We start from the raw sequence: 138023 nt of genomic DNA, 5'->3' as shown, positions 1-138023 counted from the left end.
GCCGGAGGTGTGAGTTGAAAGTCTGTCGGACAGGGGCCTCCTCCAGACGTTCCCAATTACCCGTTTGGGCTTACCAGGTCTGTCCAGAGTCTTCCCCCACCCCCTGACCCAACTCACCACCAGATGGTGATCGGTTGACAGCTCCGCCCCTCTCTTCACCCGAGTGTCCAAAACATACGGCCTCAGATCAGATGAAACGATTATAAAATTGATCATTGACCTTTGGCCTAGGGTGCTCTGGTACCAAGTACACTTATGAGCATCCCTATGTTCGAACATGGTGTTTGTTATAGACAATCCATGACTAGCACAGAAGTCCAACAACAAACAACCACTCTGGTTTAGATCAGGGAGGCCGTTCCTCCCAATCACGCCTCTCCATCATTACCCACGTGCGCGTTGAAGTCCCCCAGCAGAACTATGGAGTCCCCGACTGGAGCCCCGCAGGCGTAGGGAGGCGACCCTCTCGTCCACCAGGTTAAACTCCAACGTAGCGGCGCTCAGCCGGGGGCTTGTGAGTATCCCCACACCCGCCCAGCGCCTCACACCCTGGGCAACTCCGGAGAAGAAAAGAGTCCAACCCCTATCCAGGAGTATGGTTCCAGAACCAAGACTGTGCGTAGAGGTAAGCCCCACCAGATCTAACCGGTAGCGCTCCACCTCCCGCACAAGTTCCGGCTCCTTCCCCCACAGAGAGGTGACATTCCACGTCCCCAGAGCCAGCCTCTGCTGCCCGGGTCTGGTCCGTCGAGGCCCCTGACCTTCACTGCCACCCATGTGGCAGCGCACCCGACCCCAGCGGTTCCTCCCACAGGTGGTGGGCCCATGGGATGGAGAGATGTCCGCCACGTAGCTTTTTCGGGCTGTGCCCGGCCGGGCTCCGTGGCAAACCCGGCCACCAGACGCTCGCTGACGAGCCCTCCATCTGGGCCTGGCTCCAGACGGGGGCCCCGGGCTTCCTCCGGGCAGGGTCACTTCATCCCTTCCTCGATGTTTCATAGGATTTTTGAACCATTCTTTGTCTGGCCCCTCACCTGAGACCACTTTGCCTTGGGAGACCCTACCAGGAGCACAAAGCTCCAGACAACACAGCCCTCAGGTTCATAGGGACACACAAACCTCTCCACCACGATAAGGTGATGGTTCCCGGAGAAGTGAAATTCCTGAGTGAACCTGAAATGTGAAAAGCTGCGTGACAAATATCTTCGAAATGCATGATGTTGCAGAATTAAAGAGAACTAAATGTAGAGCGTACATGTCTGTCAGAGAATGGGATGACTCTAAAGATGCTTAAAGGAATAACAGTCACCCTCAAAATGATAATTTGTAAATCAATTAATCAATGTCTCACCCTGTGTTACATTGAATTCTTGAAGAAAAATGTGATTCTCGCATGCCTCCATGGTGAACGAAGAATCTAAAAATGGAGACAATTTGTTTTGAATTGAAGTAATAGGGGGCCACGTCCACGCCGTGCGGCCCCCTAATACTGTACTTCCTATAACTTCAGTCATTTTGAGGGTGAAGTATTCCTTTATCAGCTCGCTAAATTTTCCTCTTACATTCACCGTACTGACTTTATACTTTGTTTGTTTGTTTGTTTGTTTGTTTGTTTGTTTGTTTGTTTGTTTGTTTGTTTGTTTGTTTTCAAAGGTTGGAGGTCACACCATGTTACCAATCCGTTGGATGCCCCCTGAAAGCATCATGTACAGAAAGTTCACCACAGAAAGTGATGTTTGGAGTCTCGGAGTTGTTCTCTGGGAGATCTTCACCTATGGAAAACAGCCTTGGTACCAGCTCTCCAATAATGAGGTACAGTATAAAGTCACAGTCACTTATCCGTCACAATGGTGTAATGTGACATCTAAACAAAAAGAAGTCAAAGTACAAAGCAACATAGTTTTATGTAAATGTTACCATGGAGGCACCTCCACCTTAATAAGTGATGGCAAAGTCGCAGCCCCGAGATATGAGAAAACAGCCCTTCAGTTAAAAATAAGACTAAATATTTGATCAGTTTTGTGTGCAAGTTTCTAATCAGTATACGCTGTGCGAATCCTTTGGCCTGAGTCATCTCAGTATATAAAGCTAAAATGTCTTAAATTAATTGTGAGGTATGGCAGAGCTGAAGAGCTTGGAGCAAATTACTGCACTAAAAGCTTTTCTTGGGCTGTTTTGTTGGTGTTTTGGCCTGCCTCTGGATTAGTCGAAACAGACTCGTGCTATGCAGCCACACATCAACATCCCAAAGTTACATCAGGCTGAACCTTGGGGGAGATGTGTATAAATGATGCACAATGTAGAATATTCTCATTGAGTGTTGCAGCATAAAAAAAAATATCGGAAGATGTAAGATTTCACTCAGTGTTAAAATCTTATAGCCTCACTGAAAAGCTGGAACAAGCTGATAGAGAATATATGTCACAACCAAGTAAACTAATAATTAAAAATGTAAACTACTGGCTGTTTTATTTATATATATTCTGAATGATTAATAACTGACAAATCTACCTTTAATACACTCAGGGTCTTGACCCCGTTTCCTGAAAACAAAGCTGTACCAGAGCCCTTCAACCCTTCACCTTAACCTTATGATGTCTTTTGGTTACAGATTCTAACCATGTCAGCAGTCCCTTTTCTTTTGATTTACTCTGGTTACATCCAAAATCAACCTTTAACCCCTTCAATGGTCTTCTTTTCCCATTTACATCAATTAAAAGTTTCTCAATTCACAGTTCACTCATCCTGAACCAAATCTGACTCAGCTCAGATAATTCTTACACAGAATATGGAGTTTTGTTCCATTATATGTATATCTACTCTCAAAAACTGATAACAATCACAGAATGAGTAGGTAGCTGCTTGATTAGCATAATGATGATTACAAACTAAATTCTTAATAATGTAGAGATTTTGAATGAAAATCTTAATGTATTGCATTTTTTTAAATGGATACATTGCAGTTTGGAAGACACACCTGTTTTTTGGAGCTCAGTAGTAGCCATTAATTGGTTTGCAACACACAGGTAGAACCAGCCTGCCCCCCCCCCCCCCCCCCACACACACACACACACACACAATTTAATGGTTGAGGAAATTATAAAACACTTAATTATATTGCAGGCTAATAACTGTATAGATATTTTACAAACCACTGCCAGGGAATGATATATACTCTTTGTACCAGAGAGCTCTACTCTGCAGTGTGGGTTTCCAAAACTGCTGTTGAGAAATTGGATTTGATTTGTCTGGTTGACTGCTCCAGTGTCGTCCAACTTCATCACTCCAGTAAATAATTTATTCACAGTGACATTTTCACTGTATGCCACTGCAGTGAGGTGAAACAACTTCACCGAGCAGATGCTCCATTATCTTCAACGTGCAGAAAGTTGTGACTTTGTTGAGGACGTTCCAGTTTTCTGTTTTGTTTTGTAAATAAAGACTACCGCTGACATTAAACTCAATGTCTGTCTTTCTTCCTCTGTAGGTGATAGAGTGTATAACCCAGGGCAGGGTGCTGCAGCGCCCCAGGACCTGTCCTAAAGAAGTATACGACCTGATGTTGGGCTGCTGGCAGAGAGAGCCGCACATGAGACTCAACATCAAAGAAATCCACGGTCTGCTCCTCAATCTGGCCAAAGCCTCACCTGTATACCTGGATATACTGGGCTGAACACAGGACGAGGACCGAGGATGTGTGTGATGTTTGGGTGGAGATAAATACTGTACCTTAGTGTGTATGTGCATTTGAGGTTGCATGCGCGTGTGTGTGTGTGTGTGTGTGTGTGTGTGTGTGTGTGTGTGTGTGTGTGTGTGTGTGCGCGCGCGCGCGCGCTAGGGTGGACACGGTGACACCTGTGAAATAAATGAAGTGTCCGGTGCTCGTGCTGTACAGGATGTGAAGCTATTATCAAACTCTTAAAAGGCAATCAAAATATTCCTCAACTCATCCCCAACCGCGTCTTTCCTCCATGCCAATTTCCTCTCCTTTGTGCATCTCTACTCCTTCCCTCTTTCCTTCCCGGAAAGACATTTACTAAGAGTAATTTAACTTTTGGGGGGGAAAAAAGCTTCTCACTTCTTTTCAAATGCTTTAAACTGACTCGGGGCTAAATTGATGAAAACCGGATTAACAGGACATTAAAATTTATAAATTTAATGACTCATCCCTCGCTGCCTGTCGGACAACAGGACTTGTTTGGACATCCGGAAATTTCAAGGAGGTGCAGCGTTGGGAGGATTTCCGGAAGCTTCTATCCTTTTGCGTGTAAATATGAGACTGTACAACGGTAAGACATTTCAGAGGAAATGGCTCTGTGCTATGTCGAGCCATAAAGACACTGTGTTTTCCCGTCTCACCCTGTCTGTGTCTGTCTTTCTGGCTGTTCCTCAGAACTGTACATGAGTGTTAATGTCAGTATTCATTCAACACGGCCAGAGGAAATGACCGATGATTAACACACTGGTACACACAGAAAAATTACCTGGCAAAGTAAACACAAAATCTGGTTTTCTGCCTGTCAGATAAAATTAGGAGGAGAGATGACAAAGATTATTTCGGGTTGGCCAATTTCACTTAAAAATACGATCACTAACAATACAGTGCCTACTAAAGCTGAACTGAACTGCTGTGGGGGGAAACGGCAAAGTGATTCTAGTATACTGTAAGTGTGATTTCTAGAAATGTAAAAAAAAGATTGATCTGTCTGGCACTGATCTATAATCTCTCCTCATGCAACAGTCTGATATACATGATTATGAGGATATATGCACTCATATCCGCATACTGTTTTCTGTTACATATTTACTTTGCTCAGGCCTGGACTGCACTGTCATACAGCACAGGGTAACATGATGACTACATTTCCCCCCCCCCCGCCCCAAACAAAGTGACAGATGCTTCACTTGTGATGTCAAGCGCTCGGTCGGAGGTCAATTGATTCATTTGTCTGCAGCTGTCTGACAATCGTGAGGTCTTGATGTTGAGGGGGTGGGGGTGTAAAAGTTGCTAAGGGAGGCTGGGTTCTGAGTGGTCAGATGTGTGGGCGACGGCGCTGTAGAAGGTGTGGTTCAATTGGTCAACCCATATTAAATCATCAAGGCTCTCAGCACTTAGACATCCTTGAAAACCACATCTGTGTATACACACACACACACACACACACACACACACACACACACGACGGAAATTGAATTGTGCATGTTTTATTATTTGAGCGGTGCAGTGCTTTAGCCAGGCCCCGTCCACTGTAATGGTGTAATGTATATTTCATTACAGCCTAATGGGCTCCATTAGCACAGTCTCCTCACAGACATTCAAGACTTATTGTTTTATGGCTGAGAAGGAAAGATGGAGGGATGGAGAGGAGAGGTAAAGGAGAAGAAAACAGGGAGAGAGTGGGGTGGGGGGGGCTCGAATGAGGAGCAATGGAGAGGAGAAATAAGAGGAGAGGTAATCATGCATAGTGGGAAAGAAATGGAGAGGAAGGTAGAGAGTTCAGAACGGAAGCAATGGAGTAGAAAAGAGAAGAGGATGGGAGTGAAAAGGTATGAATGGGTCATATAGAGAAAGATGAAGGAGAAAGAGAAGATAGTGGAGTGAAAAAGGAAGGGAGAGGGGGGAAGAGAGGAGGTGTGAATGTCCTCGGGGAGAAAGTGAACGTGAACATCCATCATTACTGTGGCCTGCAGGTGTCCTGTAAAGCCACAACTTTGACTTGACGCTCCCATCACATTCCTCCGGCTGGCCTCAAAACACATGCACACGCAAACACACTTCACACACATATTACTGGCAATCCCCCCTACAGCTTACACTGAAAATGAACTCTAATGCACCACACATCCCCATTATTTAGAACCACTTCACTCACTTACAGTACAGCTCACATACTGTATCTGGTCAAAATGCTTACAGACACCTCTGTATATATAAACACAACAGCTCACATGCATGCAAGGAAACGCATTTAATGTTTGTTTTTGCATTTTACTGGGGCATATTTTACTCTTTAAAGACAAGAATCACAATCACTGAGGTTTCACTCACAGCCATTTGAATGAGCTGTAAAACATCAATCTGGAATTATAAGTATTTTTGTTTATTAATAACAGCACTTGATAGTAATGATGTTTGTGAACTTTTGAATCGTTTGAAAATGTTGATTTGATTGATTTATAAATTAAGGAGCCTTTTGTACATTTCTTTCTATATCTAAGGTTGCCTTTTGCAACAACAAAGTGAAAACTGATAACTGGTTTAACTATGTTTTAGCTATTGTGTAAGATAATCTTGAGTGTATATGTATTGTTATGTCAGGCTCCCCCTTAACAGCTACTTAGCCTGCCCTCACGTTCAGCGTACTCTACAACAGGGATGGATGTTTCACTTTTCTGCCACAGTGTTAGATTTATTTGGACACTTTGCAAAATTATTGTCACCTGTCAGAGCATGAGTGTGAGGGGTTAATGGCTGCAGCCTTGACAAGGCAGGCTTACAAGTTCCTCAAAATCCATCCCTGCTGTATAGTCAAGTAGAGTTTGCACTGAGTTAGCACACTCAAAACAATTTTAAAAAAACCTGCCACACAATAACTCTGTGCAATAACAGAGGGCAGGGTGTGTGAGGGCCTGTGTAAGAAACAAACAGGGTGCATATAAACGCCTACGATGTCAAAAGAGTGGAGTACGTCAACGCAACATCTCAGCTGGCTGCACTGTGTACCTGATGTGTTTCCTTTTTTTTTTTTAAGAATGAACTGTGTCAAGTTGAACAACAGTGATGTTTTTTGACAGTTATAGGAAGAGGCTGTGAGAGAGGGGTTTGTTACGATGAGGACTTGTCAGCACAACGCAGGTGCGCTCTGTGAACCTTTACATGTAACTCCAGCTAAAGATCAACTGTCTTTGCATCGATGCCTCAGATCAAAGATATTGGTCAAACAAAGAAAAACTAAACTGGAGGAAAAAACAACTGCTGTATGAATGGACACCTCAGAAAAGGAGGGACTGACAATCAGACTTCTCTCTTTCTTCCTCTTCTTCAAGTGACCTACTGTAAAATAGATTACTCAACCAACTTTCCTCTTCTATGCTGCCTATACTATATGTGATAGTCTTAAACCTTGGTCTCTAGAAGTGCTACTTTTTTTTGTAAAATGAAATAACAGCGAGAGGAATGAACAAAATACATGTACAAATGTGAATAAGCTGCTGAAAGAAATAAGCGTCGCTATCTGCTGTGTCCGAGACTGTGTCAGTATCTAGATTGTGATATTTTCTTCTTTTTGTCTTAGAAGTGGAGGACAGAGAAATTGGGTAGCTGCGTGGGACTCACAAATACACAAAATGACATACAGCTGCCCCTAGATTTGTTTGCTCATTCTCCCGGTCATGTGTGTGCGTGTGTGTGTGTGGAGAAGACTGATTAATGCTAGAGTGAGTCTGGAGTCCGTGGGCCAGGTTCAGATTCCAGCCGAATCCTAGTTCAAATGCAATGAGATTCAACGAAGGAATCAGGAATTGGCTTGTTGTCGCCGTTCACCAATTCATCATAAATGACTTTACCCAGTCTTGTAGGACTGAGGTTGACATTTTGGCAGCTAAGATTTATGGAATCACTCAATTGCTTTATTTGACAAAAATACACCTTCTCTAAAGACCTTACGTAAGCCTGTGTTTCACAGAAGTATATCAGCAATATTAATAGATATTTTCTTTTGCCTATCACCTCACTATATCATAAATATCAGGCTGAGTTTGAGCTAAACGTGACTCAACTAACAGATCTCTCTCTCGGAGCTGAAAAATCGTAAAGGTCATCTTTAAGACTACCTTTATGCTCTGATGCTTCTGGAGTCTCTAAGCCCTAAAGAATGTAATACCACAAAAACTGCTTAACTACTGCAAAAAAGAAAAGTGAACTGTGATTTGCTATATGCAGTATCTCTGTTTTTCAGTATTTTTTCTGTTCTGTGCTATTTGTCTTTGTGTTTACAGGGTTTTGCCACTGCCACCGTGGTAGCAAAAAAAAAAAGGATATTGGATGTTTTGTGGATGGACAGAGGACAAAACACTGTAATGTTAAAGTATGAAAGAGATGTTAAAATGTTTCTTTCAATGCCTAGAAATTCTCCTCAAAATGTAAGAAACATCTTTATTGCAAAGCACACAAGGTAATTAAATGCTGAAAATGTTCTGATTGAAGCAGCCAATGTCTGTCTTTGCAAGCAGGATGTTGTTTAGTATAAAACAAAGGTTTTAATGCCAACCAGTTGTGCTCTGCGGGTGAACACACACACCAGAAGGAACTGTACAGTCATACAGTTGCGTGATGAAAATGACCACAGTGAGTCATGATGGTGATGCTCATATGATTTCTCTCTGAACGTGGACCAGTCTGTCGTGATACAATGTAATTAATAAAGTGTTATGTCACATCAAAGGTCCCACTAGTGAATATACTGAAAAGTATATATATATATATATATATATATATATATATATATATATATATATATATATATATATATATATATATATATATATATATATATATATATATATATATATATATATATATATATATATATATATATAAAGTGAGGGGCTTTGTAAGAAACAGAAGAAGTGCTTGGGCATGCTCAGGGCAGTGTGAGAGAAACAGAAAAATACGCTACACTGACTTCAGTGATGGAGTGTTTGAGTGATGCCAAATCTCTCCCGTTCAAGTAATCCCAGTATAATTCCAGTGTCTTAAGAAAAGAAAAAAAAACACTTGCTTAGTTTGCAGATTAGGAGCGAGTGCGGGCTTTTGCAGGGAATTGTACAAGCAAATTGGACAGGAGAGTACGTCTAAATCCCTGATGTAATTAAGCAACAGCTGAATTAATATGTTCTTTTTACACAGAGCTCTGTCTACAATTTATCTTTTAATAAAAACGTCATTGGAAAGGAAATGAGAAATGCACAAGGCGGCACAAAATCCACCTTGGTGTGTGGATGAGGAAGGGAAAGTAGACTCAGCATTGTGTGTGTGTGTGTGTGTGTGTGTGTGTGTGTGTGTGTGAGTAAGAGTGGTAAGCAAGTGGTAGTAGTGCTCTCCTTGGTGTACAGTGGAGAATCCCTGTACTCAGCACTTCAACCTCATAAATAACACTTTTAATCAACGGACACACGCACACACACTCCAGTAAGGCTAGAAGAGGCTGTCTTACCAAGACATACAGTAGATCAGCTTTTACAAACGCAGAAGACAAGTGAGAGGCATCTTGTTGGTTCAGTTTTAAATCCAGCTAAACATCTTTGTCACAACACCTCCCCTGCTGTCTGCCTAAACACAGTAATACTACATCCTCAATTAATACATGCTTAACCTCATTAATTGTAGTCTAAAATGATTCTTCTTGAGGAAAAAGGTACACGGTAGGCGAGACTAGAGGACTCCACAGGAGTATATAAGTAATTTCCTTTTATTAATTTTAATTCAAATTAAAACTGATGCTTTTTGGCAGATTTATTTTGGTTGTAAAAGGTTGAGTTTTGGGATTCTGGGGCCTGAGCTTGACTAAGTTACAGCCTGACCCCCAGATCCATACATGTTTTCAGAATATAAAATTTTTTTTAATACTTTAAATGGTCTCTCAGTCTAGTTCTGTGGGCTACACAATCATGGGGAAGACTGCTGACTTGACAGCTGTCCAAAAGACGACCATTGACACCTTGCACAAGGAGGGCAAGACACAAAAGGTCCTTGCTAAAGAGGCCGGCTGTTCAGAGCTCTGTGTCCAAGCACATTAATAGAGAGGCAAAGGGAAGGAAAAGATGTGGCAGAAAAAACGTGTACAAGCAATAGGGATAACCGCATCCTGGAGAGGATTGTGAACCAAAACCCATTCAAAAAAATGTGGGGGAGATTCACAAAGAGTGGACTGCAGCTGGAGTCAGTGCTTCAAGAACCACCACGCACGACGTAAGCAAGACATGGGTTTCAGCTGTCACGTTCCTTGTGTCAAGCCACTCTTGAACAAGACACAGCATCAGAAGCGTCTCGCCTGGGCTAAAGACAAAAAGGACTGGACTGCTGCTGAGTGGTCCAAAGTTATGTTCTCTGATGAAAGTAAATTTTGCATTTCCTTTGGAAATCAAGGTCCCAGAGTCTGGAGGAAGAGAGGAGAGGCACAGAATCCACATTGCTTGAAGTCCAGTGTAAAGTTTCCACAGTCAGTGATGGTTTGGGGTGCCATGTCATCTGCTGGTGTTGGTCCACTGTGTTTTCTGAGGTCCAGGGTCAACGCAGCAGTCTACCAGGAAGTTTTAGAGCACTTCATGCTTCCTGCTGCTGACCAACTTAATGGAGATGCAGATTTCATTTTCCAACAGGACTTGGCACCTGCACACAGTGCCAAAGCTACCAGTACCTGGTTTAAGGACCATGGTATCCCTGTTCTTAATTGGCCAGCAAACTCGCCTGACCTTAACCCTATAGAAAATCTATGGGGTATTGTGAAGAGGATGATGTGATGTGCCAGACCCAACAATGCAGAAGAGCTGAAGGCCACTATCAGAGCAACCTGGGCTCTCCTAACACCTGAGCAGTGCCACAGACTGATTGACTCCAACATTTCTAAAAGTCCTTTTTTGTATTGGTCTTAAGTAATATTCTAATTTTCAGAGATACTGAATTTGGGATTTTCATTAGTTGTCAGTTATAAATCATCACAATTAAAAGAAATGAACATTTGAAATATATCACTCTGTGTGATGAATGAAAATATACAAATTTCACTTTTTGAATGGAATTACTGACATAAATCAACTTTTTCATGATATTCTAATTATATGACCAGCACCTGTATATCCATTTTGTGTGTGATCCATCTGGCATTGGTGAATATAGGAGTCTCGGCAGTGGCGAATTGTGTAACGCTGTTACTTTACAAGGAACAGACAGAATTTGGCCCGTTTCCATGTAGTTACATAGTCACTGATATGATCATAACCACTACAGTGCTCAATTACCTATATATGAGGGGGGAAATAAACTTCAAAATTTCGCCACGAAAGCATGAACTGTCCTCTGGAGGACATCCACCAGACCAGCGGGCACCTGTGGATTGTTGTTGGCCGCGGCAGGCGGGGAGGAAGTAGAAGGATGCCGGTCGGCCTGCTTGCCCCGCTAACACAACTAATACACAGGTCGCCACTGCCGAGACTCCTATATTCACCAATGCCAGATGGATGCACACAAAATGGATATATATGCTACAAATACACAGGGAACTGCTGCTTGATGATTATTACCAAAGCCTGGCTGAACACACTCACTCATCCCAGACAGCAGCTAGCAGCTAACAGGCTAGGTGAATTTAAACAATGTCTGAGTTGAAAACGCATCTTGTTGTTATGTAAGGGCCCTGTTCATGTTGCACAGATATTTTAATTGTATTTTGTGTCTGTTAAGAGGCACAAAGGCACTCTTTATGTTTTGCCCCCAAAACTGCCGTTTTAGCTAACTGGGAGCTCTTTGGCATTAGCTGCAGCAGCTCCGTGTTGCTACCACCGAGTCGGCTCGTTTTTTTTTGCTATCGACAGTACTCCCATACATATAGCGATCAAGATTAACGTAAAAAGTTCACACCTGAAATTTAAACCTCACTCTGCCACAGCAAGTCATCAACATACATTTACTATGCATATCATTTAAAACATATCATTGTCAAATCAGTCTCTGTCTTACTCTGGTACTATCACCACCTAAAAAAAGCGCATTATGCCAATTGCCTTCCTGCCATTTCTTCATTGCATCTGTTTGGAGGTCAAGAAAAATGAATTTGTAAAGCACTTAATCATTAAGGTGTTGAAAGGCTGCATTATATCAACATGTCATTTATAAGTGTGAATGACACGAGAGACCTTGCAAAGGGCTTCACTGAATGAGGGATCCCATCAGGATGGTCAAGCATGCCTACAGCAGGTAAACAAAGAAATAAAAGACTGATAACTAAATGGAACCTAAACAATATACACAGAATAAACACAATAACAATACTCTGAGCGCTATCAAAGTCAACATTGGCATTATTATCAACAAGGTCATGAGGGGAAGGACAGCTGGTGCAGAGACATTTATGAGTAGCCAGGAGGGAAGCTGACGCTGCCCAGTCTGATATGATGATGATTTGATGTTTGGAGAAAATCCTGGATGAGCTACTTTTAAACAAGCAGTAAGCATTATGTTGACCAAAAATAAGGTGAAGTCCGAGGATAACAGAAGGTCATTGTTAAGTTTCTGTACCGTTTTAAGCATAAACCAGACTGAAAAGGCTCATAGAGTTCATTGGATCGACTCTCTCCAATACTTTTGACAGGAAGGGCAGATTAGAAATGGGCCAGTAGTTATTGGGGGAGTCAGAGCCAAGCCCAAGTGTTTTAAGTTTGAGGTGACTGCGGCATGCTTTAAGGTGGAGGGGACGTAACCGAAGATGGGGAGGAGTTCATGGTATTTGTGATAAGTACCTACTGTTTAATGTTTTGGTGCCCCTTCAAGCCAAAAAAAGTGCACTAATAAACAAAATGTGACCAGTGGCAGCCAAGGTATTGTCCATGATACACACTCTAGACAATTAAATGATGAGACTTTTGGCCTTTTAAATTTTAAAAGAAATTTGGGAGAAATGCTTTTGTCAGACAAATGCAAGAGTTGTATCAATGGACCTTGTATTCTAACCGCAAAAAAGCTGCTGCTACCTGAAAACTGTACCTGATAACATTCAAGATGGAGTTTAAAGCCTGACAAAGCCTCTTGAATGAGTGGTGACATCCGCAAAGGTGATCTAACTTGAGTGACTGAAACCCTACAAAGACAATATCTAAGCACCTTTCAACCGTTTCCAGCCGAGGAACTAATGACCGCCAAGTGTCTCTAAGAAGCATGCTGTACATCAAAGGCTCAGTAATGCTGTCTCTGTCTTAATACCATACTATTAGCAGTAGCGTCATCCCAGAAGATCTAAAAAGCAGCAGAGGAGAGCAACTGTTGCTCGGAGGAAATGTGTCATTATCACAGAAACATAGGCTGAGAGAGAAAATGCACAACAAAACAATGGTTCAGCCAAGACAATGGCGAGGAGAGCCAAAGCGGCCTCATAATGATGTGGACCAATTAGAGATTTTAAGGGAATGACAGGCAGTCATTAGTGGTTACTCCCTCACTGCTGCACCTGTGTGATGACATCATCGATACCACAGGGAGGAGTTTGTATGTGGATGTGTTCCCCTACCAGTGTGTGAGTCGGTTTGTATGTGAGTGATTTATCGTTGTTCCCTGCTGCAAATAGCACAATAAAGCATTATGAATGTGTTTTACACGAGGCTTTATTCCATCTGAATATTATGATTTTGTTTGAACCAGGAGGAGGAAGAAGAGGTGCCCTTGCAAAATAGATGGCGGAGATAGTGGAAGGAGAAGTATATCCTTTATCTTTAGTTTTGCCTTACATTTGCACTATTTAGAATTGATTACTATATTGTACTTTTAATTGTGTGTATTACTTATCTTTCTTTATCTTATCTGTACATATTACTTATATTTTAATTTATTTTATATATTACTTATATTTTTTATCTTTATTTGATACATTTGTGTTGTTCATGTCCTCATTGCACCGTGGGTCAGAAAGAAACGTATTTTCAATGCTCTGTATGTCTGGTACATATTGTAGAATTGACAATAAAGTTGACTTGACTTAATCCTGCGCATGTCAGGCTTTATCCCAGCACTGTACATCCGGGAAGCCAGACTAATTCAACTCGTCTTTTCTAAGAGGGGAAACCTTGTTTCATCTTTCAAATGGTACATAGTCTTGCTTTAATACTAAAAAAGTTACAGTGGCTTGAAGCACAAGTCACAACATGTTTACTTTAATTACAGTTACATCTAATTAAAAACCTCTTTCCCTAGCCTTAACCAAAGTCCTTTTGTTGTCTAAACCTAACCCATGCAGGACCCCGGTCACGTCCCTTCGACTTGGTTGCAGTACAAAAACATAGCTTCCTTTCTTCCGAAAAAAAAAAAAAAAAAAAAGTTACTGCAACTGAACATAACCATGGCAAAACATGGTTTCCTGTAAAATAAATTGGTAGTATATAAATATAATATTGAGTAGACAGGTTTGATTTCTGTTCCCCTTACGGTCTGCTGGTGCCATAACAGAAATAAATTCTCCTTTTCACAGGTTTTCTGTTGGATTGTTTATCACAGGTAAAACGCATGATGTGGCTGGAAAACAATTAGAAACAATGGATCACTTAAAACCAAAACAGAAAGCATTAGATACAGACGCAAATATTAGGGTGGCTGAAAAAATACTGATATGATTACAAACAACAACAACTTTGCAGATCCCTCGAATGAATTCCAATGAAAACGGCACTCTCAAACACACAAGCATGCTCTCTCCCAGAGGACACCATCAAAATGAAAAACAGGAAAACAGGACAACCTTGTGAACGAGAGCCATTCCTCATCTTCTGTCTCCTCCTGCAAGAGTTTCCTGTTCCACCGAAACGGAACAGCCAGTGGCTTTATCAAGATTTATGAGCTAAGTCATCATTGGAAATATAAGACACTTGTTGGGGCACAGGGGGAGATGGGAAGAGGAGGGGGGAGGGGGGGGCAGGCGGAGAGAGAAAGAGATGGTGCCGGCTGGAGAAGACGAGAAAAAAGGGACCGAGTGAGAGAAAACTGAGAAAGAGATGAAAGGAGAACGACAAACAGAGGAAGATAGGAGGGTTTTGTAAGAACAGATGTCTAGACTTGATCCAACAAAGAATCTCCAGTGCTATCTGTTATGCTCCTGCTGTTTTCCTCTCTAAATGTGTTGACATCCCATTTGAAAGCCGTTATCAAGTGAAACACTAAAAACAAGCAGAAGTGCAGCAGCGATAAAGGGCTGAATAGACTGGAGACAAATGGAAAATGAGGTGAATCTCAAAGTCCATCAGCCACAGCTGATACATTACACGACCCCTACTGATAGTAATGCATTTATTCTACTCCGTTCAGATTTTTTTTTCACTCAGGAAAACAACAACAACAATAACACACCTATAAAAGATGAAGAGTTGAGAACAACAAAAAAACAACACACAAATCACACTATTACAGGGATCACAAGAGGAGCTATAGGTCAAAAGGTTCAGGAACAGAAGAAATGAGATAAAAGGCAAAATATACAAATACAGCACTTAAACATTTTTCCATTTTTCATTGAGCGAGATGAGAAGACCGGTATTAATCTCATCTCTTTTATTTAGTATGAAAGTGGGATAATGCAAAGTGAGGCAGTCATTATTGCGAGCTGGTCATTATTGCAAATTGAACTGCATCGTGGTCCTGCATCACCCTGTCAGGGATCGCAATAATGACCGGCTCGCTTTACATTATCTCTAACTTGGCATGGAGACTGCAAAAGACAGTTTTGATGGTTTTAGAGGGAGTCATAGGAGCCATTTCTTGACAATGTAGAGTTTACAATTAAGTTACATGATTTTACAAATCTCACCTTGTGTCAGGTTTCAGGAAATGCAGAATGCAGGAATCATAAAGCAGGCAAGTGTCGAAACTGGGAAGGAACTGGCAGTCAATCAGGCAAATAAATCCAAAGAAGTAGGCACAAAACCAAAGCCCAAGAAGGTCAGGCATTACAGATCACAGTGATCAGAGGCTCGAAAGCCAATGGCAAGAAACTGGCAGGAAATGAATGGAAAAGGGCTGCTTAAATATCTGCAGGGCTGAAGAGGAAAGTGGGAACAGGTGTGTAGATGAATGGGGCAGTCAGGTGCTGGGGAAAAGGAGGGAAAGTCCAAGGGCATCTAGTGGATGGATGGAAAATGGCAACGAAGGGGCCTGGGGGATACCTCAAGGCTTATTTAGTAGCTGATCGAGAGTTTTTAGTCACATGATCCTCATTAATAGATACAGTTTGCTTAGTTGTTGTGGGATTGCAGATGTTCAAATTTCTGTATTTATTTCCAAGCACTTCTCCTCCATGTTGGCTTAAACGTTTTATCAAGTTTCAAGTTTGAGTGATACTTTATGTTGTCTCAACACGTGGATCCAGGCCTCTGAAATTTATCAAACTTTGGAGTTTTAGAGGTTTTCCAGTAATAGACGTTGCACAGCTTTCAGGCCACTTAAACCCCTTACTCCCTAGACAAAAAAAACGATAGACACCCACTAACATCGGCTTTTGTCTTTAGTGGGAAAGGTTACTGCATTCATTCCCGGGACAATTGACTTTGCATTAGTCACAGGTACCGGCTCCAGCTTCGATTGGCAGTGATGGAACCATGACATGACATGGTAACAAAGCGACTCTTTGTCATCTCACATTTCGTCCATCTCCATGCAACCAGGTCTGGAACATCGTTCCAAATCAGTTGGAACCAAAGGCAAATTATATTATATATATATATTTTTACAAAACCCACATATACGCGCTAATGGAGGAAATAATTGGATAATTGGATGTAAAAAGGTTATAACAGGATGTGCGGGGGTCCGTTTCAGGAAGGAGGATTAACAAACTCTGAGTCTAACCCTGATGTCTGAGTTGATTTACCCTGAGATGGGAAACTCAGAGTTTTCGGTTTCAGAACAGCTGATATGAGTTGGTTCAGTCAACTCAGAGTATGTTCACTCGCGTGCACCACCACAATAAAAAGGCAGTATGAATGGAGCCATGATACTACGATTCACTATGGTAACAACCACAAACAAACGGGTCGGCGGAAATACTTGTGCGCACATACAGCGAGTTTGAACATGCATTTCGTTAAAAAAGCAAGACAGCGGCTGCTGCTGCAACAGAGAGAGAATTGGTGTGGGAGAAAATTGCTGCTCGAGTCAATGCGTAAGCATTAACAGTGTATTAATTTCATATTTAATCACAGTTAACTTATAATATTAGTGGTGAAAACTGGAATTGTATTACACCTATAATTTCATTTGGGTGCAATCCTGCGGGCGAAAAAGTAAGCTAGGCCTACTACTATATCCCATTCTGAGGCTGCAGCACCATGATCATTAACAGAACTATAATGTATAATAATTTATTTCTTTTTAATGGCTCTCACTGGTTTGCGTCTAGGGAACAACTACAAAAAAACGTTTCAGAGCGAGTCACACTTTTCTGACGGCTACAGTTGCTTTACTATTACAGTATGATCCGCATCACCAATAAAGAAAAATGCTGTTTGCGAAAAACATAATGCGACACAAAGAATCTGCTGGGATGTTAAAGCATGTCCACAATGGTGGATGTTAGTGATACGAGGACGGATAAGTTAGGCCTATCTACATATCTGATGGACTGTGAAAAAATGTGGAAATGAAAATACATTTAGACGGGACTCAATATCATCTCCCGACGTAAACTCTCTGTGAAGTAATACAGCTTTTTCATCAACGGGATCATCGATCATCAAAAAAAACGTTTTATAATCTGCCTAACAATAAGTATTTAATAATTAATTAATAATACGTTTTTATTCATGCAGATAACAAACTGCATTAAAATGCACCTGATACAGAATGAATGAATGAATGAATGAGGAAATGAGTGAGAAGAAACGTCGAGTTTCCCTCTGACACAGTGTCAGAGGGAGGAGACTGAGAGAAACTCAGGGTTTAATGAAGAAAACCTGCTCCCGACCAGGTTAGGTTCACAGGCTCAGTTACCATAGTAACTGACTCTGAGGTTAAGTTACCTCTCTTTCTGAAACGGAAAACCCAGAGTTTCCCTCATCTCAGGGTTAACAAACTCAGAGTTTTCACTAAACCTGCTTTCTGAAACGGACCTCAGGTAGAGAGGAGGTAGTCATCGTTATGCCTTCCTTCCAAAATATTAAGCTGTAGGCTGCATAAAGCTGATAACTTGTGCTTATACTGAGCTTAGGGACTGTTCGTTATTTAATTAAGGGTCTACCGGAAGAGTTTTGTGGTCTCTAACCTAAAAAGACTTGACCCTCCCCTCATCAGTAATAATTTTCCTATGTCCCTCCCCTTGTGTGCAAGTTTGCACTTATCAAAGAAGCTCAGATGCCATTTGATTTTTACAGCCCTGACATACAGGAGTTAACCTCTGCTTTCTCATCTTACACATCCCACTCCTCTGTTATGGTGTGGTGGCCATTTCAGTAGATTTACTCACTAACATTGTTGTGGAAACACAATAAGCATGGAAACTAAATGCACACTTCATGCATTACTGCATTACTTCAAATACTAAGTTCCTACTACAGTAAAGTAGTATTCACATGAAATAAAACAATAAAACATTGAGACCATTCAGCAAAGGACACTGGGAAATAACCAATTCAACACTGGTTGCTATGGACTTGTCACTAGGTTTCCTCAGTCATTGTATATTTTAGCACATAGGTAAAGGTGCCAAAGCTGAACATTATATTCCAAAACACATATGTTTATTTTTAAAGCAGATTTTAAGTTATATTGTAACAATTTAACAATTCGCCCTGAAGAAATCCAATCACGGCTGTCTTGGAACGCAATAGACAGATGCTTAAATTCAACTAAAATGTAACGGTGAACCATCAGTGTTGGACCTACAGTCTGTTGAGATTCCTCTACAAGAAACCAAGCGCAGTCACACCATAAAACGTTAAGACACGTTGAGAAAAAAGATCTGCATTTTGCCGTAATACAATGACACAGGAAAAAAAGTAATCCACAGCGATCAGTAGATCCACAAACAGAGTCACGGTGTATCCAGCAAGGCTGATACGAGCGTCACATTCACCAGCCAGCTCCAAACAGGTGAACGAGGCCTCTCCACTTCGCCGTTTAAACAAAGTGGAATAAACGTATAAAGTCCAAATCTACACAAAACCTGCAATCAATTAGTAAGCTGACATCACATTATATACATGGCATTTAGGAAACCTTTATTGCAAGGTTGGCACGGCAAGATGTCCAGACTAGTGCAACAGTAACTTTTGTTTTTTGCGTCCTGCTGCTCCCATCGTCAGCCAGGTAATATTTTTTTTACTAAAGCAGTATATGGAATCTGATGTATTACCTACCACCATTTAGTTGTATAAAATATCTGGTCATGCCAGACTTCATTATTCCACTTATTTTTTTAAAAATGCAATTACCCGTTTGAGCCACCAGGGGGGCAGTGCTCCTCCTGCCCCCCCAGCCATCTCCGCGTATGCGGTCAGACCCATCTGCTAGGGGGCTGAGACTGAGAGCTACATGGATAAATATGCACCAAACAAGCCACTTTGACATTTTGCTCTTTTCATGAATAAAAAAGTTGGGTGCCCCCCCCCCCCCCAGACTAAAAAATGTTGGGTGACCCTCCCCTCAACAAAGAATAAAAGACATGACCCTCCCCTATTTTCCTCCGGTGGTCCATTCCATAAATACCGAACGGTCCCTTACTATGATAGTTGTCTTGAAGCCATTTCAATCAGGAGAGATTTCATTTAGGGTGAACAATCTTTTTATTTATTTAAGTGCATGATAAAAACAATTTGAGAAGAGTCTTTGGCAATTAGACCCCATTGTGACATAGTATAGTATATTTACGGGGGTGGTGATGCCGTGATTAGTTCAGGATGAAGGGGTGGAGGGAGGGGGGTCACATCCGTTTGTAGTGAAATGACAACTGACAGCAGAGAGGAGAATGGATTTTAAAGTTTGACAGCAAGGATATGATTGGCTAAGAGAGACCTGCAAGACCTGGTTGGACTACTTAGAGTGAACATCCACAGAGTTGAAGCCGGAGAGAGAAAGAGAGGCAGAGAGAGATGAGAACAGATGAGTGAGTAAAGGGAGGCCTCCTGATTGAACTACCAAACTTTTAAACGTTTTCTTTTTTTTTTTACACTGCGGAAGTCTGTGATGTCGGGTGTGGTCAGAGGTGCAACAAACATAAGCTAATTCCCAAAGATGTTAAACTATTCCTTTAATGTCATATGCACAATAAAGATACAAATTATTCTAAGCCCAGTTAACTAAACAAACTCATTTTGTCTAATTTGTCAAGTCCATTCCTTTGTTAGGGCAGCATCGTCTGTTTTTTGATCGCCTCATTTCAACCTTAAATTCTAGCCCATCTGTTCTGTAGAGATCTGCTGAATATCTAATAGTACTGACATGAAAAAACAACTTTAATCAAAATTCAAACAGTGAGGTGCTTGATAAATGCCAGCCCTCATTATTTTGCAGCTTGTGCCACCTTTAATGAGCTTAGCATCTGTCCATCAAACAATACGACACTCTAAAATAACTGCTGAGCCACGTGTTTCTGCAAATTAAATCAAGTGTGTATGCAACTGCCTTATGTTCATATGATTGACTGATGAATTGATGTAAGTGACGCAAACTAAACTAAATCAGCTTAATTTGCCCTTTCTGAATTTAAAAAAACATATAACTTGTATTTCCTATTGTATACTGAGATGTCTGAAGGAAGGGTAAAGGTTAGATGTTGAAATACTGGGAGAAAATATGAAAAGAAACTGTTCGTTAATAGGTTACAATAAATACAAAGAAAGGAGGGAGCAATCAAGGCCACAAAAAAAGAGAAAACATTCAATCGAACAAAGGAAAAATAGCAAGAGAGCAGGGGAAGAAAATAAGACCAAATTCAAACCAGGTGCAGACAGTGCAATCAAGCATCAGCCAACAACAGAAAACACAGGGGAGCCTGATGCAGAGAGAGAGCCAGGGAACGAGGGATGGGCTTTTGATGGAGTCTCATCTGGAGTGTTTATGACGAGGCAGCGCCAGCAACGTAATGAGTTGACTGATCAATCTTTTCCTCCATGCCCCGCTGGATCAATAGCACTGTTTTGACATCCTACATTAAGCTCTAACTAATTGCCAGATTGCTAAATGCTTTTAAGAAGGAAGAAAAAAAAAACGTATCAGGGCAATCAATAATGCAATCGCACCAGGGACTCTCCTGTACTGCCCAGGGAGGAGGGATGTGTTGATGTTGGTGTGTGTTTATTTGTGGGATTGTAGGGAGTGTTAAGGGCCAAACTGTTACCTGGTTCATGGATTATAGGATTCGTGGATGCATCTTATTTGTGCATGATTGGTGTTGGGGCAGCTGGGAGTTGTGGTCAGGGGAGGAGAGTGAAGAGGAGCGATGGTGTGTTTGGGGTTTGAACCTCAGCAGCCTCAGTGGGACAGTTTGTTGACTTAGCTCACAGTTCTGTGGCTAAACCACCAAGACTGGACAGCACTCTCTGACAGGAGAAATGAGCCTTAACAGCTTCATTTAATAATGGCTTTGTGTGTGTATGAATATTGAACAATCCTAAAAACCCTGTAGCCTACACTACCTTCTCAGCACCAAACAGCAGACAGACATCGTTAGAGACTAGCTGGTAAACATAGTGGAGCATTTATTGAACTTACATTCATCAGGTGGCCAGAAACACAACTCTAGGCTGTGTCTGTTGCATAAATAAGACAGTGTTTGCTAACAAGTTCGTCATATTGTTATATATGTCAGTGATGTGTTCACAGCTTGTTTCTTCTTCCTCCAAGTACCTGAAAAGAAAACACGTATTGCAGATTTAAAAGTTGAGCTTGACAGATCATTCTTGACCTTGAAAACAGCAGCTGAGACAACAATAAGTCCTCCAAATTATACAACAAAATATGTTGTTTGCAACTGCCCTGATAACACATGGTTTTCTGATCTGATTTGGAGGAACGGGTTAGCTAACCCTGCATGCTAACCTTCTTTTGTGATGCTGCAATGTTCCAAAAGTCTAGCAACTACAGTAACTTGCTGAATACATTGATATCATTACCAAGTTTTAGTCCTGAACAAAAACATGTTGGCCCTTAAGTGTGTACACACACACACACACAGGCATGTAAAAACACAGAGACCTTGTAGGAACCATGTGCTTATTCACCCGTTGTTCTGTAATCTCATCTTTAGGTTATAAAGGAAGCAAGGGAGATACTACCCAGGTAACAATTTTTGGTTCCCAGAACGTTCTGGGAACTTTCGTTTTTGGTTGCGGGAACGTTCCCTGAAGGTTAGTTTTTGGTTCCCATGTAAAGTTTTCCTGGCGTTTAAGGAACGTTAGTTTTTGGTTACATCGACCGTTCTCAGAACGTTCCCAGAACGCCTAACCTTTAGAGAACGTTCCCCTACCATTGTAACCTTTAGAGAACGTTCCCCTAACGTTGCAACCTTTAGGGAACGTTCCCATACCGTACCATAAAAAATAAATATATATTTATATAAGAATCAGAATCAGTTTTATTGGCCATATAGACACATACTGTACAATAGAGACAACATACATATAGGCTACAGTAGGCAGACGTCCCCGATTTCCGGGAATAGTCCCCGGTTTCGGTGACCTGTCCCCGGCTGAGACTGTCCCCGGAAATGTCCCCGGTTTTCACTGTAACTGACAGACCTGAAATTGGAATGAATGAAAGAAAGAAAACATTGACCAAACGTATAGTCGCGCTGACTCGCGCACCCTACACGTGCAGGCTCAAGACAGCCAGAGCAAGCGCTGCTCAGAGATGTTCTAGAATGCCCATATTTTACAATGCTAAAATTACTGTTTATTTACATGGAGTCTGGTGGGTTTAGTGAACGCAATTTTGCGTACTTTTTATGTTTAAAAAAAGGATCTTACTCTTTAACAGAAAGGTCGACCTACTTAGAAATCATTTCCATAATGTTGTCAGACACTTAGAATATTAATCTGAGTCTGTCCTTTTAACTTACATTGTAGTTTGTTTTGCCGTTGCTGACTGCAGCGATCTCGTTTAATACTGGACCAATTTCAAAGGAAAATATTTCCTCAATAGTTTTAATTGTATCTGATACTCAATGAGCTGTTGCAGAAACAAGCCCAGCGTGAAGCAATAAAGCAAAGGCAAGGCAAGGCAGCTTTATTTGTATAGCACATTTCAGCAACAGGGCAATTCAAAGTGCTTTACATGAAAACAGATAAAAAAAATTAAAAACAGATTTACATGAAAACAGATTAAAAAAATAAAAAACAGATAAAATACGAGAAAAAAAGAAGTTACAGTGCAGTATAAGAAATTAAACATTGAAGAGCAGTTAAAACAGTTAAATATATAAAAGCAGATAAAATAACTTTCCTGGACTCAGTGATCCAGTTTTTGGAAAGCCAAAGCTTTTTGACCAATATGACAGATATCTCAAGCAGTCCGGTCCATACTTTCTAACCATCTCACCCACTATGGGTCTAGATGCATCGCACGGCTTTGAGGTTTCATTCCCCATAGTTACAGAAGTTTTTCCTTTAGTATACTCTTATCATTTTCGATGTGGTCGTCACCGCAAAGCTTAGTTCTTTTCTTCGGCAAACCTTGCAAAACCCGGTACAGCCCTGCAGACAAGAATCTCTTAATAGTCCAGAACGTGTTCTTAAACTATTTTATTTCTTCTGCAGTCTGTCTCTAAATAGTCAGCAAAAGCTGTCAGATAAATAGATAAACAACATTTCTACATGGTCTCCAACTTTGGGCCAAAATTATAATGTATTCTGATTTATTTATGTCAGGACAGACATTTTTGTAAAATGCTTAGCCAGTGTATACCACCATAATGGTTATTATATTGCCAGATTCCAGACAGTCCCACTTACATATATATATATATATATATATATATATATATATATATATATATATATATATATATATATATACACATACATATATATATATATATATACATATATATATATGTATACATATATATACATATATATATATATATATATATATATATATATATATATATATATATATATATATATATGTATGTATGCATGTGCCTTAACGGTGCCTGAACTGATACTTTTTAAGAAAGTAAAAAAAAAAAGAAGGGTACTAAACAGTTGGAGACATTAAAAAATGGCTTGTCTATTGCTAAGGCAATATCTTAAATGTTTAATAATAATGTATTCACTATAATAATAACTTATTTCACTAGTAAATAGCTGTTGAATGACAAAAAGCATCCACCAGATGGGAAAAGGGCATTTAACAACAACTTTGAATGCACCACGAGGCTGTAAATTACCAGTTTCATTGAACTTGTAATAGTCTGTGTTACAGCTGCAGATTGTTACATCCCGGTGTCGGAATCCTCTACAGTGAAATACAGGCAAATTTTACACCGTTTAGCGTTAGCTGTCAGCATTGTAACCATGTTTAATCCAGCTGCTAACGTTAGCACTAGGCTAACGTTAGCTGCTGTCGAGTATAGACCCTTTGCAAACACGTGACCACGACCACGTGACGACGCCATGACGGACGGCGGAAGCACAGGCTAATCAGTAGTAGACGAGTGGAAAGTTTCATAGTTTCAATCAGTTTGAAATACATAACACTAAATAAACTGTATTTATGGCTTTATGGCTTCTTCTACTATCGATCGAGGTAGGGCATCTGATAGGTGCTCACAAAGAGCAGTATTTGGAGAAGTTGGAGATAGCAGGATTGGATACAGACCCTTAATTCTTTCTCTCTCATTAAATCACCGAGTCTGCCCGACTTCAGTTCACACGATCTGTACCACTATGTGGTAAACGGGGTATCCCCATATACTGGTGCTGATTTCAAAGCTTTTAAAAGTCTGGATGCTTACCAGTTCTTTGTAGCTGGCTGGGTTACAGGTACGCGATGCTACGCTAACGGCGGGGGGAGGTACCTCATAATGGCAAATATAAGACATCAATCTAGGGTTTATTTTGTATTAACGTCTATTCTTTACTTAAGTAAAGATTTATATAACACTTAGCCCATGTTTTTAGAGGACATGGTCGGTTGTGGCTACCCACATACCGTTGTTCACTGGGTGTGCCAATGCAACTTCCTAGCTAATGGATGCCTGAACACATCCCAGCTCTGGGAAGTGCAGTCATTAATTATCTATCACACGTTAATCCATGCAGTAAATCACGGAGTGTATATGATCAGTAGTAACCACACATAATTGTAACATCTAGCCATCTTCTTATCTGTGATTATATTCGCTGTGTGGCCTATGTTTAGATTTGACCGGGGGATATTACTACGCGATGGGCAGCAGCTAGCGACCAGTCCAAAGCTAGCTGCAGCTAGCTCGTCAGCTAGCCAGGGTAGGAGCTCCGCAGACCCGCAATTAACTCGTTTTTTTGGCCTTTTTGAAGCTATTTTCCGTGCCATGTCATCTTTAATTTAACTGATATTTTTTGTATGTGTGTTAAGTTAAATGATCAAGGGAACAGCTTTCTTTTTTGGATATGTAGCTAGGTCAGTGAATAACCGATGTTAGCTAGTTATGTGGGTCATCATCAGGTTGGATACATCCATGGGTTGGACCTGTTAGCAGGACAGCTGGTTAGCACGGCAGCTAGCTGGTTGAGGATAATTTTATTTATCACTCATTTAAAACAGAAGGTACGGAGCCTCTAAGGGGACATGAGCGAAAAAAAAATCTAAAGTTTAGTTTCATGTGCGCACGCAAAACCTGTTCATGTGAGCACATGAAAGCCGTATATTGACGTAGCCTGGGCCATGACAGTGACAGCTAGAGAAATGACTACAGTAAAGGAGTTGCACTATATTTTAATCTAGGTCTTCATTATGACATTGCTGCTTTGCTTGCAAGTCGTCACCATTATATTGTTACACTACGACATTTAACGCTTAACGTGAAAAAGCTTAACATGGTTTAATGTACCTAAACAATACCAAATTTCTCTCTCATATTGCTCCTCATAACCCCTGAAAACTGACAAAAAAACAATCCAAACGTCCAATTATTATGAACCTTATCTAACATTAAGTGTTTCTGCTTCCTTTGAATTTCAAAACTCCGCACCAAAACGATTTATTATGTAAACCCGAAAATACAAATAAAAAATCATTAAAATCATGAACTCAAGTGTCATTATGAAACACAAAACAAACACAAAGTGTTGGTCTGTACAGTTGTGCTGTTAGTTATATGTAGTTTGCTGCTAGCATGCAGCCTGATGTCTGACTCCCCCCGTGTGAAATACCAAACTCCTTCCTACATACATTGCAAAACACTTTGTTTGCATCATGTAAAACTGCAGTAATCCAGGGGTATTTCCCTACACAGTCCTCCTGGTACCTGCAGAGACGTTTTTGCTTTTTGGCTACGTGTTCATTAGGTCCCGGGACACCAGCCTGAGCCTCCATTTCAACAATGAATGAATGAAAAATAGCAATGCATGTTATCAAAATTTGCGACTAATGTTTTATCAGACTATTATCAGACTACTATTCTAACTACTCGAGAGTCTGCTCTTGAGACTTTGCTCTAATTTTCGGGACAATTAGGGCAGGATTCGGGATCCGGGACAACTGCTTGGATTTCGGGACTGTCCCGAATTTTTCGGGACGTCTGGTCACCCTAGTAGACTCTTGTGACAAAGTGAAGCCTTTTGGCATCTATATAAACTAGGGCTGTCAAAATAACGCGTTCATTTCGATTAATTAATCTGAGAAAAAATAACGAGTTAAAAAAAATAACACAGATTAATCCATTCCATATTGATGTTCGACCCGGAGCCGTTCTAGCCACCATTCAACTGTAAAATGAAGGAGGGAGACGAGAATGTGCTGCCTGGATCATTAATTGGAACATTTACTTGTAAAAACCTTCTTCCTGCCAACCCTGGCTACCGAAATCTGGTGCCACTGATATGTCTGCGCTTCTCTCTGATGCTCTGAAGACGATACAGGCAACACAAACACCGCTGCACGTGACGCTAGTTAACACTATACTCGACAGCAGCTAACGTTAGCCTACCGCTAGCTAGTAGCTGGATTAAACACGGTTAAAATGCTGACAGCTAACGCTAAACGGTGTAAAGTTTGACTGTGTTTTACTGTAGAGGATTCAACACCGGTATGTAACAATCTGCAGCTGCCGTCGGAGAAACAACACAGACGGTGCGTTCAATGAAACTGGTAAACTACACGCTCGTGGTGCATTTGAAGTTATTGTAAATGTCCTTTACCATCTGGTGGTTGTTTTTGTCGTTCAACAGCAATTTACTAGTGAAATAAGTTATTGTTATTGTTATACATTATTATTAAACATTTAATTTTGACCATATGGCCTTAGCAATAAACAATAATCTTCGTTCTTTAATGTCGCCAACTGTTGTTTAGTACCCTTTTTTTTCTTTTCTTTTTTTACTTTCTTAAAAAGTATCGGTTCAGGCACCATTAATTATGTATGCGATTAATTAATCACAGAGTATGTAATTAATTAGATTAAATTTTTTAATCGATTGACAGCCCTAATATAAACTCATCTTTAGCTGCCATCCTTTCTAACTGGAGTTCTTTGCTGTAGTGCTGCTGACTGTGGAACTGGCACTGTTTATTACAGCGCCAAATGGGTTTCGAAGCGGCGCACACGAAAACAAATCTAAAGTTTAGTTGTGAGCACGTGAAACTTTAATGTGCGCACGTGAAACTTTCATGTGCTCACGTGAAACTTTCACGTGCGCACATGAAAAGGTTTTGCGTGCGCATATGAAAGTTTCACGTGCGCACATTAAAGTTTCACGTGCTCACATTAAAGTTTCGGGCTCCGTAGAAAGGCATTACATACACATGCTTGTGTTGGTGAGGATTACTTTGCAGATTGTGAATGTGAGAACCCAAACACGAACGAAAACGTACGAGTTTAGCTTGCCATCCATCTACAGCATAGCTCTTCTGCCGTCCGTCATGGCGTTCATAATTTGCGCGAGTGGAGCGTGACGTCACGTGCAAAGGGTCTATAGTGTTAACTAGCGTCACATGCAGCAATGTTTCTGTTGCCTGTAACGTCTGTTTCAGAGCATCAGAGAAAAGTGCAGACATATCAGTGGCACCGAAATCTGCGTTGCTATTCCTGCAGCAGCAGCAGGATGTGTTACGAGGAAGTACGGCAAAATAGTAGCCTGTTAGGCACGACGCAAAGCCGAGTGAAGTGAAAATAAATTAATAAATGGCGGCATGCGATTAATACGATTAAAAAAAATTAACGCTTTATGCTCGGCCCTTAATCGCATTGCGATTAGCGCGTTAATGCTATATATATATCCACTTACAAATGGATATACAGTATATTTCTACTGGTATGCTTCCTAGTGACATTAATGCAAAAATATGAAGAAAAAACTATTCCACCTGTGTGTGTGCATGGTTAACATTCTGAAGTGCAAAATAGTTCAGGCTACAGCACAAATATTTCCATCCATAGATACGAATAATCAAGTCTAACCTCTGAATTTCTTTTCAAAGTGCACCAGATTGATGCATTTAAACGTTAAAATAGACACAATTTTCTTACAGGGGAGCATGCCCATGGACCCCCCTAGGGGGGCGTGTGCCCCAGACCTCTAGGTCTAGTGACGCCCCTGGGGCAGTGTCCCCGTTTTATTAAGTTTTACAAAGATAAAAACATTACCTGTTTTGGAGGTATTTACGTTTCTGAGCTGAAAATGTCTCCGGATTTTGTCTGAGACATCTAGTCACCTTAACTTACAGGAGGGGGGTCAGGGATGCACTGGTTGGACAACAATATCGGACAACAATCTCCTTCTTCCTCTCCACCTCCACAAAACAAGTGGGGGATAAAAACCCTTTTTCATAAATTTTTCAGACAAGTGGTGCTTCTCGGGCTGGAGAGCCTCTCCTGTACAGGTGGTTCATGCATTTCTAACAAGGAGAAACACACAGGACATGCCTCGGATTTAAAGTGCAGGTGTATGGCTGGTTGACCTGGGTCGCTTACTATTTTCACAATTCACACAATCCTTTTGACACAGCCCAACTCAGAAGCCAGTGGTGAATCATGAAAATAATTTAAATGAATGAGCATGAAGGACATAACAAAGAGAGAGAAGATGCACATGCACAACATCTTATATACATAATTATAATAGCACAGCATATTGGTTTGGTAAAATTACACTGAAACAAACAGTGTCTGTACTGATTTCTGTGAGCTGCCAGTTTTGAACTTCAAGCCATGGTGATTTGAATTTCAGAGGGCTGATTATAGGAGAAGCTAATTGCGTGCAGATGATATCATAATGACAGTTTGATTAGGCTTGAATTGCTAAACAACTTAGTTTAATTTTTTAATTTTGAATATCACTAATGATGCAAATCCAAATGTCTATGCCAAAGAGTGTGCACTAACTCTGATATCTGTGGAGATATTTAGAGCTGAAATAATAATCGATTGAACGATTAGCACAAAGTCCTTTAAGTCATTTCTTCAAGCAAAAACTCCAACCATATACTGCTGTTAGCTTCTTTAATACATGTGATGATTTGCTGCTTATGTCTGTTTAATTGTGAACTCAATATTTTAGTTTGTTTAAGTTTTGGGCTTTTGGTCAGACCGACATTTGAAGATTTCAACTCGGACGTGATAGATTATTCATTATTTTCTAATATAAAACTTTCCCTTTTTACCACAAAACAGCACATTTGCACCTGATTTATTGTCCAAACTTTAGGTCACAATAACCTTTTCTGATATGTTTTCATTTTATAGGCCACACAATTTGTTCAAACCATTCCATCGATTAATCAAGAAAATAATTGGCAAGTTTGTTTTTGAGTCATTCTTTTTGAATGGCCTCTGCTATTATTTTGATTAAGAAGAAATCAGAAATTTCACTCTGGCTCAGAGACTGAAGTTATACATTCAAAAGTGACTTGCACAAGGGAACAACACCAGAAGACGCTGAATGACGTCTTCTCCATTTCTCCTCCTCCTCCTTTTCTGGCTTCGCCCCTGACCCTAACTCTTCATCTTCCCCTCTGCTTCTATATCTCTACAACTGAATTATTAAACCTATGGTGATAATCAATCAATAACACTCTTTCTTATAGGGATAGACCGCTTAATAATTGACTAATCAGGGGACCTTTGCCTCCAGTGAGTATATAAGTGTGTGTGTGTGTGTGTGTGTGTGTGTGTGTGTGTGTGTGTGTGTGCGTGTGTGTGCGCGTGTGTGCGCGTGCATGCATGCGTGCATGCGTGTGTATGCATACACCCCGTTGGAGGGGCCCAACCATTTGCATGTGCTTGTTGTTCCCTTTGATTGAGGCGAGTGTTATTGAGGAAGACTGGCTCTAATGAGGGTCATGGACAATTAATTCAACCCTCTCATTTCTAGACATGCAGGAAAAGAGAGCCATCAATGGATGGAATTAGAATTATTAAGCCACAGGTGCAAAAGGATAAAAAAACACACTGCATATGTCACACAACTTCTCTTCTATCCTCAACCTCTAAAGCGAGATTGTCCTGTTAGTGAGAAAACAGAAAAGTGACCTACTTTCAAAACAAAGTACATGTTTTCAGTCAGTAAAGCCAAACTTTACTGTTCTGTGAAGGATGGCGGTCCTTCAAATTCCTGATAAGGTTGTAAGATAAAAGTAAAATTAATACATTGGGGGTAATTACACATTTTCACTTTACAGTTCACTGTTACTGATTGAATCATTGGTTTGATGGGCCATTTCATTCAAATCATGACATGCATGCTTTTATTGCTTGGCTTTGTCATTTGCTAGTGAGCTCTACACTACAGAAACTTCTATGGTACTTCTACTACTTATATTAACAATGAAACAAATTATTTGTGTTACCCGAGTCTGCTGTTCCCCTCAGCTCTACAAAGTGTTTTAATGAATTTCAGGACCTAGTCTTGAACAGCCAGATCAGAGTATGGTCTGACTACTCCGCTTATCATTTTGGGATAGGGGGGGAAAAAACGCTCTGGGTTGTTTGCATTTCTTTTAACCAAACACAATTGTCTTGGGCAACACTAACCCCCAGATGCAGCGACGGTGCCCTGGCAAAATAAATAACGGTGATGGCGGAAGGGGAAGAGAATGCCTGAGACCTGGTGTGATCCCAGCACTGTACATCTAGTAAGCCAGACTATTCAGGACAGACTGTGACGGAGATGAGAAGAATGATATCAATCTAATGCATTTGCATCAAGTATGGAGCTAAAGCTAAGAGGTTCACATGCATTTTGTTTGTTAAATGTGTGCATACAAAAAAGAAATGTAGTTAGATTCTTTGACTAGTTCATGAGGAAAAGTCTGCCAAGCAGTTCTGTACAAAGTGTCTCAGGCTATAATGCTAGCTGCCTAAACCTCACTCATGTCAACTGTACCCGGCTGTTGTTTTTGTTGAACGGAACTTCCCAATAAAACCAAAACTTATCTTTTTTTACAGTACTTTTGTGATTCTGTACAATATATTATTTAAAGGTGATAATTATTAAGCTTTACATGTGCTGGTAGCATATTTTTGAACCGTTTCCCTATGTTTTCAGTCTTTATGCTAAACTAAGCTAATCACCTCCCGGCTCCAGCTTTATAATTAATGCACAGACATGAGAGTGGTCTCAATCTTCGGTAACACTTTACTTGAAGGTATCTACATAAGAGTGACATGACACAGTCATGACACATGAACCCTAAGCCTAACTCTAACCATAACTTGTCATGACAAAACCGAATGACACTTACTAAAAGAAGCGTTATGTCATACACGTTTATGACTTGTTTATAATGTTTATGACACATTCATGACAGTGTCATGTCACTCTTATGTAGATACCTTCAAGTAAAGTGTAACCCAATCTTCTCATCCCTCTCTTGAAAAGAAAGCAACTAAACATATATTCCTTTAAAATTAGCATAAGAACATTAGGTTTACCATTCCTCATTTGCCAAAAAACAATAAATCCAACAATGTTCTTTTTTTATATGCAATTAAAATTCAAGCGCTCTGGCTTGTGAATGAACTGTGATCCAGCTCTGCTTGTGTTAGTGTCAGGTTCATGTATTGTATGAAGTGTTCAGTGAAGCTTGTTGTATTGTACACACACTCTGATGTATTGTGGCTCCTGTGAGTCTTTGCTCTTAACATACCAAAGTGCTTTAAAGCTCTTTCAGTCAGGAATTCACCCCTCATCCCATCTCTGCCTTCTGCATCGATAACAACTCTCCTGTCAATTGCAGCAGTCAAGTAACGGCTGCCTGCCTCAATCCTTAAATTGCCTCCTAAATCTTGGAGGAGGGTCACACAACTGTTTGTTTTTTTTACCCATAGATGGGATTGGAAGCTACCTATTACCTTGACAGTTACTTAGTCAACCATCGGGGTCACGCAGGGGGTCACATATTTTAGCCTTTGGTGGATTAGAGCTGTTTTGATTGACAGCTAAGGGGAGAAGACATTTCATTAGCAGTCATGAATCCCCATTGTTTTAAAAACACTGGCGGAAACCATAATTTACCACCCTACAGTTATGGTAAATCTAGTCTCGCATTGCCAGACCTTCCTCCACAGCGCTGCGGAGGAGGGTCTGGCTAGTCCACACAGCATTCCCGGATGGGAGAAAAACGTGCTCTGGTGCCACCTGAACAATCGATATAGACTATGTTAAATCTGAAATAGGTACTGTATGTGTTTAGACTTTGAAAAGGTGTTTTTGATTGATTGGTTAGGTCAGGAATGCTCAGGTCTCTTAAACAACTGTCACACACCTGAATTCCCAAGTTGCTGTCTCCTTTGATTGCTGCTGAATGATTGTCAGTTTAAGATTCCTTCATCTTCTATCAATCCTTACACATTAATTAAAGAGGAAGATACAAGCACATACAGATTAATGTAAAAACTGACTTTAAATAATTTGTTTGCACTTTTACATTAACAGTTTAGATGCATGCATACAGTAAAGGATGGTGGCCCTGAAAGCACTGCAATTGTTTTAATAAAACACGTGCAAATAGACAAAACACCAATATATTAACAACAAATCTTTACCCTGAATACCCTGATTCAGATATTATTGCAGATATCTGCAGTAATTTAAAGTAAGTGAATGTAGTGTACAAGCTAGCATAGCCCCGACTGGAAGGTCCCATAGAAAATGGATTGTATTGTTTTTGTTCAACGTGTTGTTGAACTTGCGAGGAATCCATACTTGCGCTGTTGTTGAGAAAAAGGCTCGCACACGGTATTCTAGTGTGGGAGTATTTTACTCTTAATGCCAACAACAACGTGGTAGTCTGTAGACTTTGTAAAATGATCCCTGAGTCAGGATAACAGCAGCAAAACACCGTAAGTTCTGCTCACCTAACCCTCTCCAGCTTCTCCCGTAGACTTGAGTGTGAGGTAAACTGTGCTAAATCTCTCCCCCATCTGTAGCACTGTCTTCGATAATTGTACAACCAGGCCAGATTGTTTAATTAAATTAATTAAAAAAAAATTTTTTTACTGTTTTTTTTTTATTTTTAAGTTTTTTATTTGTGTATTCCTCCTGAAAGTGACTTGAAATGTTAATTTGTTTTATTGTTGGATTTATTTGATACATCTGATTTCATATGTTGCTAAAATTGCATTTTTTACTGTAAGATTAAAGGGAGAAGAGCTTGGATGTTAAACAAGAGCTTATTCATTATTTGACTACTGTTAAAAAAAGCAAATACAGGCTACTCTTTTTGCACTTGCTCTGTTAACTTTAAGTTTTTATTTTTGTATTCCTCCTGAAAGTGACTTTATTTTGTTGTTGGACTGATAGCCTACATCTGGCTTCAGGTTGCACTACAAATTCATTTTACTTGAACAGTGCAGTGTTAAACAATTTTAATAAATAGAGATTTGAACTTTATTGAAATTGGTTTTGTGTAAATTGTTAATAATTGAGCAATGGGAAAATAATTGCAAATTGAAAAATTAATCGTTAGATTAATCGAAAAATTAATCGTTAGATTAGTCGACTAATCGAAAAAATAATTGCTAGATTAATCGTTTAAAAAATAATCGTTTGGGACAGCCCTAGGGACAATTATGCTAGGGCACGGTTCAAGGCAACTGGGCCAAGTGTGAGTACACCCTAAGTGTCTACTGGAAACTTTGTTTTGTAACTGAATTCTGTTTTGTTCTGTGCAACTTGAAGCATTTCAAATTTGTTTGTTTGTTTGTGTTGTCTGAATTTACATCATGTTTTATGATGCTTCACATGTACTTGGTAAAGGTGTTTTCTTCATTTGCATTGAGCTCTCAGGGCCACTGAGTAAAAAAAAAAAAAAAAAATGTGAGAGATTGCTGCAGTCATATCTATAGCAGCCGTACTTTAACTTACATATTAATTACACTCCTGAGACAGTGTGTGTGCCAGCCTGTCTGCGTCTGTCTCTCTCTGGATCTATCATCACCACTCACTCTCTGTTTCACCACAGTCCTTAGTACCATGTTTACTGTGCTGTCTCTACCCCGGCGTCCAATGACCTTACAATGCTTTATGCTTTGTGTTAAGTGTGTCTGTGTTTTATGTATACATGTGCACAGTGTGTTTAGTGTGTAGTAATGCACTGTGTTGACGTGAAGGCTAAGGCTGTTGACCTTGCTGGCGTCCATCCATTGACGTCCCCAAGTCGCCTTGATCTGGGGTCTGACTGGACGCTGACACAGGACTATCAGAGCTTGCTGGCTCTTTGTCTCGTCTTTTCTTTCACCATATCTCTCTCTCTCTCTCTCTCTGACAGAAAGCTGACACGAGTATAGCGCTTTCCTGTCTTTTCTTCTCACATTCTCAGCGTCTTTTTCAGCATTTTGTTTTCCTCTATCCAAACATCTGAAACTCAATTTCTCTTGTCTATCCGTTTATTTGTATATCCAGCCATCTGTTTTTTCTTCTGCTCTACACATTTTGCCTTGTGTGTAAGTAAGATGCATGTCTCCTGTTTAATGTCAGACTAAAAAATCTCAGGTAAAATAAATTCCTGCATGTGTAGGTTGACATGAGAACACTACAGTTGTGTAGCAGTGGGCCAATCTGCAATGTATATCAGGCACTTGACTGCTGTTGAGAAATATATTTTTTGACACTTGCTGTCTAAATTATTGAAAGCCTGAATGACACTGGATTTTATATAGTTCTAAACTGTACAGAACTGTGTGTTGTGTCCTTTTTCACATGTGCACCTCCGAATTTGTCCATAATTGATGTGCTTCTCTGGAGCTTCGACATAAAACCAGTGTCTCCTCTGCTTTCTCTCTTTTTGTTTTGAAGATAAGCACACAAGGAGTTGACATTACAGAACAATGGGCGAAAAAGCACATAGACCTACAAGGTCTCTGTGTTTTTACATGCCTGTGTGTGTGTGTGTGTGTGTGTGTGTGTGTGTGTGTGTTGCATGTGTGTGTCCATCTAGAATCTGCAGAGTTCTGTCTATGTAGCGATATATACTTCCTGTTTCCTGCTTTGTTGGCCAATGATAACCTGATACACCCTGGAGAGAGCTGTGGGGGCGTCTAGGGGGGAAGTTGAGGAAAAGAGGCAAAGGCTGAGATAGGAAAGAAGTGGAAAGAGATGGATAGTAAAGCGATGCATTTTGGTTTTAAGTTAAAACAGGAGTCAACCTATGCAGATGAAATCAGATCAAAGATCATATCAGTCTCCATTGTGCTGATAAAACAAGCAGGAGCGCTCTGAATTGATATTACAAACGGTGGAACTGCTTAGATGCTGTGTCAGTGGGTCTGAGCCACTATCACTGCGACCAAGCTCTGAGGACACAATGCTGTTCGTTATTTAATTCTTTGTAATTGGTTTCAAGTCTGCTTCATTTACATATGCATGCTAAGAGAGCATCTTATCGAAGGAGAGGTGGGAATGGAAATGGGTTGAAAAGCACCCAGAGAGAGAGATTTGTATAAAGAAAGGCTAAAAGGAGGAATGAATGAACAAACAAGTGAATAACAGATGGGATGTGAGTAAGTGCTTCTAGAAAAATCAGTCTCTCTGGTTACCATGGCAACGAGAGGTGCAAGTTGGCTCTGCTCCCTACGTAACCAATTATGTCTGTGTGTGTGTGTGTGTGTGTGTGTGTGTGTGTTTATCTACTATCTAAGGCTATTCATATGCAAAAGAGGAAAAGTGGGTCCCTGTGAGCGTCTGTGAAAATGTTTCCAGGGCATTCAATTTTGTCTTCTGTCGGTTTTAGCACTAGCCGCAATTTCTGTCCTACACACCATGTTGGCACTGTTGTGTTAGAAGACTGTTTACAAAAAGCTGCACACAAGCCTGTAGCTTTATTAGAACACAATCAGAAGGGGCAGAGTATAATTGTTAGGTTAAATATTAAAGGGACACACCGCTGATTCTACACATAACGTTAATTGGATGCAGCCATATAGCTTCATCCAGAGAGCAACTTCGGGTTTAGTGTCTTGCCTCAAGGACACATTGACATGCGGCCGGAGGAGCCAGGGATCGAAACGTTAAAAACTAAACTGTGCTTGCATTTCCCCAATCTAGATTTTAAAGTAAATAATTGTGTATTTGCTGCCAGGACCTCAAACTCTGAAACAGCCTCTCTGATTAAATAAGTCCTGCAACCTCAGTGACTTCCTTTTCATCTCTACTAAAAACACATTTTCATGAATATTACTACAGTAAATTGAGTAGTCTTTCTGTGCACAAATACTTTTAAACAAATGGTTTATTTGTCTGTGTCATAACTTATTATAAGCCACATATCATGGTTGGTGTCAGGCTGAAACACTGCATACAATTTAGTACTGTTAGTGTTTGTGGCATTTTTAACCATTCAACCATCTTCAAAAGCACTTCTATCGTAATGAGTAACAGCTTAGAACGCTTAACTCTTTATCAAGGACTTCTGATGCTGAATTACAATGAGATCACACACACACACACACACACACACACACACACACACACACACACACACACACACACACAGTTTTTCCAGTCTTGTGTGCTGCTGTGACATGCAGCCTTTACACACGTCTTTGTCAGGCCGTTCTTTGTGGACTTGTACCTTTTCATTGGAGCCATTCTGTCCCTCAGTGGGACCACCAGTGAGTTAGAGAAGTGGCCAAGTCGGACACTGGCACTAATTGGCTACGCTATCAGAGGCCCAGAGAGCCACACTTAGACTACAGAAATGAGCTCGTCAGTGTGAGAATGAAGGCTGGGCACGGTGCCTGCGTGAATGTGTGAGGGGAGAGGGAGAGAGACTTCTAATTAGGGGTCTCTGATGAACATGAGAAACTTACAGCAGAAGTTCAAAATCCTCCACCCTGCAGCTCGCTCGCACGCACGCACGCACGCACGCACGCACGCACGCACGCACGCACGCACACTTTTTATCCTCTGACCAGAGCAGTTAATTGGTTGGTTGGTGCTGGTGTTTGTGGTGGTAGTTGGAGGATATGGGATGGGGTGGGGTTGGAGGGGAAGGGGGGTCTTTTGTCTGATGCACTTCAGCTGTTCTTATTGACAGCAGGGACAGGAAGTGAGGGCGTGGGGCTTAGAGAGAAAAAGAGCTTTTTTCTCCCCGCTGCCTTCCTCAGATTAACATTCTCTTCTACCTCTCCAAATTCTTCTCGTCCTCCTGTTATTTTCTTCCGCTCTTGCTTTCACTCTCTCTCTCTCTGTTCCTGCTGCCATGTCTTACATTCCTCCTCCTCTGCATCTTTCTGTCCATTTATATCTACTCAGCATCATACAATGCTTAAAGACATGTGCTTGTGCTGGCTTTTTGTTATCATCTTCTCGCCTTGTTCATTTCCTCAGAGGCAAAATATTAGGTTACCCGGGGGCACTTAAGCAGCGGAGGTACATTGCTAAACAAATGCTTATGCAACTGTGCCACTGACATGGAGTGATTAAGTGGCTACATATGCTCTATTAGCCCAGAAATAAATCAACGAAAACCAAACCAAACCCAGACAGTGCTTTGTAGACGGATACCTGTGATGTCATGAGTTTCAGGGATTAATTGTCAGGTTCATTTCGTAGTTTTGATATAAACTACAAGAAGACAATTTTACCACTCCTCATGGCTTCTGTGAAAAAAATAAAATAATTTTCTAGCCCTTAAGACTGAACTGAGAGCTGCTGCGTGCCGGGAGGTTTACATCATCACATCAGATTTTTGAAGCCTCTTCTTCCTAGATTTAACTGCTGCATTTGCCTGGAAACAAAAACATTATCTCTTTATCACCCACAGAAAAACATATGCATAAAGAGGAATAATCCCCCCTTTTGTATCTGCAGTGAGTAATGTATAAATCAATAGATGGATTATTATAAATGAATTAGTGACTGTACATGAGACGGTATTAAAGGACAGATTCACATTTTTTCAAGTCTGTCCTCAAACAATACTCATATACCCATATGTACATTGAAAGAGTTATTGGTCACTGTAATTATTCCACCTGTCTACACTGGCTGTGATTTAAGTTTAAATTTCATTTCAACATGAGGCTTGTCTGAGTTAGCTAAATCCAGTGACTACCTTCCATGGTTCGCGTTTTTGTATCAATTTTTTCTTTGTTTCCAGAGATATTATTTTCATTGACGATGGTGGTGGAGGGATAGTAACACTGCTGAAGCCTCATGAGTTTTGAAATTATTTTTGCCCAGAGTGATGAATGTGGATTTTGTCCCCCTTCAATAACACTAAAATGGCTTTAAGAAAGGATCTTTTCAGTACGGACAGGAGAAACAATTACAGCGACCAACAGTGCTTTGGATGTACATATGGACACTAATCCCACCGTAGGCATGCAAAAAAACATGAACTCAATAAACTTAGCCATCACATTGGTTATACTAGATCTAGTCTCTAAACATAACCATATTCCCTGCACACCTACATTAAAAATATTTGTAAATTATGCTTTTCATAGCTATTTGATCCCAGTTGGTATGCCAACATGTTTCTCACCAGGTTACTGTAGAGAAACAGGCACAATGCTAGGCAACCTTGCACTGGAGTGGATGTGGTATTGAAAACGTGAGTGATTGTTTAAACAAAATCCAGTTTTATCAAATTATCTAAACCACTGGGGCGACCTCTAGCTCACCCAGTAGCACGTGCGCCCCATGTAGGTCTGAGACCTTTGCAGCGGCCCGGGTTCGAATCCGACCTGCAACGCTTTGCTGTGTGTCATCCCCCCATCTCTATCCCACCTTTCCTGTCTATTCACTGTCACCATCAAAAAATAAAAAGGGAAAAATAATAATAATAAAAAAGATCTAAACCACTGTCAGAGGGTGAAACTAAATGTCAAAGCGAAACTATGAAAATAAGACCCAGATTGTAAGAAAAACATTTTTCCCTGTTAGTTGTTTTTTCGTTTTGTCTGCCAATCACAGCTCTTTCTCCCTATAAATCAAATACAGTTGCATTACCAAATTTGAGAGAAAGGTCCTCATGAGACAAACGTTTTGTGAATTTAAGAAAAATAAAATACAGCAGACAGTTTACCACATTAACATTTTATTTCCATGTCTTCACGCTTCAATTTTCTGCGTTACAATCCCAACTTAAAATGAGTCGCTATCACTGCTTATTTACCTCAAAACGAACATAAAACAAAAGTAGCCTGCTATAACAAACATAAATATAACAGCACACACATTTCTCATAGGGACATTATTTCACATCATTTATTCTTAAAACACACACGCCCAGAACAACGACCTCCCTGGGTTTGGAAGTTGTTAGAAAACGAGGGAATGAAAGAGTTTAGAGGGAAGGAGAGAGCGTAAATGATGTGGGGAGTAAAGGAGAGTGAGAGGGGATAATCAAATTGAAAGAAGAAACACACTGTAAGAGCATTAGCTGAGCTGAATAATGGAATAAGTTAAACGCAAATGCACGCTCACGCAAAAACACACACACACACACACACACACACACACACACCCCAGAAAACAATACTTAATAAATTACAAAATAAAAGCAGAAAATAGCCATGCGCTAGCTTTACAAATGCAACACAAACGTACCTCATCTCTATAAACAAAAAAATTTATTAATCAAACAAACTACTTCATACTCTCATTACAAAGCACCATCTGCTTTTAAGGGTGTCTCCTCAGCAAATCCACAAAATGTACACACAGATTGGAGGAAGAGATAAAAAGGAAACTAAATTCCAGTCTTAATTTTTATTTTTTTTTAAAACATCACAGCAATGTTTCCACCAGCTTTGGGCTGGGCTCTGAGAACTTGAAGCTAACGAGGTGACTAAAGTTGTAGTTTGCAAACTGTTGTAAAGTGATGTTCCATTCAGTTTGTTTCTCTTTGTTTTGTGAAGTGTTTATCCAAAGTGCAAAAGGGTTTTCTGCTCGCTGCAGCTCATGCGTCGTGTTTGTTACCACTTTGTCTAACATTATAATACTGTCTATAATTAAAACAATGAAAACACCAACAGTGCATGTGGATATTTTACATTCCATCTTCATGTTTTTAATGCTGTACGTGACAGAGAAACTCCAACCAGATAAGTTTATGGTGCGAGTTTGTGGTGTGCGTTTATATTGGCATTTCATTTATGGTACAAGTTTGTCTGGATAAAGTCGTGAACATTCTACATTTGTGATATCAATAGTTTCAGTTTTGGATAAAGCAAGGCAAACATCACATGGATAATCAGACCACGTGCACTGCGACCGAAGAGGGAGGGGTTAAAGAGAGGAAGTGAGGTCACAACTTAAGTGTAGTTACATCTGAGTAGGTTTTTCTCCATAAGACACTCGGGATGACGGACGTTAACTTGCAGCTAAGCTATGCTCGGGCTGTTTGGTCATTCCTGGATCCTATTTAGACACCATTACCTTGGCATGTCAAAAAAAAAGGAAAGAGGAAAGCAAGGAAGGACACAAGGAAGTGTCACCAAAAGGAGTAAAAAGTTAAAGTGCAGGGTGAGACTAAAGAAAGGAAGAAAAAAAAAAAAAAAAAGGAAATAAGAAGGCAGGTTGGTTGGATCTCTAAGCTAGTCAGTGGGGAGATCTAGTTTCCCCTCTGTTTTAACCAAACAGGGTGATTTGTGAGAGGGGTATCAAACACAGTATCTACAGAAGCCACTGGTTATATTACACTACCACAGCCTTGTCTGGTAGCTTCAGTGTAAGACCGGCTGTGAGAAATGAGCGAGCGGACAAGGGTTCAAGTTAAGGATCGGCGGTGCCTGCTGTTTGCTGCTCTGGCTAGCTATACGTGAATCTCAGAGGCTATATGGTGTCTGAGGTCAGGGGTTACAGTTCATGAAGGCTATAGTATGACGGTGAAAGGTGAGAACATTCACTGAGCAACACAGTTGACTCCAGTGGACCAACAAAATCAATCCATCTGGGAAAGGAGCACCTCGTTGTAGCCTACGTGCCATCAAAACGTTTCTATATAATAGGGTCAGGTGCAAATCTAAGCTATTTATTCACCAGTGAAAGTGAGAAGCGGGTTCTGACTAATTCACCTGGGAAACATTTCATTTTAGATCAGCTGACAATCCAAGCACTGGGTGGTTATACGCTCAAATTGCCAGGTATAGAGGAGATAAAAACCTCAGCGTTAGTCCCTGTGATTGGTCTCAGAGTCCGACAGTTGATCGAGGTGATCAGGATTCCCTTGGACTTCAGCGGCGTGCTCATTTTCAGGCTCGGCGTCCTCATCGTTGCTCTCTGCGCTGTAGTCTATCGGCTCCAGAAAGGGCGGCTCGTCCTCCTCCATCACATAGGTGGTGGGGCTGCTGCTGGATAACAAAATATAAGTGTCATTAACTTTTCTCTGTAAGTAAATTATGTGAATAAGCCTGTCACGGTCAAAACTCCTCACATACATCATGTCAGGACTTTGGAAAAGCAGGCACAATGCACCATTGATGCCTATGATTTATTTCAATTTTAAAATGTATTTCTGCATGCATTATTTTGAGAAAATACAAAATAAATGTATAAATTTATATAACACTCCTTAAAAAGAAATACACATCTTCACTTACAGTACTGTATAGCATATAACAGTCATGTTACGTTCTTTACTCTGAGCTGAACTCAGAGGCACTGGAGGCAACAAAGAGCTTTCTAGATTCACGGAGTAACACACCCATCTGAAATGGGTTTCATGGTCCTTGAAAATGTACTGTTGAGGAGCCGATTTCTTGAAAGCACAAGCCAAATATAGCACGGGGAACTCATACAAAATGCAGGATTATTAATATGCCAGGTTATATGCCTTTGTTTTATGTTGCATTTAGTTAGAAAAAGAAAATTGACAAAAAGACTGACATGAAGCATGACAATCTTACAATCTGCCATTAATTATTATATATTTTATTTAAAATGAATTCATAATTTGTTTAAATTTACAAGATGCGACAAAAGCCCAACACAAACTCCCAAGAGCCAAAGGTGCACATCTTCAAATGTCTAAATCTATGTAAAATCTTAACAAAATAGAAGTAATGTGGCTTTCCCTATGGGTCTTAATGGTTAAATGGTTGCTGGTTCTTTGAGGTTTTAGTGGCTTTAGTGGGTTTTTAATGGTGTTAATGGTCTGAAATGTGATCCCAGGGAGACAGTCGATCAGGGGGGCTCAGGCAATGATCTCCCACCAAGCTCACCAGTGTGAGTGCAGGAGAGAGACTGAGACATTGTGCATCAGTAGATGTACAGTAAATGTGTGTGTGTGTGTGTGTGTATGTATGTGTGTGTGTGTGTGTGTGTAATGATGTGGATGGACAGAATATTGTCCAAACAGATAATGAGAGTTGTGAGTCAACCATTACAAGCCATTATAGAAATACCAAACCCAATCTCTCCTTTCTTTGGGTTAGATTTTCTGTATCTATCAACTGCAGCCATCTCTATACACAGTCCATCTTAATATACAGATTAATGTAATGCATGTAGATTAAAACCCCCTAACACATTCATTCACATGTGGATAAACCTCCACATCTCCTTACACAAATAAAAAAAAAAAAAAACATCTCTTTCGGTATTCCTTACACTGGCACAAAAACACACCCATGCCCGTATCCACGCATTTACTCACTCCGAGACACCCAGTTGTTTGTAGACGCCTCCCAATGGCCACAATGTCATTTTTGTGATGACCTATTAAATGGTAAGTGGTACCATACCAAGCGTCACGCATAAATCCATAAACCTGGGATGAGAGCAACCAATCCCAAAGGATACTCATGCAAACACACACACAAGCACACAAAAACACTTTTGGAGTCCCTTAATGATCAGACACATAAATGATGAATGAATATATCAATATTAAAGTAGAGTAGGTTAGTAGGAGAGAGAGACTGGGAGACACAGAGATGAAGAGACGGGAGCATTAAGTGGTTTTGAGTTTAAAGCCATTCTTTCAAATCAACTGCTTTAACAAATCTGTGGAGGAGAGAACGCTGACGTTAAGAAAGAAAAAAGAAAATAAGATAACCTTGGTGGTCACAGATAGTGTGGACCTCACATTTCCGAACAGGGAAATTAAATAAAGTTGATTTGACATACAGTTAAGTTTGTTAGGATGTAAAGGCGTAACGCTGGCTCATCGTTTGAAGCCATTCAGCCATATGGATGAAGACTCAAGAAACTTTGTGCAACTAAAATTCTCGAATGCGTCTGTGTTCAGATTTTGGGGCTGAAAAGACTAAAATTTGGGGAATCAGTACTCAGTAGTACGGATGTAATTTGGTTGGTACCCTTATCCAATGAACATATGAACAATATTCAAATTACAATGACGAAAACACTGAGAACATAAAACAACATCATTTGAGTTGTCTATGCTATACGACTGGTATCACAGTGAAGAGAAAAAAGAGAGGTCAGTCGTGAAAACCAAGACAATCAAGCTAAACTTGAACTCTAATAAATCACTACCGATACTCTTCTACAAAGCAAACGCGTTGTGACAAGAGGTACAAACAATGGGAAGATAAAATACATTGTACTGGACTAGTGAAATTAGTGTATGTCTTACAGTTGAACATATTCAATGCTGCCGTCCCCTGAAAGCACCGACACTTCAGTGGATGAGGACATGCTCTGATCACTTTAATATATTTCTTTCCTACTTTGTGCTAATAAATTCCAGCTACAAGCGACTGTGCAGGAAGGCAGTGTCCTTGTTTGCATGTTCCATGTGCATTTAATCCATCCCGTTCACTGTGGCCCTGAAAAACCTTTGTAGGCGTCAATGGTTTAATAAAAAATACAAAATTAAGATCTTGTGGCTGTTTTACGCTCTCTTAGAGAAATAATGACATTACTGACAATTACTCCATTCCTCTCTCACTTCAGAGTTTATTATATTGATCACACGTGATCATTGACATAATTCACAGCAGCCCTGCATAAATGCAAGCCTTCATTTGTTTCTTGAGGAGTGCTTCAGAGGAGATCCAGAGTTGACAGTCACACCATTGAGTAATCAAGGTGTCAAAAAGGAAAACAGTCTGTAACCACTTGACTGTTTTTCGGGTAGAATTTTTGGCAACAGAAAAGACTTCATCGTCATCTAAGATATATCGGGAAGGTTACAATGCTGATAAATAAAAAGTTTGAAAAAACTGGTTCATGACATCCGTAGTGTGAGCCTGCCTTCTACCTGCTGCCGTCTTGTTTCCATGAGATCAAAGGCTTTATTCCTCAACTGAGTTTCTAACCTTTAACACAAAGCTCTCCGTCTCTAAATAACCCCAGCATATGCGTGCACCTGCATGAACTGTGCATGGGTGTGAATTTGCAGCATGCTCCACATTACTGACCTGACTACTTTAGCCTGTGTCCCAATGATATCGCTCTCTAAATCCAGCAGGTGTTGGTGATTGCGGAGCCCCGTCAGCCTCTTCAGCCTCAGCAGGGCCACACAGAACTGAGCTCCCATCTCCTCCAGCTCTCTGGTGCCAATCTGAAGACCCTGAAGAGAACATGCACATCAAAGACATATTATACTAATAGATACTAATATTTTCACACACAAAAATGTCACAATCAGACAAACTTGCACGTACAGTATGTGCACACTTCCAACATACAGCTAGATTACATTTTTTTTTCTTTTCAAAGGTCCAACAGAAATCTACTTTAAAATGGCTGCTGTGGTTTTTTGTATAGCTGCTCTGGAGCCTGGGGATGGAGCCGTTGCCCATCTTCAAACAGCCCAATTTGCAATGCTGGAAAGCAGTTGCTGAGAAAACTTTTCATGTAGAAACATGATAATTTTTCATTTGCAGGAAGCACAAATTCAAACGCATATGCACTCACACCTGCAACCCTAACAAAGTCTTCACAGTGCTGGACAATCATACAAGTAAATGAATACTCACTCAGGGACACACACACACACACACACACACACACACACACACACACACACACACACACACACACACACACACACACACACAGAACTCACCCTTAACTTAACCAAAACACGTTTCTATTTCCCCAGAGCAGAGCTAGGAACATCTAAACTTGGCCTGGCCACAGAGATATGCAGCCCCAATTCAGTAGACATTAGTTGCTGCACATCTGGACAAACACTTCCACACAAACCAGTGGGGCTGCTAATCAGTGCCAAAATGGCATCCCTAGACTGCTTCTAGATATGTAAGATGTTGACATTGGCAGAATTCAGAAGGAAGGAAATCAGCTGGGGTGGAAAGACAAGAGAGAGGAGAAGAAGGGAGGTAAAAGGGTCAAATAAAAAGGAGAAGAAAAGACAGAGGGGAAGCAAAGAGAAAGTGGAAAAAAAAAAAAAAAGGACTGCAGCTCCACCTGCTGGACATTTGGAGATTTATAGGGGCACCTCCCTGTTACTTACAGGGGGTGGACACAACAAAACAATGCAATAAAACCGGGCTATTGTCAGAAAGTTAAATATCTCTGGCTAATTTGCTTCCTTTACCACACTGTGGCTCCCATATATGCAACTTTAGTATTTAATGGATTATTTAACAGCGTGACATCAGGCAGGTCTTTTTTGTCCATACCTTACAAAATAAAATACACACTTACCTTATATTTTCCCTGGTCACAACCACAGAGCGTGCTCTCCATGGTGTAGCTGCATTGTACTCCTATCTCTCTCCATACAACAACGCGGGCGGTTGACTCTTTGGAGCGCTCCACAACAAAACTACAGCTCGCCATGCTGAAGGCAGGGGCGATCTGGGACAGTATCTTAGGGAGTGCCTAAAAAAACACATTAAACAGTTTTGAGTGTTTTTGTGTAGGTGTGTGTTAGTGCATCAGGGGGCAGACAATAAAGTAGGGGGACAAATAACTGTGTCCAACAAAGACTTGCTTATGTACAGAGCAGTTGCTTGGGAAAGCAGCAGTATTGACTGCTGCTACCCAAAATGTTTGCTGTGGGCTTGTAGCCTGAAGTGACATTTGCACATACAGAGAGAAACAAACTGATCTTGACCTGGCCAGCTTGACCGGTGAATAGAAAGTAAAAGTCCTATCCCACTGCAGAGTAAAATTCAAGGTGAACTTTTCAGATAAGAGCTGGTGTTGAAACACATGTTAATGACGAGATAGATAGTACACTAATAGATTAGGGATTTAAATTTAACAGAATAAGAAAATCCTTAGCAATAACACAGAGGGGAAGATAAACAGGAAGAAGGCAACTTAAAACAGTAACCTGATGTTACAATATTCACAAATAGAGAGAAAGTGAAAAGCAATTACGGTCAGTTTTAAAGTGCAAAAATATTACGAGGTAATGTAAAGTGGTGCTACAATCTGTTGTTAAGTGGGGGACACAGGAATTGTATTTCAATGCATACACTTTACAAGACAGACATGCTGATGTAAATATAAGCTGCTCTGATAGCATCTCTTTTCTGTAAAACTTAATAAAGGTGATCTCTTTGTACGGAGGTCAATGTAATTATTAATCAGCGATGTGAGAACAGTAATCTGAAACAGAGGGGCAGACAGAGAGTGTTAATGTAAGAATGAGGATGAGACATTTGTGTGTGTGTTGGTGTGTTTGTGTTCACCCTGTATCCAAGGTCCTCTTGTAAGTCACTGGACGTAGCACTGATATTGGACTGCCAGACTGTCTCCTTCACGCTGCAGCCATACATGAATACATTCTTTTTCCTGGAATGACCGTGGTAGTCGCAAAATACCTTTACGCAGAGAGAACACACACACACACACACACACACACACACACACACACACGTGTTATCAGGGGGCCTGCAGTTTTACTGCTTATATTTCTTATGATGAGACATTTTCTCTGGCCTATTTTCAGAGAAAGGACAGCAGCCTCACCTTGCTTTGTGTTGTAAAGTTATCACTCTTTGTACAGTAAATAAATCTCCCATAAAAGCAATATCCCATTATATCTAACTTGCTGACACACAGTGTAGTATAGAGGCCAATGGAGGCTGCTGTTTATGGTAACTGCATTCATGTCTTAAAACTAATTTGGTGATTTATTGATGTAAAAGTTAGTAGACATGCAGCCAAACAGGTGTACAGCTGAACAGGAGAAATGGGACCAATATTAATGTGATGTTAGGAGAGGTTATTTATACTTCCCAAAAGAAAGACGATGCAGCAAAGTACAAAATGCCCCCAAAGTTATTTAAGTCCAGTTAATTAGAGGTCATACCAGTGGCGCCCTTTGTATGTGTGCAAGGTACTGCAGCAGGCTCTTAGTGTGGTAGATGGTGGGGTGGAGCTCAGGATTGGGATTCTGCCACTGGCGATTCAAATCTTCCCCACTCAGAGAACAACGATGACTACAGCAGAAAGGAGACAGCAGAAGAGGGGAAGGATAGAGAGTGGAGGAGAACAGAGCAACAGCTGGAGAATCATTCAAGACAAGATGTTGTGTGTTAATATAAATAAAGCTGTGACCAACATGCAGGCCCAGGTTAGGCAGATATATGCATCTTCAGTGTGTATACTTAAAAGCTGTGAATGTGTGTTCATTTCTTTCTACACTCTTTTCACTCACTTTCCATTTACAACACCATCAGGGTTGAGCATGGGGATGATCTTGAAGATGTAGGCCTCTCTCAGGCTGGCTGCCAGTGGGCTGGTGCTCATCAGGAACTCCAACGTGCCCTTCATTACCCAACTGGCGTTGGTCTCTCCAGGGTGCACTCTGGCCGACAGGAAGATCAATGGACGATTCCCTGGAGTTTGAGAAAGAGGGATCATAGCACAAGCATAAACAGAGGAATTAAAGAAACAGATTCGTTCACAGCTAAAAAAAACAGTGTCAGTGAACTACAGTGGATGGAAAAACCTATTTGGGAAGCACTGGCATGCCCTGACCTTCTCATGCAGTACTATTCACCCTAATGTTCTTGCAAGCATTAGTGAGAAAGGCACATTTCTGTCAGTTGAATTTCTTCATTCATTTGTTCATTATGGCGAACTATCCAGGAGCCAAGCACGAATCCCACATTTTGTCCAATGAAAGTGATGGTAAGCAAATTAAAAAAAATGCATGCACACAGACCTACAGTGATTTACTTACTAAATTGACAGATGTGATCATTGGAGTTGGACTCTGGCATGGCAGTGATGGTGAGAAGGGGGCAGCTGTTTCCCCCCAGAGTTTTACACAGGATGTCCTGTCTCAGGTATATCTGAGGGGTCCTCAAAGCCTCTAGTTTGGACAGGTGCATCTGAGGATACAATGACAGAATGACAATTTACAGATTTTACATTTTGCTAACATTATCTACAACTTCCATCTAAGCCCCCTTCCTCTTGGGTTCTCAACATTTTACTGCTGAATTGTTGCACTGGCTGTTTATTTTGCCACTTGTGATAAAGTGATTCAGTTTGGGTTATTGTTGCATGTTGTTGCTTGTATTGTAAGTAATTCTGCATAGTCACTCTATATAAAAGGCAGGCAAACATACACATCTATTGACATAATGAGTGAACAGTAGTGTGAGAGCACAGTAGTTATCTGAGCTCAGATTTGAAGAACATACATTATACAACAAGGGAAACAAAACGGTGGCAGTGTATCAAGAGGCAGGGTCTGGGGGTCATCTGGGGTCACACTGGGGGTTTGGGAGTTTTAGCAGTAGGAAGTATACTGAAAACTGACATTTGAGTAGTCAGATATGTATACTAGTAAATGCTAATGTTCTCTAGGTTACAGCAAACTGTGGTATTGTAATACTACCTTAAGAGTGGAGTATGTATAAGGGTAATGATAGGCAAAGTAGCAGACATCATCCTTATGGCTGAAACTTGTGCTGAAGGTCATTGTATAATAGGACTTTCCTTTCTGACCACCAGCTGCAATGGAACTCCTTGCAAAGTGATTCCTATGGAGGGGGAGGAACATTTCATGAGTAAATGTTGCACAATACAGCACTCAATACATTCACTCAATGGCCACCTATTAACACTTGTGGGATCAGCTTGGGCGTGCTGTTCGTGCCAGAGTGACCAACACAACCACGTTGGCTGACTTGCAACAAATGCTGGTTGAAGAATGGGATGCCATCCCACAGCAGTGTGTGACCAGGCTGGTGACCAGCATGAGGAGGAGGTGCCAGGCTGTTGTGGCTGTGTATGGTTCTTCTACACGCTACCGAGGCTCCTGTTTGTGAAATGAATAAATTGTTCAATTGCCAATATGTTTTTGTTTCTTCAAACTTCAATCATCCAATCCACCAAAGGAGTCCATGGCAGAACAAGCGGTTTGGCATTGGCAGAGAAGATTTGGCAAATTTTTCATGGGCGCAACCCACATACTCAGCGCTGCTGCTCATCCCACAGATGCATGTTCCTTTCAAATGGGGCACCATTTGAAAGGGAACTAAACAGGCTTTCCAACGGTATAATATTTATTGCTAAAAAGCATTGTTACCACAGAGAAATGAATTGACCAAACACAAATGTCCTTACTTTTTGTGCTACGTTTAATGTAACATTATTTAGGCAATACTTTATAAATACACTACCGTTTGGGGTCACTTAGAAATTTCCATTCCACTCCATTATAGACAGAATACCAGCGGAGATCAGTTGCATTGTTTTTTTAACCAGGGCAGTAGTTTTCAGATTACATTATGTGCTTACATAATTGCAAAAGGGTTCTCCAATGTTTTCTCAGTTAGCCTTTTAAAATGATATCAGATTAGTAAACAGAATGTGCCTTTGGAACATTGGATGAATGGTTGCTGATAATGGGCAATGTAGATATTAAAGATCAGCCACTTCTTTCTACAACAGTCGAGAACCCTTTTGCAATTATGTAAGCACATAATGCAATCTGAAAACTGCTGCCCTGATTAAAAAAACAATGCAACTGATCTCAGCTGGTATTCTGTCTGTAATGGAGTGGAATGGAAATTTCTAAGTGACCTCAAACATTTGACCGGTAGTGTATGTGAAGCAATTCGTGAAGAAAGGGTGTAAAGGGTGTGTCACCAAGTTGCCACTACACTTTCCCTTCCAAGGATGCTTTCCAAAAATGTTGCAGTACTAAGTACATTAATACTAGCTTAACATATCTTTGTCAGTGTAGTAAGCTATAAAAGTAGTTGAGAGTGTTTTATAGCTACTGTATATAAAATGTATAAATATACAAGGTAATTAATAAACTACAGCACAGAAGCTTGAGTATGGCAGTATAGGTATGCTGCATGAAAACTGTGCTCTTGCACCATTTAACTGTGATACTTTTCGCCTTTCCCCTCTCCCCTTCTGACTGCACCTACTTGTAGTAACAGATATCTGTTCCTGTTCTGACCCAGCGAGGCCTGCCACTGATCGCCTCCTGCACAGAGTACATCAGCACCTGCATGCCTGCACACACAAACAGAGACACACGCACATGGAGAAAGACAAACACACAAAAGAATGTGCGCTGTCTGATGCTCAAGCGATCTCATATAGACTAAGGCCTTTAAATTCAATAAAATCTAATTTAAAGAAATATTTACAAATATATACACAAATCTTTCGCAGGTCAGAAGGAGAATGACAAGTCACATGTTGTTGTGCATCTTACCGTAGTTGAACTGGCTGTTTGACTTCTCAGAGTTGATGATGTTGAAGCGGTACGTGGTTCCAACACGCATGCCGCTCACCTCAAAGTAGAACCACTGGTGGTAGTGATTACTGTTGATGTCTGAATTCAGCACAAGGTCATACTCATATCTGGAGAAACACCACAACATAAACTGTAAAAGTGGACCCAAACACCATCAACCATAAACAATACTGATGTAACACTTCTTTTGTTTTTAATCTAATTCTGTGACATTTACAGTAGCTTGAATATAGTAAAAGTTGACCATGACTTTAAATGTTATGTTAAAAAATGATCAAATTAAAAATGCACATCTAATTGTATAGCTCTTGCAGATTCCGAATGTGAAAATATATACTTACTTCCTAATCTGAACTGCCTTCCTGAGGTTGCCAGACTCAAACTGAGAGTTAAACTTCAGTGATTCGCCATCATCTTCAATAACAGGACAGCTGAAACAACAAAATGTGAATGATAGATTGAGCTAAAGTAATCTGCTTTGTGAATGCCACAGCTCTCAACATTATCAGAAAAAAATGACAAACTGTAGCTTTTGTCATAATTTTAGCTGCATTTAGCCTGAGTGATGTAACTCTTTCGGTTAGCAGACTTGGTAAGAGGGACTCACCTAGGAATGTCCAGGTCGTAAACTACTTTATCCACGATATCATTTGGATGAATCAACCGCTCAGTGTCCTGGAATATTTTAGACCTGTATGATTAGGCCCACAAACAAACTCATGATTAACACGGAAGAAAGGAAAAATATGTTTTCCATTAAAAAAAAATTGTTTATTTATGAGGATGAATGCAGTAAGCTGTAATAAATGACTTGTCCTGCCACCATGAATTTACAGACACAGCAAAGTTTAAACTGTAGCTCATAATCAGACTGAAAAGCCAATTCAGAGCGCCATGAAGAATGTAACCACATTATTGCATTTAACTTTCTCCAAATTGTGCCTGGAAATTTGACTCACAACTTGTCCTGGGAAAAAGCATTACTAAAACATCATTACTAAAACATCACTATTACTGAGGCTCCGAAAGGTCTGTCTAGAGCTCCACAAGTCAGCACGAGGTCATGCTCATATCTTCAGAAAGTTTCAGAATATTTGCTCAAATCTGGTAAATCTTTCTGGCATGGTAAACATTACATTACACTGCAGTTCATTTCCCTTTTCAGTTGTATTATATTCTTAGTTTCATAATCTCTATACTCTTTTCAGTTTGAATGCTAAATGATTTCAGAAAACCACAAGTTTTCAGAAAAATGTCTTACCTCTGTACACCATAAACTCTCTCCTGAAGGGGCTCCCTAAATGTTGGGGCTACATGGCCGAAGTAGTCTGGGTAAGCCACTTCAGCGTACTGGGGTACGGAGTGTGTTCCCTTCACCATCTCCACATAAAGGTCTGGGTCATGCAGCGGGAGGAGCAGCGCTGTGTCTGGCACCTCCAGGACTGCTCCTTCCCCTCCCTCATCCTCAGCACCCTCTGAGCCACAATCTGAACCCCAGTTACTGCCTCCTCCTCCCACACGACGAGTAGCGATGCCCCCCAAGAGCAGAGGAGACTGTATGTGCCTCGTGGCATTGACTGGGGATCCTTCTTGTTTGACTCCCCTTCCTCCTCCTTCTCCTGTGTTCAGAGCCTCCTCTTCTAGAGAGACACACTCCAACACATGTGCTAGGTCCTGTTCTATCATCTGCCCTTGAGAAGGAGGCCTAGCGAGAGAGGACAATGTTGTACATGTGTCGGGGGAAGGAATCCGGGCCTCCTCTTTTTTGTCTTGGTCCTTGGTGAGGTGGATGGTGTCCAGTTCTAGAGGTGTTAGAGGAGCAGGCGGAGTAGGAGTGGGCACAGATGGAGACGGCAGGGTGTGTTGTCCTTTGGTAGAGTTACAATCCCCCTGAGAGCCCGATTTGGGGACGAGCTTTGGGGACAGGGATTGAGCTGTGGGCACTATGATTGGCCGAGTGGATCGAGTTGAGGCTGATGATGAGGAGAAAGATGATGATGTGGAAGAGGCACTCTTTGAGGATTCAAAGTTATAACCCTGTAGAAATAACAAATATCGATCAGAAAGAACGTTTGTGGCAGAGACCGCACACTCCCGTAAATATATAATCAAGGATCTTTTATTTACACTGAAAACAGCAACAAGAGCAGTGCTCAGCACTTTGCCAGGCTCATAAAATGTGCAATGGGCCAGAAGCTTACATTTTAAGTTGTTGTAGTAAATAATAATGGCATAGAAGTGTGCAAAACAGGTTTAACCATCTCAGACATTTAATATAAGAGCAAACGTCATTAAAATCAATAATATCCAGTAGCAACACACACTGCAAGTAATAAAACAAAATGAGAAGAAAAAGTAGGGGAAAATAAAACTAATAAAACTAAATAAATAAATAAATAGAAACAAATAATCAAAAAAGTAAAAGAAAATAAGGCAAGATATATCGATGTCTTGACCAGATATTTCTATGTGACTATGTTGTAGGAAATGTCTCGTACTAATTCATTCTGACACATAACTGCTGACGTTGGGCCAATAAGATCACATTTTAATAGTACATGTTAAAATGTGCCTACATAACAGAGTATTGTGCAAAGACATTGTTCAGCACTGTCACATACTTACTTATTAATATGCCAATTCAGCTATAATTCATGTTAATTTAAACAGATGTTTTGGCCTTTTTTCCCACCTTGAAATCTTGTCAACATGGTCACAAAATTACTGACCTGGAAGTCTTCAGAAAGCTCCAAGAAGAACCTCTCATAGACCCTCAACTCCTCGAACGGACGACCAGGGTTCTTTTTGGGATGTAGTTTGTTTAGGTCCGTCTCTATGTCATCATTCTGATCAAAAAGACCCAAAGGAAGCAAACATCTAAATGTACAACTTCAGACTGTGTGCTATGTGGCTGAATTTGGGCTATTGCTTATGTTTGTTGCCATCTAAGGAATATGAGAGGCAGACAAAAAGGAAAAAAGAACTATAGCTAACCCCCTTATTTTGTGTAGAGGTTTCATTTTAGGGGGATTTAATAGTGTTCGGAAATGTTGGCGAGTGCCTCGCTGGATTGCTTAATCACAATGTAAGGGCAGGACAATGTTTTGATTAAATCAGTAATTGTAAATGCATATCATATATGGTTTACATGTTTGACACAGTGATTCTGGAGTGTTAGGCACTGTCAGGTGAGTGGTGGTTGGTGAGTTCTGACTGCCCTCTGCTGGAAATAAGAGAAGTGCATCAACAATCAGCAAAATAGTAAAGTCCCTAAACATCAATAACAGTATGCTAATGTAATACTTAATGATTGATATAAACATTCATGATTTTTAACTAAATGGCCTATTTGGATGGATTCACATCCTTTAGCCAATTCGGGCCATTATTATCATAGATCACAACCATTTATGAAGTTCAACCATGATGCAAAAATGTTTAAGATGTAAATCACTTGGGCCTAAACTGCACCGTCTCTGTACCACCACTGCCATACAGAGGAAATATACTCCACATTTTAAACACAAAAGTCCAACACGTAATGTTTCCATGTGAAATACTGTGTCTGCATGTGAGTGCTGAATATTACCGCAGAGCGCTGATCCTTCTCGTCCTCGTCATTCTCAGTATCGTTGTCTGTGTCCGCGTCCGTCTCCTCGTTGTCATCACTTTCATCCACCACATCATCCACTGGATGGATGGACACACACACACACACACACACACACACACACACATCCTTAAAACAAATATTTTCCTTTTTTATCAATTTCCAGTGTGTGTAAGGCTGGCACAACGCAACTGACTTTGGTCACTGAGTTCAATTGCTATGACAGGAAAAGAGAAAATGTTAACAAAAAGATGTGAGCAGCCATGATTCAGAGATGAGTGAGAGATTTAAAGGACAGAAGACATTTTGAATATATTTCGTCAAATACATTGAGCTGGTGATCTCAATGACAACTTGTCTATGTAATAGCAGTAGCTTGTTATATTACACTGTTCTCCATGTTTTCAGGAATATAGAGGAGTCAACACAACTGCGCTGGGTACTACTGGGTTGCTGTTGCCAATAAGAACTGTCAAAACTGTGGTGTACATAAATTGTTTTTATGGAGTTCCTGTTTGATTTTGCACTCGCCAGGAAATTAACTAAATTGTGTGGACATTTGCATCATCATGGGCATGCTTTATTTCAGATCAGATAAAGGGGCTCAAATATTTCACCAGAAAGCCTGTGGAAGCAAGGAGGCAAATTAGTTGAGTACAGTGCAAGTACATAAGTCAGTCTACTAGTGAGCAAGCATGCACTAATCAATGTGTACTAAGCATCTTTATTACACGTTTATTACCAACACATGTCATGTTAGTTTAGTGAAGTTAAAGTATGACGTGAGGTGAATGAGAAAGCAGCAGTGAGGGAGTCTATGTACTCTGAAGATGGAGTTGTGTCTTAGGTTCGTCTTACCCCTCTTTAAGGGCCTGTCGCAGAGCTGATGATTTTTTCTTCCTGTAAGGCACATTATGTGCAGCAGTGTTGCCATTAACCATTTATGCGTTTCAGGGATGTAAGCATAATTTGTGTGTGTGTCCGTGTATAATGCAGGACTGAATCTAGCAGCAATGACTGTGATAAAAAAGTCTGTGTGTCTGTCTGTACTGCGTAATCATCACTATTGTAAGGCGTGTGCATGCTCTACACTGCGATATGCTTGGGCACTCTCTAGTGAAGTGTGTTTGTGTGGGTGTGAGTGTCTCACCCCCAGGTGGCTGGCTGTACAGCTGCGCCACAGGCCCTACAGCAGGTACATGTGGCAGCTGGTATTGGAAGGCCGATTTGATGGTGGGCAGAGGCAGACGGTTCTTAGGAAAACACTTCCTCATGATGAGACTCGAAGTGTTGACAAGTGGATCCAGAGTCCGCACCGGGAGACACTCCTTGACATAAAACCACACAGAAAGTAGAGAGTAGGTGAGACGGTGTGTGTGTGTGTGTGTAGTACATATGTGTTGCATGCTTTAATTGTAGCCATGCATATGTTCTCACTCACAGTGGATGAGTTGTAGAGGATCCTCATGCCATCAGCGTCTAGGAATGCTTTCCTGCCAAGCTTTATGTTGGTGATGTTCCTGAGGCAGACCAGCAGCCCTTTGCGAATCAGCATGTGGCGATGTCGTGTGTCATTGCGATGCCAGTCCTGGTACAGAGCCAGCACGACTGGCACATGTCCACCATCCACTGCACGGCGAGCATTCGTTTCTGCACAGGGAAGAGAAAAAATGGAGGAGAGAAAGCACTGATAATTTGTACTTTATGACTGTGGGATGGGATGAAGAGAATCATGGGAGATGTAAAAACAATTGTTGGTTTGTTGGGGGTTAGATAACTTGAAATCCATGTTGATAAAAGGTAAGAGAGGCAGAAGGAACCAGCACTAATTAAGGATCACTACACTACTGAAGAGTCAAAAGTCAATGCTACAAAGCAAATTACTCACTGGATTTGAGCAGTGCTCCCAGTGCGTCCAGAGCTACCCTGTTGATTTAGAAACAAGGCAAATGGGTTACATGGCTGAACAAATGTCAATGACAGAAAGAGGTCTGAAAGAGGCAAAGAATATGTGGCCTGTGGATGTCACTAGTTTGTTAAAACATAGCATTTATGCTGGCTCATTAACACATTAGACTGCTTACTTAAGCAGGCTGGTGTTCTTCTTGCTGTACGGCGTGACAATCTTAAACATGAGCTCCACCACTCCGTTCTTGCCCAAAGAAATCGCATTCACCGCTTTACAGAAACAGACAAATACATGCAGAGATATCAGGCAAAAGTACAAACTGACGGCACTTGAAAAGTATTTCTTGGTGGAATCTCCTCAAACTTTGATAGATGTATTTCAAAGTTTAAAACGACTCACAGTTGGTGGAGTAAACCCTGAGAACCTGCAGGCAGGGCAGAAGCAGTTTGGTATTCTGTAGGTTCTGTTTTATTAAGTTGACTGTGACGTTCAGCGCGCCACTCAAGCGCGCCTTCACTCCAAACTTTCGGTCTGAACACAGAGGTTGTAAGGTCAGTGATTATACAGAGAATAATCACTAGATTTTCAGTGTTTTCTGCAAAACACTAAATAACAATACAGTCTTAGAGGCACCCTATAGAGTTTTTACGGGTCCCTGTTTTGTTTGTATTGTGCGCACACACACACACACACACACACACACACACACACACACACACACACACACACACACACGCACGCGCTTTTCTACCGATCTACAGGCGGCAGTAACACGCCAAGAAATGTAGCAATTCGCTCGCAAAGGCAGGGAAGAAGAACACTGCCAGCACAGATTGAGATTGAGACAGATGATATTAGATCTACCTTTTGGGCCAACCTTGGCGAGCAGTGAGTGAAGCTGAAGCATGAGTTCTTCACTGGGAGGCAACTCTTTAATGGCAGTGATCAGAATCTGGAATAATATTCCTGTTCCTCCTTTAGACACAAACACTCCCACCCTGCGACCTCTGCCTAAAGACAGATAACAACAATAAAACAGCATTAGATGTGATAATGCATGATGGGAATATTCAGTGAAAACCTTAAAACATTACTACTTTAGCAATCCCAGCTAAATTTTCAATTTTTATTAGAGTGACACAATGAATTGTTCATGCTTTTAGAATATAATTACTTCTTGTCACATGAAAAAGTAACCACTTTGCAAGTACCCCAAATTTCTAAACTAGAAATGAGTTAAATTGCCCACTAAGTGATTATTCAGCAGGGAAGTAAATGTTGTAATCAGCTCTCAAAATCAGTGCATAAACTGCTCATCAATTGTGAAAAAAATAAATAAAAATATAACCTCTACTCACCCACAGTCAGCAGCTCACTGAGAATGTACAAAATGTTAAGAGTGGTCTGGACATCCCTGGTGTTCTGTCGAAGACACACAGAACATTTGTCAAACAACATAGTTGTATATATCATGAAATCTATAAATCTGTGCCGAAAATCGAAAGGAGCCAGTTGAGGTGGTTCGGGCATCTGGTAAGGATGCCCCCTGGGCGCCTCCCTAGGGAGGTGTTCCAGGCACGTCCAGCTGGGAGGAGGCCTCGGGGGAGACCCAGGACTAGGTGGAGGGATTATATCGCCAACCTGGCCTGGGAACGCCTCGGGATCCCCCAGTCGGAGCTGGTTAATGTGGCCCGGGAAAGGGAAGTTTGGGGTCCCCTGCTGGAGCTGCTACCCCCGCGACCCGACCCCGGATAAGCGGATGAAGATGGATGGATGGGTGGATAGAAATCTGTGCAATTCTCTCTTCAGACAATAGTTGACTTGATGTTCCTTCTCTTACAAGTGCGGTCTAATCTCAAATCAAACAATGCATCAATGTAAAATCTGTAGCGGGGTTTCCCACAGCTGTTCATCACTAGGCATGGATGCATTTCTTATGTATCTGCATGCAATGTTTTAAACAGTAAGCTTATTCTGGCAAAGCTCACATCATGGGTGTCTATTAGGTTTATGAAGGATGTCTCAAAGGAAGGGAAATACACCTTCTGTGCACGTTCAATGCATCAAGACTTTTCTCTGTTTTTTGATTCTCCTTTCACTGTGGAGGCATGCAACAATAAAACAATTTTCTTCATGAATATGAGGAAACACTTGGTGAGTTATTGATATACAAATAGTCTTTTTGAGGGTGAAATGTTCCTTTAAAGAAATAGTTTGACATTTTGGGAAATTGCTTATTTAATTTCTTACTGAAAGTTAGATGAGAAGATTCATACCACTCATGTCTGTACGATAAATATGAAGCTACCAGCAGTCACTTAGCTTAGCACAAAAACTGGTACAGTGCAAGTCTTTCATAGTCAAATTTAAAGAAAACCACTCTGTCCATTTGTGCAAACAGGAGTGAAAACTACAGAGTAAGCTTAGTGTTAAAGTGTTGTTATGCACTGAGCTGCAATCTCCAGTTGTGTTGATGAATGAGCTGACCTCCAGTGAAGCCAGGATGACCTCCATGCCACTGGAGCCTTTGGACATCACCTCTTTCCCACTCTTCTCTGCAACACACAACAAAATAAAAAGGACCAGAAATTTGAAGATAAACAGTACTGCATTTGTGCAAAACAGTTGAGGGACCTCTCACACAAGCAAAGTGCGGGCTGTTATTCCATGTAGAGCAGGTTGTCCTGTAAATGTTTGGTCAACCATTAAAGACAAGTCACAGTGTCACAGAGGATTATCTTGAAACTTGTGAAGACCATTGCCCTGGGCTACTTGTAGTTACAAAGATTCTGCTGGATTACACAATACATATATACTTTGTGTCAAGTATTACCTTTTGCACACATGAGCTTTACCTTTATCCTCTTAGAAACTGTCCCACTGAGCAAGATGTGGTTTCGTACCCTTTTTTTCTTTCGCTCTTTCAAATCATACCCTACACCTGCCCTGTAATTTAGGAGCCAACAGATTCCTGACCTCTTTGAAGAGGCCTCAGTGAGTGATCCTGTCCGTTTGTGCTTACTTCATATCACAGATACCACAAGTTGGAGAGTAATATCACTTGGTGATGATCTTACACATGAGGAGTTCATGTGTCTGGCATAACACGCAGCAGCAGGTGAATATGGAAATGAAATGTGTCAAGCATGCAGCTTTCATGATTGATGTTCTCTCACTGAAAAGAATGTGAAATATAAATTATAGACCAGAAATGCATCTGTGTACATACACAATTTCCACAGACTCACTTTCCACACTTACACAACTACGTGCATCACTGGGAAAAAAATAATAATAATCATACACAATAATGATTTGCTGCTATTTATCCATATACTGTAATTCCAATGATTTTATTCTGCTTGTAAAAATGTTCTAATAAGAATGAACAAAGCTTTATGATGGCAGTCAAAAGGTAAAGCAAATAACCTGCTAATTGTGATCTGCACAATAACCTGTAGACGTTGCCCTTTAATTTACCTCAACAACCATCATTTATGTCTTTTCTAGTGATTGCAGATATTAGTCAGCTGTGGCACATGAACTGTGGAGATTGTAGAAGACAGACTGATTGTTCTAATCTAACCTGGCCTGAGAAAAAGGGAAACATTTGTGTGCCTTCATAGATAATTCTATAGTGAAAATCTATATCTTGGAGGATTTTTAAGAGTCTGAGTCAAACTACCTGAAAAATTTTCATCATTCTGGACCCTACCTGGGGGGTCTGGGGAGACCACAGATTGACAGTATGTCCTGGTGTAGCGGTTCTCCATTTCATAACAAAAGGTCTCAAAGTTCACCAAAGCTTTGGATGAGAAGATGTCCCGTTTTCCAAAATCCCAGGTTCACTGCCTCTGGAGTCCAAAACGTTGTGCAGGTCTGTTGTGAACCTAAACGCCTAAGAGTTTGCTAGTCTTTCAATGGTATTTCTCCATCCCTCCAAGGCTACAAGTAAACTGCTTCACTGGTCAAACCTCCAACTGTGTACCAAACACTGAGCTTAGGGGCAGGACACCATGAACTTAGTAATCAGCACCTCCCCTTGCACGCTACCAGAATCTGAAACACCAACTGCTGCTACAGAAAACTGACAACTGTATAGGATCTCTCTACTTCGGTGTCTTTACTGCCTCCTAAGCTCTAAAACTCTGAACATGAGACAAGAGTACAGCAAAGTCTGTCTATGGGTGTATAGTTACTGTGAACAGGGTCACAGACCCCCACCTTCCCCAGAACCAACGTCATGCTCATACACATTTCAAGTTGAGGCGCAAGCAGGGTGTGACAGACAGCCATCCAGTAGATGAGAGAGGAACAGCTGACATATCACGATTGAAAGGGTCACAGACAGAATCCTTTCCACTGTGCCCATTAGTCATGGTGGATTAACTACAAATTTACTTTGTGTGTGGGAGGAAGCAATGAATTATGGGAAGATGAAATTCAAGAAAAGCACAAGAGGGAAGAATTCAAAGTATGCCAGAAGACTCAAAATACTAAGTGATGATTCAGCAGAATTCTTCAGCCACACACAAAGGCTTCATTAAGGCTCTGCCTCAAGTGATTACAAGTTGTCCTCACTCAAAAAATCCACAATGAAAATACCAGTAACTAAAAAACTACTAGCTCCAGGGCAAAGTTAATATGAGAGCTAAAATTTCCAGTATTGTGGTAAACCTACAGTACAAGTCAGAAGTTTGGACACACTCCAAACTTCTGACTTGTACTGTATTTCAAGATATGGCTGCAAGTAGCAACTCATTTCATTATTGATTAATCTGTTGATATTTGAGGATAGATAGATAGATATACACACTCAAAGCAAACACACACAGAAAAAAGGATATATACAGTTTGTGTACTACAGGTGTAAATCTTCAATGATCTCCCGATTCGATTACGATTATCATGTCAGCGATTCGATATCTCGATGCATCACGAGGTGCCAAATACATTTTTCTATTAAAGCCATATAGGATATTTAATTCATAGCTTTTTAAGCTTCAAAAACAAAACATTCTGCAGTGCTCTGATACTAAATAAATTGGATACATAAAACTACAGCACTGAGCACATGGCACTTCCTGAATGTGCAAAACATAACAGAATATGTAAACAGAAATGTTGTTAGGCCTACCTACACTAAATTGTAAACAGAAATAATCGATTATAGCCCGGCCAATTATCGAAGCAGCATCGTCCATGTCCACGATTCGATGCATCGATTATTTTCAGCACTAAATGACATACGTATCAAAACTGTGGAAATTTCCTTTTGTCAGTTTGAAAAATACATTAATCAACTAATTGTTGAAGCACTAATAATGCATCAGAGATTTCTATTCATCCCAGCTCCTCAGAGTGGCACTCATGTTTCAGTATGTTCTACACAACGCCTTCTTCTTCTGCCGTCAGATCTTCTTCTCTGCTGTCCTTTCAAAAGAGTAATCAGAGAGCCAGATCAGGAGACACTGTAACAATCCAGCCACACTTTGACTACCGGTGCATTAACCCATCTCTTTTTACACAACAACTGCATTTAGCACATTATTAATGAATAAATCAACCCGACCTGACTGGCTGAAGCTTCGCATCAAGACATTTCAAAGGGGAATCAGAAAAGTCAGTTTACAGGTGTTGAGGAGTACTACTATATGTGATAAAAGTTGTATAAGCGACTTTGAGTCTGTGAAAAGCGCTATATAAATTCAATGTATTATTATTATTATTATTATAATAATAAAGCCATTCGTCACTCCACAGGGAGCTGTACAAAATCTGATTGAACTGCTGTCTAAGTTTCATTGTGGGTAATGTAGGCTCCAGGTTTTGACAAGGAAGAAGAATGTGTGGAGTAAATGTGACGGTCCAACTGCTTGGTGTGTTTTGCTGTTGCTTGGCTTTCAGCCTCCAAGGTTGCAGAACTGTTGGAGGGTAATCAGTAACATGGGACAGGGACACACCTGGGCCCACTGTACCTTAATGTATAGAAGCTAGAGCAGCAGCCAGTCCTTTGGGGCGGATCTACTCACCTCACACATCGCTGCGCTGTGGCTTTTGGTTCCTTTACCTTGTTTTTACAGCACAGCATTCATCAGGCACATTTTCACTCATCAACTTCCTACTTTACTGTTTTTACAGATTCCTCCCGCCTATTTGTTGGACTTGATTATTCTCGATGCTAGATTATTTTGTGGTAAATAAATTACTTTATTAGTTAGTATACCTTATGTGTCTCCCGTTTTTGTGACTGGCTGTGACATCTTTGGTTCTGCTTTGGTTCTTTTGGTTTTGTAGCAGAACCACTCTCTACACAACTGTCCATTGTGAGTCCAACAATATATAGGAGGACAATAATAAATCAGTAGAGTACTCTTTTAAATAAACATACAGACTATCGGTGTCTATTGGTGTCTGTCAAAAATGCCTACAACAATATACAACATCGATGGCTCCAAGCAGGTCCGCAACCTCGGAATCACCCTTGACCCTTTTAACCAGGTTATAAAATCCACCTTCTTCCACCTCAATAACATTGCCCGCCTCTGGCCCTCCCCGGCCTCTGCCCCTCATAACCTCCAGACTCGACTACTGCAATAGCATCCTCTACGGTTCACCCAACAAGATCCTCAATAAACTCCAATATAGGGCTGGGCAATATATTGATACTATATCAATATCATGATATGAGACTAGATATTATAGTTGTAATATCGTTACAGTATATGGTAAATGTTGTCTTTTCTTGGTTTTAAAGGCTACATTACAGTAAAGTGATGTAATTTTCTGAACTTAGACTGTTCTTTTATTTGCTGCTAACCACTTTATGTTATTATATCCACATTATTGATGATTATTTATCTAAAAATCTAATTGTGAAAATATTTTGTTAAAGCACCAATTGTCAACCCTACAATACTGTCACAAAATCAACATTGAGGTATTTGGTCAATATCATCTTGATATCTTTTTTCTTCATATCACCCAGCCCTACTAGTACTCTAATATATCTCTCTCTCAGCCACCCCCCTTCTCCGACGTCCTTCACCTTTATACCCCTCAGGTCTGCAGACACCAACCTGCTGCAAACCATCCAGACCAAGAGCTGAACCTGGGGCGACAGGGCCTTTGCAGCCGCTAGCTCCTCCCTCTGGAACGCCCTCCCCAACCACATACTAGAGGCCAACGCCCTGCCTATCTTTAAAAAGACCCTCAAAACTCAACTATTTGAACTTTCTTTCCACAGCCCGGTCAGCTAGTTCAGACTCCTATCTTATTTTTTCTTTTCTTTGTGATCTTTTATTCTGCTCTGTAAAGCGACTTTGAGTACCACTATCTGTTCCTGTCGGTGTCTGTCCATGGCAGGTATTTATTTATTTGTTTATTGGGAGATGTTACTGTATGTCTATTCTTTTATTGTATAGCATATGTAATGAACACAACAATGGTTCATTTCCTTAAACTTGAACTGATTTTGTAATTTACTGTAACAAGAAACACTTCTTGTATTAACATATTACACTGCAGGTATGAGACACTGCCAACAATGCAGTTTAAGGCTTATACTGTACTTCATTGGAGCGACAAGTAAAAAAAAGGGTGGCAGCACTGCACATTGTTATAACACTTAGCTAGAAATAACACCACTATACACATACCAAATGTCTCTGAACAAACACGTGTGTGTGTGTGTGTGTGTGTGTGTGTGTGTTGCTCTCACCCTGTGTCTGTATGAGATGAAATATCTTTGCAGTGATCTGTCTTGCCGTTTCGACATCCCTCACCATGGCCTCCCCATTCATCCTCTCCAGTTGGCCCAGGAGCATCAGTACCCTGGAGTTACTGGGAACGCTGGAAACACACACGCACACACTTTCACTTTAAGGATATATGTAAAAAGGATAACCTAATTCATAAACTCATTCCTGTATTTGAAGAAATAATGAACACAGTAAAAAAAAAATATATATATATATATATATATATACATATAGCATATTCAAGTCCATCTGGAAAGGGCAGAGATCACATAAGTATCACACACAGCATAATGTTTCATGGTGCTGTATTCAAAAACACAGATAGTGGATGCTTTAATACGTAAGCATGTGCTAAAAGAAAAAGCTGTCATGATTTCCTGCTCCATGTCTAGGATTAGAAGGATTAGGATGATGGATCAGTTTCAGTTTATCTAGCACTGGGTGACACTGGAAAACAAACATAAAGCAGCTCCTATGTGCAATTTGCCCTTATATACCCACCGTGAGTCAGAAATGTCTGACCCAAAATAATAACCAACAAAAATAGCCTTTTCTGTAATATAGTGCAATGCTAAGAAAATTATAAATTGGCAAGATCTCCATTTCATTAATTTCAATAAAATTGACTGTTAAGGCGGTCTCCTAGGGCTTCACTATTTCTGGGATAGTGACCCATCCTCCATTTATAATCTTAGCTCAGTGGTGCTTATCTGGAAACAGAAGGTTAGGTCAGTTGTTGGTAGAGCAATAGCAAACATGGGAAAGAAAATCAAAACTCTGTAATGGTACCCAGTAGAGCTGAGTTTCTCATATGTCCTTATAAAGACAGAGGGACAGAGGAAAAAAGAGAGACGGAGACAGAGTGTGTGTTGGATACAGTAAAAGAAAAAAATGGAAAGTATGATGAAAAAAGTGATGCAAGTCTGGACAAAAGGAAAACATACTGAAGGAGAAGTAAAGCCTAAATAAAACACACTGCATAAGTCACATACATTAACACAGATTACTAAAAAAAATTACAATTATAAATATTCAACCTTGATCAGGACAAATACAATGAAAGGTTTATTCCAAGGTCGGTTTCTACTGCATTAGTGATTAGTGTTGCTATTTTCATCATCGCAAATAAATGTAGAAGGTTCAAGCAAGGACAACTAATTATCTGCTGTGTTTTACAAAAAAAACTCTGTTTCAGATCCAGACAGTGCAACAAGAACACAAACAATAGGGAAAACACTGTTGCATAGACAGTTACAAGGTAGAATAGTGCAAAAGCAGGATCACATCACGGAGAGTAAAGGTAAGCACTCAGTGAGTGAGTGAGAATGTGAACAGATGGTTGTGACAGAGCAGCTTTCACACAAAAACAAACATAATATATATATATCACAGACTGCATGTGTATGTGTGTAAGCAAAATAAATTGTCTTTAAATTGCAAAGCAACTCACCCTTTCTCTGTGGCCATTTTGGGTTTGTTCATTTTTAACTACTTCAACATTTCATATCGTCTGCAAGAGAAAAAAAATAAAGACCTTACTGACAGAAAAGGTGAAGCATAAACATACTGTACAATTTTAAAAATGAGCATCATAAACCTTTGCCTTGTATTCCAAAAGAGATCCCACTGAACTCCCTCAGTTGTAATCTCAGGCTCTAGTCGGCCCCGCAACTATGTCAAAACCAGATGACGATCAACCTAAACTGCCCATAGCTGTGAATGTTTTGATCTGTCCATGTGTTAGGCCTGTAACAAACGTGTGAACTGTCCAGGATGTGCTGAACACATACAGCTGCAGAGAGATGGCCCATATTGACTATACCAGGACTTACTATCAGATAGAACCTCCTGAATGATTTTACACAAAACAAAGGGGCTGCCCTACATTCTGCAGATCTCAAATGTCTGGAGACAAAAGACCCATAGACAAGGTCATTTTAACAGAAGGTTTGAAAAAAGCAATACTAGCGGTCAGCTGCATTATATATAACGACAAAACAACACGATCATTCAGCAATAAAGTCTAGCATGTGACTACAGCAACAGTTTACTGAATTGCATTTTCACAGGTCTCCCAAGAGTCCTAAATTAGATTAGGTCAGACAGTTCATACAGGAGCATTTATGGGCTGAGATAATATGAGTCATAAACAACGCAAAGAAGCTATCAGTTAACAACATAGTGTAATAAGTAATATGGTGATTACATGAAAAATTACATTTATTAATCAATAAAGAACACATAATACAGTTAAATGGGTAAAAAACGCCAGAATTGGCACCACACATCAATACAAATGTTTAAAAGTATTTTTCCAATTAAAAATAAGCTTTTAACCAAACTGGCTAACCTTAACTCCTCAGTCAGGCTTTTCCAAAGCTTGCAGAGTCAGACTTCAAAAGCCCACCAACACTTTAACACTTCGTACTAGACAGGTACAACCAGATGAGGACCTTAGGTCACGCCTTGGTACGTATGGGCTGAGTAGGAGCAGTTAGATCAGACCATATAGAGCCTTGTGTGTTAGGGATCTATTTGAAGCTTTTCTTCAAAGAAATTGTAAAATTGACATGTTGTGGAGGCCAGCTTACATAGGACAGTAGCCTGTGCACAGTAACCCCAGAGGGCTGTCTACTTCCACAAACCAGAATTCAAAATCAATTTAGAAAACATGATAAGATATCGTCATAACAGCAGCCCACATGGACATTTGGGTTAGTCATTGTTATTAGGCTATTGTTAGCAAGGTAAACAGCTAGGTAAGGCGGTTTTTGCAAGATGCTAAATTAGATAAGCTGTGGCTGGTGTCCGCTGCACCTGCTGGACTAGTCACTCATTAACGACCGCCTGTCTGCGCCAGCAGGCTAGCTAACGGAAGAATATGCTAACAATAAAGAGCACACAGACGGTGTTAGCTAAAGCAATAGGCCTGCATAATACTAACAAGAACGAGGAATTTACGAACCTGTATGAAAAGGAATGCTGTCCCATTCAGGGTGGACCAATTCCAAGATAAGGGGGGCCGTTGCTGTGTCTGAGCGTTGCCTGAAACGCCCTGATGGTGTTGTGATGAGACCAGCCCCAATTGTCAGAGGGGCTGTCAGTCAACAACGCGAGAGTACGTTTCTCTGCGTGGTTTTAGGCGCTGTTGGGATGAGAATAGAAATCTCCCTATTAAGCCAAGTGCATCATAACCTTCACCGAAATATAAGATTAATATAGTTTAATACGTAAACTGGCCAGGTTTTAAGCTGTATATTGTTCATTGGGGGCTTGTTCGCCATCACGACATAAGGACTACATTTCCCAGGTTGACAGTGACCTATGACGTTAAATGTATGCGCCGATCTTTACAGTCGTTGAAGAGCTCTATGGTTAATAGAAAATACTAAGGTTCGTGCTAATTTACAACGAAATATGGCTTTCTTATAACAAATTTCTTGTTTTGTATACCTGATCAAATTGAATAACGTGTTAATATAACGTGTGATAATCTAGCTTTGTTTACAGGATCATCCACTGTGGGCAACATTAACTTTAGCTTGTTAGCACACGGTATTACAAGCTATGTTGACGTTGGTGATAGCTAGCTAACATTTCCTATACATATCACGTCATTTGATTACCAGCATGAGTAACCTAAAATGCATGTCTGCAACGTACGTCGTTTTTGTAAACGTTACAAATGTAGGTTAACTCCTTACACTAGTGTTGATGATGGTGCCAAAATAGCCAAATAAGCTGACAGACTCTCGTGTGTATTTGTTTGACAAGTAACGTTAGCTAGCTACGTTATTTTTCTCTTAATGAGATGCCTCCTAATAACAGACAGACAGAAATGCATCAATGTCTTTTTTAACCTGTAATTATTTGTACCTGCATGCATAAAAACGGTTTCAGTGTGTTTATATGACACACACACATATGCCTCGCTGCAGTTGTTGCCTCTCAGTTAGTAAATCTCAATTAAAATGTATATTTCTAAATATTTGATAGGTGTGCTATACACGTTATTACGTAAATATACATTCATATGGTAGTTTAAGGTTAATACATCAGTCATACATGTTGTTGGGGGGGTTAAAAGGCTGAGACTTTCCAGTGCATTCAGTCGTGCAATTTACACCTTTTTAGGATCTGATTTAAGCTTCTCAAGTCGGTTCACAGAGCATGATGTTAATACTCCCCCTTTACCCTAGATCATAAAATACTGCCTGTTAAGCTTTCCAGGTGTAGAGGTCAAGTATGAACATGTGTAAAAGACATACAGCAACCTGTAGTTCATAAATAGCCATTTCAGTTTGTCCTCACATTTATCAATGTAAAATATGACTGACTGTGCTGATTGCACTGCATGTTTAAAGCTTGATCACCCAGCAGTGTTTGCCAACTCACCTTTGGAATGTCCAGTGGAGAAGGTGAATGAATGTAGCAAATGATTTTGTGAATGTAAATGTTTATTTTTAAGTTTATGGTTAATAAATATGTAAAGGTGGCCAGCTGCTGAATACTTTCTATGCTACAAGACAAGAGCGTCTTCATTGGCTCTTCATTGTAATCCAATTGTATAGTGCTGGGTTTTCTTACTGTGGACAGTTTTACTTCAAAACACTGGCATGGCCTACTGTCACACCCAAATTGATGAGAGCCATCATTAATGTTATTAGTTACACCTGTGCAGTTTATGCTATGGTAAGGCAAAATGTCTGATTATAAATAGGTCTACTTAAAGTGTTAGAACAGCTAAAGACCCAAAAATAAATCTTATGTATGATCTGTTTTGCAGTCAGACACAAAATATTTTGACATTTTCCCCATCGTTAAAAATGCTTGTAATAGCTGACATTTTGTAACATTTTGAACACTTTGTCCTAGTTCTCTTTGTGTTTCTTTTTTTGTAGTCACCATGGTGATGAAGTCAGCAGTTGAGGATGATGATGCTGGCTGGGGGCTGGGCATCCCAGAAAAGATGAAGAACAATGCCAACTGGGTTAATATTACACATGAATTTAAGGGCGCGTGCAAAGGTACATGCTGTGCTAGTGATTGTGTGTGTGTGGGTTGTATGTGTGCAGTTATGAAAGGTTGTGACGTGTTCCTCCTTTTCTCTTGTCTTGTCCTCATCCTTTATGCAGAGTTGAACCTTGGAGAGTTGCTTCATGACAAACTGTGAGTAGGACAAAATGCTTTTTGCACACTCACCCTTTAAAGAGTCACTTCGCTCAAATTACAAAAAGAAACACTGTCAGCATACTGCTAGGTGATGTGAGTCAGCCTGCTTAACCTCCCAAAAACAGAGAAACTAAACGTTCTTCTATGGTGGCAGGTTTGGCTTGTTCGAGGCCATGTCAGCCATAGAGATGATGGATCCTAAGATGGACGCAGGAATGATTGGAAACCAGGTCAACAGGAAAGTGCTCAACTTTGAACAAGCTATCAAGGTGCAGTACCGCTGACCTCTCACTGCCGCACAAGGAAAACATTTTAATGTATACTGCATAATTAACCACAAAGTCATTTGTATTACTCTCTTTTGTTTGTTCTAGGAAGGTGCCATCAAGGTGAAAGACCTTAGTCTTCCTGAACTCATCGGGATCATAGACACATGTTTCTGCTGTTTGGTGAGTTTTACTTTCTTATACTGTAAATGTTTCAACATTATGGGTTTTATGTGTGATATGAATCTGTCATAGATGTGATAGAAAACACAAAACTGTCAATATAAATAATAAATGGCAAGCCAACTTGTAGTGTATACATACTGTATATTTTTTTTCTCAACAGACAAACAATGAAAAAAAAGCTGAATTAAAAAGTCATGAAGGTGTTTTTGAAATAAAAGTCACTGAATTTAATTTTAGATCAGCACCACTGCGGGAAACCCCGTGTTCATGTGTGCATGTTTGTGTGTATTCCTAGATCACGTGGCTTGAGGGCCACTCCCTGGCGCAGACGGTGTTCACCTGTCTGTACGTCCATAACCCCGACCTGATTGAGGAGCCAGCCCTCAAAGCCTTTGCCCTTGGCATCCTGAAGGTGTGTGACATCGCCCGAGAGAAAGTCAACAAGGCTGCTGTATTCGAGGAGGTAAGCAACTTGTAAGCAAAAGTGGTGTGTGTGTGTGTGTGTGTGTGTGTGTGTGTGTGTGTGTGTGTGTGTGTGTGTGTGTGTGTGTGTGTGTGTGTGTGTGTGTGTGTGTGTGTGTGTGTGTGTGTCCTAGAGGTCAGGGAATCATTTGTATTATTGGTGTTTCTACCTTGCCCTCTGGTATTTATGTAAACTTCTTTTTTTTTTTAAAGCTGAAATTGCAATTGGCAATTGATAACTGTCATATTTATATGTGTGAATGTAGATTTTGTTTTTTCTCATATGTTTTGTAGGAGGATTTCCAGGCCATGACCTATGGCTTCAAGATGGCCAATAATGTAACAGACCTGCGGGTGACAGGTACAAGTACTGTATTGTAACAGATCATTAAGTCTGCAGCTTCACATATTCTGAGGCCATTACAGATATTACTGTTGATTCAGAGAAACAAAGGTGAGGTAATCTCTCTCATTTGTTCTTCCTACCAGGTATGCTAAAAGACGTGGAGGATGAGTTACAGAGGAAAGTTAAGGTATTTGTTGTCGGCCTGTTTAAGCCACAGTCTTTGTCATTTCAATGAAATACTGTTAATACGAACGCAGAGTATTATATTTGTTATATTGGGTTCTCTCCTACTGCCTCAGAGCACGCGCAGTCGACAGGGTGAGCAGCGAGACCCCGAGGTTGAGCTGGAGGTAAGTCAGGTCATTCCTCCATGTCTGTGGAGTTTTTGCTTTTTGATAAAGGCATGTTTTTGCAATAGCATTTGGACAAGAGCTCTTCAACAGGGGGTCCTCGGAGTCAATGCAGGGGGGCCTCCAAATTATTGTTAATTTAAAAAAAATATATAGGCAAATATAAACCCCCCATATAGGTAAGGTAGTGACTAAGGTAGCCATCCACAGGCACAGTTCATCCTAAAGATGGTCTGTGCCACATTTATGTTTAACATTACAACATGATTTATAAAATCATGCCAACAATTATTAGGCTATTTTAATAGCTTAGTATTCTATGCAAAAATAGTATGTATAAAGGCCTTAGGCAGCCATACAAGTTATTATAGGCCCAGTTTATTATGCAACTTCATTTTATACAATATGTACTAGGGGGTCCTTGCTCTATCTTTCTTTCAGGTAAGGGGTCCTTGGCTTAAATAACATTAAAGACCCCTGATTTAGACCATCTAAAAGCTAAACACTAGTTGTTTCTGACTGATGTGGCTGTAGTTCCAACATAAAATACATACTGTATGACTACAAGTAGACAATCAGATTGCGTTACTGCTCTTTATCCCTCTATACTATCTGTGTAGCCTAGTATCCCAACATTCCAGCCACAAACTAAACCTCGAACCCTCCTTCTCAATCTCTGCCTTGGCTATAATTTGTTTTCCATCTACTAACTACCAGAGTGTGGGACTCATATGACCTTTGGAGACTCTACTCTGGAATGTCCAGCAGTTAAAAAAACAAAAAGTCAGCCTTTCTTGTGCCTTGTAAAGCTTCAAAGAAAAATTAGGAAAGATGTGTATTAATAGCTGTGCATGTACGTGTGAGCCTATTTTATGTTCTCATACTTTATTTTTCCAGCATCAGCAGTTTTTGGCACTTTTCAATAGAATCAAGTTCATACGCCTTCTACTGACAGCACTGATCACCTTTACCAAGAAAGAGGTAATGCACATACAAACACACAGTTACATAATGCATGCGTAAATGACTACTACTTGTACTTATAGACATACATACATGTATGTTAAATTGGTCAATTTCTTCTCTATTTTTATTTGTCTTTTTGTTTGCTTGTATCTTTATCAGACCAGCTCGGTGGGCGAGGCTCAAAAGCTTGTGGCTCAGGCAGCGGACCTTTTATCAGCCATTCATTCCAGTATTCAGCACGGCATCCAGTCACAGAATGATACCACTAAAGGAGGTAAAACACACACACACATACACACACACACACACACACACACACACACACACACACACCATTCAGCTGTACAGTTAAGCTGCAGCACATAGTTTGGCTTGGCATGAGTTTACAAACTAACAGCTCTAAAGGACTACACAAACACACACACACGCTTAGGATTATGTTTGGAAATGAGTCAGGGCAACTGAATGAAAGAAAATATCACACACGCATTCTTGCTCCACAGCCATCCAGTTAAATGGTCGTCATGGCAACAGAAAGTTACAAAACAGTGCACACGAAGTACCTCCTTTATCTTAACAAATGTCCACACAGTGCTCAAAACAAGTCTGTCCTGTGTAAATGTGACCTGTGTGTTGTGACCTTTTTTGTGTTTTTTTTTTTTTTTTTTTTTTCTGTGTGTATGCTGCAGACCACCCCATCATGATGGGCTTTGAGCCCCTGGTAAACCAGAGACTGCTGCCACCTACCTTTCCTCGCTACGCCAAGATCATCAAAAGGGAGGACATGGTGGCCTACTTTAGCAAACTTATAGAACGCATCAAAACCGTCTGTGACGTGATCAACACCACCAACCTGCATGGCATACTGGTAAACACTTTTCAGGATTTTACTTTACATTCTGAACCAGTAACCCTTAATAAGCATCTTTTGACCTTTTCTGTGTTTGTTGGGATGCATAGTTCAAAATAAATGTTTCTTAAATGTTTTCAAGTGGTCATCACCCCATACGAACACGTGCTTTCTAGGACATTGTAAACAATAAAGGCATATGAATTCAAAGAATAATAATTAGTTTTTTTCAGGACTTCTTCTGTGAGTTCAGTGAGCAGTCTCCCTGTGTGCTCTCCAGATCTCTACTTCAAGTGAGTTAACCATTTTGATTCTGAAGTCACTGCTTTTTTTCTCTGATGCCTTTTAAAGCCCAGTGTATGAACTAAAGGCATTGTTTTCTTAAATCCAGACAACGTTCCTGATAGATAATAGGAAAGTGTTTGGGACGCACCTGATGCAGGACATGATTAAAGATGCTCTGAGATACTTTGTTAGCCCACCTGTCCTCTCCTACAAGTAAGTCTGTCACTGTTAAATGATTAAACCCTGATCATGTGAATCATTTTTCATTCATATTTCAGTCATATATAAGTCATTTATTTAAATGGTTGATTTGGAAATGTGTTTTGTGTGTGTAAGCATAATATGCAAACTCACTTGAGTAAGCTTATTGTGTCTCGAGATGGTCTTAAACTTTGTGTGTGTGTGTGTGTGTGTGTGTGTGTGTGTGTGTGTGTGTGTGTGTGTGTGTGTGTGTGTGTGTGCGCGCGCGCCTTGGTGTCTCTCTCTAGGTGTTGTCTGTTCAACAACCACCAGGCCAAGGATTACATTGACTCCTTTGTTACGCACTGCTCCAGGGTATGTTGTCTTTACTGTTCAAAGTTATTGTCTGGTGCATTAAGTCGCTTAGTGAACTTTATTGGCTGCTTTCACTTCAGCATAAGTTTGTTTCGGTAGTTGAATTTAAATTGAAAAGTTTAGGAGGAGGGATATAAAATTGCTGCCTCAAAAGAGAGCGATGACACAGGCTATTATCTGCTATTCTAGGATTTTTATGCTATTTTGGAAGTTGGTTGTACCCCTGAATGTATGGGCTATCTATCATCAGCTCTAGGCAAGTGGTGAGTGGTAAAGCTCGGTGTTTTAAGCCCCCACCATCAACTTCAAGGCACCTAACCCTAACCGTAACCCTTGCCTAACCCTAGTGACTTCCATGCAGGGCTGCCTGGAAGACGACGCTGGGGGCTTAAAACACCAAACACCAGTGGTAAACCTGTGTTATTATTTGTTTGTTTGAGTCTTGTCAATTTTCCCTGCAGCCATTCTGCAGTCTGATCCAGATCCACGGACACAACCGAGCTCGACAGAGAGACAAGTTGGGTCACATTCTTGAAGAGTTTGCCACACTGCAGGACGAGGTGAAGCGCAGCCGTTTTCTCTGTAGTATTCCTCTTGTTTTTCTTTTAACGATATTTAGACACACACTTTAGACACACTGTTTTTGCATTTTTGCACTGCACAGGTTATGCAGAGACACTTCACCTACTCTGAGGTCAGTTGTGATTTTTATCATTTATAAACCAACTACTAAATTCTTCTTTTGTGCTCTGCAGGCAGAGAAGGTGGATGCAGCCCTGCATAGCTTGCTGATGAAACTTGAGCCTCAGCGACAGCATCTAGCCTGTCTTGGCACCTGGATCCTCTACCATAACCTGAGGATCATGATCCAATACCTGCTAAGTGGCTTTGAACTGGAGCTGTACAGCATGCATGAGTACTACTACATTTACTGGTAAGTGCACACACACACATTATTTTTTTTTTCTTCATATTTTTGCAAACAGAATAGAGAAGTACAGCAGCAATGTATAGATACGTCAATAGAAAATATGCATTGGAGAAAGGCAAGTGAAATTGCATATGATACATCCATGTAACACAAAGCTATATAGCCCTTTAGTTAAGTTAGAAAGAACGGAACAAACCAAAAAAGAGAAATACAAAAAACAACAAAACAGGACACACGTGTTGTTTGTTTGTTTGTTTCGTGCTCTAAATCTCTCATAAAACATGCACAGGTACACTTTTAACCATCTTTGAATGAATGTGTTTGTTTTTTGACTGTAGGTACCTGTCTGAGTTCCTTTACGCATGGCTGATGTCCACTCTGAGCAGAGCCGACTCCTCTCAGATGGCAGAGGAGCGGATCATGGAGGAGCAGGTGAAGGGACGCAGCAGCAAAAAGACCAAGAAGAAGAAAAAAGGTACACTCTATTGTAGCTTCTGTGGCTCGGGTGGATTCTCAGAGTATGACTACACCGTACTCTTGTGATCTTCCTGCCGGGGCTTGTCCTAATAATGACATAATGTTTGGCTTTCCTCTGCAGTTCGCCCTCTCACCAAGGAGATCACCATGAGCCAAGCATACCAGAACATGTGTGCTGGCATGTACAAGGTAGGACACCAGTACAGTCACACTTTCGACCCCTCTTCTCTCCTATTTGACACACATTGCAGTATTATCCATCCTCTGTCTCTCTCCTCAGACTATGGTAGCTTTGGATATGGACGGGAAGGTGCGTAAGCCTCAGTTTGAGTTGGACAGTGAGCAGGTTCGCTACGAGCATCGCTTTGCCCCCTTCAACAGCGTGGTAACCCCCCCACCTGTGCACTATATCCAGTTCAAGGTACTGTTGGGGTGGATGTAATTCATCCTGCAGGGTGTCCACATTTTCTGTCCCCCCATTTTCTCTTTCTCTTCAACTCTTCTTTTTATTTCTTCATTATAATCCCATCAGCTTTCCTTTTTGAATGGTTTCCCTTTTTTGTCTTTTGTCTCATTCATGGCCTTCTTGCCCTCTCCAGGAGATGTCCGATCTGAAGAAGTACAATCCTCCGCCAGGCTCCGCTGACCTCTACATGGCTGCCAGCAAACACTTCCAGCAGGCCAAGCTCATCCTAGAAAATGTGCCCAGCCCAGACCCTGAGGTGAGGAAATGCAACAAGCACAAATTTAATTATCAAAATCAATTCTTGAAAATATATAATAGCATTCAAATCATGTAATCATTCAAAAGCATAGCAGCCTCAATGTTATGCATTCACGATATTTTTCTGCTGTATTGTTCTAAACTGTACTTGTACTAGTTTTCACCTTTTCTCAACTACCAATAACCAGTTAATGATTGATGACAGGTGAACCGTATACTTAAGGTGGCCAAGCCCAACATTGTAGTTATGAAGCTCCTGGCTGGAGGGCACAAGAAGGAGACCAAGGTAACACAACATGCATCGTGTTTATCTTAATGTTGGTTGATGTTCTATATTGTGAAAACTTTAGTAAGTAAAATGCCTTTTTGCAACCCTAGGTGCTCCCAGAATTTGACTTCTCAGCTCACAAGTACTTTCCTGTGGTCAAGATTATCTGACTCTGCTCCAATTATGAGAGTGTCATCATAAAGACCATCAGCTGCAAAGACCGTACCCTCACCTGAACAAGTGTGCAATGGCCCCGATCCAGTCCATGTCAGGACAATGTGTGTGATACACCTAACTGTAAAGGAGTGTAAAGGAGTGTTTGATACAGCCAAATGTTTTTTTCAACTGAATGAGATGAAACCAGCACAGAGAACTCACAACTGGACCTAAATATCTGACAATATCCACATCTGCATCTGTAAAAAGTCTGTTTGTTTGTTTGTTTTTGTGTGTTTGTGTGTGCGCGCGCACACAGGAGTCGGACACAAGTCGAGGGGCTTTTGCGCGAGAAACTGGCAAATGGAAATTTTCTAAGCTGCCTCCAGAACAGTTTTGTGAAGGCTTTAAAAGAAGAGCTGTCATGATAATGCATATCATTCAATCATATTAAACCTTTCTATGTATTTATGTGTTTATTTGAATGAAAATGTTGAGTCAAAAGGACTAGAGTATGTTGTTTTACATCGTACAGCACCAGTTTAGTTGAGTAAAGTTGCAACACGTATAAGAGATCCAAAATTCACAACTAACAGCATTGGTACAGAATACTTTCAGGCCAGAGAACCATCTGCACTGCTTCCTCAAACTAATGCCAGCTACTTTCCCACATATCAAAAACATAATACATATTTTTACTTATTCTGTGGTTTAATTACATGTTGGAACAGAATTTCACATTTTCAGTGTTTTGACAATAAAATCCAAAGTGCAAAACGTATATATACAGGTAGATTTTCCACAGAAATTGAGAAAAAAAATAAGTATATGAGTTAACAGTTGTAATATATGGGTTAATATGTTTACAAAAATGCCTAATAAAGTGTGTTCATACATGGCATGCTGAAAAATGGTGATCATGCTTCACATCTCTAGTTCTGTCCTCTAATTGTATTTAGACATTAGTAAAGTGAACAAATGAATATAGTATATGTCTATATCAGAGCTCTTCACCAGGGGGTCCCCAGAGTTAGTGCAGGGGGGCTGCCAAATTATGTTAAAAAAAATATGTACAAATATACACTCGCCTAAAGAATTATTAGGAACACCTGTTAAATTTCACGTTAATGCAATTATCTAACCAACCAATCACATGGCAGCTGCTTCAATGCATTTAGGGGTGTGGTCCTGGTCAAGACAATCTCCTGAACTCCAAACTGAATATCAGAATGGGAAAGAAAGGTGATCTAAGCAACTTTGAGCGTGGCATGGTTGTTGCTGCCAGACGGGCTGGTCTGAGTACTTCACAATCTGCTCAGTTATTGGGATTTTCAGGCGCAACCATTTCTAGGGTTTACAAAGAATGGTCTGAAAAAGGAAAAACATCCAGTATGCTGCAGTCCTGGGGGGCGAAAATGCCTTGTTGATGCTAGAGGTCAGAGGAGAATGGGCCGAGTGAGTCAAGCTGATAGAAGATCAACTTCGACTCAAATAACCACTTGTTACAACCGAGGAATGCAGCAAAGCATTTGTGAAGCCACAACACGCACAACCTTGAGGGGGATGGGCTACACCAGCAGAAGACCCCCACCGGGTACCACTCATCTCCACTAAAAATAGGAAAATGATGCTACAATTTTCACGAGCTCACCAAAAACAGTTGAAGACTGGAAAAATGTTGCCTGGTCTGGTGAGTCTTGATTTCTGTTGAAACATTCAGATGGTAGAGTCAGAATTTGGCGTAAACAGAATGAGAACATGGATCCGTCATGCCTTGTTACCAAAGCCATCAAAATCCCCAGCCTCCACCCTCAACCTGCCGACTTTGCTCTGGTTTGTTACACCCAACAGGAGGAAGCTTGTGGGAAGTTTCACAGACAATATTCAGTTTTACGAGCATTATGTCATGGGAATGTCCGTCCTCGTCTTTAAAACGTATACTGTTGGTTATTTTAATGTCGTAAAAGTTAGTCAAATATTGACACTAAAATCATTAAAAAATCCAGTGAATCTGTACCATTTTTACATCAGTATTTTAATACTTACTGCAATGGTACATTGCCGTTATGGGCAGTTGTCATTTCACTTGTAAAACATTGTGTTAAACTAACAAGATGTTTTTCTATAGCAACTATACAACTACAAAATATATTGATACGATTTATTAAAGTGCTCATATTATACTCATCTTCAGGTTCATAATTGTATTTAGAGGTTGTACCAGGTTTACATGGTTTAATTTAAATAAAAAAAACACCATATTTTTGTTGTACTGCACATGGCTGCAGCTCTTTTCACCCTGTGTGTGAGCTCTCCGTTTTAGCTACAGAGTGAGACATCTCACTTCTGTTCTTATCTTTGTTGGGAGTCGCACATGCGTAGTAGCTCAGTAAGCACTGCTAGCTTGTCAGTTGCAGAGCATGAGGTCAAAGAATTTCTAATAAGGGAAGAAGTTCCACTCTCTCGTTACTTCCGGCTTCTGAACTGGTTGCAGGTCCACCAGAGTCCCATATAGGGGGCGCTCACAGGCCAGTGCAGAATGAATAGGACTTTATGGAGCTATACCCCTCAAAATCCACTTTTCTCAGGATATAATTTTGGTCTAGTAATTTGAATGTTGCATTTGAAAGGGGAGGCTAAGAAAACACACTGCTGGTCTTAGATTTTTTTGTTGCTTTTTTTGTTGTAAAAGCCTTTTAAAATGTCAACGTCATACACATACGGCCAGAGATACTGCTTTACGGCAAGCTCTGAGTCACTTCCTTTCTCTCGAAGCATCGACAACACCGCTGACAGGTTAGCCTCTCCCTGTTAATACACGTGCTAGAAAGAGGTTTGCTAATGTTTTAAAGACCACGCCGAAATATTCACTCTGACATTCTGGTTCTGCTTTGGATGCCGTCAAGCGGGATCTCCGATCGTAATCACTCCTTCACTGACCAATCAGCATTCATTAGCAGAATGCTAGCGTGTTATGGGCAACAACGACTCAACCTGTAAGAAATCAAAAGGACACAAGTACTCGTTCATTCAACTTTTTACCTATAAGCCATGTTGAACTTGCAAAAACTACAATCAAATCTGAGATTTCTCAATGACAATTGGGCGAAAGAGACAAATTTAGCCGTCTAGCTCCATAGAGTCACATTCATTTTGCACTGGACCGCAATCACCCCCCAGTGGAACTGCAACCAAATTTGGTACAATGGGCTAAATAGGGAGTGAACAGGCTTTCTATAGACGGGCTTTGATGAGCAACGTGTTACAAAGTGACGCACTTTTGTCACGGAAGTAAAGGCTGGACTACAATAGAGCTGTTTGGAGCAGTTTGTGAACAGTGTTTTCTGTTGGAGATGGTAAGTCCCTTTGGGGTGGACTTTGGGCTCCTATAACGTGCACAAAAAGATATATAACACAAAGGAAAGGGAAAAAGCATAATATGAGCACTTTAATGCTCACAATGGCTTATAAACAAAAAGAAAACAAGTGTTTTTATTTGCCTCTGTTTAAATTGATCTGGGTAATCAAGATTAATGGGTGAAACCTGTTCTCTTAAATGCTTGTGAACACTATGTGTGTACTTGTGGATAATTGTTTTATTGTACCATTACTTCCATATACATACATAGTGTTCAGTGTGTATTGGGTAGGGTTATACCATTGGTTACTCTAAATGACAGTATATTATAACAAATGCCACATGAAACCATGTCTTGATAGTGGTAATAAAAACTATTTTTATTTTCGATCATAAATAAAGCCTATAATCATTAACATTTCATGATTCACATTCAAACATGAAAACAAAAAAGTTGAATCCAACTTATAAAAATTCTAAACAATTTTCTCTCAAGATACAGACTTGTAAATGTACAGAAATGAGCAAAGCTTTCTGACAAAACAAAGCAGTAGTTGTCCCAAGTTTTTGCAGTGTCAGACAACAAAATCAACAACGAATAACGGCAACATTGAAAATAAAATGACAATCTGGAACCCCATTTCTCCTGCGAGATTGACCAAAGGGGAAACAAAAGACACTTTTGAAATAAATGAGAGTCCATGTTAATTTAAACAGGAGTGCTGGTGTGCGACTGGTTTGGACGCTCTGTGTCAAAGGCTTTCCATCAATCTATTTTAGTCATATTAATCTGTCATCTGCACTGTGAAACATGAGCCCTCATGGCCCAGTTTTAATAAAATTATAATAAAATAAAAAAAAGTTTAATTTTTTTTGGACAATAACTTGAAATTTGAGGCAATATGAACTCACTGGAAAACGTTTATCATAAACCACTATTTTTAAAAAAAATTTGTGTTCCTAAAAAAGGAAAAGTTACCTGATTTTGCACTGAAATGTTGTTCCCAGTATTTTAGTCTTTATCATGTCCAATATAACAAACACGTGTTTTTAAATCGCAGTTAAGTTTTCAAAGTTTCCAAGACATCAAGTAACACTTATTTTACCAGGAAACACATAGAAAAGACCGTACTATACCACCTTTCTTACTTTTTGGTGGGAAGCTAATGTCAAAAATGTAATAATAGTAATAGTCTACTAAAAATAAGCATGATAAAGTTTTGGTAACACCTGTATGGTGTTAAGATAAGAGTTTTTGTTCATGGGGTTCAAGCAGTCAATGTTCCATGGAAAAAAAAAAAATATAAATAATAATAAATATTCATCTTCGTTGAAGCTAATGTTCTGTATAAAAACAAGGCAACAAAAGATCCCACCACAAAATTTGACTAACTTTTTGTTATTTCTGTATCTAATATTAAGTTTGTGTTTTGCGCTCACCCAAACAATTTCCAGTCTAGTGCAGCTTTAAGTTGAATGAACTAATACATTTTAGCACAACTACGGAGTAGTTCACATCTGCTAGATTGCGGGAGCCCAGCACAGCACAGGGTTCCTGTTTCAAGTCAATGTCCTCTCCACAAATTATACAATCCATCAGTTCAGCAGACCAGAGGCAGTATCCACAAAGTAAAGGTCCAGAATCAGTACACATGTACCCGGCTCTACATCCAACCTCCACTGTGTCAGACACATCAGAGCGTAGGGGAAAACTGGTGTACACAGAATCAATAAGGCAAATAAAATAAGATTGTTGATCTACTAATACCATGACAAATTTCCCTGGTGTTTCAAAATATTTTCTGTCTTACGGATCCTAAATGTTGAGTACAGATTCAACCTTGTGACTTTTTGGTCTGAAAATATAGCTGAGAATGAAAGCCCCGCTGCCACTAAAACGCAAAAGCAAATCAACTAAGTGATGCAGAAATGCTCATTGATGAAAAATGTCCAGTTACAGCAAATATATTGTATGTATAATACCTGACAGAGTTACATCCGTATATAACCAAGGTGAATTTGTTTGTTTTGTGGCATGTCATTAAGTCAACCTTACTTTTTACAGCATGTTTGGCTACATGGGAATCAAAAGAAGCTGATGTTTTCATTTTCCTGTTTGACTGAAATGACACAATTGGATTTAGCAGTAACAAGAATCTCAGCACATTTATTTCATTTGCTCCAGTCATGAAAAGCCTCTTTTGCGTTCACTGACAGACATTTTTGTAGAGAAAATGTGAAAGTGCAACGTCCTGGCCATTGACTCGAAGTCAGCATCCTTTCTATGAGAGACTGTGTACAGGAGGAACTTAAGGCGTTGTTTAAGATGCTGTTGAACCTGTGCTGCAGAGTTCTATCATCGGGATCACTTAGATCATTTACACTTACTACAGCATTTCACACCTCATAACCCTATAAGGGTCTACACATGATCATCACTTATGTTTCATCATAGTTACAGTTATGGCGTGAACATAAACAACACATCTAAATCACATCATCAAAATCAACTGATTTCCAGGACTGTTCAATTTTTCAAGCTGGTGTCAAGTCTTTAGACTAAATATACGGAAATGAATGTAAGCACAGTCACCACCATAAAAGCCTCCTTGGGTGTTTTATGTGTACAGTTAAATGCATGTGATCAGAAACCATGTTGGGCTGACATTTGCATATTTCAGTTTTTTTTTTCTTCCTGTGGCTCTTTCAGAATATTGCGAGTTGAACATGAAGTCGTAAATATTTTTACTCTTATACAGACAACGTAACAAGTCTTTCCAAAGGTGCTGACACACCAAGCAGATGGCAAAGAACTAGTGGCGATGAAGGCCGACTCTGGCATCGCCTCACGTTTTCTCACGTCGTGTCTTGGCCAAAAAGTTACACTTGAACACACCACAAAGACTACAGTCAACGGCCAACTAGCACATAAATGATATGATATAATAGCCAATCAGATTCCAACCGAGACGAGGGTCGCAGAGTAGTGACGGTGTGTGGCATACCGCAAAAACTAGGGCGACGACGATATCCTTGGTTTGTCAGCACCTTTTAGAGAGATTTCCATCTGGTGTATAAGGGGTGCTGCTTCTTATGTCATGTGCAGGCTCCTTCTCTGACTCCAGCCCTGCAAGAAAAAAGTTTTAAATGATTTAATAACAAGCATACCTGCGTTTATATTTTCTATTAATATAGCTGCACAGCACCTATAGCAGGCGTACATTTAACTGGTAAAAGATCTAAAAAGCTGCATAACCTTTCATGAAGAAAATATAAATGAAATTAAAACAATGTGTTCCAAGGACAAAGGTGTTGTCAATCTGCTGCCAATAAATAATGACCAATCTTGGAGATCAGCTGCTAAAACCTTGAAGTGATTTTTAGCAATTACAATGTGTGACATGTTGAGTTGATATTATACTATGACATGAAGAACAATAAAGTGAGGCTGTCAGTGAGGAAAACATTGGTGTCCGTTTCAGTGTATACCTCAGATTTGAGCAAGCTCAGCTTGTTTGTCTGCTTCAAACTCGCCTTCGTTCTCATCATCTCCATTATAGTCAGCCAGCTCCTCCTCCATGTCCTTGTCTATCAGAAGGTACAATGTGGTTTTTACCACGAAGCACACACAAATCCCCTTTTAAGCACAGTGCATTTATTGCTTAATCTGTATCAGTAAGGAACTATCCCTCACTCAAACCTAAGCTCTGGCCTTCTGGCCAACTGCACTTAGATAAACCCAAAAGTGGAGACTGAGGCTATTCTCTCATGCTCTCCACACACACACACATTCAGTTTTATTCTCTAAGACACACACACCTATATTTTCAGCCAGTTTACTCTGCTGCTGTTTCTCCAAATCGAGTCCACCCACGACTTGCTCGTCTGCGTCATATTCTTCTGGCTCCTCACGTTTCTGACCAATAGGAGTCTCATCTTCCGTCACCTGGCCAATCAGCATGCCTTCCATCCCAGGGTCTGCCCCTGGAGACATGACCAAATTGTTGTTCATTTTATTAAAATTGCACCTCTTCGCTGAGAATGCCTGGATAAGAATAACAAACTAGTTCACTGCTTTCAGTGAACCATGCCTTCTACCTTCTGTCTGAGTGCCCTCTTCATGAGCATCCATCACCTCCACATTTTTATCCTCAGTCAGGTTATTCTTCAAAGGTTCACTGGTCTCTGCCTCACCCTCCTGTGTTTTGACAGCTCCCTCTGCTGGTAGCAAAATGTCTTGCTTAACTGCAGCAGCTGAGGGAACAGACTGGGACTCTACTTTGGAGAGATCCTTCTCTGGAGGCAGGTCCACTGGGGCATCAGGACATGGTAAACAACAAAGGCAGGAAGCAAGTGCAATGTGAGGGTGTACACTTATTATTACTACTACACTTGTTATTGCAAATCTACATAAGTCTACATAAAGTTATGCAGAGCTACACAACATGCATTGGATGTACAGTATGTACAGTACATACACAAATATTATTGTCATCGCATGCTTTTCAGTTGAGTAGATTGAGCCACCAGGACATGCATGTTTGTTACCATTGTCCACGATGATCTCATTGGTCAGTAGTTCCGGTGGATAATTTCCTTTGGGCTGAGAGAGGCTTGGTGTGTGGCTTACAACAGTTGCTGTTTTAACTGCATCAACCCCAGTCAGGACTGGTCCGTCCTTTTTTGCTGCTCCATCCACTGCATTTTCCTGCTGAGGAGTAAACATCATATACTACATTTCTTTACGTCATCAATGGGAGGACAATGATTGCAAAAGTAAGAAATGTCAAAGCCAGTCAATAGCATTTTACTATATACGCTTGGGGACCAGAAAATCAGAAGCCCTGGCCCTGCATCTACTGTAAGTGGACCAGTCCTTTCCTTTTGAGTATGCTACATAAACAGGTGCAACATCAACTCCATTTCCACACTTGTAAATGTCATGTAAACAGGCTACAGAGACTCAGAAAAATTACTAATTGAGGGTGTCAAAAAAGCTAGGTTAGAACATCACCAAGCCTGATGGGTTGCTGTTTTTCTGTATTACAAAGAAATGCAAATGTGTTCGTTGAGGAACAGTTTGAGAGTTTTAATCATAGAAATAAAGTCTTACTTCTATGGCTTTAACTGAGCACAATGGAGCGTTTATGACCACTGCAGAAGTGGATCCGGGTTTATGGGTCCAATATTTATCAATTTACAAAATGGCTTGATTGGCCCTGACCCTTTGCCCTGATCCCGGATCTGTGGAAGGACTCTAGACGCCACCAGAGTAAACATAATTTACAGCCTTACACGTGGTTCATTGTCAAACAGAAAAGCCAACTTACCTGTGAAGAGACACCTGAAGGAGAGATGAGCGTCTCCATTTTCTTCTGAACTTCCAGTTTAGCAGCAGCCACTCTCTCCTCACACAACTCCTTCTGGGACAGGACCTGGGAGTGACAATGGGTCCTACACACACACACACACACACACACACACACACACACACACACACACACACACACACAGCTGATAAGTTGTGGTTATTGTAATTTATTCATATTAAGAGGGCTGCAATTAACATAAATGCAGATGCATCTTGATCTACTTTTAAACAAACCTGTATAAATATAATTAATTAAAAGGAATCTTTTTCTTACATGTCATAAGTGAGTTTGTTGTTGAGGGTTTTGATGTTGCCTTGGCAACTCTGCAGCTCCTTCTGAAGCTTCCCCAGGTCATCATTTAGCTGATTTAAATGACCTACAGTACAGACACACACAAGACATTAAGAGCCACATAAGAACTGAATTATCTAACTTTTCTACAGAGCTCTGTTGGCTTCTAACGCAATGCAAATAGAGGTTAACAGTTACCTTTGAGTTCCTGTATGGTTTTGGTACTGGTGGAAATGTTTTGCTGCAGTGTCCCCTTGAAGCAAAAAACATAAAATTAATATTTACAGTAGCTTTACAGTTTGTATTTTCCCTTTGATACTGTGTGAGATTAGTGTGAACCACAACAGTGAGTGAATCTAGGGCCCCAAATTCCTCTGTGGCAATAACTTATAGTCTAATGTTGATTTGTCCCCGTTTCATTTTGACATCATTTAACTCCCACAGGAGTATGTGCGCACCTTCTCCTGGCTGCAGGTGTTCTGAGATCCTTCGAGCTGTCTCTTGTAGAGGCTTTCTATGTGGGTGATCTGCTCCTTCTGTTTCAGGATCTCCTCCTGGAACTCATTCTTCTTCAGCTCCACTACTCCTCGCTCTGCTGCTCCACGTCGCACCTGGCCCTCCAACTCATACATCTTAGTCTGTATCACACACACAAAGACAAAGGGTAATGACACAGGTAATGACCTGACTGTGCGGTGAGCAGTGAAAAAAAAAAACACTGGGTATTCACAGAAACTCAGATTATAATAACAAAATATAAAGCACACTGGCTGCGTTTTGGAAGTTTCTTCTTCATGCCACTTATACCCAGTAAAAAAAGATCAGCAACAATGGTACAAAGGCTTCTACAAAACAGCAGAAATGTTTGGGCCTTTAAGTATTTTCCTATTTCACAATACAAATAAGCAAGGACATGGGTTAAATGAGTTGCTCATAGTGACTTGCATTAAAGGATGTGTTGTGAAAGTTGTAAAAGGAAATAACATAACCGACAAAAAGACCTTCCCACAACCAAAACCCTGAAAAAACTGAAGCTCAAATAAGGAACTGATGAGACCAATCTAACTTCTGCAGAAGGGAATGCATTGTTATTGCAGATCTGCACCAAAACCTCAGTTCATAATAACTTGTTTTATCATTAGACAGCATGTGAACTGTAAACACACACAGTTTAGGCAAATACTAGAAGCTGACATTGCAAGATCTATTCTGAGAGAAAATATGAATCAATTGGTAATGATTTCAATGCTTTGATTACAATGATTTTAAACTACATTAAAACGTGTGTGTGTGTGTGTGTATATATATATATATATATATATATATATATATATATATATATATATATATATATATATATATATACACACATATACATACACACACACACACACACACACACACACACACACACACAGTTCACTCCAGAGCATGAGGTAGTATTTAAATAACTTACGGTTTTCCACAAATTTTTAAGTTAATATTTGCACTGTTCACTATGGTTAGAAATTCACAGAAACGCATAGATCAACCTACCTGTAGCTCCAGGTTGCGGGAGCTTGACACCCAGTAGTTGAAGCCCAGAACCAGGATGCAGGCAATTAGAGCGCCAATCATTAGAGGGGGAGATCTTCCTCCACGACGCCCATTTCCCAGCCCACCCATAGCTGTCTACAAACTAGACACACACACAAACCACAGCCAGGGTCAGACTCAGCACACTTTCTATTAACTGTATAATCGCATGTTTTAAACAAGTCCTTTCGGTCTTTGAGCCCTGAATTACATCTACTATTTGAAATTTGTCAGCTGACACAAGGTCAGTTGTTGCCGATAACAAGACTAAGGTCATTTAAGGAGTCGAACATTAAAATTAAACATGTAAAAAGCTTGTTGTCAGGCCTGCAAGTAGCAGTGAGCTACTTCTGCTTCAGCTAATTTCACACCAAACTCATGTTCATGGTGTCAGCAACTTTGTTGTTATGTGCACACTTATCAAGACCATGTTTTAAAAAGGCATTCATGACAGACATGTACATTGTATTGCCTAATACGCAACACTATGGAGCAGCAAGAAGACCTCAGTTCTAACAATGCTGACTCAATTAAAATGTCTGCAAGATCCTGAGGACATTCCCAAAGACACATAGGTGCTGAAACACAACAGGTATTCACCCGTACCAAGATCCAAAGTCTGATATACTTCCATTTCACTGGTACAGTTTCATATTGCCTGGTGGCGGCAATGTACAATGCAAACTAATACGCCCAACCCTGAATACCCATGCTTGGTTCTTCCCATCATGCAAATGCAGGCAAGACCCAGGTGCAAATAATTACTTACATAGTAAAATATAATCTACTTCGTAATTTACCTCATGCAACCTTTATAGACTTAAATACAAAAAAGTAAACAGCGGGTTTGAATCAAACACAACAAAGAGATAACGTTAATAAAGACAGGGCAATACTTAGAATTGTGATTTCACAGAGGAGAAAGCGATGCCACGTATTAACCAAGCTAGTTAGTGATGTTGATATTAACGTCGACGCATGACTCCTTGTGTTGTCACAGCAGCAATGTTACAGGAAAGGGTGGCACAGATGACAAACAAGCACTGGGATAAAAATCAGAAAATCTGGCGTTAGCTACCAAATCACATCCCATTTTTTTTTCAAAAAATGTTAATAGCCATCCATCCATCCATCCATCCATCCATCCGCTTATCCGGGGTCGGGTCGCAGGGGTAGCAGCTCCAGCAGGGGACCCCAAACTTCCCTTTCCCGAGCCACATTAACCAGCTCTGACTGGGGGATCCCGAGGCGTTCCCAGGCCAGGTTGGAGATATAATCCCTCCACCTAGTCCTGGGTCTTCCCCGGGGCCTCCTCCCAGCTATGTTAATAGCCAACCCTAGAAATAAAGTTAATGAACTAGTTAGCTAGCTAAGCGTAGCTAGTGACAAGTCTTACTATTGGAGGCTATGCTGAAAGCAATTGCCGTTAGCGTTGGCACTCTACTGCAGGATAACGCTTTCGTAGTTAGCAACATAGCTTATCTCCAGTTGCCTTTAGCTTTAGGTTAGTCTTTCATTGTCAGGCCCATAGATATAAAACATAAACACACACACAAACAACATCTCCACAGCGATTAAGTAGCTAGCGTTATAGCTTTAGGCTAACGTTAACAGTTGACGTTAGCAGTTAACGTTAACGCTAGCAGCCAGTCTTTCAGTTTACGTGAGCTACTAAACTTACCCGCTAGAGACTCAAAACAGGAATAAACGTTGAGCCCAGTATATGGATTGATACTTGGTGATATACTTGACAATCTGGTCGCGTTTCTCCGGCAATTATCAGCGCATTACCGCTAGGCAGTTAGTTCGTATCCATGATTGCCATACAAACAGTGTGTCCTCTGGGACAACAAGCAGTGCTGAAAAATGAAGCCAGTGTAAAAACTGCGGTTCATCGAGTGGCCACTTGAGGATGGCTCTGAAAGGGAGTCAACCCCAATGTTAAAATGCAGAACTTGACAGCAGAAATAAACATACAGCATACTGCCTCAGCCTCTGCCTGCTGTAGGAAAATGGCGTTTTGGGTAGACCATTATTTCACTAAAATAAATTTAATTCCATTTATTCTACTTCGTTTAAGAATGCTTGATTCTGATTGGCTGGGAGGAGGGCATTAACCCGGCAGGTTGCCCGCTGACTGAGCACAGCGTCATCAAATAGTAGATCAATAAGCCGCTTGTATTTTTTTTCTATCACAGAAATTTCAAACATGAGGTCCATTGTAAAAATAAACCTTGTTTAAAAAAAGTTTCTAAAATGTGTCGGAAATCTATCGGAGGGTCAGTCGATACATAGTTTCGCAAGCGAGATACAATGTAGCAACTACGTTATTAAACTAACGTTAGTGATCAGATGCAGCCTTGTGTGGTTGCTATAGAAACTAATTAACGTTAGCGACAGTTGAGCTAACGTTATTCGTCCATTTTTAAAACACTGTAATGTTTCATTGTCAATTTTAATATATTTGGAGGAGGGAAGACATTTGAGGACTGGTTAAAGAGCGACGAGGACGACGGAATGACAAAAGAAAAAGACAAGGTCCAGGGTACCCGTTTCCGAGATCTGACAGATGAGGAGCTGCGTACAATTGAAGACGGGGCCCTTGAATCAAACACGAAAAAGGCAACTGCCTTTGCTATCAAGGTTTTCACCGAGTGGAAGAGCCACCAGAAGGATAGACTGACAGTGACAACTGACCCGGACTGTGGTTGCTATAGAAACTAATTAGCTACAGCTGAGCTAACGTTATTCACCGTAGTTCTAAAGGGGACTACTTTTTGAGGGAGATAAACTCAGAGTATACATTTAATAAGCATGTAATACGAATAAGAAAAAGCATAATTATTAAAGTATTTGAATTGTTTCAATATGTTGGCAAGCAAGAAGTAGAATAAACGGGATAATCACCTCAAGGCAGGGCAAAAAAACAGTTCGTCTCGGGCGGTAAGCCGTCCACAAGCCGGGCATATCAAACTGTTTATTGCCCTGCCTTGAGGTGATTATCCCTTACACATTTCCTGTAGAAAGTGCTTCTGTAAGAGTGGTTTCTATAGCAAAAGTATTGCATTAATTGCTGCTGCAATCGCTATTTTGATTGTTCGACTTGTCAACTCATTACGGAATATTAACAATCAAACCAGACATTATCAAAACTGTAAAACAAATAATGTTATGTAATTTATGTTAAATAATTGTCAAAAAAGGATGTTTTTCAATAAAAAAAACCCCCATCAAAACACTTTTACTTTTCATTTAATCTTACCTGAAAGCGAAGGTTATTTGTTATTCATACTAGCTTTTGAGACATTTGTCCCAACTACTTTTTATGATATCAAAAAACAAATAATGCAAACACTGAAGATGCTGGTGCATCACATTTAAGTCACTCATAATCTAATGAAGATTGCATAAATGGGTTAACTTAAATTGAATTGCATTATCATGGTAGACACACCATACAAAACATAAAGACAAAATATGCATACAGAAAATAATAGGTATTTGTAGACTAAATTACATACAAACAAAGTCATTTCTTAGAGTACAAAATATCCAACAAGAAATACGTTACACTGTTGATATCTTCTCTTTGTGACATGATTCAGTTTCAACTTGTTTTTGTTTCAGTGTTTTCACAGATATTTAATTAAAAAATAAAATATGTCAACTCTTATGGTGAAATATTCAGACAGCAATACATTTCCTTGTGTATCATGTGCAGGTGCATAACTGTGCCATTCATGTCCTTCATCCATCAATCTACACTTGTAAAACAATATTGTTTGAAAGGCAATATCAAAAATACATCAAAAAGGGTTTGGCTGTGCACAAACAGGTTAATCACAGTATTCTCTTTCAGTTAATAATGATTGTTAGTGATTGTATGTCCATGTCTCAGATACATTATCTTCCTCTTTATTTCCTGAGATACTGTATAATTCTTTGCATTAATACTTCACTCAAGAAGTCTTTAGTACTTTTTTTCCCCAGATTCCAGCATGTATTAGCTTTTTGTTGTTCTCCCTCCATGTCTTTTGTCTATCAAACATCGTCAAAGATGCCTGTCTGAGAAGGTGACACAGACAGGTAACGTCCTCCTGTGGCTCTACAGTGTCAGACAAAGAGAGACAGGATATATTATATTTATAGAATAATGAAGCCTGTTTCATTCTTATTCAGCCTATTAAACACCCATGTTCAATTCATTTTGCAAAAAAAAAAAAAATGTATACCTTCTGTTTGGTGAACCTTCATCACTGAAGTTATCTTGCAGTAAGCATCTCTGCTCCTCCTCCTCCCCATCTCTTCTGGTGAATGGGATAACTGAGAATAACAGAGAGCTCTGTTTTTAGTGTGTACTGTAAGCAGGCAGACCTCTTGATGGATATAAGTGAGAGTCTAGTGGTAATGAACAAACTCTAATACAAACAAGCATGAAATATGAAATCAAGCGATCTACTGAGCCCCTGTTGTGAACGTCTTGCCATATTAGTTTTCATAGCTGAGAGCAACACAAAAATATATATTTTTTTTCCATGGTTATACTAGTCTTCTTTGATCCCTACCACTATTGTTGATCTCTGTGACAGGGCTGCTCTGGTTATCATTCAGCTGAGTGTAACCAGCTCTGGTCCGCCCAGTAGCCCCCTGGACTCCATACCGCTCCCTCCAGGCCTGAAACAGAAAACAAAACACACTTAACACAAACCAGTAGAACCAGTGAGCCAACAAATTGAGTTTCTTGGCTTCTTAGAAAATTGTAAGATAAATGATTTGACAGAATAACCATTTCTAACCCATCTTCGATTTTCTCCATCCTCAGCCTTCTGTTTTATTCGTCTTTCTACAAAAGAACAAATTGTAGTCAATATTGTATAAAAGCATGTGCAATTTGTTTAAATAAAAGTACAGTGAGTCAACAAATAATGACGACTTTCAGATACAAATACAACAACTTAATGTAAACTGAGGTAAAATAAATAAATAAATAAATAAATAGGAAAATTAAAATAATTAACCAGTGAAGTAACCTGTTTGATCTAATAACTACCAATTAAGTTTAGAGACAAGAGAGGAAGAAATAAATAATCAGGTCTGCAATAATGTGGCTTATTTTTGTAAAGTTAATCAAAGAGGCAAAACAAATACTGCACTTTTGAGCAGATACATCAGAAATCGTGAGTGATTGAATTTGAAATGAAACTACCTCTTCTGATGAGTTCCCTGCCTTCATCCACCAGGTCAGAGGTCAGGTGATCGTCAGTGATGTACTGATGAAAGCCGAGGAGGTTCAAACAGCGAGAGCCCAGGCTACAAACCCAGACACACAATTACAATGTGCTGCATTAAAAAGACGTGTTTCTCTGAGCAGACCCATTCCCCACAGACTTTCTGTTCAGTATTGATCTGTTATCCAACAAGCTTCATCATATCATATCATATCAGTTGATCACATTGATCATATCAGAGGGGGATTACATGGACAGTATAGGCAAACTTATACATGAGTGGAATCCCACTTGTACCAAAGAGGTGGAGTGTGTACACATCCAACCCCAGTTAATTACAGATGCAGGACAAAAAACTGTATAGAAAGGCAAAGGAGAGGTCGCCCACACACTCACTTTCAGTGTCCTTTCTCTTTATAATCCTACTTGATGCACATAATGACAAAATAGTGTTGTACATTTGTACAATTATTAACTGAACATAGGCATGAGAATGCATTAGGCACAAAGCTAAATGAAGTTATTTCCCCATTTATATTATCATAAGTATTGTAGCCCAACTGATACTGTACCATAATATTTAAAAGTTAAAAAAATTATATATTGGCCGATAGTACATTTTTAAAACATAAACAAACAATCTTGATATGGGTCCCTTTAGATTTGTTTATTTAAAGAATTGTGACCAAGATACATACTAAGTGGGATATTTTACAATTAAAAAACCTGTCAGAAGCTGTCAGTGCTCTCTAATGGACAAACGGTAAGTATGGAATGTTACTTATCGATCTACATATATACACATACACTGATACCGATATATCTGTAATAAGCTAATATATATAAACAAAACTACACTATGTATATCAAATTGATAAAAATAGTATTTAGTTGTTAGTGGTTATTGGCTTACCTGTAAAAAGTGGCAAAGCAGAGTAGCAATACCAGCATGGGATAGTAGATGTAGAACCCATCAGATATGAAATATAGCACACGCATAGAACCCATGATCTGATAGAGGGAAAGAAAGAGGAACATCGCATCAATCCATTTGGTTTGAATGCAAAGACAATTTGACATTTCTACATACATTTTCTGTAAACATGCACTTGAATGAGGGTGCATTATATGTCTCTGTTAGTAAGACTATCTGTGTATGTGTTGGTTTGTGCATGTTTGTGTGGGACCCACAGAGGTGTAGGATGTCTGTATTCTGTCCTGGTGTGAGATAGCGGAGTCCATGTGAATCAGGCCCAGAAAGTTGAGGCATAAAGGAGGGGTCAGACGACAAAACAACCTGAGAGGCAAAGAAAACAAAGAGAAGAAACCCAATATCATAATACAGGAGTTCAACCAAATGTGAAAAGAGCAGACTGTGATCTTCTATTGAAATAGTGCCCTATAATTCTGTTTACTGTAAAAGGTGCTCGAGTTTCAGCTGATGTTTTGACCAAACTAACAAATATGTTCCAGAATGCCTCTTACACCTATTATATATTATTATTATTATTATTATTATTATTATCTCTTGTATTATGACTTTCATGAGTAACATACATGCCGCTGAACTGCAGGCTGTAAGCATCAGTCTGGTGATGTGGCACCAGGTAATAGTAGTTGAAAACTCGTATCCTGAACACTGTGGAGTAGACACAGACACACAGGAAGAGGATACTGACAAAGCACGCCATCTGGTGGAAAGAAACAAAACAAGTACAGAGAGAGGGCAGATTAGCTAGCTCAATATAGTGTTGGATGGATTAGATATTGTCAAAACTTGGATGGATTTTTCTGCAGGCTGTGGGCGCTGTGTGTTTTTGTTGAGTGTGTTCTTGCTTAATGAAGCTCATGTTTGTTGTGTGTGTGCGCATCACTCAATATGTGCCCACCTCAATACAAATGTAGTTGTGTTGTTTTTCCGCCATCTGAACAAAGACAGCGAAGAGGGAGAGGACAGGGTGTGTGCTGAAGAAGGTGCACTCGGACCAAACAACTGTTGTTGAGAGTAGACACAGGAGAACTGCCAGCAGCCTGTAGAAACCCTGCCTGAACACACACTCCCAGTACCACTCTGACACACACAGACACACACATCACACACAGAGAATAGTGTACACCTATCTATTTAAGCAGATAGTTAAGGGCATTATCTATTCATACTTAATAGAAGACCAGAATGACTGGAATACAAAAATAGCAACATTCAGGTTAGAAAGGAACCACTGTCACAACTGAGAAGTTTGATCAGTTGTAGAAATACATTTCAAAAAGGGGTGAAAGTAACACCAACAGGATATTAAAGGTCCAGTAAAGAACAAAGTTCTTTCTCTAAAGTGTGACATTAGTAAATTAGTGAGCTGCATGCGTGACATCTGCTGCAGCGCTAATTATGAAATGCATAGGCAACCCTTATAAAACCAATATTTTACAGAACTCCATTATAAAAACTAACGAAATCTGCTAAAGTAAACCATTGAATGATTCCTAAACCATTCTGTTAAACAAAATCCATTCTGTGGCTGTTGAGATTTGTAAGCGGCTGCAAACGGGAATAATCACTCAAAGTTAACCAAATATTTCTTTATTAGGGCAAGGCAGGCATATTTCTCTTTTAAACACATACAAGTTCAACTAAATTAAAGAAAACGACCCACAGAAATGTACAACTGTGCACTGCAAAAAGACAGGGCCATAGGCCTATGTAAAACTGAATTGAAGAAAGCAATATCAGCATTGCATTGAACTTGTGACAACTTAGATAACATATTTCTTTTTACAGTTTACAATGCATTCTCACCCTGCCCTTCTTTCTTTTTCTTCTGGAAGTGTGCTTTCAAGAAGCAGAGAGCTTCGATAGACTCTGTGCTCAGGCAGTTTCGGATTTTCGTGATAAATTGGCCGCAGATTGAAAAACGCTCTCTCCACCTCCATGGATGTAGCCTGAATAGTACTAAGAGCTTCAAACAACTGTTGCAGCTGAATGAATTTAGTGAGCCTGTATTACCGTAGCTATGGTACGGCACCGTCGCCTGCATCAACGTTACCGTATGACAACAATAGACGCGCACTCCTTGCATTTTTCATTTTATTTCCTGTTTCCCGTCATAACCTTTCCCGGGAATCGGGAAATAGTCTTGATCAGATTTCTCGGGAATCCCGTCTCCCGGGATTAAACCCTAGTACTGACTGAACTCACCCACAGTAGGAGTGAAGATGAAGCGATAGATCCAGCTGTGGTGGCGTACTGAGGGGAAGCTGTGGTTGAAGTGTCGGACCGGGCTGCTCTGGCTTTCAGCTACATCTTCTAGATGAAAGGCCTGGTCTAACAAGATGGACCACTGTACCTGAGTCTGACCGTGTCTCTGCACTGCAGAGATTACCTGAAACACACGCACACAAAAAATATTATTCACACATACACTGTCATATTTTTGCATTATATCCTTTAAAACCACAGTAGAATGTTAAAAATAATAATTACTTTTTTATGAAGCTTAATCAGGCCTCTTTTGGTGGGAAGGGCATTCTGTTCACCACAAGAGCTTTCCACATTTGTTCCCATCTCCTCTTGGTACTCAGTGGGACACTGAAATGAGATGACACTCAGATGAAGACTGTCCCATAGAGCCTGACTGTAAAAACTGTAAATGCAACATTAAACTTTGGACTTACTCATGAAAAAAACTTTACTGAATTTAATCTAATGAACAAATAGCCTCGGTATTTCTTACCTTTGTAATAATAGTGTCTACACACTTCCTGAGACAGTGGTTGTACCTAACAGATCCATGGATGCCTGCCACCTCCTGATTATAAGAAATATTTTTTTGGTGAAAGTAAGGAAAAAAAGTTTGGATTTTTTTAATTTTTTTTTTATATGCAGTCTGTTGAAATATTCCCTAAACACTTTCAGATTTAGCACCTGCTGGAATCTATTTTCGTAATAATCTTACAGCACAGAATTTTATATAATATGTCACCTCCATAACATCTGCTAGGTTCTCCTCAGCCGATGCCTTCTCAGTAGCCATTTTTGCTGCCTTGAAGTAGGTCTTGGCCAGCAGGTAACCGTGGGAAGATGAGAGCCAATAAGAACGCGGGATCTCCACCAGGCCATAGCCTAGCAACAGCACCAGAAGGAAGAGGCCCCAAGTGTTGGCGGCTGTAATGCCGATGGTCTGGAGCTCTGTCCTGCACAAGTTTTACAGATAAATCTGCTGACATAATACCAGCTTCGAAAACATAACCAAAAACAACTTTACTCCACAAGTGAGTGAGGTACATTTGACTTACCATGTGAGTTGCCACTGTGGGTGAGCAGCCACGTACACGAGCAGAGAGATGAAGATAAGGAGGTAGGTGCCATAATAGATAGCATTTTCAATGAGAGCTGTCTTAATCTTTCCAACTCTGGAGAAAGATCCCGATCGTGCGTAAGACTGCATGAAGGGCAACAGCAGCCTGTTTATTCCCACACACACACACACACACAAACACACGAGTAAATATAATAAAACACAATTATGTTCATTAACAAAGGTGGAGCATACAGCAGTTATAGTCTCAGTTGGAGTAAGTGACAGAGTGTGTGAGTATCTTACCAGGTAAGAAACTGGGATGTCCAGTATACAACTCTCCACAACACTGGTAGGATGCCATCTGGGATATAACTCCATGGTTCCTCACAAACCTTTGGCATACTGTAACACACATACAGTGGCACAGTTGCAAGAACACACTTTGAACTGTAGTGATGTGCATAGCGGTCTACCACTCTCTTTTTTGAATACTAACACTCAGTGTCACCAAAGTCAGACATGTTAAAATCTGACACTTAGTTTTAACGCATTTATCTGAAAAAAACTCTCCAATATGAAGTAGTATCACTAAAAATTGAGTAGACCCAGATCAAAAGGGGTACTGTTTATGAAAAGACAATTTCATAATTGTAATTTTTCAATGCCGTGAGCACAAGTAAATAATTGGGATTTCTTTCCATTTTATTATATTGGGGAGGAAGCAGAACTATCAGACATTTAAGTCAATACCATATATACGTATATCTTGTTTTTAGAAGCGGAAACCCTTGAAAATGTTTTCCAACCCAGTTTGAAAGTTCAAAACCTATGGTCTAAAGAAACACTTTCAAAAGAACATGGCCACAACCGGACTGTTATCGGTTATTCTTTCCATGGCTTTTGATGTAGATTTATTTATTTTGATTAGGACAATGCACATCAATAAACATTTCTGTAAATGCGCCAGTGTTAGCCAGTCGGCTAATTTTCAACTGTAGTCCTAGTTACCCAGCATGCATGTCTTTATGGTGGGAGGAAACCGGAGCAGCCGGAGGAAACCCACGCAAACACGGGGAGAAAGGCCCAGAACCCAGAACCTTCTTGCTGTGAGGCAGAAGTGCTAACCACTGAGCCACCATGCTGCAATGTGGGGTCATTAATTATTCAATCTACACAGTTTGACAACATTAAACTTACAAAGCAGTAGAAAGAGGAGTGTATAATACTACATGCTGCTGAGACTAAAGCCTATGCTAAATGTAATGCTATGAAAGAAAGATTAGTTTCTGTGATTTCAAGCAATGGAAAATCAACTCAACTTAGGTTATAGGTCAAAACTGTCCAAACTCATGCAGCTTGGATGTTGATAACTTCTGAATCGACATGCAATGACTAAATAATATTTGTTTTCATACTTTTACTTAGCCAAAAGAATATACATTTTGCATCATGTTGGTTGGCCTTGGAACACAATCTGAAGGATTACATTATTTGCCAAAAAAATCAAATGTTATCTTATTTACCTGACAGCTGGATAAACAGAGGAGTTGCTGTCTGTCTGATTAGTGTGTCTTGCTTGAGTTACAGGAGCAGGGTGGTTTGCATTGTCAAGAATACACTGCTTGTAGATGGTCTAAAAGAGGAGCAGAGTTTACACAGTGAGGCAAACACACTCCATGAAGAAGCCTATTCCTATTCATCACATTACAAAGGTACAGGTAACATGCTGAGGAGAGATAAATAAACACACAGAGCTCAATCTCACTGACACACAGACTATTCTCAGAAACATAAACAAACTCTCATCCCATTGATCCTGTTGTTATCCTGAGAAAATCCAAACAACTATGGTTACCAAGGCAAAAGACCTCATGTTGACACGCACTTTAAACTGCTGCAATGGTTTCATACCGTGCTGACGTCGAGTGGCAGGATGAAGACGATGAGGAAGCAGAGGTACCAGGACAGCAGCGTTCCCAACAGGACCATCCGCTGCTGCCTCCGCAAGTCTCCATAACGCTGGAGGAGGTAGAGGGCCAGGAGGAAAACAACTACAACCACAACAGCCAGCGCAGCACCACTCATAGTGATGAGTCAACAGACAGACATCAGGAACTCATAATAATACACTGGAGGGGGAAAGAAATAAACAGAGACAAACTGATTGGATATAAGCTCTTATCTGTTGGACAAAAGGGAGAAACAGTATGACCTGAACACTTAGCGCAAAACACATACATGATACAGTAATAAGGTGAGGAGGGAGAGAGCAGGGGGAAATGAAAGAACAAATGAGGGAAAAATAAGAAAAAAAATTAAAAGGACCATACGAGTGGCTTTGCATGTTTTAGCCCATTTACTACAAATGTCATATACTTTACATTATAGCTAGTCTGTCTCAACCAACGGATGTACATTTCTGGGATAAAGCCTGATATCCATTGCGTCCCTCCCTTCTCGCTATCTCCGTTATCAGGGCTTAGCGCTACCCAGGACGGTTGTGATTGGACAAACGAGCCTAAGCGGGTTTTTTTTCCCTATCCCAGAATAGATAGGCTGTGTAGCCAGACCATACCCCAACGCTGACACAGGTCTGGCAATGGGAGACTACATTACACCTAGAGCTAATCATTCTGCAAATAATGCTCTTATGTTTTAGAAACTTGAATATATCTATTGTTACAGACTTTTTATTAAAATCTGTAAAATGTGAAAATCTGTTAGCAGACTCTGTGGCCCAATGTAGTGCAATATTTTTAAATTTGCATTTAAAGTGCAGTGCCAAACAACAATAATGTTACTATGAGGACAACTGATGCAGACTTGATGTTCACTGTGATGAATTACAAAGCTCAAGAGTGTTATTGATTTCCACGAGGTAAAGAAATGAATGGATCAAAGTAATGATAGAAATGTATATCCACAAGCCTAAAACTCAACAGCATGCTTTTGAAAATGGTACATAAAAAAAATTTGATGTAATAAAGAGGTAAACTTTGCTAACACACAGCAGTGTCCCTTTAAAATCTGGTACTTTGACCTTAGAACAATTAAAACATAAAGTATGGCCAAACAGTGTTTAGAAAATGACACTTAATCAGTAAGTTAGCCTAATAAAAAATAGGGTGGTTCAAAATGTTCCTACAAAAATATGTTCTTTAGGCGTTTAGCCTAATCTGTTAAAGCAATAGTTTCCTTTTTTTCTAGCAACCATCTCAAATGTAGCCTAATGTAGTCGAATTTTTTTATATATATATATATTTTTTTTTACAGTTTAGTTGAATTGTGGTGACCGCTAAATAATTTCACGAGTTCTGTCACCCATGCACCGTGGTCACCTAACAACAAAAAGCACTCGGATTGTTGATGTAGCTACATCGTGGCCGGTTAACGTTAAGATTAACTCGGTGGAAAACAGTCTGTTATTCCAAAAATTATAAGAAGTGCTTCTTACCTTTTGAGTTTCTTCTCTCAGGCTGAAGCTTATAAAGCGTTTAACTGTCTGAATTTACTGTCACATTATGTTCCTCAGACGTGTAGTCCGACAAATGTACACAACCTTTGAAACTACATTACGTAACATCCACACGGCGCAGCAAGGAGTTGTGGGTAACGTAGGCGAGTAATGACGTCTCAAACAGGAAACCAGGCACTGGGACCTCTGACCCGACTGGGACCCATAGATGGGACCCTTATTGCCATATAGTACCACGAAAAAGCATAGCCTACAGTATATTGCAAAATATTGTGTAACCTATATGTGAACAGTGGTGGAAAGTAACTAGTAGCCTACATTTACTCACGTTTTGAGGTTTTGAGCTACTTGACTTGAGTATTCCATGTTCTGCTACTTTATAATTTTACTGCACTACAGTTCTGAGGCTTTTTACTTCACTGCATTATAATTCAGATTCAAATTCAAAATATATTCAACAAATAAATGATGATGTAATATCAGACTTTATTGTGAAATTCCCAAGCTACAGAGCAGTAATACAGGCTATATAAAATATACCACACATTTAAAATAAAATAGTAAATAACAAGAACCTTGTTTGAGTCAGAGTTTTGATGTAATCATAGTTGTCGTTTCAACGCCCTTCAGAGTCTTTTCACTGATACTGTTACAGGATAAAACGCTGGTGGTCTTAAATTCTTAGTTTCTGCTCTTAAGTGATATATAATAATATATAAAAGACCATCAAATATTTAGACAAAGTTGTCAGTTGCCTACTGCGTTGTATAATTGATTATTATTATAAATAATTGAGCTCAGGTTGAAATGCAGATAACATGACACCAGAGTAGTATTACTTACTTTTTACATACTTCAAGTTAGAACTATTTACAATATAATTTTAAAAGCTATATTAATATCACATAGATCACAGATGACATAAGGTTTAAAAATGTTTCATGTTTGTATATAACAATAAGTAAAATCCATAGTACAAAGCTTTGAGCTCAGGTTGAAATGCAGATAACATGAGACCAGAGTAAATGCAAGGTAGTACTACTTACTTTTAACATTGGCGTTTTACAAAGAAACTAATTTGGGACAGGGTGTAAAGTTGAATCTCGTCTTACTTTTTTTTTTCTTTTTTTTTTTAACACTGATCACATAAGTCTAAAAATGTTTAATGTTTGTATATATTTAATATAATTAGCTAAACTATTTCCTGCTATGTTATCTTTTTCGGCATCTTTCACCACATTAAACCCAAACAATCTTTTAAGAGAATTTGGTTATGCTAGTTACATTAAAATGATACAAAATCATTTTTGTATTCATGAATTGAAATTCATGTTGAACCTACCATATCTTGTCTGTGAGACTTACATTTTGGTGACGTGTTAATTCTGAATTGGGAAATTACGGCGCAATGTCGCTAAAACATAAATGCATCTGGTGAAGTCATATAACTTCAAGGTAGTACTACTTACTTTAAACGTTTACATCCATCCATCCATCCATCTTCATCCGCTTATCCGGGGTCGGGTCGCGGGGGTAGCAGCTCCAGCAGGGGACCCCAAACTTCCCTTTCCCGGGCCACATTAACCAGCTCCGACTGGGGGATCCCGAGGCGTTCCCAGGCCAGGTTAGAGATATAATCCCTCCACCTAGTCCTGGGTCTCCCCCGAGGCCTCCTCCCAGCTGGACGTGCCTGGAACACCTCCCTAGGGAGGCGCCCAGGGGGTATCCTTACCAGATGCCCGAACCACCTCAACTGGCTCCTTTCGACGCAAAGGAGCAGCGGCTCTACTCCGAGCTCCTCACGGATAACTGAGCTTCTCACCCTATCTCTAAGGGAGACGCCAGCTACCCTCCTGAGGAAACCCATTTCGGCCGCTTGTACCCTGGATCTTGTTCTTTCGGTCATGACCCAGCCTTCATGACCATAGGTGAGGGTAGGAACAAAAACTGACCGGTAGATTGAGAGCTTTGCCTTCTGGCTCAGCTCTCTTTTCGTCACAACGGTGCGATAAATTGAATGTAATACCGCACCTGCTCTGCCGATTCTCTGACCAATCTCCCGCTCCATTGTCCCCTCACTCGCGAACAAGACCCCAAGGTACTTGAACTCCTTCACTTGGGGTAAGGACTCATTCCCTACCTGGAGAAGGCACTCCATCGGTTTCCTGCTGAGAACCATGGCCTCCGATTTAGAGGTGCTGATCCTCATCCCAGCCGCTTCACACTCGGCTACGAACCGATCCAGTGAGTGCTGAAGGTCACAGGCCGATGATGCCATCAGGACCACATCATCTGCAAAAAGCAGCGATGAGATCCCCAGCCCACCGAACTGCAACCCCTCTCCACCCCGACTACGCCTCGATATCCTGTCCATAAATACTACAAACAGGATTGGTGACAAAGCGCAGCCCTGGCGGAGGCCAACTCTCACCTGAAACGAGTCCGACTTACTGCCGAGAACCCGGACACAGCTCTCGCTTTGGTCGTACAGAGATTGGATGGCCCTGAGAAGGAAGCACCTCCCACAGTATCTCCCGGGGCACCCGGTCATACGCCTTCTCCAGATCCACAAAACACATGTAGACTGGTTGGGCATACTCCCAGGCTCCCTCCAGGATCCTTGCAAGAGTAAAGATCTGGTCCGTTGTTCCACGACCAGGACGGAATCCGCATTGTTCCTCTTCAACCTGAGATTCGACTATCGACCGAACCCTCCTTTCCAGCACCTTGGAGTAGACTTTACCGGGGAGGCTGAGAAGTGTGATACCCCTGTAATTGGCACACACCCTCTGGTCCCCCTTTTTAAAAAGGGGAACCACCACCCCGGTCTGCCACTCCTTAGGCACCGTCCCAGACTTCCACACAATGTTGAAGAGGCGTGTCAACCAAGACAACCCCTCCACACCCAGAGCTTTAAGCATTTCTGGACGGATCTCATCAATTCCTGGGGCTTTTAACTACCTCAGCAACCTCCACCAGTGAAATTGATGCCAATCCCCCCTCATCCTCCAGCTCTGCCTCTACCATAGAGGGCGTATTAGTCGGATTTAGGAGTTCCTCAAAGTGCTCCTTCCACCGCCCTATTACCTCCTCAGTTGAGGTCAACAGTACACAGCTTGGATGGTTCCCCGCTTCCCCCTCCTGAGGTGGCGAACGGTTTTCCAGAAGCAACTTGGTGCCGACCGAAAGTCCTTCTCAATGTCTTCTCCGAACTTCACAAACAACAGTCCGAGTTTTCCCCCCCACAACCCGCAGGCGTAGGGAGGCGACCCTCTTGTCCACCGGGTTAAACTCCAACGTAGCGGCGCTCAGCCGGGGGCTTGTGAGTATCCCCACACCCGCCCGGCGCCTCACACCTTGGGCAACTCCGGAGAAGAAAAGAGTCCAACCCCTATCCAGGAGTCTGGTTCCAGAACCAAGACTGTGCGTAGAGGTAAGCCCCACCAGATCTAACCGGTAGCGCTCCACCTCCCGCACAAGTTCCGGCTCCTTCCCCCACAGAGAGGTGACATTCCACGTCCCCCAGAGCCAGCCTCTGCTGCCCGGGTCTGGTCCGTCGAGGCCCCTGACCTTCACTGCCACCCATGTGGCAGCGCACCCGACCCCAGCGGTTCCTCCCACAGGTGGTGGGCCCATGGGATGGAGAGATGTCCGCCACGTAGCTTTTTCGGGCTGTGCCCGGCCGGGCTCCGTGGCAAACCCGGCCACCAGACGCTCGCTGACGAGCCCTCCATCTGGGCCTGGCTCCAGACGGGGGCCCCGGGCTTCCTCCGGGCAGGGTCACTTCATCCCTTCCTCGATTTTTCATAGGATTTTTGAACCATTCTTTGTCTGGCCCCTCACCTGAGACCACTTTGCCTTGGGAGACCCTACCAGGAGCACAAAGCTCCAGACAACACAGCCCTCAGGTTCATAGGGACACACAAACCTCTCCACCACGATAAGGTGATGGTTCCTGGAGAGGTTAACGTTTACAAAGAAACTAATTTGGTTCAGGGTGCAAAGTTGAATCTTATCTTACATTTTTTACAACTATTATAAGTGTACACCAAGGAGAATAACATATAATTTTAACAGCTGTTTTAATACAAAAATGTCACAAGCACATATTTTTTAACGCTTGTATATTTAATATAATTAGCTTAACTACGTGCTGCTATGTTATCTTTTGTTAAATTGACATCTTTCACACAACCAGTCTTTGAAGTCAATGTCAATGTTTGTCATTGGGAATTATCAGTCAATCAATACAAATCTGTTTCAGCTAGTTACATTAAAATGATAAAAAATAAGTTTTGTATTCATCAGTTCAAATTCATGTGCATGTGTGTGCAAACATTAGTGGTTCACATGCTCAAGTGGCAACATGACAACATGTACTGTCTGTTTGTTTGTGTGTGTGTGTGTGTGTGTGTGTGTGTGTGTGTGTGTGTGTGTTTCATGTGTATAATGGCACACAAGTGCAGGAAAGTTGTAGGAGTGTGTGTATGGATGAATATTATACTCTTTTTAATTACTTAATTTACTCCGATTAATTTCCTATGGCGGTCATTTTGACCCGTAAACAAGAAAAGTGTGACCAAGTTGAATAAATCAATCAAAATTCAAAGAAAGTAGTCACAATGAATGTTATGCGTTCAAATGCCATTTCTGATTTTGTGTGATCTGTTGAAAAATACCATATTTATGGTACAGTATTTTTACTTCTCACTGGTTCGCTCATTTGAATTGAAAATGCAATTTCCGTTGGAGTGTTCGGGCATGGGAAAAAAGAGGCATGGGAAAAAGGGGTGTGTTGGGAAAAGGGGAGTGAACATCGATCCCCGGGCCAGAACGAAGCAGACACAGCCAGATGAGTACGGAGCAGCGGAGGACGCAGGAGGGCAGAGGACACTGTGAGCCAGACATATGGACCAGAGCTAAGCATGCACAGACATATGATCAACATGTATGTCTGAACAAAACAAAACAACAAAATTTAACTCCTGAGCTAAGTTATCCTGCCCCAAGCTATCTTTTTGTTGTTTGTGTGTGTGTGTGTGTGTGTGTGTGTGTGTGTGTGTGTGTGTGTGTGTGTGTGTGTGTGTGTGTGTGTGTGTGTGTATGTGTGTGTAGAGATGCATTGACCTTTGGGCTTAGACCATTCACGCTTATTCCTTGGGCCTGTTGTAAAAGGAACCCTTGCATTTTTGAACATTCCTTTTTTACAGCCCTGTCTTACACACACTCTCTGGGCTCACAGTTATATGCTCATCTGCTTCAAATAGTGGAACGATACCTATTTCTTGCTCACTGGCTCATTTGAAATGCATCTTCCTGTATCTCGCCCATTGGTTCATTTAAAAACGCAATTTCCGGTCTCGGGACATTAATACGCATCTTCCGGTCTCCTCCCTGGTTATATCCGGTCTTAGGCACGCCCTTTTTTCTGGAGTGTTCCGGAAGAATCACGTCACAAACATCTGGCAGATGTAAATCACATTTTTGACAGCTCGTGACCTCTTGACCTGCCGGTCATCAATCAGGTCATCTATAGGTCAAATATTTGAGTGGCATAAAAGTACGCTTATAACTCTCTGGTAACATCCAATGATAAGTAGAAGGGGTAACTTTATTTGGCAGATTTTTTATTGCAATGGTACAAACTATTGTTTTAGTTTCTCATCTCATTGCAGATTCACACACACATTGAATCATGGTATCACACAGCTAAACATAGGCCTACTATACATTACACCCTGTGAAGCTCTCCAAACTGGCTTTTAGGTCAGAAAAACTTGAATTGATTTGTTTCCAGTTGTCATAGCAGCCAAAAAATGCATGAATCTTGACAGATGATGTTTTACAGTCTTGATGAATGTCTGCTTCGGCCATGTTGGATGCACATTCAGTCATGTAAAACCAAATCAAATCATGTTCTCACGCACTTTTTATCCAATGGGAATTACTGATCTTGCACACAGTTTGTTTCAGCAACTCTTGTCATTCAGTTCTATATACAATATTCAGTCTATGACTGCTGGCTGCAGATGCAAATCTCAACAATCAAGTCCTTCAATATGAAACATCAAATTAATTAATTTGTCAAAATGTAGCAAGGGAGGCGAGCTGTTTTAGCTTAGCCTGGTTGACACCAGACCCTTCTCAGTTGTAACTGAAAGTGGGTCTGGGCAAGCTTCATTCACAGCCCATTTCCAAAGGGGCGTCACCAACGGATGCTGCTCAAATGCCTCTGGGCGCAATTGGATAGTCCTTCAACCAATCAGACCAACGATCCGGGTGACGTAGCAGCGACAGCGGCATCAACGGGTTGCTGCGCTTCGGTGGCTGTCATGAATGTAAACAAAAAGCTGCTTGCCGTCGCTGCGCTATCGTCATCGTGTAAAGCCCGCCTCAAAGGTTGTGATTGGTGCCTCGATTTGGAAAAACTGGAAATGGGCTTGAATGGGCTCTTGGCCAGACTGACTTGCAGAGCGAATCTCAAATTTGCTGGAAGTTCGTCAGGGTTTTCCCAGGCTGGTTTTAGCTTACATTTTCCCTAAAATAAATTTAAAAAGCGGCAGTGTAATGATGCCATTACTGTCACCTTTCCTGTCGCTCTCAAATGTCCAAGCAGAGGCAACTTGAAAAGGCTTCCAAAAAATGCATCGGTTGTGGCTGAAAGCTTTGGATTTACCTCATGGTCTAAATGCTCTCTAAATGCTTTCCAACAAAGGGAGAAAAATGTCTTCAACCCATTTCAGTTGTGGAGGAACATCCACATATATGGGTCGTCAGCGTACAGAGGGCCCAGCATGTTGACGCACACAGCTCGGTGCTCCAGTAAAAAGTCCATCTGGCTCATCAGGTCCAGACACAGATGTTCTACAAGATTCAGACAAACAGACCAGCCTTCAACCACTCTGGACACACCGAGTGCCTCCAACCAAACTGACCCAAAGATGTCCAGGGATTCTGGCCAGTCATCTAAAAGAGTGTCCATCAGCTCCATCTCGTTCATAAATCTGTTTATTTAAGCTCAACGTAGATCAGTGGTCCATTCCTAGTGACTGTTTTCCTCTTTCACACTACTCCTCTATTTCTCAGTCGCCGTCTTGTTTCTGTAGTGCTAGGCTAATTGCCCTGATCCAAGCAGTCAGTGCAGATAAAACCTGGCTGCATTGGCCGGTGCTTAGTGAGGCCATCTGTCAGCCTACATCCTCACCTTAACCTCTTGTCTCTCTCTGTCTGTCTCTCTCTTTTCTCTCTCTCTCGGATTAGTGTAATAAACTGTGTGACCATTTAGACCCTAATGTCCTAATTTGATCCTAGTATTCTGAGAAACCCATGTGAGGGAAATGTAGTCCCTCATTCATTGTAGAATCGCTATTGATGCTGTTTTCTTAGATAATTTCTCTGCTTCTGTTCTAAATTAAGCCTTGTCTCAATATCTGTGGATCACACTTACACTCCTCACACCTAACACACGCACACACGCGTGCGCGCACACACACACACACACACACACACACACACACACACACACACACACACACATACACTCATGTTTACACATACTAGAAAACATAGTGAGAGCCATTCTATTAATCTGAATTGGCACTGTATATGTTGCCACTGACATCTTTACTAAAAAGGAACCTCTGTTAGGTAAACTGTTACAAGAATGATTGTATTGAATATAGTGGGTTTATTATTATTTTACACTTTCCACCACAAGATGGAGGTAATGAATTTGTCCTAAACATCTTCAGCATCACACAGCTCAGCACCGTTCAGTTAAAGCTGCAGACACACTGACCAGACGGCCGACCCTCGGCAGAAAAGGAAGTTGGACTGATCAGTGTCCCTGAGTTGGTCAAAAAAGTGCCTCGGAACACACCAAAGTGACAAGACGTAATATGTCTCCATAACAGCAGGCAGCGCTAATCTGTATTGTCGCCCAAAAATGAAAACCGGCAGCTGATTGGACGAACGCGTCACGTCACGTGGGTCTGGTTTCTCCGGAAATTCAAAGACAGAGTGTCATGGCGGCTTGTTCAGAATACAATCTCATATTGTACTAAACATTTTAAGCGAGAAATAGGCCATGCAGTTGCTGAATCTGTCTTCATTTCAGATCAACAAAGGTCAGTTTAAAAGATTTTCATCAGATTTTGAGAGACTCTAGTCACTCATTCCGCTCCCCGTTTCCAGGTTAGCACTCTACCAATCAGATGGGTCATTTGAGTCCGACTGCCGGCAGTGCCCACCCCGCCGATAATACATGTCAAATTGGCCAAAATGAGTCGGGTCCGTTGGTCATCCGGATGTGTTAAAAAAGTTCAACTCGTACGACGTTCCTATCCCTGTACCTACAATCTGAGGGGAAGTTAGCGTTGCTATGGTACTGACAAACAAATCTGAAATCTTAAATTTTAATAAAATAAATTATGATTTCATATCGTAAGCATCAATTATTTCTTCTGCTTTGACTTTTTGTGTGAGGTCACTCTCCACGTGTAGCAGGCTCAGCGTTGACACGTTGTCATCAATATATTTTATGTAGCCTGATTTTTTTTGTCCACTCCCGAATCAGCCCTTTCCCGACACTGCCTTTGATTACCATGACAACCAAACCAAACATATGAACACAGAGAGCGGCCACAGTGCTTCAGAGGCGCATTCAAAAGACGTAATTAAATGCTGGAGAAGGTGGTCATAGCGACAAAAGCAGTAGGTTGTGCTCTGCGCTGAAGCACTGCAAAGGCACATGGGGCTTGTTTTGAACGGTTCCTGTCTTGGTCAAAGTATGTTTTAATGATGTTCTGTTAGTGTTTTGGGTGTGCATTCATGTTACCTGTGTTTTAGTGTTGTGGGTTTGATTTAGTGTTCAGGTTTATCTACATGTATTGGTGTAACCATGACCGAGACTTGGGTGGGGGATTGCTTCTGTGAAGTGAGGGTGCACTTAATGTCTTTGAGTAATATGGGAATTAACCTGCAGATTGTTACAATACGGTGCCAAGGATAGCTTTCTGTCCATATTTGCAGGATGGAGTATTTGGGTAGACTTAAGCCTACATTACCCGCCGCCCCTGCTTCTATCGAGCTATGTCAATCATTAGGGGAAAACAATAATCATACTTGAATACAACAAAAAGCGAAAAAAGGAGAGCTCAGACCTACAGAGCAGAGGTGAGACTGCAAACCGACCTGTGATAAGGTGAGATACTAGCTGTATCTCCATCATGCGATTGTCCTCTCTTTTTTATTCTATTGTCATTAATCACTTTGATCTTTTTTATACAGAAAGATGGGCTTTTTTGGCCAGTTGTTTATGACACAAAAAGAAGGGTGTCATATTTAAATTATTGAGAGCCTTAAACACATCTTTAACAAAGACTCGGTCAGGTTTCTGGCAAATCCCCTTGGCACCACAGGGAACAGATTATTTGGGAAATTTAAACCTCGTACCGAAGCCTTGTGCTGTTTAAGATGCAATGCTAATAGGACAGAGTAGATGGCGAGAAGTCATTTAACTCACTCAAGACAAAAAAACAAACTGTTTTCAGCCATCTAGCCTTCAGCATTGTCACCACTGCAGTACAAATGCTACTTACAGTAAAGACACAGGTGAACCTGATTAAGGTAATTAACACTGCACCTGGCAAGACAATCAGATATTTTCATATAACAACCAATCAACATCTAGCACTCCAACAAGGAGGAAGATAGAGATTCCCCCAGATCTGTTTAAATCAGTTTACAATTGTTAACAACCTACATTGGACTCCTGTTAAGCTTTCTCGGGCACATATTAAAGAAGACCAGAAATGTTGGAGACGTAGGTCTGATGGTACACTGGTGGGTGTATTTTGTAGATGTCCTAGCATGCAACAGTTCTGGTTTTTCTATATAGTACGTAACACTGTGGATTAATTTTCATCAAGAGTAATGATTTTAGGAGATGGAGGAGAACATTTTCATTTACCAAAACACAATGTGTGTGAAGTAAACCCTTAAGATGATTAACCCTTGATTCTCTGTCTTTTCAAAGGTGTCTAATTTTTCTCTTTGCTCTATCATTTCATTAGTGTGGCACAGAGGGGATTCCTTGTTGGTGAGCAGGGAAGGTTTGTTTTCTTGTGTGGTAAACTCTGCCTCTGAGCCCAGTCTGCTGCTGTTACTGAGTTTCTAGACTTCCTTTGCCCCTTTTCGCTGCCTTTACTCACTCTCTTTCTCCTCAGCATTCAGTCCTATTTGTTGTAGCATCTCCTCTTCTACCCCCTCACTCCCCACCACAATCACTCCCCTCATTCTCCACATTCAGACGACGAGCCACTGGGACAACGTCCAGTGTGGCCTTATTCAGATCAGTGAGAAATGGTGTGTGAACGGCCTCATCTCCCATCGTGCCCATTGAAAAACAGCTACGAGTGCGCTGAGACCCCTGGGTTTGAAGTCTGTAACATTTGATCCATGGGAAACCCTTGTGCACAATGATGCCGGTGAACAATGTGGCCCCAGTTCTGTGTGTCCCCAGAGGGCCACGGTAGACTGCATATCTTATAACCTGTCCTGGATACATCACTCCCCTGGGAGTGAACCACTCCCATCTGAAACAACTGGCCTGGTAGAGCAGCCTTGGCCAGCTAGAGTTGCATATACTCATTGGTGCTGAGACTGTGTGTGTGTGTGTGTGTGTGTGTGTGTGTGTGTATGAGAGAGGGAAAGTTTGTGTCTTTAAAAGTAAGCCTATAGGTCGCTGATGACATTTACTGTAGTTACTGTACAAAAGCAGTTGGTGAGGCCAAACTATCAGCCTCATTTTCTTCACTTTTGAGCAAAAGTAAAGTGCCTTAACATCTCTCTATGTAATTTGATGAGGGATGGCAGCACAGGCAATGACTATTTCTTCTTTTAGGGAGACTAAAACAAACTTAGCTACTAACTACTTAACCCTAAATTATTAGTATTTCAAATTCTTCTTACCAGCCTGTCAGTCATGATCTGATTCTCCACTTTGATCCCTTTACAGTCAATCCCAACAGAACATGTGATGCAATTAAAGACACATGGCTCCTATGGCAAACAAAGAACGAACGATGGTCGCCAGGATGGAAAAACAGAAACCTATTTTGTTCCACATTCCTCCTGTAATCTATTTAACAGAACTGAGACCAGCTTTGTGTAACTGAAGTATTTGAGGCGCTGTGGTCTCTTAAACTCACAGATTGTTATGCAAGAGCAGAGAAGTTGTTTGATCTATGGTGTGATGGGTGAGAAAAGGAAAATGATGCAGTAAATCTTAAAAACAGACTACCAAAACAATGGTGTGTATAATCTCTGTATGTATAACAAGGACATCAATGAATAGATAGATTATGAGGATATTGCACTGACTTTCTTTTACTCCTTGGAGACTTAACCTAACTTTAAACCTCTGCTAAAACCCTAACCAAATCAAAGTCTTTATCCCAAAATAAATCCTTACAGATCCCCTCCAGACACATTTAAATATTTTTTGAATTTGAATAATAAATGGTGTCTGATACAATTTTTCCACAATAAGTTCAAATATTGGATTAAACTATGTTTTTGACAAACAAAATATCATCAGTAAGCTTTAGATGTGCTGGTAGACATATTTTTTTTGGACAGAGCCAGAGCCTAGCTGTTTCCTTCTGTTTCCAGTCTTCGTGCTAAGCTAAGTTGGCCAGCAGCTGGCTGTAGCTTCAAATGCACTGTACAGTGTGTTACACTAAAATGTCAAACTCTTAACAGGTGAGAACAGAGAAACTCACCCTAAGCAGATAAATGTGAAAACAGTCTGTCACACACTAAGCAAAACACATTAATGATTGCAGGGGGACTTCACTTTGTGGAGACTAACAACGTTTTGTCCACAAATGGGAGGTTGGTCCCCATGATGAACTAATTTTTGATTTTGTATAGCCTACACACAACCACAGTCCAAAGGCGAGGCATTTTCTACCCAGCATCCATGGCAATGTGTCACATTCTCCTGTTTCTCTGTTGTTTCTGTGCGTTTTATGGCAGGATGCATAATTCTCTTTTCCTTTTTTCACTTTCACTTTCCAACTACAAGTTCTGCTCTTCAGCTGACCCCATCAGCCGATCCCTTGCTTTGCACAGGGGACAGCAAGACAAAGAAGGCTGTTGTCTGTTGTTGCTTGTTGGGATAGCTGTGCGACGGATGCCATGTGGGTCCCTGCAGTGAGGGTGAGGAACGGTGGGGTGCTGATTTAAAGCCTTCCAGATGAGCTGAGGTTTAATGATGTGAAAGCCTGGAATTTGGCCTGTCGGCATTGGGGTCTCACACACAATGTTCAGGGAGGATGAATTTGTTGGGTCAGTTTTTCAGAGACCCACACACACACACACACATACACACACTCACACAACCCGACCGAACCCGGCCGAACTCGACCGAACCTGACCGAACCCGATCCCGAACCCGATCTTCAGTTAGAGCTGAAGATCTTTGCGTTTTGTTTTGTCATATTAATTATAACAAAATAAACATATAAAATAACTTTATACCATCAAATATAAACATCATGTTCCAACAATATTTCATGTACATTAACTACAATTGTGTCAGCACGTAAGTAAAAATACCTAACATAGTTTAGTTTAAACTCTTTCAGGCAATGTATGACAACTAAGACTGTCTTGTCTGTGCCCATAAATAAAGAACTAAGATCATTTGAGTTGCTGAAATGTTCATCGATCTTGTGAGTCTAAGGATATATTAGTACATATTAGTTCATTCACCAATGCCACATGTACACAATCTTTGTTAGGGCGGCATATGACTTCCTCTTTCTAGTTTCTAGTATGGTGCTTTGAAAAATAATCTTGAAAGAATCAAATCAGTTCAGTGTATTTATTCCAGGATGTTTTGGACTGATTTAGAAAATGTTTTGGGACTAAACCTTTTTTAAACCATTTTATTTTGAGAACAACATCATGACAATAGTTGCATTTGTTAATCAGTTGTTGTTTTTCAATATAGTGTCCAGCCATTCTCAACCCCCACCCCTCCCTCCCACATGTAACCCCACTCTGTTCTATTCTAATCGAAATGCATCACCTGACCGCTCATTTACCGAGCGCAAGCCCGAGCCTGTGTAAAATGATGGAAATTAAGACTGAACCCGACCGAACCCAACCGAACGAGGCCGAACCCGACCAAACCCGACCTAACCCAACCGAACCCAACCGAACGAGGCGGAACCCAGGCCGAATCCGACCGGACCCGGCCGAATCCGACCGAACCCGATCTTCAGTTAGCTGAAGATCTTTGCCTTGCCTTGCCTCCAACCACTTCTTACTTCCCCCATCATGCTCAATCATTTCTGAGTAACTTTCCAGGCCTGCCATTCTCCACCTGTCCACTAGATGCCCTCGGACTTTTACACCGATCCTGGTCACCGGGACTCCCACATCCACCTGTTCACATTAACCAAATCATGGTTCAATCATTGATTTTTCTGCTACCTGTGTTTTGACCTGATGCCTGTTTATGTGTTTGCTTGTCTGGACTGCCTGCTCATGCCTGACTGTAGGCCTGCTTTCTTTCTTTCTTTTTTCCCCAACCTCTTTCCATCTGCCTCATTTGGGTCCAATACAAACTGGCCAAATATGGTCCAAGCAGATCTAGCATTTTCTGTGCAAAATGAGCGTAACCCTGCCAAAATGCCTCCAGTATAGAGCAGAAGGACACAGCTCTGTGATTGGTGTTCTAGCTAGCGTCTTCTAGCCTTGTTCTGGTGAAGATGATACCTGGATTGGCAAATAACTTCGCCATGCATCTCTCCTCAGCGTCCCCATTAAATTACATACACTGACCGTGTACGTAATGAATTGGCCAGGGAGTGTATATTTTCTTAATCAATATATCAGTTATTCATAATTGAATGATTACCCAGATTTCACCACACCAACAGAATTCTTATACTGAGGCAAGGATATTTACTTGCTACATGAGCACCATCAAATACTACATTCATTATTCTCTATAATATGACATTTTCACAGATCAAATACAACTGATAGTGAGTCGTCACATTAGGGCCAACATGGGGGTCAAACCTCTTTTCATCAGAGTCTCCAAATCTAAACAAATGTCCTAACAACTGTGACGTAGTGGGATTTGCAGCCACTGACACTAATAAGCCAGTGACAGTGACACAGCCTGTTTGTTCAATGCTAATGATGGTTATCCAAGCATTTCATAGCAACTGTGATTTCACCGACAACTCTGTGCTTTTCCTTGTTGCTCCTCTACAGTGTATTATGAAGCATTTGCTCCCTGATTGCAAACATCTTGATGTGCAGTGTGTCCTCATGTGCTTGTTTTCAGACTTAAAGTGGTTTAAATTGTAAATTTTAAATTTTAGATCAAAATAAAATTTTACCCCATCAATTTAGTTTCAGTAGAATTTGCCAATCTTTGGCTAAATCAGCAGGTTGTAGTGAACATCACTGGCATTGTAATGATCAAGGCAGCAAAACATTACTTTCTACACTCGACCTTTTCAACTCTTTCATTGAGAACTTCCTTATATCAAAGTATTGCTACCAATTATTTATTTATTTTATTTTTATTTATGAGTTTATTTCATCCATCAAACAAACAACTGAATGCAAACACACAACATTTCAAGTCCTGAATGAAAAGAAGAAAGGCTATTCTGCCCCTCTTTCACAAAACATACATTACTGTAACAAAACAAATAATTAAATAAGAAAACCAGTCACAAAAGAACAGAACAAAAACTGAATTAATACATCTTACTGTATTGACTCAACATACTCTTTTTTGACTAAACATAATCAAACATTTATCTCTACACAAAGAGTAGAAGCAGTCAACAATAATGTCTGTGGAGTATTGTGAGTAACTGTGTCCATCCATCCATCCATCCATCTTCCATCCATCTTCATCCGCTTATCCGGGGTCGGGTCGCGGGGGCAGCAGCTCCAGCAGGGGACCCCAAACTTCCCTTTCCCGGGCCACATTAACCAGCTCCGACTGGGGGATCCCGAGGCGTTCCCAGGCCAGGTTGGAGATATAATCCCTCCACCTAGTCCTGGGTCTTCCCCGAGGCCTCCTCCCAGCTGGACGTGCCTGGAACACCTCCCTAGGGAGGCGCCCAGGGGGCATCCTTACCAGATGCCCGAACCACCTCAACTGGCTCCTTTCGACGCAAAGTCAAGTGAAGTAGCGGCTCTACTCGGAGCTCCTCATGGATGACTGAGCTTCTCACCCTATCTCTAAGGGAGACACCCTCTTGAGGAAACCCATTTTGGCCGCTTGTACCCTAGTAACTGTGTCATTATATAAAATATGTTACTGCTGAATTGAAAAAAATTATATAATTATTTTATGAATGGATACTATTTCTTTGCCTATTTGAGTCAACTTTACCTCACACTCATGCATGTGCATCTACTGTTAATATATTTAAAGCTCTTTGGTTGTATTATTCTTGAAAATTATTCTCCTTTTATGTTGTAAAAAATTGCAGTCAGTGGTCATATAATTTTACTGAGGTCATAATGAAGCAGCAAGTACTGTGTGTGTGTGTGTGTGTGTGTGTGTGTGTGTGTGTGTGTGTGTGTGTTTGTGTGTGTGTGTGGGGGGGGGGGATTCCCTTGTTTGAGTCAGAAAGAATGCCTCTCTCTCACTTACTCGTCACCCCCCCTCCCACACACACACTTTTTAATTTTGCTGCCAAACTAAACTCCCTGTCATCAGTGGTCCTCAATGGAAGTGTTTTGCTTCCTAACCACTGTATCTTAGTCATTACATTTAAATGGCACACATGTAGCTAATTGTCTAAGTAACACTGTAGTCAGTTTGCCAAAAACCTTCAGTTCTGATCTGTTTGCGATTTGTGATTATTTTTTTCAAAGTCAAAAGTTGCAGAGCACCGGTTGCACCACTGCCACTAGGTAACTATTTACCCGTTTTGTTTATCTTATCCAACTTCATTCCAACTTTTTCCATGAAAAAAAGAGCTTTTTCTGGTGTAAATTTGAAATGAACTAAAATGCAGCAAAAGAAGGCAGATTGATTGATGAGTGTGTCCGTTGGAGATGTGCCAAAATAAATGTATGAATGGCTAATCCACTTCCATATTTTCTTTGATGAATGGAGGACTTTTTTTCTCTGTTGACTCTCCACAGGAATCTCCAATCAGGCTGACCTTATCAAGCGTGAAAAACCATTTGAAAGGAAGCCTGAGAGGGACATAAGAAAACAAGAAGGTTCTTTCTCTTTTTCCTGCTTGGAAAGCTCATTATTCCTCAAGCTCCCCTCTGTCTGAAAAGCGCACCCCCCCTCCCCCTCTTCTAAATTACTTAACTTTTTTAGTTCCCGCCTCACCTCCCCACAAGCCCACACTGTGCGAGTGACAAGGTTTTCTTCTACTATGGCACCGCCTCCATCCTCTCACTGGCTCTTTAATTCCCTCATCCCCACCGCTGCTCCCTCCTTTCCTTTCTCCTCCCCACTCTGATTTTTCTCTTTTTTTTCTTCAATGCTGGTTACTCACACCAACAGCTCACAGCCAAACCAGCTCACAGCCAAAGGGCTCCTCTGTCCCTGTCATGCTGATCGAACTTTAAACCAAAACTGAGATATTTCTCCAGAGGAAGATATTGCTCAAGTCTAAAGGTACAGAAACAACTTCTATCTTAATATTTTACCATTTGATATATCTGCAAATGCATTTTACCATTTGACCAGTAGCTGTATCTGTGTGCCTGTGAGTCTGCATGTGTGTAAGTGTGAGACTGTGAATCAGCATAACAACACGTGTGTTGCAGTTACTTGAGTGTACGTATGAGGAAGTCTGCATGCCTTCACAGCTGTGGGTGCAACACGTGTTCTTCACAGCATATCATTGACAGAAAAGTATTTCTTTTAGTTTATAATGCAATTTTATAATGCATTTTTCTTGTGCTGTACAGTGTATATAAAGGTTTTATGTGACAGTTACAACACTTTATTATCTCACTGAACTAAGAGCGTGACAGAGCGGTTGTTTTTTTAATGCTCTCACAATATGTCCTTCCCTTTCAAGCAGGACATTTGGAAGCCACAAGCCAAAGGAAAGGTGTGACAGAGAGGAAGAGCAGCACCTTCAAGGTGTTCCCATTACAGTTGAGTGGAGTTCAAGTTCTTGCACGTTCATATCAGATCTGAAGATTCCAGTGACAGCTATGACTCACAGCAACGGGGAGAACCCACAGAGAACCCGGAGTGGTCTCCACCAGATCCGGTCCGGGATCCAGTCCCGATCACTGCTGGCCAAGAAGAGAGTGCAGAACATCACAAAGGGGGATGTGAAAGGATGCTTCATAAAAAATGCCTTTGTGATCTGTACCGTCGCTGCTGTCATTATTGGTAAGTTGGAACTTTTTCTTTGTCATGTAGGGCACTGTTCAGACACTGCATTCTATTGGTAATTTAGTTGATTTAAAACTGGAGATTATTGGAGAAGACTCTTTTTGTCCCTCTCCTCTCCATCTATCAACATGTTACCCCTCCTCCTTGTAAAGAAGAAGGCAGCAATCTGGTCTGACCAACACAGCTGCAGCAGGACAGAAGAAAGAAAAGAATAGAAACTAACGCACCGGATGAGAAGATAGAGGGACCTCAAGTGAACTTAGCCGACAGGCCTTTATCTGACCCTGCAGCTGACCCTTGACCTGTTGCCATTAACCTCTGAATCTTACCCAATAGGAAGTGAGCCAGGCCCACCCACTGCCTTCACATCTGCAACCCTGCTAGAATTACACGATGCCATGACAAACACATTTGACTGATTGATGAATTCAGGATGTTCTTCACTTTAGGCTGCTGGGTCAGCGACCTGGGCCGTGTTGGTAGATTAGTGCTGCTTGGGATAAACTGCTTGTTGAGAGAATAGACTTCGCTGAGACTAAAGAAAGGAAGGTTACACTTTACTTGAAGTTTTCTACATAAGAGTGACATGACACTGTCATGAACATGTCATAAAACATTATAAACAAGTCATAAACATTTATGACAAGTGTCATTCGGTTTTGTCATGACAAGTTATGGTTAGAGTTAGGGTTAGGGTTAGAGTTAGGTATCATGTGTCATGACTGTGTCATGACAGTGTCATGAAAGTGTCATGTGTTCATGACAGTGTCATGTCACTCTTATGTAGAAAACTTCAAGTAAAGTGTTACCCAAAGGAGCTTCTGCACACATTTTTAGTCTAGAATCAAGTTTAAAAAATGAGCAAAGTCAGTCCAGACCTACTCCCCTCAAAATAGCTTACCGTGCACATCATTGCACAATACAAGCCTTCCCAGCAATGACTATGTAGTCAGGTGTTATTTTGGGACTCTGAAACTCTTATCAGTATTATTAGGGCCCGATCGCAGACATCGACGAAGGCCCTATTGAAACTGAAGGAATTCTTCCTTTCCTTTCTTCCGGCAAATTAATTACCTTTTTGAGGGGCTTAACATATTCAAAAACTTACCAAAATTGGCGGTTGCATCAATCCTGGTGACAATTTACATATTTTAAGGGTTTTGGGAATAGGCGCAAAAAATGGCTCGCTAGTGCCCCCTACAAAATAAAATAAATTGAGCCCCTGCAGTAAGTTTAACGTAGACTCACGAAACTTGGTACACATATGTAGCATGTCAAGACGTACAAAAAAGCTCATTGGAGTCATACCCTAAACCCAACAAGAAGTCCGCCATTTTGAATTGAAAGTTCGAAATTAGTGCGATTTTGGCCATTTCCACATGTCGTACTTTAACAAACTCCTCCTAGAAATTTCATCCGATCAACTTTGGTCTGTGCCATCTTAAGACCTTAAAGATGAAAAGTTATTAAAAGAAAAACTTTTTGTCATAGGGTGTGGCCGTGGCGGGGCGGCCATTTTGTGCGTTTCACCATTGAAACAGGAAGTGGGTGTAACTTGAGTGCACATTGTCCAATTGGCACGAAAGGCAGGATTCATAAGAGTCCAACCCTGACGACATCTACATGCTGATATTGGCTCAAAGTCATAGCGCCCCCTAGTGGCAACAGGAAGTAGGCCTAAAAGTGAAGGTGCTATACTTTAATAGACTCCTCCTAGAGATTTCATCCGATAGACTTCAAAGTTGGTCTGTACCATCTCAACATCTCAAAGATGAAAAGTTATTAAAAGAAAAACTTTTCGTCAAACGGTGTGGGCGTGGCGTTGCGGCCATTTTGAGCATTTATCGATGAACGAAGAAGTTGTTGTAACTTTAGTGTACATTGTCATATCTGCCCAAAATTTCTCAGGTTTGACAAGGGTCCAGGCCTGAGGACATCTACAGGCCAATATTGACTTTTGGTCATAGCTCCCCCCGCTGGCAACAGGAAATCCGCCTGATATGACAAACATCATCCAATTTACATGAAACTTATAATGTGTGGTCTACATGTGATACTGAGCCGGCCCCTATATGTTAACCATGCCCACTTACTCCAGGCCACGCTCCCATTCATAACATTTTAACTGTTTAAGGTAGAGTCTTGTGTGAGGTGTCATTGAACTCAGCAGAGAGTTCCTTCTTCATTGGTGATGGTTTGGCCCGCCCCCTATGCTTAAACCACGCCCCCTTTCATAACTGGTGAACCATTTAAGGTAGAGTCTTGTGTGAGGTATCATTGAACTCAGCAGTTTCTTTTTGATTGGTGATGGTTTGACCCGCCTCCTATGCTGTAGCCACGGCCCTTTTCATAACTGGTGACCCGTTTAAGGTAGAGTCTTATGTGAGGTATCAATGAACTCAGCAGAGACTTTATCGGTAAAGGTTTGCCCTGACCCCTATGCTTTGGCTACGCCCCCTCTCACAGCTAATCTTGTGTGACGTATCATTGAACTCAGCAGGGAGTTCCCTTTTCATTGGTGACGATTTGCAGTGTCTGAGTGCCGCGCAGATGCACGATCTCAAGGAGCGGTGTCCGCCAGTAACGGCGTCCGCCAGTAACCCCGACACGCTCAGAGGCGTGAGGGCCCATCCAACGCTGCTTGCAGCTTTAATTATGGAATTGATATTCATTCATAAATATAATGATAATATTATATGTAATATGTAATATGATTATATCCAACTATAGGTGTCAAATCTGGGACTCTCTTAAGGTCTAGTCGTGTTAACACAAAACAACTTGAAATGTTCTGATAAAGTTTTGACTTTTCTTCCACATCTGATCCTCATTGCAGGCACTATCCTGGGATTTGGTCTGCGGCCTTATAACCTGTCTTACAGGGAGGTGAAGATGTTCTCTTTCCCTGGAGAGCTGTTGATGAGAATGCTTCAGATGCTAGTGCTGCCCCTGCTGGTTTCCAGCCTCATCACAGGTATGAACCAGACCAGGAACATCAGGTCATTTAAATGCCTTAAGGACATTTCCCACCAGAATGTTATTCATGAAATTACTTAATTTTACTCTTCCAGTCATTTGAACGGTCACACAGAAAGATTTGACATAACGGTATTCTTGCTTTTTGAAAGGCCTAAACACTTTGTTCTTCTGATAATCAAACTGAAATATTTCTCATGCATGTGAATCTGATCAATAATGTTAACATTAAAATATGTTGCACACACCCAAGGCTTACACACATCACTCACACAAGGTTGTGTGTCATTATGGTAAAAGGTGTTGGCTATTTGTTAGTATAAATGTACCTCAGACATCTAAAAGAAGCACATACAGCTTAGACACGTACAGTTCACGCCTGTATGACACTGTTTGTTCTAAATGTATATCAAACAACTTAGTTACCACACACAGCAGTCTACTGTATCTCCAAACACCCTGACATTTTCTTTTATCCGCACATCGGTAACATCTGTAGCCTGTGTGCTCAGCATGGCTCTACAGATTTCTGACAGGCACTGTAGAAACTGCACCCCACCAGACAAAAACCCATCCACCTAGAAGAGAAGGTATACGGCACAGCATGAGTTTGCACATATGGAACAAGTAATACCACTCTGACTGTTTTTAGTTACATGTTTTGCAGGTAGCATGTGTTTTCTCTGTATAAAGTTCATTACAGTGATAGTACTTTTAGTTGTTTTGTGCCTACTTCATGAGTGGCAGAGTGAGTGGAGCCAGCTTGATTCAGTCAACGCTGTTTGTTGGTTTTGGGCTCAGTGGTGGACGGGGTTAGGATGAGCTCATGAGCGAAAGAGAGACAGAGAAACAGAGATATGTTTTGAACTCACACTACTCTCCCTACGGTGGCCAAGACGGCTCAACACAAACACAAAAGCTTAAACACAAATACAAAAGCTACAACACAAACGCAAAAGCTACAACGGAAGTGAGTGACAACGGAAGTGAGCATGTTGTTGACAAACAGAGCCGGCAGATGAGCTGGAGTAAAGTTCTTGTATGTAAGTGAAACATGGTTCCTTGCTAATTATGATTACTGTTGCTATGAGATTGTCACAAATAAGCAATGGTGTTCAATATCTTTGTATTTTCATATGTATGTACTCTGCCATTTAGGCTACAAAGGAAAGTGTGTGTGTGTGTGTGTGTGTGTGTGTGTGTGTGTGTGTGTGTGTGTGTGTGTGTGTGTGTGTGTGCCTATTTGTAGAGTAAGACTGAGGACATGCAACAAAACCATAGACTTTAGAAATGGTAATATACAGTCATATGAACAAACCCTTTTCCATGGCTTTAAAAGTCTGAATTCTATTTACATATTTTATTTTCCAGTAGTAAGCACGAAGCAAGGTCATGGTTAAAATTCTGGGTTTATTTCATTCAGACCAACCATGTATGACCGTGAACATAGACCGTGTATGTGTGTATGTATGACATATTACGCCCCTAACAGCGTATTGAAGGTAACACAATTAGCATTCACTTTAAACATCTGTTTACCATAACCATAACCACACACACACACACACACACACACACACACACACACACACACACACACACACACTTTCCAAACCAACCATATCGAGGGAATTTGCCGCTGGGAGCTGATCAATAACCAGATAGATACGATTAAAGTTACAAGCACGTAACTGTGGGATATATTTGTGTGATTTAAACAGCTTCACTAAACGTGACAAACTATAGACTTTAAACGCAGCACTTGCGTGTTAAAAGACGCTGGGCGCCATTTAGGTAACGTTATAGCTGTGGCTTTGTAGCCTAAATGGCAGAGTACATACATGTGAAAATAGTGTTGTAGCTTTTGTATTTGTGTTGAACCGTCTCAGCCACCGTAGATCCCGACTAAATTGTGCTTTAATTAAATATGCAATTCAGAATATGTGGGCTGGATTACTTTATGGTTTCAGGACATCTTGAACTGCAGAGAACCTGCAGAGGACAGCTCCAATGTATTTGGACCTGTGTTTGAGAAAAACACAAACATATGACACTGAGGGTTTCAGTTCTAATCCAGGAAGTGATTTCATTCGTCACTGTTGGCTGGTTCATAAACCAAGTCAGACACGCAGGGATGTTTTCTTCCAGAGGCAAAGGCCTGTGGGTTTGTCACTGATCACAGCCTCCATTTGTTATGGAAGTAAACGTATAGATGAAGTCATGGAACATGTGAGTTTCCAAAAACACTGGTCAGCAGCACGGACTGACAAAGGTAGGCGGGACATACTGACACTGAGCAGTGATTGACAGGGCAAAAAGCCCATCTCCTGAAGGGATGACAGATACACATTGTCCGATAATAACCTGCTTTGTACTGCAGTGGGGCGTAACATCAGCATCCTCTGACATCATGTCACATGACCGCAGCTACAACATGTAAAAACCAACAAAGAATGCTGTTCTGTAGCCAAGTCATCCAGGACACAGCTCCTTTCTCATGTGTGTGCCTTGATCCAAGTTTTCAGATGCAATGTTATCTGCTCTAAAGTTGTCATTAGACTAGAAAAAGTCAACTACTATAATACCAAAAGTAACACACAGTACATCACTGTTGCCTTGTTTTAACAATTTACAGAAGAAGACTTGAAACCATCTATTGCAGGGTCATGTTTTTATTTGTTTATTTTCTGTTATCATAGTAATTTGGTTTTGCAACTCAATTCGGAAAGTCTACACTGCATTACCACACAACAATAAAATACTTTTTGTTAATTTTGTGTGCGACAACACTAGTTTGATCTGCATCAGCCACAAAGGTACCTTGCCACTACCAAAAATAAACCCAATAGCAGCACATAGGAAGCAAATTCAACCATAGTATATACTGAATCTTCATGTCTAACAAATGTGGTTGTCAAAAATATTATAACAAATAAAATCTTAATTCTAAAATGCAGATAAGACAACATTTGATTACTGTAATCTTCCAAAGTCACTGGCTATCTTTTCATTCAAACATAAATAAAATTGAAATAGCACAAATTATTCTTGCACATATTTTAACCTGGTTTAATGATAGATTGTTATTCCAGACACCCATGTCGAATGTAATCACTCCACTTAATGTGCGTTATCAGTGGTTGTCAGCCTCATAGATATGGCTTCGAAGAGGCCTGCTACACCTATAGTAGGTTCCGAAGGCCGTTATTATTGGTTTATATGGTAACATTTGCCTTTAGCGTGGTCAGGTCCCCTTGCTGTCTCCTTTTAACGCTCTGGGAGTCCCGTTGTGAATTATTAAATGAAAATCAGGTTTTCTGCATAGTAGAATTGAAAATTTTTGTCCTTTTAAAAGACTATTGCTCATCCACTGCCACCTCCCTTTTACTGTTAAACCTGCTCTTAATGCCACTCTATTACAGTGTGTCAGTGGAGGAAGGCAATGCGAGACAAATGTCATACCCATTATTAGACTTCCTTATTGACAACAGGGATTGACTGCACATTGCCTGAAATTCATCTACCATTGTAGCTCACCATGAGACTATCTTGTTAAATAAAAATGAATAATATGTATAATAATTATATATGTGACAACACAGTATTTGGAAATATAATCAGCAGATAATTAGATGAATAGATTGAGGTCAGAGGTCACAGCAACAACAGCAATAACAAAAAGCTTTTTGTTACTGTGGCTTTGAAAAGTAACTGTTTCACCGAAACACACACACACATACACACACACATACTTGCACATGCTGACACGCTACTCTTAAAGGATTTTGATTTTCAAAAGAATAAAACGGGAGAATCAAAGGATTATTAGATTTTCTTTACTCACATGGGGAAGAAAGTTATGGGGAAGAAAGTTATGACATACGTTATTGAACACCTGCAACACAGCTGTAGACCTCAACCTAATGACTCACCATATGTTATTGAAAATCACTTTTTTCTCCCACAGTTTTATTTAGAATTTTGCTGAAACTATGACCTCAGTTGAAAAGTAATACAAGAGGTCTTTGGTTACTTTGGAGGACAACAGCTCCTCTTGATCTGGAAAAGCATTTTGGCAGACTTTAGCTGTATGTTTATCTGTGTTTACAGGCTGGATTCACCAACTTTCTATATGAACCAATGTCCTACAGCATACATAAATGTAATTAAGCTCTATTTCCTGAACAGTGATTGCTTTACATACGTGACTTGGAGCACCATTTTAAGAGTAACATATTTTAGAGGATAGGAGCTGTAACATTATGTTGTATGGTGTAAACTGACTGTCACACTCTTAAGGCTGAATATGCTTCTGTGTGAAAAGGACTTGCCTCTGAATTTTGATCCCTTCTAAAAGTGAGATGGAATTGGGAATCACAAAGTTTGAGCAGGGCCCTGGAAGGTAAGAAATAAAGGAACGCAAGACTAGTAGACAGATAGGCAGGAGAGCCAAGGATCAAGGATTATAGACTTTAAAAAAAATCCCTTTTGTCTTCAGGCATTTCATTATGAGAGCCGAGAGTCCACCACAGAGTTTTTTTTCGATTAGTAACATGCATTGGTTAAAACTGAAGTCACATTGTAACAACTCTTCACACAGTCAGCAAAACAGAAGTCTATGTGGACAAACTGTGAATCATTTTCCATTGCTTTCACACAGCATGCATTCATTGACCACATTCAAAATCCATGAACTCTTTTCTTATTCCTACTCCACCACCTGCAAAACACTGTATATCTGTAGAACATTGTTCAAATAACACATTGTTTTCAAAACGGTTAAAAACACATTCAAATGATGCATTTCTGCAGTAACCATATTGAAATATATAGAAAAACAATAAAGGATATTACCGTGAAGCAAATTTTGGATTCATTTTTGTATCATAAACTTTGGTACAATCAATAAAGTGAAAATGTGTTATTCTTCTTCTATAATGAAATACTGATGTGAAAAACCATTCAAACTTCAAAGATAAAAGTTCATCATTTATGTAATGCTCCCTGTTGTTAGTGTTATTTAGGCCAGTGTGTTATGAGTGACTATGTTTGCTTTCTGAGTGAGACTTTTTGCCAGTGTTTTGGTCCACCGAGCTTATTTTGAGACATGTATGAAGTGTTTTGGTGGTTTGAGTGAGTTATGGAGCTGAGATTAACTGTTTGGCCAAGATACATGTTGGTAATGCAGACTGTTTGAAGGGTTTAAAAAAAATTGGCTTCAGTATTGCCGATGCTTATTAGCAATAAAAAAAACTGTAAAAGACGGGATATGGGCAGTAAAAAGAGAAAAAGGAGAATGATTGCAGAGGAGGTCGCCGAAAGGGGAGCTTGAATGTAGGAGGGGGAGGGAGTCAAGGGTAAGATCAGGACAAGGAGTAAAGACAGGACAAGAATGGAGGGGAGGACATGAAGGCAGGTGTTAAAATAAAAATCATACAATCATTCCCTGAGATGTAGTGGAGTAGAAGTATAAAGTCTCTGGCAAATGCTGCTTTATTTTCTACCTCTGCACTTCACAAAGAATTGCACAGAAATAATCTTCATGATTGATGATACCAGTAAAACATTTTCTTGTGCTTATTTTACCATAGAGACTACATAAACTACACAAGCTTATGTAGTTACAATATATAGCCTATATTTTTTTTATTTATTAAATTTTTTTTTATTAAAATTAAAATTGTTTGAATCAGTATCTGTGCTATGCTGTACATATTGTACACAATAACACTTATTTTCACATTACTGATCTTTTAATTACTCAATTCATTGTTTTGTCTATAAAATGTCAGAGAACAGAGAAAAATACAAATCCAATAACCTAGAGCCCAATGTGAGATGCACCTTGTTTGTTTGTGCTTGTTTGGTTCAACCAGCACTATAAAAATCCAAAGATATTCAGTATAGTATCATATACTGTAAAGCAGCCTCATATAAGAGGCTGGAACCAATGATTATCAAAAATCTACTTATTTTCTGTTAAATCGATTCAGCTCTAAACTTTTAAACTTCACAGACTAAAGTGTGGATATTTTCTGACTGCAGGCCTGACTCTCTGGTCAGACCTCCTGCAGACGCTATGGCCTGCGCTTCAACTCCCCCCCCCCCCAAAAAAAAGTAGGCCTACTTTTGTGTTTGATGAACATTCCCCATATGAGAAAGAAAGTAATTCTCCCCACTCTCCTCCAACCTTTCATTCTTTTGAAAGGATAGAATTGGTGAGGCTATGTCCGTTGTTGCCTAGACAACAAACTGGGGATCATTATGTGCGTGCAGGGCTGACTAAGTCAACAACTTTTCCCAGGGCTGTCAGAAAAGGAATAGGAAGAGAGCAGGAGAATTGGGGTGTAGGGGTGGGAGGGGGAGGAAAGGGTGGCAATGAAAGAAGAATGCAGCAATAAGATCAGCGTAAAAGAAAAACAGAGGATGGGGGAAAATATGTGGGGGTGAGAATGGAGGAAGAGAAGAGGAGGGGTAACAAGGGGGCACCCTGAAACAAGAGGTGGGGATGGAGGGGTGGTAGGGAGAGCAGGTGAAGAATTTGGGAGAAGAGAATGAGGGAGGGAAGGACGAGGATAAAAAAGAATAGGATAAAAGCCTAAGTCCTCGGCATGTTGAGAGGAACAGAGAGTGCCAAAGCAGGGGCAGTAGACGCGCGCACACACACACACACACACACACACACACACACACACACACAGTGTCAAAGTGCCACATATGAAAGGAACACATATATCTCCCATCACACAAAGACAGCTTTGCCTTGTACAGCCCTAAATTAAGATAATGGCTATAATAGGACCTGACACTTTGAAAATACACCACTGTCATGTCTATTGGGGCAGCTTGTCTTTACCAAATCCAGTTCTCTGAATGGCTGTGTTTTTTTTACCACCATTATCCCGACAGTCTGTTTATAATGATATTAGAGCTGTGTGTAGTACGGTTTAGTTTACAGGCTCTGTGACACCCTCAAACTACGTAGTCTCTGGCTCATATAAAACTTCACTATCAATTCTTAACTGAGAACCAGCTTAGGCAGAACTATTTGTCATGCAACCTGAAATTTGTTTGTGGCTTTTCAGCAGGCCTGTAAAAAAAAACTCACCACATATTTTAGGTTAAGTATAATTAGATATTATCCTGCCTTCCTTGCAGGAATGATTACTAGACATAGCAGGGAGTATTTCTTCGTGCCTTGATTGTCAGCTGTTTCTTCTGAATCATGCTCCCACACATTTTTTCTGTATTAAACATTGCTCTGTTTGTATTTTCTCAGTTTGTTCAAACATATATTCAATTGAAGTCAGGCTGTTAATCCGTAACTGTCTGTCTGTCTGCTCTCTGTGTTCACTTGGGGACGTACAGTGCCGTTCCATGGTCAAATAAAACTTGTACAAATAAATAAATAAATAAAGTTCCATGGTCAAATAAAACTAAAAAAAATACAAGCACCAAAATACAACTTTCCTTTGGGATGAAATATTTTGGCCAACTAGCAAAAGCACAAAATCACAACTTGAGAACATAATCTATGGCACATTCACAGTTCCTCCCTATAAATTATAATATATTTTCTGTATAGTAGGCCTATGTAAACAGATTTTATATATTAGCTCTGCCCCTGTGGGCTGTACAGTAGGTGTTTTCCAACCAATAAAGGTCAGAGTCAGATTGTGTTTCCTACCTGCTCTTTGTGGTCCCAGATAGTTAGGTAGATAATCCAGATGGGTGTATTCCATCTATAATTACAGCAACTTTTCCCAGGCTAACTGTAAGCTCATAGGGACAGAAGTAAGTGACACATTTATGCAAACTCTAAGGTAGCAGCACGACTAAAGATAATGACGACAACAACAACAACACCACAACAACAAAGACGTAGTATTTCTTATTAACTTGATTCTAAAATAATTGCCCTTTTTTTCCTCATTATCTTGATGCAACTACAAATATACTGTATGTAGACAACATTTTGTTATTTTGTTTAAATGGATGTGACTGAACACCAGCTGTGTGTAATTGCACACCAAATTAATGACTAAAACTAGGCAATTAGTGAAATAATTAACAAATTACAGTTTTTCTTGATTGCTTTGACCTGCTTAAAGAAACTGGGATCCACTCAGTTTTCATCATCACTGTCTCAGCAGAGCAGAAGACACCTCTTGCAAATGTGTTAACCCTTTCTCATTGGACTGACACATTTTCCCACCCTTTTGCAGAACAGTTAACACAGATGTCATTCCAGCAGTCCAAACTCCATTGTTTTAGCTATGGTAACCAAACAGAAACTATCTGTTCCTAACTATTAGAAGCTACCTACATCAGTATGAAATCACTGAAGCACCTGTTTGACACTCCTTCACACAAATCATCAATTAGCAATCAGTCTGCAGGGTTAGGCCATGTGGCCCCATCGTCAAGAACAAGAGACTGAGTATCAATAGTGTCTATTTCTTATACTCTACAGTAATAGATGTTTATACTTTACTGTAATAGATTTTATTTTAATTTGGTTTACATGTATTTTGTGTAATATTTACAGTATTTCAGTTTTCAGCCACAGTTTCAAAATAAGAATCAATGGAATCAATAAAATGTGCATCAAAGCATTTCTGATTCTGGATCCAATTCTTTGCAACAAGGCAAATTTGTCAACAGATGTCACTGGCATGAAAGCTACGTAGAGTAATAGGCTACAGTGACAAGCAACGGTGCACTGATTCACACTGAGTGCTGTATTTAGTATTTTGTTGTCCACTGTGTAATGGTTGATTGGAAGAACTCATACACTTGTTTGCAAGTTGTGTTGTTTGAAGGCAAAATTAGCTTTTGTTGCATATTTTAAATGTTTTGGCACGGTTAGAGCCTTTTGCAAACAAAATGTGTCATTTTGACCATGAGTGCCACTGTTTAGACCTGTGTGTTAACTGTTTTGAAAAATGTGGAGTTTGAGTTGACTGCTGCATCAAAGCAATCAAGAAAAACTGTAATACATCACCTTTGAGTGACTAGTAAAGTGACTAATTCACATGATACCAGATGAAGCTGCTTAAACCACTGTTGCTGCACCGTTGCTCCCTCTACAGGAACTGTTTTGAATCCCTACAGCATGAAAGTCTATCCATGTTGTAGATGATATGAGTAAAGAGTGCAGGTACTAGTGGAAAATACTTATGTAGGAAACTCTTTGGAGGATAAACCATTTTGTGCTGATCTAGATTACTGTAATTTAGATGATGTCTTTTTTCAGGTATGGCTGCTTTGGACAGCCATGCTTCTGGGAAAATGGGTATGAGGGCAGTGGTCTACTATACGACCACTACCATCATTGCTGTGTTCATTGGCATCGTCCTGGTGCTCATTATTCACCCTGGGAAAGGATCAAAGGATGAGTTCACCAAACAGCAGCAAGTAGAGAAGATCAATACTGCTGATGCCTTCCTGGACCTTATCAGGTATATACACACACACACACACACACACACACACACACACACACACACACACGTATGCACCTTGAACAATCAAACACACTCACAAGAGCCTGAATATCTGTTTTTTTAGCTGTGTGTTTGTCATTCGTAAGTAATGTGTTACCGTTTTTTTCCGATTGCGAAACGACAGTGAGCACAACTGGAGCCACATGTGCAAAATTCTATGCCCAGTCTGCACAGCAGCAGTTCATGTGGACCAAACTCTAGTTTGTCTTCCATTGCTTGAACACAGTTTTCAAAACTCTACACACTTATCCCATGGCTTTAACCACAACCTGCACAACACTGTGGATTTACAGCACTTTGTTCGAATGCTAACACACTGCTGTCAAAACTGTTACTGTAATCCTGACACAAAATGTACCTTTTCTGTTGTTTTTTTCTAGAAACATGTTTCCTCCTAATCTTGTGGAGGCTTGCACCAAACAGGTAGCTCTCCCACCACATTCCCTCCCTTTCTCTCTTGCACTTATGTGGGGTTTTAAGCCTCTCCAGTAGGGTTTCTGTTTGTATGTTCGTATTGCCATTGTCATTCCTGAGGACTTTTTCTTGATTGCTTTGATGCAGCAGTCAACTCAGACTCCACATTTTGTCACTGTAGCCTATTACTCTACGTAGCTTTCATGCCAGTGACATTTGTGTCAAACAGGTGCTTCAGTGATTTCATACTGATGTAGGTAGCTTCTAACAGTTAGGAACAGATAGTTTCTGTTTGGTTACCATAGCTAAAACAATGGAGTTTGGACTGCTGGAATGACATCTGTGTTAACTGTTCTGCAAAAGGGTGGGGAAAATGTGTCAAGCCAATGAGAAAGGGTTAACACATTTGCAAGAGGTGTCTTCTGCTCTGCTGAGACAGTGATGATGAAAACTGAGTGCATCCCAGTTTCTTTAAGCAGGTCAAAGCAATCAAGGAAAACTGTAATAGTACTGGAGATCTCTGTTACACTGGAAATCAAATTATTTAGGAATTCAATCTACATTTGCCATCTATCTAAAACACATCAGATGCCCAGCTTCCCATACAGCCGAGTTGTTAACAGAGGCCCTTGTCTCAATGCCACTTTCAATTCCCTATTCCAGCCTGTTGGTAGATGGGATATTGTAACATTTTATGTACCAGATGACAATATAAGCACAAACAAATAACTACATTCTGATCCATTTGTACATTTTAGTGTAAAGAATTGAAATTTAACATGTTAGCCTGGACATCTATTTTGGGGACACATTTTCTTCGTATTCAACAAGCTATATACTATATCTTCAATGGCTATATCTCAAATATTATTATTGACTAAAAGTGTTCAGAAAAGTGTTATTGCCCCAGAAATTAATCACTATTTAACCTTTCCTCTTTCCAGTTCAAGACGCAGTATGCCAAGAAAGTAGTCAGTGTGAAGATGACAGTGAATGACACCATATTCACACTCAATGATAGCCAGGCGATAACCCAGGTGGAGATGATCCCAGTGCCAGGGTCAGTTAATGGAGTCAATGCTCTTGGCATGGTGGTGTTCTCAATCTTCTTCGGTCTGATCATCGGGAGCATGGGGGAGCAGGGGAAGCCTCTTAAGGACTTCTTTGACTGTCTCAATGAAGCCATTATGAGGCTGGTTGCCATAATCATGTGGTAAGTACCAGGATGGACGGATGAATGGATGGACAGATGGATGGAGCTAATGTAGAATTATGTGTTGGATTACAAATTTACAATCATCGATCCTCAGGTATGCCCCTATCGGTATCCTGTTCCTGATTGCTGGTAAGATCGTGGAGATGGATGACATCTCAGTCATGGGTAGCCAGCTGGGAATGTACACATTGACAGTCATTTGTGGCCTGCTCATCCACGGCATCTGTGTCCTTCCAACACTCTACTTCGTCATCACCAGGAAGAACCCCTTTGTTTTCATCGCTGGGCTGTTGCAGGCACTCATCACTGCCCTTGGAACATCCTCAAGGTATGTAATTGGTTTAATTATGCAGATTTTGAAAATGCAATTGTTACATTTTTAAATCATAGCTGAATTGCAGTGAGTGGTGTTAGACTTGCTACCGATGATGAGTGTTGATTAGCATGATTCTGCAACTTATTGTATTTCTAGGAGACTTGGTTGAATTCTCCTTTTGTCACTGTTTTTTCATCCTTCCTCTCCTTCTATCCTCCCTCAGCTCTGCCACATTGCCCATCACTTTTAAATGCCTGGAGGAAAACAACAAGGTGGACAAGCGCGTAACCCGTTTTGTGCTTCCTGTTGGCGCCACCATAAACATGGATGGCACAGCTCTATATGAAGCCCTGGCAGCCATCTTCATCGCTCAGGTCAATGATTATGTCCTTAACTTCGGACAGATTCTCACCATCAGGTATGTCATATACAATACTTTAAACATCCATTGCTGTAATAATGTCATGCATTCAATAATTTCAAAGGACGCAAAAGGATTTGATTCAGTAAACCTCGCCTGCTCTGAGAGTTTAATCAATTTTGGACGTACTGGAGAATATTTCTATTACATTTGTCTTTTATTTTGGCAAGAAATACTGCTGAATCCAAGTGAAGCATCTCCAAGACTCAAAACCACAGGTTACAGTCGTATAAATGACTTTCCAACCACCAGTCTTGGTGTTTTTGTATTTCAGCCAAGAGAATGAATTAATGCTACTACCAAGGAATGCTCGAGAGGTTGATTTTTAGATGATTGAAATGTCTCTCCATCTGCCTTTTTTTTGTTGTTGCACTTTTTCCCATCAGTATCACAGCCACAGCAGCCAGTATTGGAGCAGCTGGGATCCCTCAGGCAGGACTGGTCACCATGGTGATAGTGCTAACATCTGTAGGCCTGCCCACTGATGACATCTCACTCATCATTGCAGTTGATTGGTTCCTGTAAGTATTAGCTGTATGACATCTTAGGAAAATATTCGTTTAAAATGTGAAAGTCAATACAAAAACAAGTCATATTCTAGTCAATATTTCTCCTCATGTAGCATCAGTACTCTATACAAACTGGAAGATGATGGTTTTAGAGAGGAATGAAGAGGGTTAAATCATGAGGGAATATAGTTATAGTATTTAATCCACCCCAGGGGATTTTAAGGGGTTAAAGGAATCAACTTGGTGTGCTGTACACTCTTGAGTGGGTTATAGCACAGCTTCCAGAGACACTCCCTTCATGTTCCTTGTCCCTTGATCCATCTGGTTTTTATTCAGTGTGCATCCAAACCAGGCCCAACTTCCTCTTACTGGCTGTGTATGTACTTTGAATTTTGCCTGGAGCAACTGAAACTATGCCTCCAGTTTACACAAAGAAACTCCACGTGGATTTAGTTTTCAAAGCCTTCAATGAAATTGTTTAATATGTCATACTCGTTAGAGTTTTGTGTTATCTTGTTTTGTCTCTTCTTCTTGTCTTGTTGTTTCTTCTCTTGGCTTTTTTGTTTGTGTTGTTTTATCTGGTTGTGTCTTGTCTTCTCCCTACCTCCTGTCCTCACCTGTTCTTTATCTTTCCTTAGGGACCGATTGCGCACCACCACCAATGTCCTCGGGGACTCCATTGGTGCAGGTATAGTGGAACACCTGTCTCGCCACGAGTTGCAGAAGAAGGATCCCGAGGTTGGCAACTCAGTGGTGGAGGAGGCCGACAATAAGCCGTACCAGCTCATCTGCCAGGAGAATGATGATAACGAGAGGCCTGCTGACAGCGAGACCAAGATGTAGATTTTTGTCCATGGTTGTGTTCATTCTTAGAAAAACCATTGTACTGCATTGAACCACGTTTTTAAAACTAAGCTCTTCTTAATTTTCTCACCTTCCTCTCACAAGGTTGGAGGGATCAAATTAAATTGATCTACAGTTTTTCAGCCAAGATGAATTCCACTAATGTATGAGGTCTAGTGTGGGCTTTTATGACACACTGTAGACTTGAAGTGGTTCACTGTTGCATTGTTTTTCTAAGGGTTTGTGCTATGATGCTTCCTAAGAGTACTACGCTGTATCTGCCATAGGATGGCAGCTGTTTACTATTAAGAATGAACTACTCTAGAGCCTGGTGGTCCGTGGCATGTGTGCCATATCCAACTCCTCTCAGAACTGTGGTGACTTATCTCACCCACTAGAGGCCAATATTGCCATGAGTCCTAAAACTGCAGCAGATACAGCCCATACTTGCACAGACGTTTTCTGGCTTTAAAGTTGTTGCTTCTGTTTCGTTTGAGCAGTGTTGTATTGAAATTGTAAGTGAAATGGTTGTAAAAAGTGTGTTTAGAGACTAATGTGAAAAGTGTTGAATATCATGGCTGGGATGGCTCAGTCGGTAGAGCGGGCACACATGTGCAGAGGTTTATGCCTCGATGCAGAAGGTCGGGGGTTCGGGTCCAACCTGGGACGGTTTCCTGCATGTTCTCTCCCTTTCATTGCTTTCCTATCATTAAAGGTGGAAAAATAAAAAAATTGTATATACAGACTTATAAGACTGGGGTGAGTAGGCCTACTTTTTTGGAAAAATGGGCTGCTTATTTACAAACTTCTGTACAGACATTAGTGGCTTTATTTTCTATGATTTGGTGTACGGACTTCAACTGAATGAGTGAATGATGTAATTTACCTTAAGGCACACATACTTTTGTCCCCAAGCCATCCAAACCAGGAAGTGCTATTCGAAGCTGTCAGAATATCTTGGCAACTATCCAGCCTTTTTGTTACACATATTCCTCAAACCAATCATTACAATCATTAAGACTGAAGAACCAAAATCACTCAGCCATGTTTTTACCTGTAAATCAATCAGCTGAGAATTTCAATTATAATTGAATATGAATTTTAAGCCATTATATTTCAACCAAAAAAGCACCAAAAATACATTACAAATTCCTGTACCATTTAATTAAATCATACCAACCAAGCCCAAACAAATCGCTAACCCACACAATAATACAGTACTGTTTCAATAGGAAGATAGTAATGATTTATTTCGGATAGGAATAGTCATATTTTCGATATCGATGTCGAGCTCGCTAACGTGCATAGAACTAAAAATGATTTGTTTGAAATATTTGTTTTATGTCAACTTAATAAATTGGTAGTCAGAAGGCTGGATATATAATTTTGAAATTGTCTATTCTCAATTCAGCTTTCTTTAGATAATACTATCTGATTTTTATTTCATTTGATTTAATATGGATGCATGTTGTAACACATTTCAGTTAATCCTCCATCTTTTAATTTAGCTATCTTGTTTTTGAGCTAATTCTGCATACCATAACAAATGTTGCATTTGCATAGAAGTTGCTTTGTATAGAATATTGTTCTGAATATACTGTACATGTGCAGCATAGAGAAAGGTAGATACATGTGTACATTAATTGTAGATGTAAATTGTAAAAGGTTACTTGAGGGTTACGTATGTAAAGATGTTGTGACCATGCTCTTATTAAACCCTAATGACAAAACTAATAATCATTCTAGTTCCAAATGTAAAACTGCACACTTGAGGGAATGGAATAGTTCCTTTGTTTACAGTTGCTGGTGTCTCTTTTGATATGAAAGTTTCTCTCATGAATTCACATGTGACTGCAGACACACACACACACACACATGAGCGTAGCCTTTAAAATAGCAAGTGCTGATGAGTAGATGTTTTTAAATGTTTTAAATCCTTGTTTAATCCTCATTTGAGGTTTCCTCATCCCAGATGCATATTATTCATATGTTTACATCATATCTATAATGTCATCCTAATGGTATACTTAATATAGTTTTACTTAGTTGGTCTATATTTTACACCCGACATCTGTATGTCCGTCTGTCCTGGGAGGGGGATTCCTCCTCACTTGCTCTTCCTGAGGCTTCTTCCACTTTTTTCCTGTTACTGTAATGTTTTGTTTTGTTTTGGGGTTTTTTTGGAGGGGGAAGTTTTTCCTTTTCCGAATCAAGGGTCGAAAAGGACAGAGGGTGTCATATGCTATACAGATTGTAATGGCCCTTGAGGCAGATTTATGATTTGTGATATTTAGCTTAAATAAAATTGACTTGACTTTACCTACTTTGGACATACCTGCTTCTAGTTTGTACTAACCATATTCATAAGCTGCCCAGAGGAATGTAAAGTACAGATAAGGAACAGTTTAGTAAATAGGTGAAGGCAGTATATCTTGCTTATATTTTTTTAATGACAGTGGTCACAACTGAAGCCACGTGCAAAACTCTAACCACAGTCTGCATTACCAACAGTCACCTGAGTTAAACAGTTAACATCACCTGCAAAACTCATTCCTAACAACACAACTCTTCACACACGTCTCAAAACAGGCTCAGTGCAGCCAAACACTTTGAACAATCCTCATTTAGATAACACACACACTGTCACTCAGAACACACTGAGACTAAAAACACTACCATCAACACCAATACAGAAATTAGAAAATGTTCATCTTTACAGTTTCAATAATTTTTAGTGACTTCACACAAATCTATATTTTCTTTAAAGAAGAGAGAAATTCTTTCACATGAACATACCAGTTTTTGTTTTTTTATGTAAACAAGAAGGAACGAAAATCAGGGTGTTTGCCTTAATAGATATACTGTATATTTTTATTTTATCTGTAGTAATTGATGTAATTACTGGAGAAAAAAAAGTTACAAACTAAAGGTATGTAATAGTAACAAAGAATTGTGTGACTAATCCTGCCTCCCATCAGGCCACATGTTTTTCATCATGACTGTTATGGGTCAGCTGTTTTTTCCCCGTCCCGTTTGTGTGTTCTTTCCCCTTTTCCCTATTATATTACATTTATATGTGTCTGTCTGTTCTGTGTTGGTTTTCACCTGGAGGTTGCTGGAGGCGTGGTTTGAGGAAAGTAGGTTAAGGGGCGTGGCCGTTCATCTCTGCACAACTACCTGCTCAGCTGCAGCGCATTCCATGATTCAACCCAGCAGTACATATAGGCTACCCGGGCTGATAACCTCATCGGCGCCAGTTCGTTACAACAATCCATGTGGTAACTTGGCTCAGTGTTTCCTGTCAGTCCTCAAGTATTCTTATACTTAGTGCTCCTACTTACCTTGTGTTCTCCATCTAGATTCCGATCTAGACCTGCTTCCTTCCCCGCTGTTCCTGTTGTGCTTCCAGTTCACACCATCCAGTCTCGTCATCCACGCTGGGATTCCCCCTGTGTACTTGAGTGTACTCACCTCTGCCTGCTCGCCTCGTGTCCCGGACCTACCTGGATTCTCCTATGTCGGCCCGCCTCGAGCCTCAGACCAGCCCAGGAGCTTCCCTGCCCTGACTCAACCGTCATTGCTTCTTATAAGTACAATGTGGTCATTAAAGACTCCTTTAAAACTGAATTACTTGTGCCGTGTGTTTATCTCTGCGTTTGGGTCAGAACTGAACCTTAACAATGACATTGGATGTCCTCTCTTGCCATGCACCTGCATCATCTATAAATACAAATGAGTGTAGTGTTTCCATTGCTTCCACCTCCATTACTTTGTAAAAAAAAAAAAAAATAAGTGCACATTTTTATAGCTGTGTATGTAACCTTGACATCTTATCTGGACATAATTGTATCTTTGCTCGTTCACTGTTTCTCTACAGTGTATAACTGTTTCATTCTTACTTGGTGTGGGCTTTTTATATATATATATTATAGGCTATATAATAAAGTCTGAATCAAGACACCTGCTTGGCCTTTCAGCTGAACTTGCAATCAACAGTGTCTGAAATGCACCAGACTGAAATCCATTCTGTTTTGAATGTGTGGTTACCAGTTTTGACAGCAGTGTGTTTTTGAACATCTGCTGTATATTCACAATGTAGTGCAGATTAAAGCCATGGAATAGGAGTGTGTAAAGTTTTGAAAACTGTGTTCAAGCAATGAAAAACTAACTAAGTTTGGTCCACATGAACTCCAGCTGCTGTGCCACTGTGGTTAGAGTTTTGCACGTGTCGTTTAGAAATCGAAACATCGGTACCATTAGTGGTTGGGTGGAGGGAAGAGCAGTTCTCGGTTTCCTCCACCAACTCTGATTGTCCCTGCTGGAATTGGTGCTTCAAACCAGGAACCCTTATCTACAGTCTTCCATCAGGTTATTGCCTCTCTAACAAACAGCACTATTTCTCAGAATACTGATCACCATCATATTTAACAAATGCCGATGCTGACATCTTGAGGTCAAACAGTGATTTGATCCACTTCAAAACACTGTGCTTTCCACTTCCTGAAAAATTGTCTGTAAAT

General features: G+C 40.5%; 6 protein-coding genes across 13 annotated transcripts in view; 3 read left to right on the top strand and 3 right to left on the bottom strand.

Annotated features, from left to right (window-relative positions):
- Window positions 1–3673, top strand: part of ntrk2a (neurotrophic tyrosine kinase, receptor, type 2a) — a 90540-nt gene extending 86867 nt beyond the window's left edge. For both annotated transcript variants that reach the window (XM_078250856.1, XM_078250855.1), the window contains 2 exons: window positions 1654–1812; window positions 3488–3673. In XM_078250856.1, coding sequence (XP_078106982.1) covers window positions 1654–1812; window positions 3488–3673 — 345 coding nt within the window. The remainder of the gene's footprint in view (window positions 1–1653; window positions 1813–3487) is intronic.
- Window positions 3674–39410: 35737 nt separating this feature from the next.
- agtpbp1 (ATP/GTP binding carboxypeptidase 1) lies at window positions 39411–67438 on the bottom strand. Of its 3 annotated transcripts, none has more exons than XM_078250846.1 (27): window positions 67255–67438; window positions 65740–65799; window positions 64250–64380; window positions 59017–59084; window positions 57888–57951; window positions 57394–57540; window positions 56929–57060; window positions 56705–56798; window positions 56509–56546; window positions 56062–56270; window positions 55771–55948; window positions 55479–55520; window positions 54600–54700; window positions 53740–53856; window positions 52272–53047; window positions 51618–51701; window positions 51352–51441; window positions 50969–51117; window positions 50676–50763; window positions 49130–49274; window positions 48467–48617; window positions 47939–48119; window positions 47591–47720; window positions 46968–47099; window positions 45973–46149; window positions 44721–44872; window positions 39411–41684 (listed from the first exon to the last, which is right to left on the bottom strand). In XM_078250846.1, exons 2-27 carry the CDS (start codon window positions 65769–65771, stop codon window positions 41504–41506), a joined length of 3789 nt encoding a protein of 1262 aa, XP_078106972.1. In that variant the 5' UTR covers window positions 65772–65799; window positions 67255–67438; the 3' UTR covers window positions 39411–41503. The 3 variants fall into 3 exon arrangements, with proteins under 3 accessions (XP_078106972.1, XP_078106973.1, XP_078106974.1); XM_078250847.1 differs by having other exon boundaries at window positions 39411–41681; XM_078250848.1 differs by lacking the exon at window positions 55479–55520.
- Window positions 67439–67537: 99 nt separating this feature from the next.
- Window positions 67538–77182, top strand: naa35 (N-alpha-acetyltransferase 35, NatC auxiliary subunit). Of its 2 annotated transcripts, XM_078250850.1 has the most exons (24): window positions 67538–67682; window positions 68654–68707; window positions 69191–69316; window positions 69425–69458; window positions 69616–69730; window positions 69836–69910; window positions 70209–70376; window positions 70670–70736; window positions 70865–70908; window positions 71021–71071; window positions 71969–72052; window positions 72197–72311; window positions 72727–72905; window positions 73121–73180; window positions 73279–73385; window positions 73661–73727; window positions 74189–74287; window positions 74483–74661; window positions 74997–75133; window positions 75257–75324; window positions 75416–75556; window positions 75735–75857; window positions 76065–76145; window positions 76238–77182. In XM_078250850.1, the coding sequence occupies exons 2-24, from the start codon at window positions 68692–68694 to the stop codon at window positions 76295–76297; spliced, it is 2196 nt and encodes a 731-aa protein (XP_078106976.1). In that variant the 5' UTR covers window positions 67538–67682; window positions 68654–68691; the 3' UTR covers window positions 76298–77182. The 2 variants fall into 2 exon arrangements, with proteins under 2 accessions (XP_078106976.1, XP_078106977.1); XM_078250851.1 differs by lacking the exon at window positions 68654–68707.
- A 2812-nt stretch (window positions 77183–79994) lies between these two features.
- On the bottom strand, window positions 79995–88765 carry golm1 (golgi membrane protein 1). 3 transcript variants are annotated; one of them, XM_078250852.1, is made up of 11 exons: window positions 88561–88765; window positions 86841–86982; window positions 85763–85942; window positions 85503–85557; window positions 85287–85389; window positions 84972–85095; window positions 84190–84352; window positions 83740–83952; window positions 83461–83625; window positions 83131–83229; window positions 79995–82768 (listed from the first exon to the last, which is right to left on the bottom strand). In XM_078250852.1, the coding sequence occupies exons 2-10, from the start codon at window positions 86967–86969 to the stop codon at window positions 83132–83134; spliced, it is 1230 nt and encodes a 409-aa protein (XP_078106978.1). In that variant the 5' UTR covers window positions 86970–86982; window positions 88561–88765; the 3' UTR covers window positions 79995–82768; window position 83131. The 3 variants fall into 3 exon arrangements, with proteins under 3 accessions (XP_078106978.1, XP_078106979.1, XP_078106980.1); XM_078250853.1 differs by having other exon boundaries at window positions 84190–84349; XM_078250854.1 differs by lacking the exon at window positions 86841–86982.
- A 1350-nt stretch (window positions 88766–90115) lies between these two features.
- On the bottom strand, window positions 90116–99959 carry LOC144518293 (G-protein coupled receptor-associated protein LMBRD2B-like). Its single transcript, XM_078250845.1, has 18 exons — window positions 99860–99959; window positions 98317–98534; window positions 97929–98038; window positions 96709–96807; window positions 96401–96568; window positions 96088–96298; window positions 95839–95913; window positions 95589–95693; window positions 95304–95487; window positions 93997–94178; window positions 93665–93798; window positions 93299–93404; window positions 93021–93118; window positions 92086–92189; window positions 91676–91722; window positions 91445–91553; window positions 91112–91202; window positions 90116–90984 (listed from the first exon to the last, which is right to left on the bottom strand). Exons 2-18 carry the CDS (start codon window positions 98488–98490, stop codon window positions 90921–90923), a joined length of 2061 nt encoding a protein of 686 aa, XP_078106971.1. The 5' UTR covers window positions 98491–98534; window positions 99860–99959; the 3' UTR covers window positions 90116–90920.
- Window positions 99960–116419: 16460 nt separating this feature from the next.
- On the top strand, window positions 116420–135822 carry LOC144518292 (excitatory amino acid transporter 1-like). Of its 2 annotated transcripts, none has more exons than XM_078250844.1 (10): window positions 116420–116567; window positions 116980–117299; window positions 120139–120276; window positions 129535–129739; window positions 130165–130207; window positions 131143–131411; window positions 131509–131742; window positions 131954–132148; window positions 132538–132672; window positions 133299–135822. In XM_078250844.1, exons 2-10 carry the CDS (start codon window positions 117116–117118, stop codon window positions 133501–133503), a joined length of 1608 nt encoding a protein of 535 aa, XP_078106970.1. In that variant the 5' UTR covers window positions 116420–116567; window positions 116980–117115; the 3' UTR covers window positions 133504–135822. The 2 variants fall into 2 exon arrangements, with proteins under 2 accessions (XP_078106970.1, XP_078106969.1); XM_078250843.1 differs by having other exon boundaries at window positions 116977–117299.
- The last annotated feature ends 2201 nt before the right edge of the window (window positions 135823–138023 follow it).

Source organism: Sander vitreus, chromosome 5, assembly GCF_031162955.1.
Source record: "Sander vitreus isolate 19-12246 chromosome 5, sanVit1, whole genome shotgun sequence".
In the NCBI taxonomy this organism is placed as follows: Eukaryota; Metazoa; Chordata; class Actinopteri; order Perciformes; family Percidae; genus Sander; species Sander vitreus.
The sequence above is the reverse complement of the archived record's forward strand: the minus strand, read 5'-3'. Positions and strand labels throughout refer to the sequence as shown.

Excerpts from the sequence above, each read along its gene's own strand:
- agtpbp1 (XM_078250846.1), bottom strand. The coding sequence starts at position 65,771 with ATGAACAAACCCAAAATGGCCACAGAGAAAGG. Across the intron at positions 49,275-50,675 it reads ACAGATATCTGTTACTACAA|GAATCACTTTGCAAGGAGTT; the intron begins GTAGGTGCAGTC and ends CCCCCTCCATAG. Across the intron at positions 47,100-47,590 it reads ACATACAAAGGGCGCCACTG|GTATTTTGCGACTACCACGG; the intron begins GTATGACCTCTA and ends CTCTGCGTAAAG.
- LOC144518293 (XM_078250845.1), bottom strand. The coding sequence starts at position 98,490 with ATGAGTGGTGCTGCGCTGGCTGTTGTGGTTGTAGTTGTTTTCCTCCTG. Across the intron at positions 98,039-98,316 it reads TGCCACTCGACGTCAGCACG|ACCATCTACAAGCAGTGTAT; the intron begins GTATGAAACCAT and ends CTCCTCTTTTAG. Across the intron at positions 96,299-96,400 it reads CCACAGTGGCAACTCACATG|GACAGAGCTCCAGACCATCG; the intron begins GTAAGTCAAATG and ends AAACTTGTGCAG.
- LOC144518292 (XM_078250844.1), top strand. The coding sequence starts at position 117,116 with ATGACTCACAGCAACGGGGAGAACCCACAGAGAACCCGGAGTGGTCTC. Across the intron at positions 117,300-120,138 it reads CGTCGCTGCTGTCATTATTG|GCACTATCCTGGGATTTGGT; the intron begins GTAAGTTGGAAC and ends TCCTCATTGCAG. Across the intron at positions 131,412-131,508 it reads CTGGTTGCCATAATCATGTG|GTATGCCCCTATCGGTATCC; the intron begins GTAAGTACCAGG and ends ATCGATCCTCAG.
- golm1 (XM_078250852.1), bottom strand. The coding sequence starts at position 86,969 with ATGGGTGGGCTGGGAAATGGGCGTCGTGGAGGAAGATCTCCCCCTCTA. Across the intron at positions 85,943-86,840 it reads CCCGCAACCTGGAGCTACAG|ACTAAGATGTATGAGTTGGA; the intron begins GTAGGTTGATCT and ends TGTGTGATACAG. Across the intron at positions 85,558-85,762 it reads ACACCTGCAGCCAGGAGAAG|GGGACACTGCAGCAAAACAT; the intron begins GTGCGCACATAC and ends TTTTGCTTCAAG.
- naa35 (XM_078250850.1), top strand. Across the intron at positions 69,911-70,208 it reads ACACATGTTTCTGCTGTTTG|ATCACGTGGCTTGAGGGCCA; the intron begins GTGAGTTTTACT and ends GTGTATTCCTAG. Across the intron at positions 74,288-74,482 it reads TTGCCACACTGCAGGACGAG|GCAGAGAAGGTGGATGCAGC; the intron begins GTGAAGCGCAGC and ends TGTGCTCTGCAG.